This window comes from Oncorhynchus nerka, linkage group LG15 (genome assembly GCF_034236695.1).
Source record: "Oncorhynchus nerka isolate Pitt River linkage group LG15, Oner_Uvic_2.0, whole genome shotgun sequence".
NCBI lineage: Eukaryota > Metazoa > Chordata > Actinopteri > Salmoniformes > Salmonidae > Oncorhynchus > Oncorhynchus nerka.
The window spans coordinates 50,870,937-51,015,115 of NC_088410.1; the positions used below are offsets into that span (position 1 = coordinate 50,870,937).

Genomic DNA, 144,179 nt, shown 5'->3' on the forward strand with positions numbered 1-144,179 from the left:
TAAGTGCACTATAACGGTGACAAACGGTGCCCACAAACTGTTAGGGCCTACATAAAGCTGTCCCAACAGCAGAGTCCCAACAGCAGTCCCAACACCTTACCACTACTACACCTGGCTATCAGCAGAGCCTTGTCTGGCAGCGAAACAGTTCCTTCAGCCTCATTTACTGCCTTTAAAAAAAACATAGCTGATATGGCTGACTTGCTTAAACAAATGTGATTTCTACTGACAATTGAGATGTACAAACTATGGCATAAGGGGACGACAAGCGGATAAGAGGCAATCCATAATTTCGATTAAGACATTCATGAGCGAGCTAGGACGGACGTAGTCCATATAACTATTTGTTCAGCACGTTTGAAATGTACAGCGACAGAATTCAGAACATGGGACGTTCTTACAGTGTTCTCCCTGTACACCAAGTCAGAACGGTAGGATAAATAAAGAGGGCATATAAGCAGACAATGAAAGCTCTTACAATATTCAATGATTACATTGGTCAAAAAACAGGTTATAGGCTAAATGTGCACCACCAAGTCAGAACAGTAGGCAAAATTAAGAGGTAAAAATCTACCAAATTATTAGGGGGAGACACTTGAGCTACTAACAGCTTACTTCACTTAGTACTACTTTCTTAGCAACAGTATGCATATCTCCCTGGCATATTACATCATTTTTGGACTCACCTTGTGCTGTGCTCACATGAACAGGAAGGTGGCGCGGTGGTCCTTTGTGGGCAAATTTTGTCATCAAACGTTGTCATCAAAGTCTGGAATTCTCTGGATTTGTGGTGCTTTCAAGACATCTAGGAACTCGAAGAAGAAAAAAAGGTAATCATGATGACGTCAGTATTCTTCAGGTCGTAGCTCTAGAAAGAGGCCCGAGTTCCCAATTTACAATTCCGAGTTCGATGAAAGTTCAAAACGTATTTTTCAAGTCGTTTTTCCTGAGTTCCCAGTTGTCTTGAACTCACTAAGTCAGATTTTGCAGTACCGAATTAACAATTGTTTTAAGCGCGGCAAAAAACATGCTTCATTGACAGCATGGCCAATGTTGAATGTTTAGAATTTTTAACAAGAGAAAGAGACCCTTCATCTTAGACTTGGGACCACACAACCACGCCACTGATTTCTTCCAAACCACTCATTGTTGAATTTGCGATTTCCAACTTGTTGTGTAATGTTTATGTCCAATGGCCGATGAGCACCGATACGTTTTATATATAATTTCTCTTAAATATTTATCTTCATATGACAAAGATTAAAAAGGATTTGCCAGTAGATTATCGACTTGATTCATGATGATGACTGCTAGCTAAGAGTTTAAAAGTATGATGTCCAATCAAAGCTACTGTTGAAATAATGTGATTTGACGTAATTTTGTCTGTGGCCAATGACCTTGATTCTTCTTGGATCAGCACTTCTAATGTAACTCCATGGCAGCACCCAAGGGTCTTACATTTTCGAGCTCTACCCCTAGACTTCGTGGTGACATAGTGTCCCCATGAGTGACAGAACACTGAGCCAATAACGTCATAATGCTTCGTATTTTCTACTGGCTTGTCCCACCACCACAGAAAGCACTGCACACCTGCATTTTGAAAACAAAAAAGAGACAATATTTGTATGTAGCTTTATTAACTCAATGATATATATATTTTTTACATTGTTTGTAAACTGATATGTGACACGTATTAATGCCAAAATAACATGTAAAACAGGTAAGCCCCAACAACAACAAAAATATTTTTATTTATTTATTTTTTGCTAAAAATGTGGGGCTCAAAACAGGTGGGGCCCTGCATTATGATATGATTATGTGATATTATTATGATATGATAAGTTACCTACAGTACTATCTGAACTGAGAAGCTATAGGATCTTAAGGAATGTCTGGATTCCCGAAGAGAAGTTAACATCTCATGTCATCAGACTTGTAATTTACTTCATGCAAACCAAGAACAATCCCTCATTCATTAGATAGAAGAGGAATTTATTCACCCAACAGCTATGAATCATAAAGCCTTAATCAAAGCTTAGATTACTCAAGTGCCCCATTTATTTATTCAATTTATTATACAGTACAAGGTTAATATGAGAACAACTGAACATAAAGTATCTCTTTCTCCTTTTCAGTGGCTGTACGGATACTTATTATATGTTGTTAAATCAATGCTAAATGATTACTCCAATAGTCTAAATAAATTCTGTTGAGAGCCATTGATGCACATGGAGTATTCCACCAGCCTATTTATTATCTAAAAGAATCCTTTGCTTTTCTATGATCTCAAATGCCATAGGGAAATAAGGATAAGAGTGACAATGTGCTGGCGTGTGAATTCATGTCACATTGCAAGGCTCTCTAAATGGTTATGAATGACATGAATAGGTTTCAGCCCTGACAATGTAATTGATAAATGACATTATGAGTGACAGTAGGACATTGATACAATGTTAATATTAATCTACCTTGCAATGTAAATGTTCACTATTTCCTTAAACACCCATGACGATGAGAAGTCAAAAACTGAAAAGGACACTAGATTCAAAACGTTCCATTTAGATTTTTTTTACGTGATGAGGTTATTAACTAAAATAGACACAATTTATCCTAACTTTCTTAACTTACTAAAATAGCAAATCTTGACTTGAAATATGTGTGCGCAATATTGGAAGTTGTGTAGATATGCCCATGCAAGAAAATATAGCTGCGAGCAGCAATGAACTGGGTTCACAGGATGACAGAAATGGACACAAGATCAGTTGGATAACAAAGCAAGCACTATCATGTAGAAACTATCTTCCTTTATGTGCAATCAGTGAAAGCATTACCAAGTTTATCTCTCAATACCACAAGGAAGATGCAAGTGAAGTTTAGTCTAGTGTTGTAGGTTGGTCATCTTTGAATGCAGCACCGTAATCATTCTTAAAGTCATGACTTGATTAAATTGTCATTTTATTGTCACAGATCTACACATAATACCCCATAATGTCAAATGTTAAATGTGTACATATTAATTAAAAACTAAAAGCTGAAATGTCTTGAGTCAATAAGCATTCAACCTCTTTGTTATGGTAAGTCTAAATAAGTTCAACAGTAAAAATGTGCTTAACAAGTCACATAATAAGTTGGTGTTTAAGATGATTGGCGTTTAACATGATTTTTGAATGACTACCTCATCTCCGTACCTCACACATTTATCTGTAAGGTCCCTCAGTCGAGCAGTGAATTTCAAACACAGATTTAACCACAAAAACCAGGGAGGTTTTCCAATGCCTCCAAAGAAGGGCACTTATTTGTAGATGGATAAAAAAAGCAGACATTTAATATCCATTTGAGCATGCTGAAGTTATTGATTACACTTTGGAGGGTGTATCAATATAGCCAGTCACTAAAAGATACAGTTAATAAAACTCAGTTGCCGGAGAGGAAGGAAACTGCTCAGGGAATTCACCATGAGGCCAATTGTGACTTTGAAACAGTTACAGAGTTTAATGTCTGTGATAAGAGAAAATTGAGGAGGGATCAATAACATTGTGGTTATTCCACAATACTAACCTAATTAACAGAGTGAAAAGAAGTAAACCTGTAGAGAATAAAAATGTTCCAAATGATGCATCTTGTTTGCAAATAAGGCACTAAAGTAATACTGCAAAAAATTTGGCAAAGCAATTAACTTTTTGTTCTGAATACAAAGTGTTACGTTTGGGGCAAATCCAATACATTACTGAGTCCCGCTCTCATATTTTCAAACATAGTAGTGGCTGCATCATGTTATGGGTGCGTTTGTAGTCATTAAGGACTGGGGAGTTTTTCAGGATAAAAAAAAATAATGGAATGGAGGAAAACCTGGTTTAGTCTGCTTTCCACCCCACACCGAGAGATGAATTGACCTTTCTTCAGGACAATAAGCTAAAACACAAGGACAAATCTACACTGGAGTTGCTTACCAAGAAGACAATGAATGTTCCTGTGTGGCCTAGTTACGATTTGAATTTAAATCGGATTGAAAATCTACGGCAAGACCTGAAAATAAATGTTTTACATATGTTACAATTTTTCTTCCACTTTGACATTACAGAGTATTTTGTGTAGATCGTTGACAAAAAATAACAATCAAATCCACTTTAATCACACTTTGTAATACAACAAAAAGTCAACGGGTGTGAATACTTTCTGGAAGCACTGTATATATCATGGGGAAAAATCAGGGGGAAAGTTTGTGGGACTCCACTCGGAGGGCAGATCCTGGGTGGACAGCCATACCCTCTGTCCGAGACGATACTGGGGAGCCGGGGTCCGGTGGCGGTCCGCTTGTCGTTGATACCTAGAGGTGGTCTTGAGAAGGGTCAACCGGGCTCTCTTCCAGGTACGACGACAGCGGCGGACAAACTTCTGGGCTGAAGGTATGCCGTCCTCTTACTCAGGGAAGAGCGGGGGCTGATAGCCCAGGGCACACTCAAAGGGCGAGACCCGCGGCAGAGCAAGGAAGGGTGTTGCGGGTGTATTCGACACACACTAGTTGCTACCTCCAGGTGGTGGGGCTGGCGGAGACCAGGCAGCGTTTCCAAGTCTTAGTTGGCTCGCTCCAACTGCCCGTTGGACTGGGCGTGGAACTCGGAGCACAGGCTGGCCGATGACCCAATGAGTGTGCAGAACGCCTTCCAGAACCAGGACGAGAACTGAGGTCCCCTTGTTGGAGACCATGTCTACTTGGAGTCCATGGATCCAGAAGACGTGCAGCACCATGCGCTGGGCAGTTTCTTCTGCAGAGGGTAGTTTGGGGAGAGGAATGAAGTGAGCGGCTTTGGATAACCGATCCACTATCCAGTGTTGCCATCAGATGGGGGGAGACCCATGACAAAGTCCAGGGCTATGTGAGACCAGGGACAGTGAGGGACAGGCAGAGGTTGAAGGAGAACAGCCAGAGCTTGCTGAGGAGTCTTGTTCTGCTCACAGACCGTGCATGCGGCGACAAAGGAATCATGGTAGGCCACCAAAAGCATTGTCGCTTAAAGGCCAGGGTCAGACTGGAGCCCGGGTGGCAGGCAAGCCTGGAGGAGTGGGCCCACTCCAGAACAGAGGAGCAGGCCGTGTCAGGAACAAAGACCAGGGGTTCGGCTGGGAACGCTGCGCCTCACAAACTTGCTTCCCTATCCCCCAGCTGAGTCCCGTCGCCAGGCACGAGGTGGGAAGGATGATCTCGGGTTCCAGTGTTGTAGCCATGGGGATATAGCGACGCGACAGCGCATCTGGCTTGACATTCTTGGATCCTGTTCGGTATGAGAGGGAGAAGTTGAACTTGGTTAAAAGCAGGACCCATCTAGCTTGCCTGGAATTGAGCTGCCTGGCGGTGCGGCGATCTTCCAAGTTCTTGTTGTTGGTCCACACAATGAGAGTGCAGCCAGTGCCTCCACTCTCCCAACACCATCTTCGCCGTGAGAAGCTCACGATTCCCCACAATGTAGTTCCTCTCTGTAGCGATGAAGCAATGGCAGAAGGCAGCACAGGGAAGTAACTTGAGGTCCAGGGAAGAATGCTGGGATAGAACAGCCCCCCACTCCGATATCTGAAGCATTGGCCTCCACCAAGAACTGGCGGGATGAGTCAGGATGAACCAAGATGGGAGCTGTGGTGAAATGGTGTTTGAGATCCAGGAACACCCGTTCATCAGCTGGTGACCATGTGAATGGAACCTTGGGAGATGTGAGTGCAGGCAGGGGGAAGCCAGGGGGCTGTAACCCTGGATAAAGCAGCGATAAAAGTTGGCGAATCCCAGGAAACTTTGCAGCTTAACCCTGGACGTAGGCTGGCACCAATCCACCACCACTCTCACCTTCCCGGGATCCATCTGTACACTCCCTTCAGTAATGATGTAACCCAGGAAGGGGAGGGTGGAGCGATGGATTTCGCACTTCCCCGCTTTCACAAAAAGCTGGTTCTCCAAGAGGCGTTGGAGAACCTGTCGGACGTGTAGCACGTGTTCTTGGGCGGAGCGGGAGAAGATGAAGGTAGATGAAGATGAACCGGTTCAACATGGCGGAGGACATCATTAACCAGAGCCTGGAACACAGCAGGGGTGTTGGCAAGCCTAAATGGCATGACCAGATCCTCGCAGTGACCGCTGGTCATGTTGAAGGCAGTCTTCCACTTATCCCTTTCCCGTATCCGCACCAGATGGTAGGCGTTCCATACAGCCAGCTTGGAGAACATGGTGGCCCCATGGAGCAGCTCAAAGGCCAAGGAGATGAGTGGTAGCGGGTAGCGGATCTTCACCGTGATGTTGTTGAGACCCCGGTAGTCGATGCACGGGTGTAGGGTTTTGTCCTTCTCCACAAAGATGAACCCTGCGCCGGCAGAGGGAGGCAGGGGACGGCTGAACCCTGCAGCTAGGGAATACCCCAGGAAGACGTCCCGGGGCAGGCTATGCTGACTTCAGGCAATGAGCGTGGCAGAACGGGTACCATTCCATGATGGCATTGGCATGACCAGTTAATAAGGAGATTGTGTCGCTGGAGCCAAAATCATCACAATGCCACAGGAACCTGAGGAAATTTAATGAGCAGGAATTGGATCGTCTCACTGTGGTTCCCTGACACCATAGGATGATGGTGGGTGGTACTGGGGGTGACCTGGCCTATAGAGCGCCTATCCAGTGCTCTAACGTCCATGGGAATGGAGAGGGGCTGAGTGGGGATGCCTAACTCAGACGCCACGGTAGCGTCCATAAATCTGTCATCGGCCCCAGAGTCGATGAGTACCCAGAGAGGTTTCAACTGGTTTCCCCACAGCAAAATGGCATGAAAAGGGGTGCGAGTAAGGGAAGGTAAAAGTCTTCCATTTGGCCCACCAGAGTACTCACTCCTACTGGTGAGTCTGATCTTTTAGTGGACAGGTGGAGATGAAATGACCAGTAGTCCCGCAATATAGGCAACTCTTAGTGTGAATCCTGTATAGCCTTTCGGCTAGAGACAGCCTCTCTCTGCCTAGTTGCATTGGCTCGGGAAGAGGTGAATCGGTGGTCTTCGCAGACTCTCCGGGGAACTTGGGTAGTCTCGGATTCTCTCGGCAATGGAGCTGTTGGGGACATCCAGGATGCCTCAGAGGCGAGGTGGAATCCTTGGACGGGCAATCAAATCTCCTCTCCTTCCTTCGTTCCCGTAGTCGCCCATCGATCCGAATGGTCAAGGCAATGAGCCAGTCAAGATCAATCAGTAGTTCCCTGGCTGCAAGCTCATCCTTTACTTCCTCCGATACTCCATGCAGGAACATGTCAAACAGCGATTCAGCTGCCAACGTGCGGAAATCCACCGCATAGTCTGCCACACTGCGGGAGTCTTGTCGAAGCTTGTGTAACTTCCGGGCAGCCTCTCTCCCAGACAATGGAGCATCAAAAACTTTCTTTACCTCTGCTATGAACTTCTCCCAACTGAAATATACCGTGACTGCTGTTCCCACACTGCCATAGCCCAGGTGAGAGCCCTCCTGGACATAAGCGTAATGAGGTACGCTATCTTAGAGCGAGTGGCTATCTTAGAGCGAGCGGCTATCTTAGAGCGGCTATCTTAGAGCGGCTATCTTAGCGCAGTCTGAGGGGAAGGAGGAAGGCTGCAGATTGATGATGAAAGAACACTGAGCGAGAAAGCCCCAACAGGTGCCCGACTCTCCATTGAAGTGTTCCGGGGGAGGTAAGTGGGTTTCCAGGGAAACCAGGGTGGCTGGGGAGGTGGCAATGCTAACAGCCGGGTTACTGAGGGGCTGGGAGGTTACCATTGTGGTAGGCTGCCTAACAGACGAACCGTGGAATTGCTCCAGCAATGTGTTCAATGCTCGGTCATGGCGTTTGGCCAAAGTCTGGAACTCTTCCATAAGACCAGGAAGCAACTCCTTGTGCCTTCCGATGGTGGCTTCTTGGGAGGAGATGGTATTGCGGAGCTGGTCCGAGTCTGCTGGGTCAGTCATGGCCAGTTCGTACTATCACGTTTTAGGGAATACCCAGATGCAGACAGTGTCAAAGTAACAAAAGTTTATTACTAGAACAGGGGCAGTCAAAACGACAGGTCAAGGGTAGGCAGAGGTCAGTAATCCATATCAGAGTCAAAAGGTACAGAACGGCAGGCAGTCTCAGGGTCAGGGCAGGCAGAGGTCAATAATCCAGGGTGGTGTGACAAGGTACAGAACGGCAGGCAGGCTCTGCGTTAGGGCAGGCAGAAATTGTCAAAACCCGGGAAAACTAGAAATAGAAAAGACAGGAGCAAGGGGAAAATGCTGGTAGGCTTGACGTACAAAACGAACTGGCAACAGACAAACAGAGAGCACAGGTATAAATACACTGGGGATAATGGAGAAGATGGGCGACACCTGGAGGGGGGTGGAGACAAGGACAAAGACAAGTGAAACAGATCAGGGTGTGACAGTATATACCAAATCTGGAGTCAATTTGACTTCTGGTTCATGAGAAGATGATTGCTGACAATTTTGAGCATTACATGGAACCCAAACAAGGGGACCTAAAGTATTTTGTCCCCCTCGTCCTGGTTCTGGAAGGCATTAATTTGGGGATGCGAAAAGCATTCATTTTGGCTAGTTATCTTGTCATCGTTGTTATTTTTATGCCAGCCTGTGCTCCGAGTCCTCTACTCCGACAATTAATCCTTCCAGGCTTTTACATCGCTTTTACATCGTTTAACTTATATGGTGATTGGCATCTAAACTTATAGTATTACCACGACAACCGGCAACAGTTAGTCTTTCAATCACCAACGTGGGTATAACCAATGAGAAGATGGCACGTGGGTATCTGCTTCTATAAGCCCAGTCAAAACTGTTCGCTGCTCTGGCCCCCCAATGGTGGAACAAACTCCCCCACGACGCCAGGACAGCGGAGTCAATCACCACCTTCCGGAGACACCTGAAACCCCACCTCTTTCAGGAATACCTAGGATAGGATAAAGTAATCCTTCTCACCCCCCTTAAAATATTTAGATGCACTATTGTAAAGTGGCTGTTCCACTGGATGTCTTAAGGTGAACGCACCAATTTGTAAGTAGCTCTGGATAAGAGCGTCTGCTAAATGACTTAAATGTAAAAATGTATAAACCAATGAGGAGATGGGAGAGGCAGGAATTGCTGCGCGATCTGCGTCAGAAATAGGAAGGACTTCTATTTTAGCCCTTGGCAACGCTCGTTGACGCGCGCGAGCAGTGTGGGTGAAATAATTGAATAACAGAGATTCCTACCTTTATTTTGCAATGCACGCGACGCGAGCAGTGTTGTAAGGGTATTAGCATTACATATGCAAAGATGTTTTTGCATTAGCATATGTGCTAACGTGCATTTATGGTTACAGTGCAACTATATGAATATAGCAATAAATTATTCTCACAACCATTAAAGACTAGTCTAAATACAACATATTGAGCAGTGGTGTAAAGTAAAAACACTTTAAAGTACTACTTAAATTGTTTTGGGGGGGGGTATCTGTACTTTACTATTCATATTTTTGACTACTTTTATTTTTACTTCACTACATTCCAAAATAAAGTAATGTACTTTTTACTCCATACATTTTCCCTGACACACAAAAGTACTTGTTACATTTTTATTGGCTAGCAGAACAGGGAAATGGTCCAATTCATGCACTTATCAAGAGAACATCCCTGGTCATCCCTTTTGCCTCTGATCTGGCGGACTCACTAAACACTGCTTCTTTTGTAAATTATGTCTGAGTGTTGGAGTGTGCCCCTCGTTATCCGTAAATTTAAAAAAAGAAAATGGATCCACCTAGGTTGTTTAATATAGGGAATTTGAAATGATTCATACTTTTACTTTCAATACTTAATTAAGTATATTTTAGCAATTACATTTCCTTTTGATACTTATGTATATTTAAACCAAAATACTTATTGACTTTTACTCATGTAGTATTTTACTGGGTGACTTTCCCTTTTACTTGAGTAATTTTATATTCATTAAGGTATCTTTTACTCAAGTATGACAATAGGGTACTTTTTCCACCACTGATCTTGAGTCAATCTGATGTATGGTTCATGAGGAGAAGATGATTGCAGACGATTTTGAGTATTAGCATTACATATGCAAAGATTGAGTTGTTTAGATATCAATGCCAAATTCAGTGTGGTTCATCCTAGGGACATCCATGATAGCGATGACAGTTTCAAGTTGATAGGCCACTGTGGAGTGGATTTACAGTGGTTTAATAGGACACGTAAAATCACATTTTTGATTTGTCAAAAACGCAGCCATCTTGTGACCAATCCCTTAGCTTTTCTCAAACTACGACTTTACCATGGGCCTACATTTGGTCCAATGGTTTATGAGAATACGTTTTTGGAATAATTTTTTGCATATTAGTATACGTGCTAATATCCATCTACTGTTATAGTGTGACCGTCTTTGAATGCATCAACATTTTCTTCTCAAAGTCTTTAGGGACTATTGTGATGAGTCCAAAGACCACATTTGGAGTGAATCTGACTTTTAGACCAAGTTTTTTTCAAGGATTTTAGGTATTAGTGTTACATAGTCAAACATTTGAATTGTTAAAAAAAGTTTCCTTTTTTATAAATCAATGCCAAACTGTATGTGGTTCATCGTGGAAATGTCTTTGATTACCCTAGAAAGTGTATAGTTGATATGCCATTGTGGAGTGGATTTACAAAGGTTTAAAGTGGATAAGTAAAATCTGATTTTCAAATTTATCAATCACTCAGCCATCTCTTAACCAATTCCTTAGCTTTATTGGACTTAAGGTTCATGAGAATATATTTTTCAAAGGTTTTGAAGATGGAGGAAAATCGATCCGATGGGCATAATGGGTCCTTGGGCAAACTTGTTCAACATGAGGAAAGACACCTACACTACCGTTCAAAAGTTTGGGGTCACTTAGAAATGTCCTTGTTTTTGAAAGAAAAACACATTTTTGTCCATTAAAATAACATCAAATTGATTGAGCGCAAACTGGCTTTAACCAGAATAGAAAGATGATTGGGAGGTTCCCTCTGCACAACTGAGCAAGAGGACAAGTACATTAGAGTGTCTAGTTTGAGAAACAGACGCCTCACAAGTCTTCACCTGGCAGCTTCATTAAATAGTATCCGCAAAACACCAGTCTTAATGTCAACAGTGAAGAGGCCACTCCGGGATGCTGGCCTTCTAGGCAGAGTTCCTTTGTCCAGTGTCGGTGTTCTTTTGCCCATCTTATTGGCCAGTCTGAGATATGGCTTTTTCTTTGCAACTCTGCCTAGAAGGCCAGCATCCCGGAGGCGCCTCTTGCTCAGTTGTGCACCGGGGCCTCCCACTCCTCTTTCTATTCTGGTTAGGAATACCTAGGATAGGATAAAGTAATCCTTCTCACCCCCCCCCCCCCCTTAAAAGATTTAGATGCACTATTGTAAAGTGGCTGCTCCACTGGATGTCATAAGGTGAATGCACCAATTTGTAAGTCGCTCTGGATAAGAGCGTCTGCTAAATGACTTAAATGTAAATGTAAATGTTCTGTGAATGGAGTAGTAAACAGGGTTGTATGAGATCTTCAGTTTCTTGGTAATTTCTCGCATGGAATAGCCTTCATTTATCAGAACAAGAATAGACTGACGAGTTTCAGAAGAAAGTCCTTTGTTTCTGGCCATTTTGAGCCTGTAATCGAACCCACAAATGCTGATGCTCCAGATACTCAACTAGTCTAAAGAAGGCCAGTTTTATTGCTTCTTTAATCAGGACAACAGTTTATCTGTGCTGACATAATTGCAAAAGGGTTTTCTAATGATCAATTAGCCTTTTAAAATGAGAAACTTGGATTAGCTAACACAACGTGCCATTGGAACACAGGAGTGATGGTTGCTGATAATGGGCCTCTGTACGCCTATGTAGATATTCCATTAAAAACTCAGCCATTCCCAGCTACAATAGTCATTTACAAAATTAACAAAGTCTACACTGTATTTCTGATCAATTTATGTTATTTTAATGGACAAAAAAGTGCTTTTCTTTCAAACTTTTGAACAGTAGTGTACATAAAGTTTCAAGTCTCTAGGTCAAACGGGGCGACGGATATGAGGGTTTAAGGGAGACTGCTTATAACAGCAGCCCCTATAGGCCAATCAGTGCCATTATTTTTGACCAAGTTACTCATGGCCTCTAGTTTCTGTGTGTTAAGTCAGAAAAAAAGTTCCCAATCTATGCTTGAGTTATTTGACCATGTCAAGGCTGTGAACCCTTAAAAGGGTAATTGCACAGGATCTCCTTTTCAAATAAAACACTCTTCGTTCCTTGAACTGCTCTCCGTTTCTTCCCGGTCAACTTCTGTGACAGCACGTGATGAATATGTAAATCTCGGTGAGAACGTCATCTTCCCACTTAATTACCTCGCAATCAACTCGCTAATTCACCATAAGAGTCTCACCCTGAAACTATTATTGTTAGCCCCATCTTCGAAATCACTGTAGACTGATGACTAATGTCTAGTGGTGGAGGAAATGAGGCTACGAACCCTCTGATGGACGGGATTATCACACCCTGTCAATCATCACTGCATTTAGTTCAGATGAAGCTTCAGAATGTGGGTAAGAGGCATGATCTCCCATGAGTTGCATGGGCATAAGCCTGCTACTCATCGTAGGGCAAAGTCAGGCTTAACTTGATAGGTCACTGTTACGAATCCCTTCTGGCCCGACAGTCTAGGGGGTGGTAATGAGACCTGTAACATAACTCAGGCAAATTATAATAGTGACAAAGTAAAAGTGTGAACGAAGTAACCAGGACAACTGAAATCTACCGTCAAACTCAGGGTTTTTGTAAAACACACAGTAACGAGAGCGTGAACCAGCGAGACCTACAGACATGGCATTTACAGAGAGATTGAGCTCTAGAGCAAACAACAAGGTTTTTAAACCAAGGGAAAGGAACTGTGATAGGGTAGGAAACAGGAGGAGGTGTGTCTTCTGATTGATGATTGGATTGTTGACTGATTGGGGAGTGATGATTTTCACCTGTGAGGGGAGAAGGAGAGAAAAGAAACACACACACACAGGATACACACACAGGATACTTGTATCTGTAACAGTCACTGCCGAGTGCTGCTGAACGTAAATAACCACGCAATGTCCCAAAACTCTTCAACTGGCATCATTTCCTCGTCTCCTTTTAAAAAAGATGTTTAATCAAGTCAATTTATTTCAGTATTTATTTAGGGCAGGTTATTACAAAAACCAACCCATAGAGCAGGGATGGGTAACTTCAGTCCTTGGGGACCTGATTAGTGTCACACTTTGCCCCAGGCCCAGCCCCAGCTAACACACCTGACTCCAATAATCAACTAATCGTGATCTTAATTTTAGAATTCAATTAGATGAATCAGATGTGTTTGCTGGAGTTGCCCATCCCTGCCCTATAGAGTCTACACTAGTGTTTCCCAAACTCCAGGAAACCCTGTGAAGAACTAGTTTTGGTTGCAGGTAAAAACCCTTTTGGGTTCAGGTAGAACCTTTTTCACAAAGGGTTGTACATGGAACTCAAAAGGGTTCTACCTGAAACCGAAAAGGGTTATACCTGGAACCAAATGTGGTTCTCAGATGGGGACAACTGAAGATTCCTTTTGGAATCCATTTTTCTAAGAGTGTAGACCAGGGGTACTCAAATCTTATCAAACGAGGTCTGGAGTATTACTGGTTCTCTGTTCTACCTGATAATTAATTGCACCCACCTGGTGTCCCAGGTCTAAGCTAGTCCCTGATTGGGGGGGAACAATGAAAAAAGCAGTGCAACTGGCTTCAAGGTCCAAATTATAATTTGAGGGGTCTAGACCCTACTCCCCAGTCACTCTTAGATTTAAGAAATATGGTGATTGCTTTGCCTTGCCTTCTGATAGGCTAGGTGGAACTTATGCCATATTAATAATTGATCCAATCTATTCAGGTCTACAAGAGTGTCTAGTGTCTAGGTCAATTTGAGTTTCGTCTCTAGAGAATTTTCCTTCAGCCCATCAGTGTGGTGCAGTAGCAGGGTCATACTGTAATAGAAGTGTATAGGATCTATGAAACACATAGGATGCATCCCAGAGCCCTGGTCAAAAATAGTGCACTATACAGGGAATAGCTTGCCATTTGGGACACAACATAGTAGGAGGGTTTTGGTCTTATTCACAGTATAACAGAATGTTCATTTTATTCTGCTGAATGTGCTGTAAATTCATTATGATTTACCAAGCAAATCTAAATTGCACTTGCCCAAATACACGGGGAAAGATATGTGCAAATATAAATAATTGTTTCATTTGCACCCCAGCATCGAGGTCCATTTTGCCAATTGAGGGACATATATGCTCCAGAAGCCCTGAAAACTAAGTGTTCCAAAATCCATAATTCTTAGAACCTCAGTTTGATTCAGACCACTTTAATATACACCATTTAGAAGGGCTTATATAGGGGATAGTTCCTAAGTTTTGAGCTTTGAATAGGCTATGCATCAGCAGAAAAATAAAAGCACGTTAGAGGAGTGAGATATGGAATTATTGCAGACCTGAACAGAAGAAAGATGAATTGGAGGGAAGCGTTGGATACTAACCAAAAGTGTTAAGGATGAAAGAAAGAGACAAGGACCCCAAATCTAATTTCCACTGCAATATTTTCACCTTTCAACATCCTTTTACTATGCACAGAAAATGTCAAATTTACTGACTTAAAGCTGCTTTCTCTTATTATTTTAGTCAGTCTAGGAGGAACAGAAGCTTTGAACTTTGCTTAAGAGATAATTATTTATTCTTACTTAATGCAATGTTGGGTGAGTCATGTTCACCAAAGCCTCCATGACTGATTACAGTGTAGCACAGGGCCCTACTGATACTACTGTATTCCAATGCTGATACCTGTGGATCCCACTCCCTCTCTCTCTAACTTTTTCCTAACGCTCTCCTCTGTTTACACATTTTATTTTTCACTCATTCTGTCTCACTTGCCCTATTTCTTCTCTTTCTTTCTCCCACTTTCTTTAATTATTTCAGTCTACCTCTGCCTGTGTTGCTTTCCCTCTATCTCCCTGCTCTCCCTCTCTGCTCTCGTTGCTCCCCTCTCCCTTTTATTTGGCATAATCAGCTGTCTAGACAGTAACCTCTGCAGACAGATCAACAGGAATACCTGAGAGAGCCAGTTATATTGTGTTAACAGACAGATGAGGTCCAGAGACTGTGAATGCATTATTATGCACACTTCATTTTCACAAATGAATCTTCATTTATCCCGCTGAGATCTTCATAAGACAATGCAAACTTTGTAATTCATTATTTCCCCTCGACGAAGTTAGATTTTTTTCTGTCAGTGTTTTTACATTGCACTTTGGAAAGTACAGTGGGGCAAAAAAGTATTTAGTCAGCCACCAATTGTGCAAATTCTCCCACTTAAAAAGATGAGAGGCCTGTAATTTTCATCATAGGTACACTTCAACTATGACAGACAAAATGAGAATGAATTTATTGGCAAATTATGGTGGAAAATAAGTATTTGGTCAATAACAAAAGTTTATCTCAATACTTTGTTATATATCCTTTGTTGGCAATGACAGAGGTCAAATGTTTTCTGTAAGTCTTCACAAGGTTTTCACACACTGTTGCTGGTATTTTGGCCCATTCCTCCATGCAGATCTCCTCTAGAGCAGTGATGTTTTGGGGCTGTTCCTGGGCAACTCCCTCCAAAGATTTTCTATGGGGTTGAGATCTGGAGACTGGCTAGGCCACTCCAGGACCTTGAAATGCTTCTTACGAAGCCACTCCTTCGTTGCCCGGGCAGTGTGTTTGGGATCATTGTCATGCTGAAAAACCCAGCCACGTTTCATCTTCAATGCCCTTGCTAAAGGAAGGAGGTTTTCACTCAAAATATCACGATATATGGCCCCATTCATTCTTTCCTTTACAAGGATCAGTCGTCCTGGTCCCTTTGCAGAAAAACAGCCCCAAAGCATGATGTTTCCACCCCCATGCTTTACAGTAGGTATGGTGTTCTTTGGATGCAACTCAGCATTCTTTGTCCTCCAAACACGACGAGTTGAGTTTTTACCAAAAAGTTATATTTTGGTTTCATCTGACATTCTCCAAATCTTCTTCTGGATCATCCAAATGCTCTCTAGCAAACTTCAGACGGGCTTGGACTTAAGCAGGGGGACACGTCTGGCACTGCAGGATTTGAGTCCCTGGCGGCGTAGTGTGTTACTGATGGTAGGCTTTGTTACTTTGGTCCCAGCTCTCTTCAGGTCATTCACTAGGTCCCCCCCGTGTGGTTCTGGGATTTTTGCTCACCGTTCTTGTGATCATTTTGACCCCACGGGGTGAGATCGTGCATGGAGCTCCAGATCGAGGGAGATGATCCGTGGTCTTGTATGTCTTCCATTTCCTAATAATTGCTCCCACAGTTGATTTCTTCAAACCAAGCTGCTTACCTATTGCAGATTCAGTCTTCCCAGCCTGGTGCAGGTCTACAATTTTGTTTCTGGTGTCCTTTGACAGCTCTTTGGTCTTGGCCATAGTGGAGTTTGGAGTGTGACTGTTTGAGGTTGTGGACAGGTGTATTTTATACTGATAACAAGTTCAAACAGGTGCCATTAATACAGGTAACGAGTGGAGGACAGATGAGCCTCTTAAAGAAGAAGTTACAGGTCTGTGAGAGCCAGAAATCTTGCTTGCTTGTAGGTGACCAAATACTTATTTTCCACCATAATTTGCAAATAAATTCATAAAAAATCCTACAATGTGATTTTCTGGATTTCTTCTTCTCATTTTGTCTGTCATAGTTGAAGTGTACCTATGATGACAATTACAGGCCTCACTCATCTTTTTAAGTGGGAGAACTTGCACAATTGGTGGCTGACTAAATACTTGTTTGCCCCACTGTATGTCTGGACATGTTTGAGCTAAAACTGACTGAAGAAAGTGTTAGAGATGGCATCTCTAACATAGAAGAGGCTCATACCGCGTAACTTATATGCTGTCGTGGACATATGTAACACAATTGTAACTTCTGTCCCAGGACTGTGAGATTTGATGAGTAACAAGGAACAATTGTTCTGGGGTGTGCTGGTTTTATGTCACTGTGTAACGGTTTTCGGACCAATATGCAGCGTGTTCATCATTTTATTAAACTGAACGCTACAATACAAAGTAAACAAAAAGAACAACCGAAACAGTTCCGTCTGGTAACTAATACAAAGACAGAAAACAACTACCCACAACCCATAGTGGGAAAACAGGCTGCCTAAGTATGGTTCTCAATCAGCGACAACGATAAACAGCTGCCTCTGATTGGGAACCATACCAGGCCAAACACAGAAATACAAAACCATAGAACAACACATAGAATGCCCACGCCAACTCACGCCCTGACCAAACTAAAATAGAGACATAAAAAAGGAACTAAGGTCAGGACGTGACACACTGGTTAATTTCGTGGGAGTGTGCCTACACCCGGCATCTTTGAATTTGGACCTGGTTCCCGCCACTCACACTTTTTTCATATCTCATACCTTTCCCCGAGAACCTAATCGGGTAAGTGTTTGTCAGTGTTTGTGAGATTTTGGTTCCGCCAGTATTGCTTAGATGCTATAGTGATGCTGAGGATGTGTGATCCAAGGTGTGAAGTTTGCCATAGATGGTGTTGGAGCAAGTTTTATGGATGAAGACAAAACAGTAAAAAAGTGGATTGGTCCTTCGAGCCGAATGTACTAACTTTGTATTTCATATTTTAGCAGAGGAACAAAAGTAAAGATGTAGAAGAACTGACTTACAATAATCACTGTTCCAATTAATCCAAACTCTATTACATTCTGACACGACTTTTTGAGTGCACTTAAATAATGTAATGATTGTAGTAGTCTTTGAGTTGCTTGCTTACAGCTGAGGGCAATAAGATCTCGTCAACTCACTGCATTATTAGACGTTTGTCCAACATGCCTATAACGTCAGATTTGGACTTTGACAGAGATATGGAATTATAACTTGAGTGACTTATCTTGTCAAAATCCTGACTTTAGCCGTCATATAACCAAACCAACCAAAAACAAAAATTGCCGCTTTTCACATGGGGCTTGAACTAGCGATGTTCAGGTTACACCACCTTCCAAAACAAATCTAGCCAAAAACAATGATTATAGGGACAAAATAACACCACATTCCTATACACGCAAATGTGTTTGGTAAATACCCCAAAAATAATCTATTACCAGCCCAGGCGTTTATTTGCTTAAATCACTGAACACAACAGGTGCTTATTAGAGACAGCCTTCCATTTGAGCCAGGTGTCTACTTCCTTAATGCACAAAGCTTTTTGGTCACGTATACTCCCTCTCTGGCCTCTAGGTCATCAGGCTGCTGATTATCCCGCACACCTGTCACCATCGTCAAGCGCACCAGCGCCTCATGACACTCACCTGGACTCCATCACCTCCTTGATTATCTTCCCTATATCTGTCACTCCCCTTGGTTCTTTCCTCAGGTGTAATTGCCTCTGTTACATGTCGGTGCATTGTTTGTGTTTCATGTTTATTGGTTTGTTTATTTATTAAAACACTCACTCCCTGTACTTGCTTCCCGACTCTCAGCGCACTTGTTACACAATTGTTAATTTGCATAGTTAATTGTTTAATTCCAACATCCACTTCCAGCATTTTAGTCAATTTATTAATTTCCTGCACCATGTGTAATAATTTTCACACTGTCACATTTCTTTTGTCTTAGTATGCCTTTATAAAAACATTTAAAAACTTTTCCTTGACAGAATAATTATCCTCTTTTGACTGTGCCCTTTTGACCCGTTCTTACTATAGGACGATATTACAGTTTCTAGGGGTCGGTACTCCTGAACTTGTTGACTGTTTTTGTACTTGCCGGTTAGCTAGCAGTTGTTAGCTGCTAATGGCTAGCAGTTTCTTACTGGCGATGCAAACGCATGATTGCCATCATTTATTGAGTCATTACTGAATTATTTAATGTAACAAATCAAACATTAAACCTCAAACAATTCATGGTACCCTTGTAAACAATTCATTTAGACCAGGCCTTTATTTGAAACAGGCGTTTATTTTTACCTGACATTGTCCGGCTATTAAAAGGGAAAGGTGGCTATTTGAGACTACGCGTTTTTGAAGTTTTAAGGTAAAGCTGATTCTGATATTACTAAACACTTGTGATGTTCTGTCTTATTAGTAATCACTTTTTGTCCCTTCTGAGGTGTTTGCTAACGGCAGTAGATCCAGGCCCCTCTCATCACAGATACTGGTCATGAAGGAGTCTGACTTAAAGATCCAACCCAGCTCCTATCACAGAGAAAGAGAGGGAGAGAGAGAAAGACTGTCACCATACAGTCTTGGAAGTCAACAGTAAATACATGGTTGAGATTATGATTCACAGCCATTTCACAATGGACATGTGCCAGCATGGTACTGACTGGTTGACATTACTCACCCTGGTCCAGGAGTAGTCCATTGCGGCACCATGGATGGGGGGGGGGCACCTTCTTACAACATACAAGACACAAACACACACAGCACTGATTACATTATCAATGGTGGTTGTGTCCTCCATTACTCTGAAATGAAAAGAGACTTGTGTTTTGCCCCAGCCTCCTTCTCTGGTGATTTGTTGTCGGTTTCTTTTACATAGAAAATACACAATAATGTTGTTGCTTGTTGGCATATTTTTTGGGGTCAGCTGAAGTCCTCAAATGCTAGCTACCCACTGGGCACAGACACCAACGTCTATTTCACGTTGGTTCAACATAATTTAAAGGACATGGAAACAACATTGATTCAACCAGTGTGCCCAGTGGGTAGCTAGTTTGCTTGATTATTTAGCAGGGATCTTACAGTTGCTAGCCTGTTCAAGTTGAAACATTACTGAAAGCAAGCTGGCAACATGCATCAAACATGTTGTCAGGTTTGCTTGATTATGAGCTATCTAGCTACCTCTAGCTGGCAGGGATCAAACCTGTCTTCAGGTACAATGTTAGCTATGCAAATCTTCCTCTCACATGTTAGGTATAGGCTATGTATTTAGCTAGTTAGGTACATCACAGTATCATAGCCTAGTATCATAGCGGCATAGCCTATCAAATAATGACATGTAGCTAGCTAACAAAACATAGTAACACACCAGTTTCAGGTTTGACAGTTGACAGCCCATGTAGAAGTTAGTCGGATGTAACGCTAATCCATATCCTGGCCATCTGCCCTAAATCGCCAGTAAGCCGTGACGAACTCACTTACAAAACTCAGGTTTGGACCAGACTGACTTTATGACCAAAGTTATCCTATATACACTTTGTAGTCCATTTTGACATTAGAATGAATGTTTCTGACTCATATCGATGCGACATAGGCTGTTTAAAACCACAGAAGTTGGTTCTAAGGAGCAGTTAACCTTAAATGTACAAATTTACAACCAATAGAGTCTGGCTCTTAACTTTGCCTAGTCATGTCCTGAACAAACCCACTGCACTGCAGTCTGTCTCCTTAACACCCAGATCCTGTGGTGACCTTCACAACACCCAGGGGTAATTGAGTTGGAGGGTGGGGGGGGGCTCTAAGTCTGTCTGTGTCCCAAATGGCACCCTATTCCCTACATAGTTCACTACATTTGACCAGAGCCCTATGGGCCCTGGTCAAAAGTAACGCACTATATAGGGAATAGGGTCCCATTTGGGACACCACTTCTTGAGTTTCCTCGTGACGAGCCAGGCCCAGGCAGCTGATGGGATTAATGTGATTTTGGTGTTTTTTACTCCCTGTGCAGACAGACAGACAGACCTGCCTCTGTTTGGTGGATGTTTTGGGTGAGCGTCGCTCCCTTGTTTGTCGCAGACAGAGACCCCAAGCAACCCTGTGTTTCAGAGTAGAGGGAGCCGCAGGACGCATGATGCATCGGTGGTGGACGGATAGAGAGAGATAGAGGGAGGGATGGAGAGAAAGGGAGGCAGAGAGGGAAATGAAGGGGGAAGGGGAGAGGGGTGGAAATAACAGTGGGAAAGCAGAAGGAGAGGGAGATAAATTGTGGTGTTGGTGTTGCGTAAAAACAGCATTTTCGTCTCTCCCCTTGAAGCCAAGGGATAAAGGCAGAGTATTATCAGGTGAAAGCTGAGACTGGAAGATTTAATTGGAGTGAACAGCTGATAGATACATAAAGTATGGAGGCTTTTTAAAGAGAAATAAAGACTCTGTTTGTCTTTCTTCATGTGGTCAGAATCAGTTGACCCATATGAGACTGTCGGTGGTCCGGAGCATCAGACAAGAGCGTGTGATGTGGCAGAGTGTGTGACTGAGTGAGCTAATGCATTTATGCAGACAGAGACATTGTCTAGACAGTAGGGCCCCCAAAAAAGGAAAGTACAAATTTAATGAATGTTTGTCAGATTGTCTGACTCTGCGTGGATTATAAAAGGTGCCTGGTGTCTCGGTGCGTGGGTAGATGCTTGAAAAGGTTTTCTGAAGACTTTTGTCTGTCTGCCGCTTTCAGGTGGTTAAATTAACTTTTATTTAACTAGGCAAGTCAGTTGAGAACAAATTCTTATTTATAATGATGGCCTACCAGGGAACAGTAGGTTAACTGCCTTGTTCAGGGACAGAACGACAGATTTTTACCTTGTCAGCTCGGGGATTCAATCTAGGAACCTTTCGGTTACTGGCCCAATGCTCTAACCACTACCTGCCACCCCAAAAATTGTGCGCTGTCCGGGAATCGAACTCGGGTTGAAAGAATGGGAATCTTCCATGATACCATTACACCAGCGGCACAAATCAGGAGACTTTCAATGTCAAAGTAACTTTCTCTCCCTCAAACATTTGTTGAAGGTGAAGATAAGGAATGTGTCCCAGATGGCACCCTATTCCCTTTATAGTGCACTACTTTTGACCAGGGCCCATAGGGTTCTGGTCAAAAGTAGTGCACAATGCAGGGAATAGGGTGTCATTTGGGATGGACATGGTGGTTTGCTGTTGCAGGGGTATTTGTGTATCAGCAAAGTGAATACTAGATATTGACAGACGGTATAGCTGAGGTTATTATAAACCCTTTGCAAACATGTTATTACAAAGCATTACCCTGAAATTACACATAGTAGACTCAGTTCCAATATCCGCATTAGTATACTACTTAGAATTAAGCAATGTGTGCAAGCATTCTTAGTGACAGTATGACCATTGGAACATGGCCTGTAGTCAGATGATTTTTAAACATATATTTCTAGTAATTATCCACTTTCTGTGATGACATACCTGAGGTCACAGTGCACATGTACAAATATAGACAGAACATATATAAATCGGGATCATAATTCGAAGATGTCACAAAATGTTCAAATCAAAATACAATTCAACTATTCCTTTAGCTCCCTTCCCCTTACAAACCTACTTTCACATGCACGCATGCACACCCACACACCACTTGCACGCACACACGCATGCATGCATGCACACGTACAGAAACACGAACACACTCCCACGTACCAATTAATAGGCAAAAGGCAGAGGGAAAGATTACTGCTTCACCATGGCGACACAACTCCACGTGTTTTGTCATTTGTGCTCTGTTGATTAGGGAGGTTTTTACAGTATCCCCTTCTGGCTGGCATTTGGATTAAGCTAAATTGAAAGGACATTTTGCAGCCTTTTATTACAGAAATTAGATATTTAAAAATATACCAAGATGTAGATTGAAAGAGGACTGGTCCACTGATCTAGGATCCAGATACTCCTAATTTGGTGATACAGTGCCTTGCAAAAGTATTCATCCCCTTGGCTTTTTTCCTATTTTGTTGCATTACAACCTGTAATTTAAATGGGTTTGTATTTTGATTTCATGTAATGGACATACACAAAATAGTCCAAATTGGTGAAGTGAAAAAAATTACTTGTTTCAAAAATGTTTAAAAATTAAATAAACTGAAAAGTTATGCGTGCATATGTATTTACCCCCTTTGCTATGAAGCCCCTAAATAAGATCTGGTGAAACTAATTACCTTCAGAAGTCACATTATTAGTTAAATAAAGTCCACCTGTGTGCAATCTAAGTGTCACATGATCTGTCTACTAAGCAAGGGGCACCACCAAGCAAGACCAATGAGCTCTCCAAATAGGCCAGGGACAAAGTTGTGGAGAAGTACAGATCAGGGTTGGGTTATAAACTTTGAACATCCCACGGAGCACCATTAAATCCATTATTTAAAAAATGGAAAGAATATGGCACCACAACAAACATGCCAAGAGAAGGTCGCCCACCAAAACTCATGTACCAGGCAAGGACGGCATTAATCAGAGAGGCAACAAAGAGACCAAAGACCACCCCCCGAAGGAGCTGCAAAGCTCCACAGAGGAGATTGGAGTATCTGTCCATAGGACCATTTTAAGCCGTACACTCCACAGAGCTGGGCTTCACGGAAGAGTGGCCAGAGAAAAACCATTGCTTAAAGAAAAAAATAGCAAACAAATTTGGTGTTCGCCAAAAGGCATGTGAGAGACTCCCCAAACATATGAAAGAAGGTACTCTGGTCAGATGAGACTAAAATGGAGCTTTTTGGCCATCAAGGAAAATGCTATGTCTGGCACAAATCCAACACCTCTCATCACCCCGAGAACAACATCCCCACAGTGAAGCATGGTGGTGGCAGCATCATGCTGTGGGGATGTTTTTCATTGTCAGGGACTGGGAAACTGGTCAGAATTGAAGGATGGCGCTAAATACAGGGAAATTCTTGAGGGAAACCTGTTTGTCTTCCAGAGATTTAAGCTGGGACGGAGGTTCACCTTCCAGCAGGACAATGACCCTAAGTATACTGCTAAAGCAACATTTAAATGTTTTAGAATGGCCTAGTCAAAGCAGACCTCAATCCAATTGAGAATATGTGGTATGACTTAAAGATTGCTGTATACCAGCAGAACGCATCCTACTTGAAGGAGCTGGAGCAGTTTTGCCTTGAAGAATGGGAAAAAACCTAGTGGCTAGATGTGCCAAGCTTACAGAGACATACCCCAAGAGACTTGCAGCTGTAATTGTTGCATAAGGTGGCTCTACAAAGTATTGAATTTGGGGGGTGAATAGTTGTCCACGCTCCATTTTATTTTTATTTTTTCTTGTTTGTTTCACAATAAATATTTTGCATTTTCAAAGTGGTAGGCATGTTGTGTAAATCAAATGATACATTCCCCCAAAAAATATATTTTAATTCCAGGTTGTAAGCCAACAAAATAGGGAAAATGCCAAGGGGGTGAATACTTTCGCAAGGCACTCTAGATGTAATATGTTTAAATTATAGATAATCAGTGGGTTCACATTAGTGTAAATGGGGAACAACTTGACACTCTTGTCTTATTCCATATCCTTTTGACTTATGCATTTGCTGGTCTTCAAAGGCAAGGGACTCCATTTCATGTGGAATTGCAGTGGAACATAGAAGTTGTGCTGTGTTCGGGTACACTCAGGGCCACACAGCCAACAAGCAGCCAGGACTCACAGTAAATGACATAGCAGTCACCCTCTGTGTCCCAAATGGCACCCTATTACCAAGTGCACTACTTTTAGCCAGGGACAAAAAGTATCTGGTAAAAAGTAGTGCACTATGTAGGGAGTAGGGTACCACATGGGACGCACACACCCTGCTTCTCGAGTGCTGTCATTATGTCCCAGGGAGAGAGAGAAGCCAATCCAGTACTGACAGAAGCCATTAAAGAACTTGACCTCTATATATAGAGGCACATACACCTCGGTTCAGCAAAATCACATCTGACTGTTCACAACTCAGTCTGAATGTTGATGTGTATTTTTTTCTTATTTTATCCATTCCGCAATTGTCTGCTTATGCAAATCCTATGAGATTGTTGTTTTCTAAGAGCTAGAAACAGACAAGTTTCAAGACATTTGTCTGAAGGGGCATGGTGTATTATGTAATATCTAGAGTGGTGACTTTGATTATATGTGTCTAGGGGAAATGGGAGTTGTTAACCAAGCCGATACTTTACATCAATCTTACGTAACCAAAGACGACCACAGAATTTTAAAACACTTTACGAGTCTAGGAGATTCGGAGACAATCAGTGCATTACTTTTTTTGCTTTTGATTTAATTTGGCCAAGACAGACGGCTTTTCCACAGATAGATATTCCGCTAGCCCACACGTCTAGCCACAGTAAGTAGGATTTTACAATAATGAAGAACAGAAGGTGTCTGGCCACTTTCCGTCAGCAGTTACAGGAAATTGGCAGCATTGACTCAAGATGGGGTCGTTTCAGCTGTCATGTTAGCAGCCACACCTGGGAGGCTGTATTAAGCCTGTGTCCCAAATAGCACCCTATTCCCTATGTACACTCTCAAGGGTTCTACTTGCAATCAAAAAGGGTTCTTCTATTGGGACAGCCGTAGAACCCTTTAAGATTCTAGATAGCTCCTTTTTTTCTTAGAGGGTAAGCTCTAATTTCCAGTTTGGAGAATGGCATTGTTAAGGCTCTGTTCAATCTATACTGGTATCTGAAAGCCTCCGGTTGTCCCCTTGATGTGCTGCAATGTTGTACTTTTTTGTATTTAGCTAATGATTCAATAAAGCTATGTGTGCTGTTGGAATCAAAAAGAGACCGACGCGGTTATTACTGTAATTTTGTTTTACCGTTCCACAAGAGGAATGTTGTTTTCCACAAAATGCAGATTTTTCTTTAGATGGAACGTCGAGCTAAACACATACATGTCAAATAATTTGTTATGCATTACCTTTAAGGGTAGATAAGGGTCCAATTTTTCTCAAAACACATGCATGGGTTATAATAATTTGATACCCAAAAAATACATGTGATACACATGGTGTATGTTTCCTTGAAAAGCTATATGATTAAATGAATTTCCCTTTTTGTTTTAAAACAATGTCCACATGCATTATATTGTTGGTATTTGACAGCAAATTGCATTTCCTGAGGAAAAGATTGGCTGCTATGAGGAGATGAATCTTTTAATGAAAAAATCAATATCTCATATATTTATCGGTTATTTTGACATGTTTAGAAGAATTCCAGACAGAAAATGTATGGTGATTTGTCCATCTTTAGTCTTTTCGGATTCCCATGTTAATCAAATAAAGTGAGATAGTAAAACTTAATAACATTTTCAGTAGGGGTCACATCTGAAACATATACCATAAGCTCAGTATTTAGCAAGCTTCACAATAATCACACAATTTCAACCACTCAGTGGCCAGTTAATTAGGTACACCCATTTAGTACCTGGTCAGACCCCTCCCCCCTTTGCCTCCAGAATAGCCTGAATTCTTCGGGGCGTGGCGTTCAATCGTTGCTCAATTGGTATCAAGGGATCTAATGTGTGCCAGAAAAACATTCCCCACACCAGTACACCACCAGCCTGTACAGTTGACACCACGCAGGATGGTTCCATGGACTCATGCTGCATATGCCAAATCCTGACTCTGCCATCAGCATGACTCTGTTTTTCCACTCCTCAATTGTCCAGTGTTGGTGATCGCTTGGCCACTGGAGCCACTTCTTTTTTGTTGTTGATAGGAGTGGAACCTGGTGTGGTCGTCTGCTGCAATAGCCCATCTGTGACAAGGAGTTGTGTATTCTGAGATGCCATTCTGCACACCACTTTTGTACTGCGCCATTATTTGTCTGTTTGTGGCCCGCCTGTTAGCTTGCACAATTCTTGCCATTCTCTTTTGACCTCTCTCATCAATTAGCTGTTTTTGCCCACAAGACTGGCACTGACTGGATGTGTTTTGTTTGTTGCTCCATTCTCGGGTAAACCCTAGACATTGTGTGTGAAAAGCCCAGGAGGCCGGCTATTTCTGAGATACTGGATCCGGCGCACCTGGCACCGACGATCATACCACTCTTAAAGTCGCTTAGGTCACTCGTTTTGCCCATTCTAACGTTTAATCGAACAGTAACTGAAAGCCTTGATGCCTGTCTGCCTGCTTCATATAGCAAGCCACAGGCACATGACTCACTGTCTGTAAGAGCGATCAATTTTCATGAAAGGGGTGGTTTACCTAATAAACTGGTGTCTAATTACTAATTAACCATATGAAAAATACTATTAAACCATTAACAAACAATTGAATGAAGCATACCATAAAGTGCTATTTAAAATATCTATCTGCAACATTGTGAACATTGCTGTCTACTGAATATAACAACATAATAATCGGCCCATGCCTAATGTCGACACAGTGGCCATTGCTCACTCCTGTGTATACTAGACTACTGAATCTCCAGCCTAATAATGATGCACAGTCCTGCTCAGAGATCAAGGCCCCAGACACTGGCTTATGATGAAATGGCAGATCTGCCTCGGTGGGTTGAAATATGAACGTAACCAGCTGTGCGTCTCATGCTCTCAGTCAGCATGACTCATCCTGCCTCTCCTCCCCTTTGATGAGGCTGCCATAACAGGCGTCACTGCTGAGTCCCAGGAAACCAGTTACCCTATGTCTGTGTTCCAAATGGCACCCTATTCCCTATATAGTGCACTATTTTTGAGTGAACTATAGGGAATAGGGTGCCATTTGAGACATAGCCCGTTACTTTATCAGAGTCAGCCTCATCAGTGTCATTGTTCTGACTCTGTTCAAATAGTACACCAAACATACAGGTACAGCACAAGACACATAGTGTATAATATATGCCATTTAGCAGAAATTTTTATCCAAAGGGACTAACAGTACAGTGAGTGCATACATGTTAGTATATGTGGCACCAGAAGGAATTGAACCCATGACTCTGGCATCGCTAGTTTCATACTCTTATCAACTCTTCCACACAGGATACTATGATCAACACAAAAGACCTTGGTTTATATACTTTTGCTTGAGCCTGCCAGGAGTGGCAGATGGGCGGAGTTTGCACTTTTGGTTCCATTACTAGGCAAGCTCCCGAGTGGAGCAGTGGTCTAAGGCACTGCATCTCAGTGCTAGAAGCGTCATTACAGACCCTGGTTCGATTCCAGGCTGTATCACAACCGGTCGTGATTGGGAGTCCCATAGGGTGGCGCACAATTGGCACAGCATCGTCCGGGTTAGGGTTTGCGCTGGGTAGGGCCTTAATTGTAAATAAGAATATGTACTTAACTGACTTGCCTAGTGAAATAAAGATAAAAAATAAAAGCTAATTCAAGCACAGCTAAAGTATTTGATAGTACCAGAAAGGATACACTGTATTTGGCAGACCAAATAGGGTTGTCTGCTGGTACTGGGTGCTAACACCAGGTTTCAGCCAAACATTACTGAACCACCTCTGCTACATACTTTGATTTAACATGCAACTCCTCAGCATTAGTGCACTCTATTTTCAGATTACCAAACACAAAACATGAGGAAAAACTGGCTCAGTATAAAAGTGGACTCTAGTATCCTATGAAGGGTATCAAATCTACCTCTCTCTGTCTCGCTCTCTCTCCCCTCTTCATATGGGAGTCGGTGCAGCTGTACAAACTTGGCCCCCGCCCTCCTGTCTAGAACTCTTAGCAATGGGCGGCCAGCCAGGGACAGGAAACAGATGCAGACCTCCACAGGGTTTCAGCCAACCAGTGCTCTCAGTCGCTTCCGCCACGGCAGCCCACACCACCTTCCTGGTGCAACTGCCTCTCAGAAGTGTACTTTTTGAGCCACATGGCTGCCGTCATAGGTTCCACGGAGGGACTGGCTTCTCTGACTTTGTTGTCGAGGAGGATGAGAGGAGGGATGGATTGATAGAAACTGAGGATGAAAACACAATGGGCTGTTACGATCCATCTGGTTGCAATAGATAATCCCAATAGGCTACAGCTGAGGATAGAACTGTCAACGTGTAGTTCTGGTCGTATCCGCTCTCCAAGGTAATTTCCTGGTGCTGTGGATCTGGTTTTCCTCTGATTGCAACAGCATGAGGAAAAGTTCCTCAATCAATTCCTTTTTTGCTCAAATGTAGAGGTCATTCACAGGGACGTCACTACATATGAGGACACCGATGTCCGGACAACAACAAAAAACATTTGAATAAGAACAAATAATTGGGAACTCAGTATTGTTCTCAACTTACTGTTGAGAGTTAAAGCAAATTTATTCTTGATCCGACAATAAGGTCCGGAGGCTCCGTACAGAGGGTGTGACACAATTGCAAAGCCTCAGGAGGCTTGCGGAGGCCAAATCAAACTCCATACCACATTGCTGTGCGCCTCCCAAATTCTGTAAAGAAAATGGTGACATGATTGGTTGATGCTAGGAGGAGCAATACATTCCTTATAAACACAAACTCACTTCCTTGACAACTTCCTTGACAACAAACATAGAGATATTTCACGAAAGGCCATCAGAACAGGTTCACAAATAAAAACATATTTATGATAACTCGTGTAGGGAATTCAAAGACACTAAACATTTTTGAACTCCTGGAAAGAGATCGGGGAGGTAATGGGGTAGATGTGGTAAAGAGGTAAATGGAATGCAGAAAGTGTGGAACAGAAGAATGCTGGATTGGCACACATTCAACAAATCTGATCTAACAAGGTGGATATTTATCAAATCCATCATTCCTGATGTATTATAAAAGTCCTACAATGTGGTTACTAAAATCCGATTAGGATATTGTTGGCTGTTTTCACTGGAAAACATTTAGAAGTTTAGAAAAAGCGACTGCTAAATGCTAACTCCCATTTGTATACGCTGGTAGCATAGCTAGCACACATAATTCGGTGTTGGTAATCAAAGTACTTTTAAACTGCATTGCAGTTGATTGATGACAATGACATGAACATTTATTGGGGTTGACATCCATAAAAGCATTCTACTCTGATTTTTACCTCAACATAGTTGGAAATAAACATATAACCAATAGCCTAAATGTAGACTAATTATGCTCAGGGGACAATGAGGAGATTCGGGATGGAGATGCTAGTGGTAAAATGGTGCAGCCTTTTTACTTCATGCAATCTTGGCTGAGCTCTTATGCTAAGCACCGGGAATCAAACCCCAACATCTCAGAAGAGGTAAGGTCTTGTCTTTTAGTTTAGCCAGTTGCTTGTATTTAGCTGGATGGCTACAGAGATTAGCCATGAATCACTACAAGTGGTGTGGTACAGACCAATTTATTGGCTCAGTATGACAGCTCCCCAAAACGCAAGAAGTATGAATAATCTGACTTCTGCGGAGGATGCATTGCTGTAAATGCTGTATGGCCACTGCAGACGGCGGATATACCATGCAGATCCTTTTAGAATTGTAGAATACTGGTGCAATATTGAAACTTGGTAGTGTATTGTGTGTTTCCTCTTGTTATATTCTAGTTTTTAATCCCGGTGCTGAGTTAATTTGAGTTAATGTGTAGTGACTAATTGTATAGCTAATAGGCTATGTGTTTGTAGATCGACAAAAAAAACAGAGTTTTTCAATAGTATGGAAATGCAGTAAATTAACTTTAATTAAAACTCAGACCTCACTAAAACTCAGACCCTGGCTACGGCCCTGGTCATTCACTCCCTGACTATGTTTTAAATGGCATCCTTTTCGCTAAATAGTGCACTACTTTTGACCAGGACCCATAGGGCCTCTGGAGGTAGTCTGGAAAACATTGATTTGAATCTAGATCCATCTCTTTACACTCCAAATGTATTTTTTCCTGGTACTAGTACGTGTCTTCAAAGTATTGTAGTGTAAAGAGGCTCTATGTAGGTATTAGGGTGCCATTTGTGTTCTCTCTGCTACCGCACGGCAAGCGGTACTGGAGCGTCAAGTCTAGGTCCAAGAGGCTTCTAAACAGCTTCTACGATTGAACATCTAATCAAAAGGCTACCCAGACTACTTGAATTGCATTGCGCCCCCCAACCCTCTGTTGTTATCTATGCATAAGTCACTTTAATAACTCTACACACATGTATATATTACCTCAATTACCTCGACTAACTGGTGCCCCTGCACATTGACTCTGTACCGGTATCCCCTGTATATAGCCTCACTATTGTTATTTTACTGCTGCTCTTTAATTATTTGTTACTTTATTTCTTATTTTTTGGGGTATTTTTCTTAAAACTACATTGTTGGGTATGGGCTTGTAAGTAAGCCTTTCACTGTAAGGTCTACACCTGTTATATTCGGCGCATGTGACAAATACAATTTGATTTAGAACATACTCAAGTTGTACACTTGACTCTCTCTAACAGCACTCTCTTTCCAGATCACTTTGAAAGTGTTTAGCATTTTTTCTGAAACATTTGAGTTTCACACTTTCTTCTATGGGAGCACTGTGGAAGTATTTTGCATATAATGCTAAACTTTATGCCGTTGCTCATCAAAAGCAGCTGTTCCACTTATTTCACTGTATGCACTCACTGTGCAAGTCTCTCTGGGTAAGAGCATGTGTTAAATGCTGGATCTGTTAAAAACATAAGCCTTGAAAGCCCTGAGGAGAGTTATCTGTCTGAAGTGAAACCCCGCGCCCCAAATGGCAAGCTATTACCTATATAGTGCACTACCTTTGACCACAGCCCATAGTAATCTGGTCAAAAGTGGTGAACTATGTAGCGAACAGCGACATGGTCAGGGAGATTTGGGACATTGTCTATGACTGTGAAACTGCAGTGCATACTAGATTAGAGGAGATAAAAAGTGCTCTAGGGTTTTATAAGCGCAGCACGTCCTATCACCAGCCCCTCTTCAAACACACTACTGGATTGTTATTACTTTGTCCTATGACATTAAATGACCTGCGTGCCCTTTTCCCTCTCTTGTCCACTCCGCAAAGTCATGTGGCACACACACGTCATGACTGATCCAGTCCCACACACACACCCCCCAGACGTGGCGCACCCACTTCAGTGTAGTATGCCACCAGATTACAATACATTACATCCATTGCTGATGTCACCCGCATAATAGACATCTTATCAAATCAAATGTTATTAGACACATGCTCTGAATACAACAGGTGTACCTTACAGTGAAATGCTTACCTACAAGCCCCTAACCACCCCCGTGCTTCAGGGTTGGGGATCATATTTAGGCAGCCTTTTCCCACCTGTTTGTTGTGGGATTTGTTGTGCCATGGGAGCAGATGGAGGCAGCGAGGGAGGAACAACGACGACACCGGGGTTCGCGACCACGACGGAAGCCCGAGAGGCAGCCCAAAACATTTTTGGGGGGAAGGCACACGGGGTGGTTGGTGGAGCCAAGATCGGAACCAGAACCAACTCCCTGTACTCACCGTGTGGAGTTGGTCACCGTTCAGGTGCCATGTTTTCCGGTCCTACACCTTGTCTCCAGTGCGCCTCCACAGCCCGGTGCGTTCTGTGCCAGCTCCCTGCACTTGTCATACTAAAGTGGGTATCTGCCCAGGACGGGTTGTGCCTGCTCAGCGGTCCTGGTCTCCGGTACACCTCCAGGGTCCAGGATATCCTGCGCCGGCTCTACGCACTGTATCTACGGTGCGTCTTCACAGTTTGTTGTGGGATCATGTTTTTGTTTAGTTGCCTTGAGCACTGCAATACTGCACGTTTGTTATATTCTTTGTTGTTTTTTTAGTTGTAGGTTTCACTATTAAATATAATGTAGAACTCTACGCATGCAGCGCCTTGGTCCACTCATTTCAACAAGCGTGACACTTGGGGGTAGAAGCAGTTTAGAAGCCTCTTGGACCTACACTTGGCACTCCGGTACCGCTTGCCGTGTGGTAGCAGAGAGAACAGTCCGGCACTTCTGGCACCGACAGAGATGGCCGCCTCGCTTCGCGTTCCTAGGAAACTATGCAGTATTATGTTTTGTTATGTTTTATTTCTTACATTGTTACCCAAGGAAATCTTAAGTTTTATTACATACAGTCAGGAGGAACTACTGGATATAAGAGCAACGTCAACTCACCAACATTACGACCAGGAATATGACTTGTTTGGTCCTCCTCTGTTTGGTCCACCACCCAGGACAATGGATCGGATACCAGCCGGCGACCCAAAATAAAGGCGCCGCAGAAGGCGCAGACGGAGCGGTCTTCTGGTCAGGCTCTGTAGATGGGCACATCAAGCACTGCTCCCGAGCATACTACTCACCAATGTCCAGTCTCTTGACAACAAGGTAGACAAAATCCGAGCAAGGGTTGCCTTCCAGAGAGGCATCAGAGATTGTAACGTTCCTTGTTTCACGGAAACATGGCTCACTCAGGATACGTCATCAGAGTCGGTACAGCCACCTGGTTTCTTCACGCATCGCGCTGACAGAAACAAACATCTCTCTGGTAAGAAGAAGGGCCTCATGATTAACGAGAAGTGGTGTGATCATAACAACATACAGGAAGTCCTTTTGTTCACCTGACCTAGAATCAAAATGCTGACCGCATCATCTACCAAGAGAATTATCTTCGATCATAATCACAGTCGTGTATATCCCCCCCCCCCCCCCCAATCAGACACGTCGAGGGCCCTGAAAGAACTTCATTTGAACCTATGTAAACTGGAAAGCACATATCCTGAGGCTGGGGATTTTAACAAGGCTAATCTGAAAACAAGGCTCCCTAAATTTGATCAGCATATCGAATGAGTGACCCGGGCTGGCAAAACCCTGGACCCTGGAGCAATCAAACAAGCTAAGCTTCAGTATAGAGACAAAGTAGAGTCGCAATTAAATGGCTCAGACACGAGAGGTATGTGGCAGGGTCTACAGTCAATCATGGACAACAAAAGGAAAACCAGCCCCGTCGCGGACCACAATGTCTTGCACCCAGACAAACTAAACAATTTCTTTGCTCGCTTTGAGGACAATACAGTGCCACTGACACGGCACGCTACCAAAACCTGCGGGCTCTCCTTCACTGCAGCTAACGTGAGTAAAACATTTACACGTGTTAACCGTCGCAAGGCTGCTGGCCCAGACGGCATCCCTGGCCGAGTCCTCAGAGAATGCGCAGACCAGCTGGCTGGTGTGCTTACGGAGTTATTCAATTCAATCAAACCTTATCCCAGTCTGCTGTTCCCACATGCTTCAAGAGGGCCACCATTGTTCCTGTTCCCAAGAAAGCTAAGGTAACTGAGCTAAATGACTATCGCCCCGTAGCACTCACTTCTGTCATCATGAAGTGCTTTGAGAAACTAGTCAAGGACCATATATCACCTCCACCCTACCTGACACCCTAGACTCATTCCAATTTGCTTACTGCCCCAATAGGTCCACAGACGATGCAATCACAATCACACTGCACACTGCCCTAACCCATCTGGACAAGAGGAATACCTATGTAAGAATGCTGTTCATTGACTACAGCTCAGCATTTAACACCATAGTACCCTCCAAACCCTGGGTCTCGACCCCACTCTGTACAACTGGTTCCAGGACATCCTGACGGTCTGCAAGTAAACGTGCAATCCTTGGAGAATAAAATCGATGACCTACGCGCAAGATTAAACTACCAACGGGACATTTAAAACTATATTATCTTATGTTTCACAGAGTCGTGGCTGAACAATGATAATATCAACATACAGCTGGGTGGTTATACGCTGTACCAGCAGGATAGAAAGACAAGGGGTGTCGGACTATGTATTTTTGTAAATAACAGCTGGTGCACGCCCTTTGGCCCCCTTTTCTCCGCTTCCTCTTCATGCAAATTACGGGGATCTAGGCCTGTTCCCGAGAAAGCAGTATATTGTTTGCGTCGGGCTCGTCAGACTCGTTAAAGGAAAAAAACTATTCTGCCAGTCCGTGGTGAGTAATCACAGTCCTGATGTCCAGAAGTTATTTTTGTCATAAGAGACGGTAGCGGCAACATTATGTACAAAATAAGTAAAATAATAAGTTACAAAAAACGCAAATAAACGAACAAAAAAACACAATTGGTTGGGGACATGTAAAACATCTGCCTTCTTCTCTGGCTCCATTTTATGGGTGACACAATATCACCAGATTTATCATAACTTGAACGTTATTTATAATAAGGATTACATGGACAAAATGGGACCTCTCTGAAATGAAAATGGATCGCCCTCCCTCAGCAAAATATATTTGACCTAAATCCTTCCTGAACGCTTGAAAAGAAAAACAAGTGACCTTGCCCTATACTCAAAATAATTATTAAAACATAAAAAGTCGATAGCAGAGAACATCCTTACCGGTTACCCTCACTTCTTGGACAGACCAGAGCCTTTGATATGCCATTTTAGGAACAGTTCTTCGTCCTGTAAGCATTATATGGAATTTTTACAGTGTACAGGGCTGCAGGCCAGAAGATTGTGGGTTCACAGACCACCATGGACAAGAGTAAGGGTGGAAAGATCTTCATAGCAAAAGCAGAATCTTTTTTAATAGGCTACCACACAATTTACTGAAATTACAGACTAAGAATGGACAGAGAGATAGGCCTATGAGTTTATCTTATCATATTTCTCCAATGCCAAATCAGTGTGTGTCTTGTTTGCGTCGGTAAGAATCTGAGCATGACACTTTCAAAAGTTTGGCCTGCCTTTCCACCCCAGACGGTAAGCCTACCGACACAGAACCATTTAAGCTTTAACTGCTGGCTACTCTTCTTCCATGGCTTAACCCAATGACAGAAGGTGTTTCCCTAAAAGCTGTTTGGGTATAACAATTTTCTATAGTACAGAAAGTGAATAGCTTAATCAATTGATGGTGACAGAATAAGATTACTTCTCAAGCAAAGTACTTTTTTGTTTCCTTGGCTATAGAAGGTTGTAGTTCATCCTCTGAATGTCAAAGAAAGTAAACAATGATATGCCCAGAGTCCTTCACTGACACAGAGGTCGGCTATTTAAAAAGCGCATGGTGGGCGGAGGAATTGGCCAACAAATCTATGGATATATCAGCCTATAGCCTAATTTTGTCTGTCAAACAGATAGGCCTACCTCTTTTTCTTAAATAGTAAGAAATAGGCTCCAACACAAAGCCCTCTTGTTGTTAGTAAAGTCTAATTAAAATGAAAAAACAGTTTAAATGAATTATACCTAATCCAAAATTGCCTACTTTCAGCACCATAAGCTATCCATTTCCGATTGATTGTGCTGCGACTGCTGCTTCAAGTTTCAGCACCACATTGAAAGTTACTTGAATCTGGCTTATTGTGAGGTCAATAATTCTGATAAATACACCAAGGGCAAGAAAAATAATGTTTTCATTAAAATCAATTATAGTAGCAGGTAGCTATCAAAGTTGACCTCCGGTCCGCCTTCTCATCTTCACACTCTCCTTCTCAAACTGAACAGAATAGAATATATATATAATATATATAATATATATATGAACAGAATATAGGCTATAGGCTAGTCCACGCACAATATATAGATTTTTTGGGACTAGGCCTAATAAATAATACAATTCTGAACTGCCACTGCAGGACTACACGGTACAGCATTGGTTAGGCAACACTCAAAAGGTTTTTGATCAGCAAGAGTAGAGCAGGTTGGGGCTCAGGGTTGGAATATCTATTGCACTGTATAATGCAGCCTAGTTTTATTCCCACCATCGCAGCTATCTTAGAAATATAACTTTGCTCTGTGCTTCTCAGATCAGGCACGTCGTAGCCTATAGGCTATGGATCATTTGATTGAGACCACATCAAATAGCCTATAGGCACACTTGATATTGCGTGCCCAGCAGAGAATAAGCAACTAATCCGGACGACTGTGTGATCACGCTCTCTGCAGGTCAACATTCACAAGGGCCAGACGGATTACCAGGACGTGTACTGCGAGCATGCGCTAACTGGCAAGTGTCTTTACTGACATTTTCAACCTCTCCCTGTCTGTAATACCAACATGTTTCAAGCAGACCACCATAGTCCCTGTGCCCAAGAACAGTAAGGTAACCTGCCTGAATGACTACCAACCCCAACTGAATGACTACCAACACTCATGTCTGTAGCCATGAGGTGCTTTGAAAGGCTGGTCATGGCTCACATCAACACCATTATCCCAGAAACCCTAGACCCACACCAATTTGCATACCGCCCCAACAGACCCACAGATGATGCAATCTCTATTGCACTCCACACTGCCCTTTCCCACCTGGACAAAAGGAACACCTATGTGAGAATGCTATTCATTGACTACAGCTCAGCGTTCAACACCATAGTGCCCTCAAAGCTCATCACTAAACTAAGGACCCTGGGACTAAACACCTCCCTCTGCAACTGGATCCTGGACTTCCTGACGGTCCGCCCCCAGGTGTTAAGGGTAGGAAACAACACATCTGCCACGCTGATCCTCAACACGGGAGCTCCTCAGGTGTGCGTGCTCAGTCCTCTCCTGTACTCCCTGTTCACTCATGACTGCCCAGCCAGGCACGACTTCAACACCATCATTAGGTTTGCCGATGACACAACAGTGGTAGGCCTGATCACCGACATCAACGAGACAGCCTATAGGGAAGAGGTCAGAGACCTGACTGTGTGGTGCAAGGACAACAACCTCTCCCTCAACGTGATCAAGAAAAGGGAGATGATTGTGGACTACAGGAAAAGGAGGACCGAGCATTCCCCCATTCTCATCGACGAGGCTGTAGTGGAGCAGGTTGAGAGATTCAAGTTCCTTGGCGTCCACATTACCAACAAACTAACATGGTCCAAGCACACCAAGACAATCGTGAAGAGGGCACGACAAAACCTATTACCTCTCAGGAGACTGAAAAGATTTGGCATGGGTCCTCAGATCCTCAAAAGGTTCTACAGCTGCACCATCGAGAGAATCCTGACGGGTTGCATCACTGCTTGGTATGGCAACTGCTCGGCCTCCGACCGCAAGGCACTACAGAGGGTAGGGCGTACGGCCCAGTACATCACTGGGGCCAAGCTTCCTGTCATCCAGGACCTCTATACCAGGTGGTGTCAGAGGAAGGCCCTAAAAATGTTCAAAGACTCCAGCCAGCCTAGTCATAGACTGTTCTCTCTGCTACCGCACGGCAAGAGGTACCGGAGCACCAAGTCTAGGTCCAAGAGGCTTCTTTTAACAGCTTCTATCCCCAAGCCATAAGACTCCTGAACATCTAATCAAATGGCTACCCAGACTATTTGCATTGCCCCCCCCCCTCTTTTAAGCTGCTGCTGCTCTCTGTTATTATCTTTGCATAGTCACTTTAATAACTCTACCTACATGTACATATTACGTCAATTACCTAGACTAACCGGTGACCGGTACTCCCTGTTTATAGCCTCGCTATTGTTATTTTACTGCTGCTCTTTAATTATTTGTTACTCTTATTTTCGGGTGGGGGTATTTTTTCTTAAAACTGCATTGTTGGTTAAGGGCTTGTAAGTAAGCATTTCCCTGTAAGGTTGTATTCGGCGCATGTGACATAACATTTGATTTGATTTCATTCTAAAGCACTGAGAAATATAGAAATATCATAAATGACAAATGACATGACCCTCCCCTGGACTGCTTTAAAAAAAATACTAAACCTTCCCCTTGAATGAAATTGAAAAACCATGAGCCTCCCTATTTTCCTCCAGGTACCCATTCTGTACATTTTGATGAATGGCCGAGGTTGAGTATTGATGCAGTTCAAAAGAAGGAAGAGAACATCCTCTACTGGCAGTCTGAAATACTGCATCTGCTAAGAGTAGTACTATTACATTGAGTCAGTTTGGACTACTGCTCTGTGATTACTGTAAGGTAAGAGACGTTATGGAGGTAGTTATCCAGCTTTGGGACCTCTGAGGTCGGACCTCTAGGTCAGAACAAATGCCTTTTTATTTAAATATTCAATAGGTTTTGCTAAGAGTGCCAAATCACGATCATCGACGCCATTTAACAGTGGCATTTAAGCTTAAAGGAAGTCACAATTCCATTTACCTTTTTTGCTATAAAAACTGTCATTTTAAATGCATTGCAGGAAGACATGTATAAATTGATGTGAGCAATTGCTGCTCAAAAGGGGGTGCTGATTATTAACTTTAAAATGTTAGTTAAAAAGATGTACGTATATAGTCCAAGTCCATTACAACACTCATTATTGTTTACTCAAATTGTTTCTAATTTCACACAATGTGTGACACTCAAATGATTTGGAATTGTTTCCAAGGATACACAAAAGGATAGCTTCTCTGACTCCCCTATGTTGCTATGGTGATGGTAAACATATCTGTTAGTATAACATACAAGACTATATAAGACTGAAAGGTGAGAAGTCACACACTACAGAGTGACAGACACGCTTGCCAGCATAGATGGCAGCCTGCAAACCACTTGGATCTGGTGAAGAATGCAGCTTTGTGGATAAAGATGAAATCTGGTAAACTCTTTAAAGTCTGAGTTTACAACAAAACAAATGCAATTCAATGTTATATTATGTATTCCTTGAATTTTGCTGACAAATTCAACTTTCTTTTTTTAATATAGCACAAGGTTTGTCACTTTTGTTCAAGATGAGGATGTGTTATTGTTATTGTAGTAGTGGCAGTAGTGGTACTACAGTAATGGTGGATTGGTTAGCAGTAGTTAATGGTGGTGGTGGTGGTAGTAGTAGGCAAGTTTAGTAGAACAAGTAGTTGTAGGCAGGTAGTAGTAGTAGTAGTACTAGCATTAGAATATATTGATTTTACTCAGGTTCAGTAGAGGGTTAGCCTACTCTCTCTAGATTATCGTTGAAACTATCTTTGTTTTTTAAATATTTGGTTCTCTGAACTGTGTTAATTTATTTAGAAGCCATGTTTTGCAGGTCCAATGTTTGTTCAAAAGCCTTATTGATGTCTTTGATTCATTTTCAGGAAAGTTCATGTCAAAATAGAGCTTCAGTCAGCCAAAGCCTGGCCCAATAAATGGGGATTCTTGACCAAGTCCTACAAGGAGGTAAGCAAGTGAAACCTGATGCAGTATGAACACATAACAAGTTCTACTTCTTGAGAATACAACCATACAACCCTATAGCCTCTATTGATTAGCCAGGTAGGGACAGACTGAACTGGGCACCATTTAAATCAAAACAATGAAATCAAAGTTATTGGGTTGATCGATCACATATCTATGAGTTTCTTCAGATGTTCAGATATTTCATGCAATGTTTACAGATGCAGGAGGAGAGCAACAAGCTGAAGGACGTTGTCAAATTGGAGCTTCCCCAACATCTTAAAACACGACCCCCTACCCCACCTGAGAAATATATCCAAGTGAGTCCTTATAAACTCCTTTGGGTCAAGGTTAAGTAAGACCCTGGTCAAAGGGAGTGTACTATATAGTAGTGCACAACCAGGGATGGGTAGGTTACTTTCTAAATGTAATCCGTTAGTTGCTAGTTACCTGTCCAAAATGGTCATCAGTAACGTAACTTTTTGATTACCCAAACTCAAATATTGTTACTTTTAGATTACTTTCCCCTTAAGAGGCATTAGAAGAAGACAAAAATGTATGTTACCAATTGAACAACATCTATTGCAGGATAAATCAATGTTAAAGTTTACATAGCTGGCCATATATATATGTAACATTTTACTTTATGCGTTGGGTTATGTAGGCTTCTTCTAAACACATTGCGTTCTACTTCATATAACAATACAATTAAAGTATATCTCTACAATAAAAACCAAAGTCTATCAGAATTCCAGTCATTCCAATAAATGTTATACACCTTGATCTTCAAGAATAGGACTTGGAAATATGGAAGTATAGATTAGCTCAATTGTTTTACCTGAGCATGACCCCAGCCAGCCCTACTTTGTTGTTTATGATTTTGTTGTCATGGAGGACTGATTGGACTCATTGATTCGAGTTGAAAAATAAATGCAGCGCTCATGGAATGGCATGCTTTGAGCACTACTGAAGAAAAAAAGCCCCACTTGTATTACATAGGCTTGGATCTGCACTGTGCAGCTGTTGCTCGAGTGCATTTTTTACTGGCTGTCCACTAGTTTCAAAAACAATGATTGATGGGCAGCTTAAACTTACTGAATTCAACCATTATTGTTTTCAAATACAATACGTAAGGCACCAATAGCTAAATGAGAGAGCAGCAGTGACTCACATCAATGCGCTATGTAGGTATCAATAATAAGTGATATATCCTTATTGCCGTAGACCAGGTATACCCCCAGGGCTACGTGCAGTCCCGTCAAGGGTTGGCAAATCGCGCTGTTAAGACACTGATGCCCTTTGCAACCATGTACCTATGTGAGAGTGAATTATCGACCCTCATTGGCATGAAAACGAAATACAGGCACAGACTGTGTGGAAAATGATTTAAGACTGAGACTCTCTCCAATACAACCCAACATTGCAGAGTTATGTGCATTCTTTCAAGCACACCCTTACTCATTAACCTGTGGTTAGTTTTATATGTAAGATGGTTAAATAAAGAGCAAAATTATTTATTATTATTATGTGTGCTCTGGTCCTATAAGAGCTCTTTGTCACTTCCCACGAGCCGGGTTGTGACAAAAACTCACACTCATTATTATGTTTAAAAAATGTATCTTATGTGTGTGGCAGGCTTACAATGATGGCAAAAAACAACATTTGAGACTGCGCTGACCCTGGTGCTAGAGGGGGTACGCAGCTGGAGATTGAATGTTTAAAGGAGTCCTGGACTACTGCCAAAGACTAAACCAGTGCTGTTATCCTTACCTCCAAGTGTTTATTCACGTTGGATAATCATTGGATGCCAACAGCAGTCACACCATTGGTAGACATAGCTTGGACTGCAGCCTACAAAAGCCTATTCCTGCTCTTTTCTTTTCCCGCGATCCATCAAAAACATTGGGTGTGTCATCATAGTGGTCAGACTAGCTCAGGTGGAACAAACTTAAACTTCTGCCTTTTTTCAATGATGATTTGAATGTCATTGAGAAAACGGAGAAGTGTCAGATTTTTATTCGCAAACATCCTTTCTGAATTTTAAAGTAATCATCTAGTTTTTCAAAAGTATCTGTAATCTGTTCACAATATTTTTGCTGGTTTTTGTAATCCCTTACATGTAAAGGATTACATGTAATCCGTTACTCCCCAACCCTGTGCACCATTACATAACAAAAACTTATTTAGTGCACTACTTTTGACCATGACCGAGAGGGATCCAATTGTCTTACGTCAATTAGAGTGACAAGCGTCGCGTAGCAGTGACCCCACCTGTTGGAAGACAATGATAGGGCTCTGGTCGAAAGTCGTGCATTATGTTGGGAATAGGGTGTCATTTGCAGACAGTAATGCTGGGCTATGTGTGACACTGAGGTCGGTTGCAGGTGGGACCCTCTCCCCCAGTTCCGCAGACCACCCAGGCTCAGATTGGCTGGCGCTCGGCAGTGCCCGAGTTGCAGTTGGAGCGCTACGGAAAGGTCCAGTGTGGGAAGAAGAGCTTCCTGAAGGAGCTGGGCTGGGCCTTCGATGCCTGCAGCTGAAGAAAAAAAAAACTATTCTGCCATGACACCTACCTCCTAGGCCTTGGCAATGCCGTGCACAGACTCAATATTGATGACTACTCAATATATGACTTTCCCTTATCCCCTGCTCCTTTTTGTCTTTGTCCTCCTCGCTTCCTCCTTTTTGTACTCACATTCTCTTAAATCCTATGAAATTAGCACTTTCAGCATTTTTTTTATATTGATAAATTCTCACTAATCAATACAAAATACTATTAATCAATACAATACTATTAATCTGCTCTTATTTACTTCTGTCTCTCACATTTAATTTCAACACAAATATTGCATACTATATCCAACAAAATTACCACAATGGGTGCTTGGTTATTTTGATCCAATGACAATCATTTGATTATTTATAGGATATTATGTTCTCTCCTTTCATTATCCTGTAGTCAATGGTGCTGTATTCCCACAAATGTAATGTAATTGTTAAGGTCCAACATTTTCATTTTGAGGAGGGAATTTTAAACAATGTTTGTTCCCATTTGATATACTTGGTATGATTTTTTCAATGGCAGTATGATTGACCATGTATCAATATCTTATCTTGCAATTTAGCCTATATTCTGTTCGGTTTCATAAGATTTGTATAACAAATTAAAGTAGACTTTAGGGGCTCTCGAATGGCCGGGAGACCCATGAGGCGGCGCACAATTGGCCCAGCATTGTCAGGGTTAGGGGAGGGTTTGGGATTTCCTTGTCCCATCGCACTCTAGCGACTGTGTTGCGGGCTGGGTGACTGCAAGCTGACTCCGATTGCCAGCTGGACGGTGTTTCCTCCCAACACATTGGTGCAACTTTCTTCCAGGTTAAGAGAGCAGTGTGGCAGTTGGCAGGGTCGTGTTTCGGAGGACGCACGGCTCTCGATCTGACAGATCTTCCCAAGTCTTTAGGGGAGTTACAGTGATGGGACAAGACTGTAACTACCTATTGGATGTATTCACAATCTATTTGTTTATATTAAAAAGTATTTAAATAGAAAAGCTGGGTAGCACTATTTTAAAAATATAAACGCAATACGTAAAATATTGGTCCCATGTTTCATGAGCTGAAATAAAAGTTCCCAGAAATTTTTCAGGTGCACAATAAGCATATTTATCTCAAATGTCGTGCACAAATTTGTTTACATCCATGTTAGTGAGCATTTGTTCTTTGCTAAGATAATCCATCCACCTGTCAGGTGTGGTATATCAAGAAGCTGATTAAACAGTATGATCATTACACAGGTGCTGGGGATAATATAGGCCACTCTAAAATGTGCAGTTTTGTCACAACACAATGCCACAGATGTCTCAAGTTTTGAGTGAGCGTGCAATTGGCAAGCTGTCTGCCGCAATGTCCACCATAGCTGTTGCCAGAGAATTAAATGTTAATTTCTCTATCATAAGCCACCTCAAACGTTGTTTTAGAGAGTTTGGCAGTACGTCCAACTGGCCTCACAACCACAGACCACGTATTTGGCATCGTGTAGACGAGCGGTTTTCTGATGTCAACGTTGTGAACAGAGTGCCCCATGATGGCGGTGGGTTTGGGATGCTCTGGATCAACATGTACGACAGTGTGTTCCAGTTCCCGCCAATATCCAGCAACTTCGCACAACTATTGCAGAGGAGTGGGACAACATTCCACAGGACACAATCAACAGCCTGCTCAACTCTATGCGAAGGATACGTGTCGCATATTTGGGTCACAGATTTCCCAATAATGTGAAATCCATACTTGTTGAGCACATTCATTCTGGCACATGTCTTGCCCATCAGTGCAACACATATGGCACTGTCATAATGAGCTTAATGCAAGGCTACAGCTGCACTGACATAATTTTTGTTGTTGTTGCAATTTACTAATTCTACCTAAGGGCGCAACGCATTACACACATTCCAGATCTACTATTATGAAGCTGCCTGGAATACAAGCCAAACTGCTGTCTAACAGTAGAGGGGGATATGCCGATTTCATAATAATGAAAATGAAGTTGGATAAAAATGTTTTACACTTCTGAAATGCTACTAGGAAACTGTTACTATTCTGTGGATGTTCGATGAATTGAGGACAACTGAAAACATGTTTTTGTTCTGGTTGTCATTTAACCATTGGGTACATTTCAATATCCATACTAGCAGAAAATACCCATACATGCCCAATACATTGCTTTATTCAAGGTGGTATGATAGAATGGATATTGGTACAGAGCCACATGCTATGATGGATTGGCAGTTTGGCACACAGACAATGCCCTGCTCTTAACCTTAGCCGGGTGACTCTTCCTCTCACACGTTCCCCCCAGTCTGCTAGACTAAAGTGGCAGACAGACACACTAGTGGGCCTGTCCCTGCACTGACCTTTCTACACAGCCATACACCAGCTCTCCCGCGATCTCGAAGTAAAAAGCCACAGACCTCAGTCACTCACGCAACAACAAAGACAGCCTCTAAGGGGCGAAGCCACAGGACTATATAATTGTTTTCAAAGGCATAACTTACATTTTTAATTGAAAAGGGAATTGAATGTTTTACATTTTTCAAAAGGTTTTGTAATTCCAAGCAGATTATTTTGCCTATGTACCCACACCTTCACATAAGTGTTTGTGTTGTTCCACAATATTAAATCCACCCTTCACACTGAAACACATGATAAAATATGATGCACAAAATCCTTCACTTTGTAGCATCAAAGAAATACATAAAGATATGCTATGATGCCCTCTCATGTATTAAATAGCCAAATAAACTAGATGGTAACTCTACATAAAGTAAAATTGTGGGACTTTCTTAATCTGTTCAAAAATGTTCACTTAAACAAAGCAACTAAAATAGAGTCAAAGTTAAATGTACTAAAACAATTGGTCTGATTAGTTTGATGTACCACTAGATCAACTTTATTACTTTGGATTGTACGTCAGATCACACATTTCATCAGAAATAAACACTCGGACTAGTACACTTTTATACACTCTCCTAGAATACCACAGTATATGTAGTATGTAATAATAGAGCACAGAAGACAATGAGGCATAGTTGAAGTTTTAAATGAATACCAAACTATTTTTTACAATGGATTTGGACAATGTGAAGGCCTCTGGGCTGGAGCTGGATCAGTGGGAAGAGAGACCAGTGGCCGGAAAGGGGGAGCCCCAGCCCCCTGTTGGGTTCTAAGAATCACTGAGGGAGAAAGGGTCATGTATAACATTTACATTATGTCAGGATATGTTATTGTTAGAGGGATCCTCTGGGAGGAGAAGAGACACAGTCTGGTACCAGTCACCATGACAGCCGTGAGTTGGGTTGGAGTGAGCACTTTGGGGAACAGATCAGGTCAGATGAAGTGAGGAAGACAGATATCACTAAGGTTCTGTCGGGTAACAGAGATGCATTGGCTGTTCAGTTGTGTAGGAGGAGACTCAACATAGGAGAAAAGGTTAAATATCTGTGCTTGTGTGAATATGTCTGTCTGTTCAGCTGTTCGATCCTTTGGGATGAATAAACTTGGTTTAAGCTTTCATAGTGTCCGTTGAGTTCTTCCTCTGATATTTATAACCTAACACCCCTAAGCATCTCTGCCCCCAGGGAGGATACACAAGTTAGCTGAGCATAGCATACATAGGGTTCTAAAAAAATCACGTTACATCATTTTGCCTGATTCCGTTTTGTATTTTCCCAAATTCTGTTTTCTCTGTTTCATTTTTCCAGGTAAAACTTTCCCCCAATTTCTTCAGGTTTTCGTGATCAAAATCACCCTTTTTTAATAGAAAAAAAAAGATGGAAGTCCACAAGAACGCTTAAAACACATCAGGAAAATGCCGCCGGAGGGGATGGCTGCCGTTTTACGGGCTCCTAACCAATTGTGCTATTTTGGATTGTTTGCAACTTATTTTTAACATAATGTTGGTGCTACTGTCTCTTATGACAGAAAATAACTTCTGGATATCAGAACACTATCTCAATTGGGCTGAGGTCAGGTGATTGTGGAGGCCAGGTCATCTAATGCACCACTCCATCACTCTCCTTCTTCATCAAATAACTCTTACACAGCCTGGAGATGTGTTGGGTCATTGTCCTGTTGACAAACAAATTATAGTCCCACTACGCGCAAACCAAATGGGATGGCATATCACTAGAAATGCTGTGGTAGCCATGCTGGTTAAGTGTGCCTTGAATTCTAAATAACTCACTGACAGTGTCACCAGAAAAGCACCCCTCGCCATCACACCTCCTCCTCCATGCTTCACGGTGGGAACCACACATGTGGAGATCATCCGTTCACCTACTCTGCGTCTCTCAAATTTGGACTAATTTCCACCAGTCTAATGTCCATTGCGCGTGTTTCTTGGCCCAAGCAAGTCTTTTTTCTTATTGGTGTCCTTTAGAGGTGGCTTCTTTGCAGCATTTCGACCATGAAGGCCTGATTCACGCAGTCTCCTATGAAAAGTTGATATTGAGATGTGTCTGCATTGATTTGGGCTGCAATCGGAGGTGCAGTTAACGCTAATGAACTTATCCTCTGCAGCAGAGGTAACTCTGAGTCTTCCTTTCTTGTGGCGGTCCTCATGAGAGCCAGTTTCATCATAGCACTTGATAGTTTTTGCGACTGCACTTGAAGAAACTTTCAAAGTTCTTGAAATGTTCCAGATTGACTGACCTTCATGTCTTAAAGTAATGAACAGACCGTCATTTCTCTCTGCTCATTTTTCCCCTCGACCAATCTACCACCACCTCCATCAACACCATCCTGTGGGTCTTCAAACGAAGTCACAATAATAAAAAAAAAGTGGCAGAGGCATTTGTGCAGTCCTAAACAAGTATCTTCCAAGCCGATAAGCTATGATGCTGCCAAAATGCTATCAATGTACCTCAAGAAATTCCCAGATAGGCACCTGCTCAGATGCCGTCTACTCTTGCGGCCCAGCCTACCTTTTCTAGGAGTTTTGCCTGATGCAGTTACCTGTGGCAATGTCATGAGTGGAGTGCTGGAGATGAAGTGTCCCTTTAGTGCGAGGGACATGACCGTGGAGGATCATGTGTCCTCAATCAAGGATTTCCATGTGATCAAAGAGGGTGAAGGGGATAAATATCTGGCTCGCGGTCAGTGTTCCAATTAATCCCAACGGTTTTCGAATGGGTTGAGGTCGGGGCTCTGTGCTGGGCAGTCAAGATCTTCTAAACCAATCTCGACAAACCATATCTGTAAGGACCTGGCTTTGTGGATGGGTGCATTGTCATGCTGAAACAGTAAAGGGCCTTACCCAAATTGTTGCCACAGAATTAGAACATAGAATCGTCTAGAATGTCTTTGAATGCGTTAGCGTTAAGATTTCCCTTCTCTGGAACTAAGGGGCCTAGCCTGAACCATACAAAAATAGCCCTAGACCATTTCCTCCTCCACCAAATTTTACAATTGGCACTATGCATTGAGGCAGGAAGCGTGTCCACCTGTCTGTCGGACAGCCAGGTGGTGAAGCATGATTCATCACTCCAGACAACGCATTTCCACTGCTCCAGAGTCCAATGATGGCAAGCTTAACACCACTCCATTGACGCTTGGCATTGCACATGGTGATTTTAGGCTTGTGTACGATGGAACAGTTCTTGTCCTGACATTGCTTCCAGAGGCAGTTTGGAACTCTGTAGTGTTGCAACCGAGGACAGAAGATTTTTTAAGCGCTGCGTGCTTCAGCACTCATCGGCCCTGTTCTGTAATCTTGTGTGGCCTACCACTTCGCGGCTGCCTTGTTGCTCCTAGATGTTTCCACACAACAACAGCACTTACTGTATAGTTGACAGGGGCAGCTCTAGCAGGGCAGAAATGTTATGAACTGACCTGTTGGAAAGTTGGCATTCTATGATGGTGCCACATTGAAAGTCACCAAGCTCTTCAGTAAGGCCAATCTACTGCCAATGTTTGTCTATGGAGATTGCATGGCTGTGTACTCTATTTTATACACTTGTCAGCAATGGTTGTAGCTGAAATAGCCAAATCTACTCATTTGAAGGGGTGTCCACATATAGTGTATCCAGACTGTATCACATCCAGCCGTGATTGGGAGTCCCATAGGGTGGCGCACAATTGGCCCAGCGTCATCTGGGTTTGGCCGGAGTAGGCTGTCATCGTAAAAAAAAATACATTTGTTCTTAATTAACTGACTTGCCTAGTTAAATAAAGGTTAAATAAAAAAATAACAAATGTAAATCTTGGGATGGATCGCACCGTTGCATATAAAAACAATACTCATGTTAAAATTGCAATTATTAAATATGAATGAATTGCTTATGTAAGCTTATGTCCTGTTAGCATAATATGTTAAAACAGCGCTCTGACAAACAATATATGAAATTATCATAAACAAAATGTGGTCTGTCATTATTTACATCTTCACTTACGTTAGTCACAGTTACGCTAGGCTGATAGCTACTTTGTTAAAATAGCTGGCTACCTTTTGTTTGGATGTCATCTGAAGGATGTTGTTCCAGCCATGTGCTCCCCGCATCGACAGTTAGGACATATTTCGCTTGGCTTTCCATCAGTGAAGTGCTAAAATTAAAATGTTAGATAGCTAGATTAGTTATTGCATACAGCATAAACGAGGAATAGACTCAATGAATAGCTAAGGCTCTGTTGTATGCTTATACACAGAAAGGGTAATGAGTCATTGAGCTAGCTAGTTAGCAAGGTTAGCTATGATCACACCAAGCTAGCACTCGTCACTGAGCTAAGATAGCCGAACTAGTTAACTAGCTAAATACATGTATAATATAGCCCATTCATAGACGCTAACTACATTTAGAGCCTATTGGTGAGGGAATCTTATTCCCGGGGGACTTTTGTTAAGAGCCACGACGCTTGCACTAAATGTTAACACACATTGCTTATGATACGGTTTTGGAAACACAAGAAATGTACACTAAGTGTACAAAACATTAGGAATTACTGCTCTTTCCATGACATACCAGTAGCTCGCAGTCCACCTATGAGTAGCTCGCCAAACAATTCCAAAAATACATATGCAATTTTTCACGTGTTCCATCGCAAACTGTCATAAACAAATCTCACAACTATCCGACACCGCAGGCTCCCAGCTACTATCTAATCAACGCAACATTGACATTTTTCAAACCTCTGGTTAGCCACTAACAAAATATCTACCAAATATTTTTCATTTGTCTATCACTCCGTGTGTAGCCAGTTGATGTGATAACAGTCTTGTGGGTTGACAGAATGTAAGGGGTGCATAACTCGTGGCAGGGAATCAGACGCTGGAGAGCAGAACTAGGTAATAGCCGGAGCAGTTTAATTCCAAAACCAATGGCATCAAGAAAATAACAAATTGGGTACAAAACCCGATGCGCAAAATATAAAACAGAATTTGATGTACATTTAAGCCTGTTACTCCTAAAGGTCCAAGGACCTTATATGTTATTTTCAGAGGTAGAATGTCTCTGGCAGCCAAAACAGCCAAATAATCCATCTAACCGTGAATGGTTCTAGAAACATAAAGCCCTTTACTTTCCTATCACGTAAAAATAATTTCACAAATGCAAAATATACATTTGCAGCCCTCCCCCTTTTGCCCCCAGAACAGCCTCAATTTGTCAGGTCATAGACTCTACAAGGTGTCAAAAGCGTTCCACGGGGATGCTGAACCATGTTGACTCCAATACTTCCCACAGGTGTGTCAAGTTCGCTGGATGTCCTATGGGTGGTGGACCATTCTTCACACCCAGCAGCGTTGCAGTTCTTGACACAAACCTGTGCGCAAAGCACCTACTACCATACACTGTTCAAAGGCACGTAATATTTTTACACAATCCATGTCTCAATTGTCTCAAGGCTTAAAAATCATTCTTAAACCTGTCTACCCCTTTCATCTACATCATTGGTCACCAACCTTTTCTGAGTCAAGGTCACTTTGGCAGTCAAAAAGCAAGCCAAGATCTACCACTAAGATAAAAAAAAAAGACTTAAAAAATGTAACATGAAACTAATAAAAACAGTTCTGTTGGAATGATACATTATCACAGCATATTGGTTAAATGACTGGCCTGCCAATATTGTTCTTCTCAGAGCATACATTTCAAAACTCAATCATTGATAACAGATCAGTTGGTGTAGCACTTGCGAGTCACAGCAAAGGATAAATTGAAATAATTTGTTTTTTTCATTTTACTTGGCTGATGGTACCTGCATTCTGATGGTCATGGTGCTGTCAAGACAACTGGGAACTCAGTGACGTTCAGGTCAGAAAGTCGGAGCTCTAGAAAGGTGCCAGTTTCCGAATTGGATGACCATTCAAAACGATTTTCCCAGTCGGATCTGGGTTTTTTTCAGTTCCCAGTTGTCTTGAATGCACTGAAGTCGGGAGTCCAAGATTTCTGTTCCGAGTTCCGAGTTGTTTTTAACATGGCATTAAAGTCTCAGTGGAGGGAGGGAGAGAGCAGCAGAGGGTCTGCCTCTTACGGTCCCTGCTCTTTCCTTCCTTTCTTTCTTTCTTCCGGTGAGACCAGAAAGAGGGGACACATTCTTCCACCTTCCATTCAGGCACACATTTATGTTGTTCCGATAACCATAGAAAGTGAAATACTCCTCGATATTAAAGTAGACACCATGAGCTGCTAATAATAATCAAAACGCTGGTCTATTGATACACTAGGCCTACCTGACCACGTTTTTAAGGTTACGCCTAAAGATTATGCTGTGTGTATTGAGAACAAGAACAAAAATGTCTAGACAAGGAGGGGGGTATGTAGGGTGTGTGGCAAAGATGCCCTAAAGGCCAACATAATCTCACACTCAATTTGTGTGCAAATATTTACAAAAGTATTTCAGCAGATTTGGTGTGTTTTTGTGTGGCTTAACTAGTGTGAAAATACAAAACATTTTGTGCAACTTAATCCATAGGAAAAGACACATTTTTGTGTGACTTCACTCATAGGAAAATACATTTTTGGGGTGCAAACTTCGGAACAATATTTGAAAGTTATTGGAACAATGCATTTTGGGCAATAATGTTCTACACTGCCTTTTTAGTGTCCCACATTTATTAATCAACCAAGTTGTCCCCGAAATACTTGCGTTTTTAATTTTATTTTATCAATGTCAATTCTGTTTTCTATGCTTGTTTTCACTTAATACTTTGGGATACAAGTGCTATGTCGGATTTTATGAGGGTTGCCAGATTGGAGAAAAAAAGCTGTATTTGTCCGTTTTTGGTATTTGGATGGGGAATGGGGATACATTTTCCTGATGGTAAATTAGTTCCTCCATAAATGTGGAGACACAGAAGACCTGCAAAAAAATATGTTTGTTTTAAATTCCCCTGGTGCAGCTGCATGGTATTTGCAACTATAATGAGCCTGGGCTATGATCAATTAAGCCATATCAGTGAAATTAACATGCTAATGTAAAATAATGAATTATGTTGGCTTACACTTATGGCACGGTCGTGCCAATCATGTTATATACTTAGGCCATCCTTTTTTAATTAAGGATCGGACCCTTTTTTCCCATTTTCGCCTAAAATGACATACCCAAATCTAACTGCCTGTAGCTCAGGACCTGAAGCAAGGATATGCATATTCTTGATACCATTTGAAAGGAAACACTAAAGTTTGTGGAAATGTGAAATTAATGTAGGAGAATATAACACATTAGAGCTGGTAAAAGATAATACAAAGAAAAAAACATGATTTTTTTGTGTATCTTTTTGTACCATCATCTTTGAAATGCAAGAGAAAGGCCATAATGTATTATTCCAGCCCAGGCACAATTTAGATTTTGGCCACTAGATGGTAGCAGTGTATGTGCAAAGTTTTAGACTGATCCAATGAACCATTGAATATTTGTTCAAAATGTTGTATCAAGACTGCCCAAATGTGCTTAATTGGTTTATTAATACATTTTTCAAGTTCATAATTGTGTACTCTCCTCAAATAATAGCATGATATCATTTAACTGTAATAGCTACTGTAAATTGGACATTAGATCAACAATAATTTAAGCTTTCTGCCCATATCAGATGTCTATGTCTTGGGAAATGTTTTTGTTACTTACAACCTCATGCTAATCACATCAGCCTACGTTATCTCAACCGTCCTGCAGGGGGGACACTGATCCCATAGAGGTTAATCATCCCCCACACTACTCCCACAGGTGTCACCCTTCCAATAGTGTCACAGAGCCGACGCAAACATTACCTCTTTGCATGACAGATAGTTCGCCTCATCAGATCCTGGGCCTGTTTATACTGAATCAGATGTTGGAAGTTATGCATCCTTTTCAGTACTTTAAATGCCCTGTACTTTAAATGTCCATCCAACATGGGACTGATTTCCTCCTCCTCATCCTCCTCCCTGATCTCTTAGGTATAGCCACGGTAGCTGCCCCCGCTAGAGCTGTTCTCTCACAGTTATTCATACTATTCACATCCTCTCTCATTTCCACCTGAGCCATCGCCTGCTCACTCAACTCTTGAAATTGGTCCCACTTTGCCCTTCCAAACACCAACCTGCCTCTTCCCTCTGGCCTACTGTGCATACTATGGGGTAATGACGTTGACTCCTCCCATACCTCCCACTCACAGATTCCTGCCATCGCATTAGATACCAGAGTGAGGTCCAAGGCAGACTCTTTCCCTGTGGCTCCATCAATCCTGGTCCTTCGGCCATCATTTAGGCACACCAGAACTTTCATTTCTATCAGATTTTCTATCCTTGCCCTCCACTCTCTCCAGCGCAACCAGGTCCAATGTCTGACAAGGATTATAATAGTTCACTACCACTAGCACCACTCCTCTCAACCACACCACCACCACCACATATTCCTGTTCAATACCTTTGCCTAGCATCTTGTAAGGAAGTCCTTGCTCTATGAAGGTGGCACATCCCCCTCCCCCTCCATCTCTGTCACTACAAACCACTACATATCCCTGTGTGATAAACTCCAAAGTAGGTTTGAGCCATGTTTCCTGCATGCACATCACATCAGGCTTAGCTGGCATATCCACAATGAACTGCTCGAACTCATGCCCATTCGCCAACAGGCTTCGAGCATTCCATTGTAGTATTACCACCATAACTAAGATCCAGTAATACATGACTCCAGCCTCGGCTAATTGAGGTCATCTCGAACCTCTTCCCATGTCAACCCTCTCATACTCAGATGTCTCCCAGCCGCTTTCACTATTAGCTGAATCCTCTCTGTTTTAGACTCTACTTTAGCAGTGCTATTGACAGCTCCTGCTATGAATGTCAACAACTTTCTCTTATCTATGTATACCATATCGCCACCCACCTGCCCTGTAATCTCAGTTCTAGATGCTCCTACCCATCTCTCCCTTGAACCTGTATCTCCCTGTACCTGCTTCTACACCTGCATTGCTTGCTGTTTGGGGTTTTAGGCTGGGTTTCTGTACAGCACTTTGAGATATCAGCTGATGTACGAAGGGCTATATAAATACATTTGATTTGATTTGATTTGACCATCCTCACTGCCTCAGCATATGACACCCTTCTCTCCACTCTCACTTATTGCACCTCCACTGCCTGTTTCCTTGCATCGCACCCACCATATGCCACACCATGAGCCCTCACATAATAACTCATATATTAATAATAACTTTATTTGGCAGTACACTGTCCTTGATGTGTAACAGAATAGCCTGGCCATCTACCCTAATCACATCCCTTGTTGCTTGCAATCTTCGAAAATTAACTAGAACGCCTCCTCTTAAATTGTTGCTTACCTCTTTAGTGCTAACACTCACAGGCACTCCTTTTAATCCACTATTTCCCTGCTTGATCAGTCCAGCTGCTCGACACCACCTTTCACTTCACTATTTGCTTCACTCAGAGATTTTCCCTCTGCACCATGTCCCTACAGAGCACTTACAAGCTCCCATCTCTTAACACTTTATCATTGACAACTTCCCCGATCAACTCTTTTATCACAGCTGTCAACCTTATTGGACTCATCGCCCCATCTCCCCTTCCTCCCTAAACTTCAGAATCACTTTATGCTCCTCCTCACCTCCATGCTCCCCTCAAGACTTGTCTTGTCCTTCCTTGGCACTCTCTACCTCAGAACTGATGCTGGCATTGGAAACTATGTTGCTTTCCTCAAACCTCCTTTTCTTCATCACCGCCTCCATAAACCTCTCGCTCCCATTCAAACCCCTACTCCCTTTCTCTCCCACTTTCTTTTCCTCTTACCTACTCCCCCTTTGATTTGTATTGCTATGCCCTATACTTCACTTCCTTCTCCATCACTATCACCTAACATCTGTGACCCAACCATCACCACACCATGTAAAGTTTGATTGTTTGCTTATCAACGACTGATACCAGAGCAAAATTAATAGTTAGTCACAAACAATAACTTGTAGATAGCCTAACCAGCTCTGATAGGGTGAGTAAAATGGTCAGAGTGAGATGTTCTATCATTTGTCTGGCAAGCTGCAGAAGGACGAGCAGGCTACAATTCCTCATTGTTTTGTGCAATTTTGACGGCCAACTAACTGAAAAAAGTTTAAGAGGGTTTATCTAATGTTCCTTCGTTAGATTTAAGCTAATCTTTCTCTGGCTAGCATTAGTTGTTGATATTTTTGTTGTTGATGTGCATAACTGAGGGGGAGAGACTACCTTTTCATGGTTTTTTGATCAATAGGACTGTAAAGTTCCCAAATGTAAGAGGACTCTCAAGTGGTATTGACATATTTGCAGAAATCCATTCTGGTGTATTTTTTGGCTAATGTGTTCTAATGATCTAAAGTCGCTCTGTTACAACTGCCTATAAACACACAATCCAGTTCAAAGTGAATGATGGCAGGCCTGTGTGGAAAATAAAGTCCTACTGTAGCTCTGATTAGCTATGGCACACCTGTCTGCGTAGACTGGATGAGACAGATGTTTTTATTCAGTTTTATTTACTGCATTTAATTGTCAAAACGCATGTCCGCTTTCCCACTCTGAATTGCTATAGAACTTTCACAAACGCCTCAGTATAAGTAATTACCAAACATTTTAAGAATTTGTGAAAATGACCATATCTAAGTGCTCACGTGTCATAAAATGTTTTTTAAAACGTCATTCTTCCTGGGGGTGTATATGATCAGATCTGAATAAGATTGCATGTTGCTAAAATTCTGTCAGTTCTACTTTAAGTGATAATGTGCTCTGTTGAACTAATAGGAGCTGGCATATTACCCTAAAATAAGGCCTGTTTTTTTTTGCAATTACTTCAAAAAGCAAGCAGTTGGGACATATGGAAGTATTATGAAACTGGGCTTCATGGCAGATGCAATGAATAATAATAATCAGAAAAAGTGTTGTTAAAATTGTCATGTGTCCAGCCTAGTTATGAGTCAACCCGCACATCACTAGTGCATAATGACAGAACACTGCCCTGTGTTTTCTATAAGGAATTCAAGCAGCACAATAAGACCATTATACATTATTCTAATACGAAAGCTGTTAAAACAATAAATATGTGAGCATCTTTTAAGGTCTTTGTAGAATCTGTCATTTGTTATACCCCCTAGCGTATGTTATCGTTGTCTGTTTGTATCCTTCTTATATGTATACGGATTTTTCTCCAATTAAAAAAAAAAAAGACAAGAACACTCACTGCCCTCCACTTCTCTATGTGGCCGTCTGTCTTTCTATTTGTCGTTCTGAGCCGGGCGTCAGTTAAACTGCAGTACCAAAGCAAAACTGTAGGAGCAGTCGAAACCGTGCTTCTAGATCGGAATTCTCTCTAACACAGTATCTCTGGCCTGGTCAGAAAGATCAAGAAGAAATATCAACAACATCAGTTCAGCTGTGCGAGTGAAAAGATACGAGACTAGTTTCTAACATTTCTTGAATTCTGTTAATTGCTACTGTATTGCACTTGTAGTATAAGTCATTGTTGTTATTTAGCGTAAAGATGTCTTTGTTCGGGAAGTTATTTGGCACTGGAGGTAAAGGGGATAAAATGACTAGCCCTCAGGAGGCGATTCAGCGACTTCGAGACACAGAGGAAATGTTGACGAAGAAACAGGAATTTTTGGAGAAAAAGATTGACCAGGAACTCCTCACTGCAAAAAAGAATGGCACAAAAAATAAAAGAGGTGAGACCTATCAGAGATGCGCTCTTAGTGTATTAGCAGTCTGGCTCGCTTGTTAGCCAACAAATTGACAGGAAGAAGGTATTTAGTTAGCGAGTTAGTTCGAGCTAACGCTAGCTGCTAACTTAAAGCCTGTGTGTGAGCCTGTAGCTAGCTATTTAGCCGAGTATGGTAGGTTGCCAATTATTGAGCAATATGCCAGGTGGTTAAATATCTTACTGATTTGATAACGTAAAAATATTGCTGTTTTATTTATAGGTTAGTAGCTAGCTAGCCTAGGTTATATAGCTATGTAGCCTACTGTACTAGTTAGCTATACCCTTATCAGTGAAACTTGCAGGCTAACGTTACTTATCTAAATAGGCTGGACACAATGCCTTTTTCTGATTAAAACAAAACTACTTAATTGCATCCGCCGTAGTTTTGAAGTAATCACGAAAAAACAGGCCTTATTTGAGGGTAATTTTTCACCATGCCAGCTCCTATTAGTTCTATTGAGTACAGTGGCACTAACTCGCCTTCCTTAGGTTCTATTCCCAGCCTATTGTGTCACGTCACACTGCTTGTTTTATTATTGTTGGCAATGAGACCTGCCCACGTTGCTGGTCGTTCAAATGTAAACAACAACAAAAAATGACTCATGGAACCCTGAATTCGTCACATTGTTTCCTATAGGGAAAATAGGTATGTCTCTCTATTTTGCCAAATATCTTGCAAGGTGTATATTTAGATTTTTTTTTCTTCAAACTGAACACTATTTTAATCATGAGAATCTAATTTTTCTAATTATGTAAGGCTGGGCAGCATATGTATCAAATGCTAGCCCCAAAATACCTTTTGCCATTGGAACGCTGAGCTCCCCCCATTGTTTTCCTATGGAGAGGCATGCTGGTATATTTTGCCAAATATCTCACAATGTGTATATTTAGATTTTTTTTCAAGTCGGACACCATTTTTATTCCGATAATCTCCTCTTCCTAATTACATAAGATTGGGCAGCGCACTCTCCTGTCATCGATCGCTAGACCAGAACTAGTCAAAATTGTCAATTTTCCCCCTACTTTCTCGTTATGCAGACATAAGCACACTTGGCACCATAGAGGTGCGGATGTTTACCTTCAACACAAGTGCTTTTTTTCAGTTTTGTCCTAGGAACAGATTGTAGTGGTTAAATAAAAAGGCATAAAAAAAGTTGGTGCCATTTAGACAAAACAGGCTCTGCGAACATTAGATTCCATTCATTTGCTATGGGCTATGTGTTCCAGTTTAGCCAACATTTTTTAAAATCCTTGGGTGAATTTTGACTCGTTCTATTGTCCAGCCTACTCTGAAGCCATTTCATGGCCCCTGATGTTGTACATCATGTCATGGACGACATGGTCCTAAGACTTTATGCCTCTTCCTAAGTGACTTGTTACCTTAACTATTCTGAATATGTAACACACTGTTGTACAAACAAGCCTACAACCTGTCATGAAAGTGGCTGTTCCTGCAAGCCTTTCAGAGAGGAATGTTTGCTTTAGTTAAAACCTAAATGTATCATGTACTCTAACAACCCGATCAAAATTCAAAATAATTGACAACATAGTGTCGAGGTAGACACGAGGAATATTTGGTCATGGAAAGTATTCCCTGAACCAACTCTGAAGCACTTTTCAAACAGACACTGGAACGCCGCTGAGTACCCCCACTTGTCTCTCGTCGTCTTTGTGGTTTATTGACAAGATGGCGCAGATAGAGATGGTCACCTTGCTTCGAGTCCTTAGGAAACTTTGCAGCATTTAGTTACAAGCATTTCCCTACACTCGCATTAACATCTGCTAACCTTGTGTATGTGCCCAATAAATTTGATTTGGCAGACTAAACTTACAAGGTGTGTTGCTGCCGCCTACTGTTTAAATAATGCAAAAACACAGTGTTGGAGAAGAAAGTAAAAGTGCAATATGTGCCATGTTTAAAAGCTAACGTTTTAAGTTCCTTGCTTAGAACATGAGAACCTATGAAAGCTGGTGGTTCCTTTTAACATGAGTCTTCAATATTCCCAGTTAAGAAGTTTTAGGTTGTTATTATAGGACTATTTCTCTCTATACCATTTGTATTTCATATACCTTTGACTATTGGACTTGCTTATAGGCGCTATAGTATTGCCAGCCTAATCGCAGGAGTTGATAGGCTTAAACAGCGCTGAAGTCATAAAAAGCGCTGTGCTTCAAGCATTGGAAAGTGCTGTTTGAATGAATGCTTACGAGCCTGCTGCTGCCTACCACCGCTCAGTCCGACTGCTATATCAAATCATAGACTTAATTATAATATAACAAACACAGAAATGCGAGCCTGAGGTCATTATGAAAACTTGGAATCGCCCTAATTAATCGGTGGACCTCTACTACACAGGCTCGGGAACCTGGTAGGTCCCTGGATAGGAGACCAGATGCTGCTGAAGTGGTGTTTTTCTTTTCTTTTTACAATTTTCTACACTGTAGAATAATAGTGAAGATATCAAAACTATGAAATAACACATGGAATCATGTACTAACCAAAAAAGTGTTAAACAAATCTAAATATATTTGAGATTCTTCAAATAGCCACCCTTTGCCTTGATGACGGCTTTGCTCACTCTTGGCATTCTCTCAACCAGCTTCACCTGGAATGCTTTTCCAACAGTCTTGAAGGAGTTCCCAAATATGCTGAGCACTTGTTGGCTGCTTTTCCCTCTGTGGTTACTACATGATTTTATATGTTATTTCATTGTTTCGATGTCTTCACTATTATTCTACAATGTAGAAAATTGTAAAAAATAAAAACCCTTGAATGAGTAGGTGTTCTTAAACTTTTGACCGGTAGTGTGTGTATATATAGTGTGGCAGACCAGGGGGTTTGGTCAAAGCGTTTACACAGATCAGACATGAACAGAGTAGGATTAGCTAGGTTTCAAGAGTGTTTATTTGAATAATAAACAACAAAAAAAAGAATAGATCTCCCCCATGAAACCCTCTCCGGGATACCGTCTTCTGGGCTCTGGGTCTTGCTGTATCCTGTGGGGAACACAAAACTGAACTCCCTCCTTTTACCTCTGGAACAGTCCCCAACTATACGGGAGTAACCTTTCTTCCCCCAGTCCCTTCTCCCGTGTGCTGCCCTTCTGGTAGCTTTATGGGACCCGTCCAGCTGGTGAGCAATCAGCCCTTGATTACTCACAAACTACAATCAGCCCCAATTAGTCCTGGCCGGAGAGCCCGTCTAGACCTGGCACGTCCAGCAGAGGGAGCCATCGCCTCGTGATGTATACTCCGTCTGTAACCAGGCCTCGACGAGTCTCCCTCTGGTGGCTGACCTGCTGTATGTCACAATAGAGATTGTTTTTTTAATATTCAACAAATACCCTACCAGTTGAATATTGTATGTATATTACTGTAAATATTGATCATGTTCCTTGTTTATGATCATGTTTTGATGCATTGAATGTTAATATTATGAACCTCCTTTTTACCTCCTGGTTCAGGAAGTGATGCACTGTGTACTGCCCCTACATATAGGACCTTCCACCCCCACCTGGGATATGGATGCCTGAGGAAGACCTAAGGGTCGAGACATTGTTATAAATAAATATCACCTGGGAGCATTGTGCAGTGTTTTCCACCCCTAAAATGAACACTTACCATTACTTTCCCCAATGCTACACATTCCTTTGTCTCATGCCCTTCTGCACACTTCTCACATCTAGGAACCTCTCTCGTACACACTGCTGCCACATGTACATAAGCTTGACACCTGTAACAATGCAATGTATTTGGAGCAAAAGCTCATACAGGATAACTTATAGAACATTAAAACTCAAAAGAACAGACAACGACTCTTCTGTTTCACCACTCATGCCACCCCGTCTGCATCGCACCAAACCACGAGCATCACAAACACCGGGAAACTTTCCCCTTCAGTTGGTCAACTTTCACATTTACCGCTACCTCCAGTAATCTATTTTCAATGGCGCCCTTTTCTTGAGAGCAAAACAATTCACATCTCTTATCTGCATTCGTTTCACGTGATGTGCCTGCTCCCTTTGACCAGCAGAAACGCAAACAATTATCACCAGACCACTATTGGTTACCTTCACTGATTCCACAACAACAACTCTGTTTTGCCCACCCTGAAACCGCAATGGATCAGCTAAGTTGCTCTGGATAAGAGCGTCTGCTAAATGACTTAAATGTAAATGTAAGGGTACATTTATAAAAATAAAAAGTCACACTGACCGTCACAGGCTCGTCTTTATCCAGACCCTCGGTGCAAGACTCGTGTTTCGAGAACTTCACCCACCAAACCTTCCGTCTTCGATCCGGCGTACAGCCCACTCTACTTACACTTTCTACTATTCTTCTTTTAACAAACCATCTCCCTTTTTCTCACCATTTTAACTGATTTGAAGTACAGCCTCTTCCTCCCTCTCTTCAACCTCCTCTGCCTCTCTTTTCCCCCCTCCACTCCTCCTCCATATTCCAAGAGTATGTTACAGCCTTATTCCAAAAGTGATTCAATACATTTTTTTCCCCAATCTACATGCAACACCCCATAATAACGAAGCAAGAACAGGTTTTTAAAAATCTTTGCAAATGTTTGAAATTTTAAAAAATAAAAAAATAATTTACATATGTTTTCAGACCCTGCATCCTGTTTCCATTGATCATCCTTGAGGTGATTCTACAACTTGATTGGAGTCCACCTGTGGTAAATTCAATTGATTGGACATGATTTGGAAAGAAACATACCTGTCTACATAAAGGTCCCACAGTGGACAGTGCATGTCAGAGCAAAAACCAAGCCATGAGGTTGAAGGAATTGTCCGTAGAGCTCCGAGAAGGGTACAACAAAATGTCTGCAGCATTGATGGTCTCAAAGAACTTAGTGGCCTCCATTTTTAAATGGAAAAAATTGGAACCACCAAGACTCTTCCTAGAGCCGGCCACCTGGACAAACTGAGCAATCGAGGGAGAAGGGCCTTTGATCAGGGAGTTGACCAAGAACCTGATGGTCACTCTGACAGAGCTCCAGAGTTTCTCTGTGGAGATGAGAGAACCTTTCAGAAGGACAACCATCTCTGCAGCACTCCACCAGTCAGGCCTTTATGGTAGGGGGCCAGACGGAAGCCACTCCTTAGTAAAAGGCACATCACTTGGAGTTTGCTACAAAGGCACCTAAAGACTCTCAAACCATGGGAAACAAGATTCTCTGGTCTAATGAAACCGAGATTGAACTCTTTGGCCTGAATGCCAAGCGGCACGTCTGGAGGAAACCTGGTACCATCCCTACTTTGAAGCCGGTTGGTAGCACGATCATGCTGTGGGGATGTTTTTCAGTGGCAGGGACTGGTTGACCAGTCATGACCGAAGGAAAGATGAACGGCGAGAGATCAGAGAGATCCTTGATGAGAACTGGGGCAAAGTTTTTTTTTTTTTTCTTCCAACAGGACAACGACCCTAAGCACACAGCCAAAACAACACGAGTGGCTTGGAGACAAGTCTCTGAATGTCCTTGTGGCATTCAGATGTGCCAAGCTTGTAGAACCCAAGAAGACTCTGTAATCGCTGCCAATGCTGCTTCAACAAAGTACTGAGTAAAGGGTAAATGTGATATTTCAGGTTTTTTAAATACATTTTGCAAAGATAAAAATAAATAAAAAACTGTTTGCTTTGTCATTATGGGGTATTGTGTGTTTGATATAAAAAATATATATTTGTATTTCCATTTTAGAAAAAGGCTGTAATGTAACAAATTTGGTAAAGTCAAGGGGTCTGAATACACACTCTCCTTATGATAATACTGCACTTCTCCTGACATCCTGTTCTTGACTTCTCAAGGGATGCTATTTTCCTTCCTCCACTTGCCCTACTCCCTTCACAGAACAGTGCAAACTGGCTCTAACCAGAATCGAAAGAGGAGTGGGAGGCCCCGGTGCACAACTGAGCAAGAGGACAAGGATATTAGCGTGTCTAGTTTGAGAAACATACAAGTCCTCAACTGTCAGCTTCATTAAACACCAGCCTCAACGTCAACAGTGAAGAGGCGACTCCGGGATGCTGGCCTTCTAGGCAGAGTTGCGAAGAAAAAGCCATATCTCAGACTGGCCAATAAAAAGAAAAGATGAAGATGGGCAAAAGAACACAGGCACTGGACAGAGGAACTCTGCTTAGAAGGCCAGCATCCCGGAGTCGCCTCTTCACTGTTGACATTGAGACTGGTCAACTAGTCTAAAGAAGGCCAGTTTGATTGCTTCTTTAATCAGAACAACATTTTTCAGCTGTGCTAACATAATTGCAAAAGGGTTTTCTAATGATCAATTAGCCTTTTAAAATGATAAACTTGGATTAGCTAACACAACGTGCCTTTGGAACATAGGAGTGATGGTTGCTGATAATGGGCCTCTGTACACCTATGTAGATAATCCATTAAAACATCACCCATTTCCAGCTATTATAGTAATTTACAACATTAACAATGCCTACACTGTATTTCTGATAAATTTTAATGGACAAAAAAATTGCTTTTCTTTCAAAAACAAGGACATTTCTAAGTGACCCCAAACTTTTGAAATGTAGTGTATATTACACTAGATGACAAACAGAAGGCACTGTTTTGAAGCCACAATGCCTCCACCTTGACACTCCCCCACCGTCATGGAAGCTATAGAAATGCATTCATTAATGTCTACATTTGTTATTGCCACATTTATTCTATTACATACTCTTTGTTATTGCCACATTTATTTTATTACATACTAATGCATTATTCTATTACATACATAATGCATACTTTAAAATTATATTATGTGAGTTTAACATATAAAAATAAAACATTTTCCTTAAATTATCATGTTTAGCAAGTACTAATGTTACTGTCCCCACATTATATTTTTTTAAATATGTAATTTTGTCCTTAACATTTAATTATTCTAGAACTCTGATAGAGTACTGCTCTTTCCCAGGAGTGCCAATATTGATGACCGGTGGTTTTAAAGCCTATCATTGGCCATAAATAGCAATCGAAATCCAGGGTTTATATGTACATCATTGTTTAACGCACGAGCGACTACCACCAGTGACCACGACGACAAAATTAACATTATCGACATGCAAAAAGTGAATCGCTATAACACCATAAGCATGCATAAAAACCAATTTACATGCAAGATAAATTATGAATCTAAAATTAGATTTTTATTTATTTGACCTTTATTTAACTAGGCAAGTCAGTTAAGAACAAATTCTTATTTTCAATGACGGCCTAGGAACAGTGGGTTAACTGCCTGTTCAGGGGCAGAACGACAGATTTGTACCTTGTCAGCTCGGGGTTTGAACTTAACCTTCCGGTTACTAGTCCAACGCTCATTACAAAACAATGATTTTTATTGTTAAACGTGACTCTGTAAACTGATAGTTAGCCAACTAGCTAGCGTGGGCAAGTTGGATGTACGTGCTGAGGTATCACCACACAGGCTACATTTTCTACTGTGATTTGGTCAAAGACGGCGCCACTTCAATAATAGAGAATAAACCAGATAGGTGCTTACAGATGGGCCGCGGTAAACGGCGAAGGTCTCATAAACTTCAATGGGAGGAGGGCGGCTAAACGCAAGCAGTTTTGCAAGCGGTGCGGTTCGTGGTGCTATCTCCGGTAAGCTGCGCCTCTGGCACAGGGCCTAAAGATTTAATTGGCGGAGTCTTAAGCGGCTGCAGCGCATGGTTGACCAATGAGCGGAGTTCATCTTGACATCCAATCAAACAATGTTTTAATGACCAACATTCGAGCTGACAACAAACGGGATCGCTGGTCTCTACACAATGTAGGCGTATTTTGTCGGGCTCAAAACCCGTACTATTTTCTCCGCCCTCAGCTGAGTGGCTTCCACAGACACGATTCATTGAAAATCGATGGGCCAACCCGCCCACCGTTCTGCGTGCAACTTAAGGGGCACAATTGCAACTTTGGACCCTTTCCCCTCAGGCCAAACATTGTTGAGGTGTAATAGTAGAGCAGCTATGATTGGAGTGGTGATTAGACTTGACACATAACACGATTAGGTTGTGTGCAGTAAAAGAGAGGCCTACGCTCTGTCAGATAGTAAAACAACATTAAAGCAATAGAAATAGACACACCTCAGTTTTGTTCTAGAAATGCGATTAAGCTGTAACCGATCTTGGACGGTCGATTTCCATCTTTCTGCTTCTCTCTCTCTAAGGGAACTTTTGATGGAGGTGTTATACAGTCTAGCTCATGCAGTCCTTCAATCTATGTGACTGTTCAGATAATCAATAGAGTTGATTCTTTCAGTGCTTAATGATTGGTAGTCTCGCGTTACCATTCTCTTAAGTCTCGTCCGAATTAACATGCATGCAGGAAGCATGGAACTGAGGCTAAATGATAGGTAACATGCTCGAGTGGACTATATAGGGGTGGTAGTGAAGCTGGTGGTAGTGCCTTCAGGTTGCCTTAGTTTTAGTAGCAGTATTTGCACATCAGGTGATGTCCCTGACATGTCAATAGGTCAGTATGCTAGCTAGCCTATGTTTATGGAGTAGCTTAGCTCAACCCAAAAAAACAGAAGCAAGCTGAAGCCACAGGACAGTAAGACATAATACACATTTTGTATAATTTTTGGTCACATGTTGCAGGAAAATGGTGTCTTCAAAAAGTACTTCCAACATTTTTTAAATGTAAATTGTCTGGAGTGACAGATGTGCTCAATCAAATAAGATGTGATGCAGAAATCTACAAGCTACAAAGTAACACCATCTTATCACATCGAAGATACTTCAGCCTGTCTCACCTCAATTAAGTACATATTGTAAACTTGTGTAAGCCTTCTTATTGTAAGCTTATACATGGTCACCCAGTGAATACTGACTTAGCCAAAACCAACCAAAGAAACGAGTCAGTTGAACAACAATGTTAGATTTTCTATTTCCTCTTGCAGTGCTTTAGGGCTTTTCTGCTCCATTAGTATTCCCATCACACAACCTCTCACAGTCGCTTCTCCTTCCTCTCCTCTTGCATCCAGCTGCTCTGCAGGCCTTGAAACGAAAAAAGCGGTACGAGCAACAGTTGGGCCAGATCGACGGCACGCTGTCCACCATTGAGTTCCAGAGGGAGGCGCTAGAGAACGCCAACACCAACACCGAAGTGCTGAAGAACATGGGCTTTGCCGCCAAGGCCATGAAGGCAGCCCATGAAAACATGTAAGGGCCACCGTCGCTTTTATTATTATTATTATTATTATTATAATAATAAACTGAAAAAACTTTCGTAAACTGAAGGAAAATCATTTACAAACCCGTTTTGAAAAACTAAAACTATACTGAAACTTAACTTTGACTCAAACTAAATTAAATTTAAACCATCATGGGTTATGTTCAGCTGTAGATTTTTTTTTTCTATAAACTTTTGGCAAAAATCAAATGTGGTTTTCAAGCTTTTTTTTCCTAATAGGGTTTGCAAGCTTCTGAATCTGGCGGGTAAATGCTGCCAGGAAATAGGCTTAGCTTCTGCATCACTATCACCAGCTATCACTAGCTAACAGGGAAGAAATCTGCTAATTTCTTTCCCTAACTCTAAAACTAAAAACAAAATGGTACAAGAATACAAAAGAAATGTAATAAAAACTCAAACTAAATACAAACTATTAAATCAGGCTTGAAAACGTACTGAAACTTAACAGAATTTTGAATAGAAATAATAAAAATAAAATAAAACATAACTATAATAACCTTTGCGCGCACACACACACACCTCTGAGGTGCCTCTGACCTAGGCCAACAGTTCTACTTCACGTTTGTCTTGGAGTTTTTGTGTGTGTGACTAAACCTTGAATATGTAATGAAACCCATTTAACTTTAACCGTTAAAGTAATTTTTAAATGTGCTACGTCCTCATGCACAGCCTTTTATCTGCAACAAGTCAATTTGATGGAAACACATCACTAGTGGGAAAATGTTCATATATTTTTTTGCAGAAACATAGCTAATGAGTGAGACAAGGAGTCCAAAGAAGTGGTAAAAAGCCATCGACGGACCCCCCCCCAAACCAATCCCACCCTAACAACGAGTATATAGTATCAGTTCTCTGTTTGACAAGTAGTATGGAGCTGCGGCTCGGAGTATTTTCTTCATCCTATGTCATGAATTTTCAGTGAATTTTGTGCCGATACATTTTTTTTCTTCCTATTCAGAGAAATTAGTCATTGACGTTTTGGGGTTTATGTCCCATCCTACATCCTGTTATTACCACTAGATGGTGCTGTTCCTGCTATTAGGTGATTCTGTTTTAAAGCCCCCCACTGCCAATTTTTAAAGGGATACTTCACCCAAATTACAAAATTACATATGGACTTAATTACCCTGTGAGCAGTCTATATGGACCAGGTATGAAAGTAACCAATGCTTTGATTTTGTTTACCTGGCCATTGTTTCAAATGCAAACTTTTTATAATTTGTGTCACAATTCCAATGCAAGTCAATGGTACATATTGAGTGTACAAAACATTAGGAGCAACTGCTCTTTCCATGACATAGACTGACCAGGTGAATGCAATGATCCCTTATTGATGGCACCTGTTAAATCCACTTCAATCAGTGTAGATGAAGGGGAGGAGACGGGTTAAACCCCTAGAGTCGATTTCCGCAGCGGAAATCTAATTAGCATAATCAAAATAAAATAATTCTGTCAGTTTAAGCTAACGATATTTGTTTTTTTGCATTGGCTGCGTCTCAATCCACCCCACATCCGCCGATGTCGCACTTCCGCATCTGCGGTGAAACGTGCCAGAGCTAGAGCGGTGTTTGTCAGACCATGAGACATCCCGAAAATTGGTCTTCTCACAAAATCATATGTGGTGTTCAAACAGTTTGACCTATAAACTATTATGACCCCTCTATGGAAAGATGAGACTCTCACAAACACCATGGTTTTCATTTTGCTCTTACATCCCTCACAAGCATCTTGGGACTCTTCTGAAGTCGATACAGCTGATCTGCCAACTTCTGTCTGTTGCATCCGAACAGTTTGGGTTATACACTAATATGAAAGGTGCGACTCTCACAAACATGCCGGTTGTTTTGCTGTAGGACGCCTCACAAGACTCGTCTGAAGTTCCCCCGGTACCAGTAAAAAAAAAAAGAATGGATTCATATGGAAACAGTTTAGTGCAAAGAATACATGTAAAAAATATATGTTTCTCAGCTATAGTACAGACACTTGAGAACAAACTTCCTTGTTATTATTTTTGGGGACTGTTCTATGTAGTGAATCTGTTACTCATTGTGTTTGTAGGGGCTAATAGTAAGGCCTAATGTAATTTATCAAATAATTGTTTTATATATATTTTTTAATTCTAAATCAAATAGCTAAATGATCCTTGGTATGACCTTCTTAAAACAATTCCATATCGCTTAGTAGAACCCCCCCCCCCGCCCGCCCGGCATAGATGGGGCTTAGTCAGGAGAGACATAAAGAATAATTTTTAAGCCTTGAGACATGGCTTAAATGTGTGCCATTCGGGGTGTGAATGGGCAAAACAAAGGATTTAAGTGCCTTTTGAGTGTGTCAAGAACCCTAACGTGGCTGGGTTTCTCCGCACTCAACAGTTTCCCGTGTGTATCAAGAATAGTCCACCACCGAATGGACTTCCAGCCAAGCATTGGAGTCAACATGGGCCAGCATCCCTGTGGAACTCTTTTGACACATTGTAGAGTCCATGCCCCGAAAAATTGAGGCTGTTCTGAGGGCAAAAAGGAGTGCCACTCAATATTAGGAAGGTGTTCATAATGTTTTGTACACTCTGTTACGCATTTTCACACTTTATTATACACGCTTCATTATTCAGAATGCAAAGTAACTTCCATAAATATCTGCAGTGAGGTTGATTTTCCATATCTCTATCCTACATCTTCTCAATGTAAATGTTTGGAAATCATAATTTCAGCTTATGGTGTAGTAATATCATAAAATGGCTTCTGCCAGAAAAACTTTCAAAATGTCACTATTATTCTTTCCTGAATTTGCTATGAATTATTAAATGGTCTTTTGTCTTTTTGCCCATAGGGACATAGACAAAGTGGATGACTTAATGCAGGACATCACAGAGCAGCAGGAGCTGGCTCAAGAAATCTCGGACGCTATTTCTAAACCTGTAGGGTTCGGAGAGGAATTTGATGAGGTAAGCTGAGCTAGGATGTTTCCTTTACCGCAGTGCTTCCCAAACTTTTTCAACCTCCCCATTTGAGAAGGTCTGGTCACACCACACATTTCCTAGGTGGCAATGGTCTGGATGGATATTGTCATTTATTGGCTTAGCCCCAAACCTTCACCTCGTGACCCATGCGACCTCAGCAACCTGTGCCACATTTATTTCTATGGGTACAAGCCCTGTCCATGACAGAAACTGCACACTGCTCTTGTTGCTTGAAAGAAAATGTTGCAACTTTAAAGCTCCTGAAATTCTACACATTTTACCATGGCTTATGTGTGTTCATGTGATATCTGTGTGATATCATGTGATACCCAAACATAATGGGTTAAAAATGTTAGTTGAACAACTGAACATTTCTGACACCCCATTTTTGGGAACCACTGCCTGGGAACCACTGCCATACCGAATCAGACTAAAGGCGTTTGTTGTTGTTGGTTTGAAATGTATCCTTATCTTATTTGGACATTATAGACCTGTCTAACCCTTAATTATTTTTTATTTCTTTGTGTAGGATGATCTCTTAGCAGAATTGGAAGAACTGGAACAAGAGGAACTAGACAAAAACCTCCTGGAAATCACTGGCACAGATAATGTACCGCTGCCAAATGTGCCCTCCACATCCTTACCTGTAAGACCAGCAGGTAATGGATATATTGGCTTAGCCACTAAAGCTTAGCCAGCTTTAATGCTAGCTCATGTCTCTGAAGTACACTGACGGGAATTGATTTGAAATGATAACATGCTGTCTACACACACACACACATTTTTTATTCTGAAAACTTCTACCTGTAAACGGTAGTCTTCCCAGTAGTAGAAGGTTTTTACCGTTTCCAACCAGTATTTCACCAGTCAGTGTAACGCTACCTGACTTCTATTCAAACCTGAACGTTTTTTTGTCAATCTTTATAGGCCGATTGTTTGTTTTTTTTAAATCGTACTGATTTTATCAAATGAATGTGGTTCATTCTTACAGCAAAGGAGGAAGATGATGACGACATGAAGGATCTGGAGGCATGGGCCGCCAACTAGTCACTGCTTTTACTCCATACCTTCTATAGGTGGAAAAGAGGACCTCTATGGATAGTGTTTCAGGAAGGAATAGGAAAAGTCTGAATAAACGGAGACTTAAAAAAACTTGACAACCTTTCGCTTACTGTCAAGCTCAGCCTCCTAAAGAGGGACAATGGCATGTTGTACCTTCGACCACTGAAAACTCCAAATCTCTGGAGCGACCAAACTGTGTTTTTCTTTAAGTCCCTCAACTCGTTCTCTACTGTAAAGCATTGCTTCACTCCTTCCACCCCCCTTCTCTTAGTGCACAGAATATATTTTGAAAAGAAAGTGTAAAAATGACTCCTCAACACTGACAATAAGCTTCAATGTAGAATTTCTAATACCTCATACCCGTTTTATGTGTAGTGCGACAATACGTTGGAAGATATTACAATACCCTGTATACATTTTTGTTGTTGATGCACAATATCCCCTTGGCGTCATGTGTTCACATGGCAATCCGCTGTTATTTAATCCATTTATCAAAATATGCACTTAAAATATACCTATTGTACATGATATTTATTAATAGCTATGTCCAGCGGGGAGAATTTGATTCCAATCTTTAGGGCTATTGGTGTTGGTCTTAAATTTTATTTGGGCAGGATTTATTGAACTATATCATGAATATTCTTCCAGATACTCTGGCTTTCAAACGTGCACATATCTATGAGGGCAACTCCACAAGGTATCCTTGAAATGCTTCTCTGGGGGAATGGTTCACACGGTTATCTTTCTTTGATGTGACAACCTAACCAACTAGTTACATTTTGAAAACACAATGACATTTCTCGTCATATGTCTATACTGTATCTGTTCAAACTGAAGTGACTTGAGTGAGATTATGTCTGCCTCTGTGAGTGTTTGTTCATTTTCATCTTTAAGAAACATTAACACTATAGGAGGTAAAAATATATATTAGGGTGTTTGGGCTTCTCAGAGTAATGGAATTTGATGTGTGTGTGAAGCGAGAATAAATTGATTGTATTCAGACTCCAAATTACAGGCAGTGAGGTTTATTTAATTTATGGCTTTCCTGAGTTTGTCAACTTACCCCACTATTTTGTAATTTGACATGCTGCTTCAGTTTTCATATTTTCTATGTTTTAAATGTCAATTTAGTTTACATTCCACCTTCAGAAGGGGAAATTAACTAATGTATGACAGCATTATGTTATGTTTGACATTGCTCTGATATACCATAGGTTGTGTGTGTTTGTACACAGGGCTGTCCCTTGCGATCTGGTTCCTGTTTTTCTTTGGTCCGTCTTCCTACCCTGCCTATCACAACTTTCCCTTGTTTTAATGGAACACCTAAATTAAACATTTTGCCAAGTTGTGCACTGTTTGTTTCCTTTTTTAAGAAAATCTGTGAATTCCTTTTATCAAGAACTGTTGGTCAGAGTTATGGCAAGCACTTGTGATGAGATCAATGCTATTGAGAGGGCCAAGATTCGTGTAATAGTAAGTGTTGGGTCAAGGATTATGGTTGGGCAAGGGCTATTCTTAAGCCACAGTCATCTGCTGAAAAAGTCTGATCATGTACCATGTTTTAACCAAAATACTAAAAGTATTATTGTTTGGAATGGAAGGGAACTACAGTGGTACTGTTTTTATTGCCTTATTTTTGTCAAATATTAATAATTCTGTTGACAAGGTCCAAGTTAAAAAGTTCTCATTTGAATAAATTATATTATTGTATGTTGAACATAAATGCAACATGCACCAATTTCAATGATGTTACTGAGTTACAGTACAGGAAATCAGTCAATTGACATGACTTCATTAGGCCCTAATCTATGGATTTCACATCACTGGGCAGGGGCGCAGCCATGGGTGGGCCTGGGAGGACATAAAACCCACCCACTAAGGAGCCAATAACACTTTAGTTTTTTCCCCCACAAAAGGGCTTTATTACAGACAAAAACACTGTTTCATCAGCTGTCCAGGTGGTTGGTCTCAGACGGTCCCACAGGTGAAGAAACCGGATGTGGAGGTCCGGGGCTGGCGTGGTTACACGTGTTCTGTGGTTGTGAGGCCGGTTGGAAATACTGCCATATTCTCTAAAATGACTTTGGAGGAGGCTTTATGGTAGAGAATGTAATGTTCATTTACAGTTGAAGTCATTAAAACTCGTTATTCAACCACTCCACAAATTTCTTGTTAAAACTATTGTTAAGTCGGTTAGGACATCTACTTTGTGCATGACACAAGTCATTTTTCCAACAATTGTTTACAGACAGATTATTTCACTTATAATTCACTGTATCACAATTCCAGTGGGTCAGAAGTTTACATAAACTAAATTGACTGTGCCTTTAAACAGCTTGGACAATTCCAGAAAATGTTGTCATGCTCTTTAGAAACCTCTGATAGGCTAATTGACATAACTTGAGTCATTTGGAGGTGCACCTGTGGATGTATTGCAAGGCCTACCTTCAAACCTATTTTGCCTATTTGCTTGACATCATGGGAAAATCAAAAGAAATCAGCCCAGACCTCAGAAAAAAAATGTAGACCTCCACAAGTCTGGTTCATCCTTGGGAGCAATTTTCAAACACCTGAAGGTACCACCTTCATCTGTACAAACAATAGTACACATGTACAGTGCCTTGCGAAAGTATTCGGCCCCCTTGAACTTTGCGACCTTTTGCCACATTTCAGGCTTCAAACAAAGATATAAAACTATTTTTTTGTGAAGAATCAACAACAAGTGGGACACAATCATGAAGTGGAACGACATTTATTGGATATTTCAAACTTTTTTAACAAATCAAAAACTGAAAAATTGGGCGTGCAAAATTATTCAGCCCCCTTAAGTTAATACTTTGTAGCGCCACCTTTTACTGCGATTACAGCTGTAAGTCGCTTGGGGTATGTCTCTATCAGTTTTGCACATCGAGAGACTGAAATTTTTCCCATTCGTCCTTGCAAAACAGCTCGAGCTCAGTGAGGTTGGATGGAGAGCATTTGTGAACAGCAGTTTTCAGTTCTTTCCACATATTCTCGATTGGATTCAGGTCTGGACTTTGACTTGGCCATTCTAACACCTGGATATGTTTATTTTTGAACCATTCCATTGTAGATTTTGCTTTATGTTTTGGATCATTGTCTTGTTGGAAGACAAATCTCCGTTCCAGTCTCAGGTCTTTTGCAGACTCCATCAGGTTTTCTTCCAGAATGGTCCTGCATTTGGCTCCATCCATCTTCCCTGTCCCTGCTGAAGAAAAGCAGGCCCAAACCATGATGCTGCCACCACCATGTTTGACAGTGGGGATGGTGTGTTCAGGGTGATGAGCTGTGTTGCTTTTACGCCAAACATAACGTTTTGCATTGTTGCCAAAAAGTTAAATTTTGGTTTCATCTGACCAGAGCACCTTCTTCCACATGTTTGGTGTGTCTCCCAGGTGGCTTGTGGCAAACTTTAAACGACACTTTTTATGGATATCTTTAAGAAATGGCTTTCTTCTTGCCACTCTTCCATAAAGGCCAGATTTGTGCAATATACGACTGATTGTTGTCCTATGGACAGAGTCTCCCACCTCAGCTGTCGATCTCTGCAGTTCATCCAGAGTGATCATGGGCCTCTTGGCTGCATCTCTGATCAGTCTTCTCCTTGTATGAGCTGAAAGTTTAGAGGGATGGCCAGGTCTTGGTAGATTTGCAGTGGTCTGATACTCCTTCCATTTCAATATTATCACTTGCACAGTGCTCCTTGGGATGTTTAAAGCTTGGGAAATCTTTTTGTATCCAAATCCGGCTTTAAACTTCTTCACAACAGTATCTCGGACCTGCCTGGTGTGTTCCTTGTTCTTCATGATGCTCTCTGCGCTTTTAACGGACCTCTGAGACTATCACAGTGCAGGTGCATTTATACGGAGACTTGATTACACACAGGTGGATTGTATTTATCATCATTAGTCATTTAGGTCAACATTGGATCATTCAGAGATCCTCACTGAACTTTTGGAGAGAGTTTGCTGCACTGAAAGTAAAGGGGCTGAATAATTCTGCACGCCCAATTTTTCAGTTTTTGATTTGTTAAAAAAGTTTGAAATATCCAATAAATGTCGTTCCACTTCATGATTGTGTCCCTCTTGTTGTTGATTCTTCACAAAAAAATACAGTTTTATATATTTATGTTTGAAGCCTGAAATGTGGCAAAAGGTCGCAAAGTTCAAGGGGGCCAAATACTTTCGCAAGGCACTGTATAAACACCATCGGACCACACAGCCATCATACCACTCAGGAAGGAGACGCGGTCTGTCTCCCAGAGATGAACGTACTTTGGTGCGAAAAGTGTAAATCAATCCCAGAACAACAGCAAAGGACCTTGTGAAGATGCTGGAGGAAACATGTACAAAACCATCTATATCCACAGTAAAATGAGTCCTATATCAACATCACCTAAAAGGCAGCTCAGCAAGGAAGAAGCCACTGCTCAAAAACCGCCACAAAAAAAGCCAGACTACGGTTTGCAACTGCACATGGGGACAAAGATCGTACTTTTTGGAGAAATGTCCTCTGGTCTGATGAAACAACAATAGAACTGTTTGGCCATAATGACCATCGTTATGTTTGGAGGGAAAAGGGGGAGTCTTGCAAGCCGAAGAACACCATCCCAACCATGAGGCACGGGGGTGGCAGCATTATGTTGTGGGTGTGCTTTGCTGCCTGAGGTACTGGTGCACTTCACAAAATCGATGACATCATGAGGAAGGAGAAGTATGTGGATATATTTGAAGCAACATCTCAAGAAATCAAAGTTAAAGTTAAAGCTTGGCCGCAAATGGTTCTTCCAAATGGACAATGACCCCAAGCATACTTCCAAAGTTGTGGCAAAATGGCTTAAGGACAACAAAGTCAAGGTATTGGAGTGGCCATCACAAAGCCCTGTCCTCAATCCCATAGAAAAGTTGTGGTCAGAACTGAAAAAGCGTGTGTGAGCAAGGAGGCCTACAAACCTGACTCAGTTACACCAACTGTCAGAAGGAATGGGCCAAAATTCACCTAACTTATTGTGGGAAGCTTGTGGGCTACCTGAAACGTCTGACCCAAGTTAAACAATTTAAAGGCAATGCTACCAAATACTAATTGAGTGTATCTATTTTGCTAAGGTGTATGTAAACTTCCGACTTCAACTGTATCTGGCAACAGCTCTGATGGACGTTCCTGCAGTCAGCATGACAATTGCACACTCCCTGAAAACTTGAGACATCTGTGGCATTGTGTTGTGTGACAAAACTCCACATTTTAGAGTGGCCTTTTATTGTCCCCAGCACAAGGTGCACCTGTGTAATGAATATGCTGTTTAATCAGCTTCTTTACATGTCACAGCTGTCAGGTGTTTGGATTATCTTGGCATTGGCTAAATGCTCACTAACACGGATATAAACACATTTCTGCTCAACTTTTGAGAGAAATAATCTTTTTGAGTATATGGATAATTTCTGGTATCTTTTATTTCACCTCATGAAATATGGGACCAACACTTTACATATTGCGTTTTATATTTTTGTTCATCGTAATTTGATCCTTTTGAATTGTGTAGACAACAGAGAGGCTACAGAGCCAGATTATAGAGAAGGGCTAGAGATGGGACACAAGTTTTAGGTCAGTCTTCCAATGTGTGTATGCACAGCACTGTCAATGCATTTGTTTGTTTGCATAAAACCTTAATGCTTATATAAAAAGCTGTGTATTTAGGCTGTGTCAGCAATCTCCATTTAAATCTAATATACTCCAAGGTATCATTTTGGGTAACACTTCCTTTGAAGGTTACATAATACAACAACTCACTCATGTGTTACCTCATTTGAATCATTCATCGTATGGACAGACCTTTTGTAACTTGGTTGAAAATATGCAGTGGTTATGCAACAGGCTTATTCAAAATCACGTCCATACTTGATTGAAGGAGTTTGGTTGACTCTTCCACCTGTAATATGCTGCTGCATCTGAGTTTAATCATGCAATGTGCAGTTGAGAAGTAATTGGGGGGGTGGGGGGGGGGGTGTAAGCTAGGTAAGCATTGCTGTTCAACCTCCACATTGCAAACAGTGTTTTACTTTTTCATCCATCATCTTTGCCAAACTTCTTTCTTGATGTAAAATGCCTTAAGTGCATATAAAACATGTCTGTACATAAATATGTACACATCCACATAGAGGCTATGTTGATTTTTAATCCCTCCCCGTAGGTTGTTTTTAAAGGGAATAATAGAACACTTGTCATAGACCTACTACATTAAATTATGTATAAGGGGATTGTGGAACTGAAGGTAGGCATGTCGTGATTTGTTTTTGGTTATTACTATGTAATAGTAGTGCTATAAAACACATGTTTATTGTCACATACACCAGATAGGTGTAGTGAAATGTGTTGTTTTACTGGGTCAGCCGTACTAGTAAGGCACCCCTGGAACGAATTAGGGTTATGTGCCATGCTCAAGGGCACAGACAGATTTTTCATTTTGTTAGCTTAGGTATTTTAACCAGCAACCTTTCAGTTACTGGCACAACACTCTTGCAACTAGGCTAACTGCCACCCAATTATTAACTATTCAATAAAAGAGGTTGTGGTATGAAACTGTTTTTGGCTGCCACTCTCTGTGGCTAAGAGCCTGTTTGTTTTGCATGGCCCTTTACCCCGGGTCGAGATTTTACTTAACGACCAATGAGAATTGTCTTTATTTGCAAACTATCTCCCGTGGCACCGGTCCATGCAAAACGAACTCGCTTTCTTTCGTACGGGGCAGGAACATTCTCAGCCAATTGGAAGCGTAATGTTGAAGTTGGCACGGAGACCCCATGAATATTACAAGCAAGCAAATTGACTGATACTTAAATTCAAGTTCACAAATATTATACCCTCTCTGTCCAAAGCCAGGTAGCAACAACCACACATATCAAGACGGTGACATACAAAATAAACCATAATGACTGAGAAACTTCACTTCAAAGTCGGTCAGTATGAATGTACATTATTTATATTCTTTATCATACAGGCGAGCTTCAAGCCCTTCATTGATTGTTGATTAACGGGTGGCTAACCAGCTAGGCTAATGTCGAGTAACAGATTTTAGACTGCACATTTGGCTAGCTTGGCGCTATTTTAGCTGATTTATATCAAGTGATGGCTAGCTAATTAGTTATCATTGGACAGTCGGCTAACCAGACATCTGCAAATGTGCACTGGCATTTATAAATTTGTATAATCCAGTTTGGATGGAACACGGTCCATTTACCTGCAGGCTTTTGTTATTTTGACAAAGCCTTACCCATGCATAACCAGTAACAGCAGTTTTGGCATGCAAATCACATATATGTGGTAGAAGGTAAAGAATTTTGTTACATCGCAGAATAAATCGAGTCGACATGCACACAACACTTGTCCTCAGTCAAGCATGGTTTATTTCAGAAGATTGAACTATGTTCTCGGTGGTTGTAATCCATTTAGTCGAGCATGGTGCTTTCGTTTGTTTTCTGAGCTCGGTACTAAGTTACCTACGTTGTTTTATTTTTCATTTCACCTTATTTAACCAGGTAGGCCAGTTGAGAATAAGTTCTCATTTACAACTGCGACCTGGCCAAGATAAAGCGATGCAGTGCGACAAAAACAACAGTCACACATGGGATAAACAAACGTACAGTCAATAGCACAATAGAAAAATCTATTTACATGTAGTAGATTAGGGAGGTAAGGCAATAAATAGGCCATAGTGGCGAAATATTTACAATTTGGCATTAACACTGGAGTGATAGATGTGCAGATGATGATGTGTGCAAGTCTTTGCAGTGTGCGACGCCGCCAGTTTTCCTTGATTGACAGGCAGTATGTCACCCTGGAGTCTGGCACAGGCAATGAAGGGAAATATTAGTGTGATATCTTCCAAAGACAGTACAGTATGAAGATGCTTCTCCAATGGATAACGCTTGTAGGCGACGTAGGCTAGCTAAACTCATGCGCATAAACACGTCAGCGAGTATAACGCTCGTGTAGCGCCGAACTGCGCATGTGCAGGCTGTCAAATCTAAGGTAGGCTGGGCACACCGAGGTAAAGACAGTTTCAAGTTGGATTTTCAACGGATATTCGCGCTTTCAAACCTCAATAGCTTTCAAACCACTTAAGCCACAGTCTCCAAATAAGTGTCATTATGTTGGACATTAATTCGCTTTCCAAAGCTAATAAACATGTGGAAATGTGAGCAGCATTTTGTATTCCTAGTTGAATTAGTTAGGGAGCGTAAACAAAGTACAAACTTTTTTTACATTCGAATTTCAATAGCTCATTGGTCATGTGACTCAAACAAGGTCAAGAATGTCCACTGACTACCCTTCGATATTGCACACCCTTTAGTTTGTCCATTTTCCTCTCACAAGATTTTACATTAATTTTTCAAAATGTAAAATTTCAATAGCTCCTTGGTCATGTGACTTTCTGACTTCAAACAAGGTTCAGAATGTCCACTCAGTGGGCCTACACATTGCACACCTTTTAGTTTGTCCACTTTCATCTCACACATTTTTACATTCATTTTTCAAAATGTTAAATTTCAATAGCTCCTTGGTCATGTGACCTTCTGACGTCAAACATGGTGCAGAATGTAGCCTTCTATATTGCACTCTTGTTTGTGTCACACCCTGACCTTAGTTATCTTTGTTTTCTTTATTATTTTGGTTAGGTCAGGGTGTGACGAGGGTGATATATGTGTTTTTGTCCAGTCTAGAGTTTTTGTATGTTTATGGGGTTTTTCCAGTCTAGGTGTTTTTATGTCTATGGTTGCCTAGATTGGTTCTCAATCAGAGGCAGCTGTTTATCGTTGTCTCTGATTTGGGACCAAGTTTAGGTAGCCAATTGCCTTGGATAGTTTGTGGGTTATTGTCTATGTGTAGTTGCCTGTGTCTGCACTCGTTGGTCATAGTGTCACATTAATTTTGTTGTTTTGGTCAGTTTGTTTTAAGTGTTCTTCCTTCATTAAAAAATAATGTATTCTAATCACGCTGCGCTTTGGTCTCCTCTTTACGACGAACGTCACAGAACAACCCACCAAACCAGGACCAAGCAGCGTGAAAAGGAGGAACAGCGATTAATGGGGAAATGGACCTGGGAGGAGGTATTAGATGGAGCAGGACCCTGGACACAGCTGGGAGAGTATCGCAGTCCTAAGGAGGAGTTAGAGGCAGCGAAAGCGGTAAGGCGATACTACGAGGAGAAATACAGGAGAATAGAGGAACAGTGACGATATGAAGGTACACAGCTTGCACGGAAGCACGAGAGGCAGCCCCAAGATTGTTGGGGGGGGGCACACAAGGAGATTGGCTGAGTCCGGTAGGAGACCTGAGCCAACTCCTCATGCTTACCGTGGGGAGCGTGTAACTGTTCAGGCACTGTGTTATGCAGAGATGCGCATGGTGTCTCTAGTGCGCTATTCTTGCCCGGTGCGCTCTATTCCAGCTCCTCGCATTAGCCGGGCTAGAATGGGCATCCAGCCAGGACGTATTGAGCCAGCTCTATGTTCTGGATCTCCAATGCGTCTCCACGGTCCAGTGTATCCTGTTCCTCCTCCCCGCACTTGCCCTGAGGTACGTGTCATCAGCCCAGTACCACCAGTGCCAACACCATGCACCAGGCTTCCTGTGCGCCTCCAGAGCCCAGTACGCCCTGTTCCTTCTCCCCGCACTCGCCCAGAGGTGCGTTTCACCAGCTCGGTACCACCAGTTCCGGCACCATGCACCAGGTCTATAGTGCGCCTCGGCAGTCCAGTACGCCCTGTTCCTGCTCTTCCCACTCGCCCTGAGATGTGTGTCCCCGTGCCAGCACCAGGCCTACAGTGCGCCTCGGCAGTCCAGAGCGTCCGGTGACCGTACCCAGTCCAGAGCGTCCGGCGACAGTACCCAGACCGGAACCTCCAACGACGGGCCACAGTGCGGAACCTCCAACGCTCCCCAGCCCGGGGAGTCCAGCGACGGTCTGGGGTCTCCAGCAACGGTCCCCAGTCCAGAACATCCGGCGACGATCCACGCAGCGAGGGTCCCCAGCCCGGGGCCTATGGCGAGGATCTGCTGTCCAGAGCCTCCGACGATGATCCACGGGTCGGTGCTACAAGAGCGGCTTCAGAGTAAAGAAGGGGGGCGGCTTCCAGAACCAGAGCCGCCACCGAGGTTAGATGCCCACCCAGACCCTCTCATATAGGTTTAGGTTTGCGGCCGGGAGTCCGCACCTTTGGGGGTTTTTGTCTAGGGTTTTTGTATGTTTGTGTTTTTATGTCTATGGTTGCCTAGATTGGTTCTCAATCAGAGGCAGCTGTTTATCGTTGTCTCTGATTGGGGACCATATTTCGGTAGCCATATGCCTTGGATAGTTTGTGGGTTATTGTCTGTGTAGTTGCCTGTGTCTGCACTCATTGTTCATAGCTTCACGTTAGTTTGTTTAAGTGTTCTTCCTTCATTAAAAGAAGAATGTATTCTAATCATTGGTCTCCTCTTTACGACAAGCATGACAGTTTGTGTACTGTAAAATCACGCAGTGTAACGTACATTTTTCATAGTTTTAAATTTCAATAGCTCCTTGGTCATGTCAATTACACACCTAAGAAGCGTGCAGTGGATATACACCCATATTGCATAACCTCTTATGCCTCTTCTATATTGTTGTACATTAATATTAGTTTGACAATATTTAGCTATAATAATTGGTAGATCTAAGTAGTTATTTTCCCTGTTTTTTACATTTTTCCACAGTATTTAATAGCGGTACACAATAGGAGAGAGACATATCTCCTTTCGTCGTTAATATCAACCATAAAGGAAAAGGGCAAAGTACGAGAGTTGTGCTATTAATTGTCCAAAGCAGGGATGGAGAGTGAACTAGTGAGGTAGGCTGCAGTGGGTTTGCTGGTCAATACATATACTGTATTGACCATGTTTATATACATATACTGTATTGACCATTATACATGTAACCACAGTAATGGTGGCCAGTAAATCAATTAATAAAAATGTAATATTGACAAATTAAACAGAAATTGTAGACCTTTAATCTTTTCCAACATGTCAACAGACACTTAACTTCAAATAAGTATGAAACATTTCAGTGTTAACTTTGTCTTTATCCCTGGTTGATGTACATTTCAGAGCCTCTTCAGTGTGGATGGGGTATAGCATACATTTTCAACAACAAAGACTGCACTTCCAGTTTGTTCTTTACTCTGTTGAACTATTTTGTCTTCATTCCTAGTTATAGCACATGGAACCACCTTTGGCAAACAAAACAAAGCGTAACACGTTATAAATAATATCAATGATGAATTAGCCATCCATTGTGTTATATCATAAATTGTCTTACATGCCGTCACTGTTGTCAGAAGATTAGAAACATGTTAAATTAAGTTACTAACCCAGTCAGTCTTTGGGCCACATTCAGATTCTTTATCAGTGGCACACATGAAGCAGTTGTTGGCCTTGTTGAACTCTGAAATCAAAGGCATGAACTGAACATATGGCTGTCCGACACAAATACATAAAAAATGAAGAATTTACTTTGAATTAAATGTCATTACATACCAGACATTCTTAGTATATCCTCAGCCATTTCTTTTTGCAGTTGCTCCATGTGTCTTTGAAGGTTCCATATCAATTTGGGAGGGGATATTGGGGAAGTTCTGTGCAACGTCCTTGGCCATCTAATTGACCTAATTGTCACATAACAGCTAACCATTCATCATTGAAAATATAACTAACAAACCTGCATTACAAAGACTGAAGGTGTCCTGCTGCATGGTGTGAGTTATTTCCCCTCCTTTACACTTTATGTCCACCCAGTCATCTTTTCCATGGCAGGATCTTCTCATTTTGAAGTATTCTCTTTTTTATGTAAACATAATGGAATTCTGATTAGTTATAGGTAAATGAATACACAAGCCACATTTGTATGCTGTTTTTGTATACTGTTTTCTACTATAATCTAGTAGTAGAGGTAATTTACTTTATACCCCATTCTACACACAGCCTAAATTATTGGCACTGACCCATTTACAGGACAATAATAAAAGTAGCATATAGGATCCAGCCCTATCAGAGTGAATAAATGTCAAGCGTTTGTAGACTTTACAAAAAAATATTAATTGACAGTTTCATCAGTACATGCTTAAAGAAAGTCATATCACAGATGACAGTGCCCACCAAATATATGACAAAGAGAATGAATTGTAAGCACCAAAGTGTGTTTGTCAAAATCAAATCTGAAAATGTCAGTTGAACATAATACTTCCATTTTCAATAGCAATTCATGACATATGCAGTTGAGGAATATTCCATGTACCAACACTACATGTAAAACAGACAAGACATTCCCACACAGTATTTTTTTATTTCACCTTTATTCAACCAGGTGAACAAGTTCTCATTTACAACTGCGACCTGGCCAAGATAAAGCAAAGCAGTGTGACACAAACAACAACAGAGTTACATATGGAATAAACAAACAAACAGTCAATAACACAATAGAAGTCTATATAAAGTGTGTGCAAATGAAGTAAGATTAGGGAGGTAAGGCAATAAATAGGCCGTAGTGGCAAAATAATTACAATTTCGCAAATAAACACTGGAGTGATAGATGTGCAGAAGATGAATGTGCAAGTAGAGATACTGGGGCGCAATTAAAAAATATATATTAAAAAATAACAATATGGGAATGAGGTAGTTGGCTGGGCTATGTACAGGTGCAATGATCTGTAAGCTGCTCTGATACCTGATGCTTAAAGATAGTGAGGGAGAAATGAGTCTCCAGCTTAAGTGATTTTTGCAATTCGTTCCAGTCATTGGCAGCCGAGAACTGGAAGGAAAGGTGGCCAAATGAGGAGTTTGCTTTGGGAGTGACCAGTGAAATATATCTGCTGGAGCGCGTGCTACTGGTGGGTGCTGCTATGGTGACCAGTGAGCTGAGAAGGCGGGGCTTTACCTAGTAAGGACTTATAGATGACCTGGAGCCAGTGGGCTTGGCGACGATTATAAAGTGAGGGCCCGCCAACGAGAGCATACAGGTCGCAGTGGTGGGTAGTATATGGGGCTTTCGTGACAAAACAGATGGCACTGTTATAGACTGCATCCAATTTGCTGAGTAGAGTGGTGGAGGCTATTTTGTAAATTACATTGCCGAAGTCAAGGATCGGTAGGATGGTCAGTTTTACGAGGGCATGTTTGGCAGCATGAGTGAAGGATGCTTTGTTGCGAAATAGGAAGCCGATTTCTAGATTTAATTTTGGATTGGAGATGAATATTTAATGTGACTCTGGAAGGAGAGTTTACAGTCTAACCAGACACCTAGGTATTTGTAGTTGTCCACATATTGTAAGTCAGAACCGTCCAGAGAAGTGATGCTGGGCAGGCGGGCATGTGCGGGCAGCGATCGGTTGAAGAGCATGCATTTAGTTTTACTTGCATTTAAGAGCAGTGGAGGCTACGGAAGGAGAGTTGTATGGTTAGTTAACACAGTGTCCAAAGAAGGGCCAGGAGTATATAGAATGGAGTCGTCTGCGTAGAGGTGGATCAGAGAATCACCAGTCACAAGAGCGACATTATTGATGTATACAGAGAAGAGTCGACCCTAGAATTGAACCCTGTGGCACCCCCATAGAGACTGCCAGAGGTCCGGACAACAGGCCCTCCGATTTGACACATTGAACTCTATCTGAGAAATAGTTGGTGAACCAGGAGAGGCAGTCATTTGAGAAACCAAGGCTATTGAGTCTGCCGATAAGTTCCTAACTTCCCCGAAAAGTTGCATATCGCGGGGGCTATTAGATGCTAATGGTTCTGCATTTTTTGAATGGGGAATGCCTATTTAAGATGGTTAGGAATGCACTTTCAAAGAATAACCAGGCATCCTCTACTGACGGAATCAGGTCAGTATCTTTACAGGATACCCGGGTCAGGTTGATTAGAAAGGCCTACTCGCTCAAGTGTTTTAGGGAGCGTTTGACTGTGATGAGGGGTAGTCGTTTGCCCGCGGACCCATTACGGACGCAGGCAATGAGGCAGTGATCGCTGTGAACCTGGTGGAAGACAATAGAGGTGTATTTAGAGGACCCGTTGGTCAGGATGATATCTATGAGGGTGCAGTACAAACTCTGAACTACTTATGGCTTAGATCCCGCTACCGGGATCGATATGACAACAACCAGTGAAAGTGCAGGGCGCCAAATTTAAACAACAGAAATCTCATAATTAAAATTCCTCAAACACTTTACACCTTTTTAAATATAAACTTGTTGTTAATCCCACCACAGTGTCCGATTTCAAAAAGGCTTTACGACGAAAGCACACCAAACGATTATGTTAGGTCAGTACCTAGTTACAGAAAAACACAGCCATTTTTCCAGCCAAAGAGAGGAGTCACAAAAAGCAGAATTAGAGATAAAAAAAAAGCTTTACCAAAAAAGCACACCATGCAATAATCTGAGTACGGCGCTTAGACACTAAAACAAGCCATACAGATATCCGCCATGTTGTGGAGTCAGTAAAAGTCAGAAATAGCGTTGTAAATATTCACTTACCTTTGATCTTCATCAGAATGCACTCCCAGGAATCCCAGTTCCACAATAAATGTTTGTTTTGTTCGATAAAGTCCATTTATGTCCAAATACCTCCTTTTTGTTCGCGCCTTGAGTTCACAAATTCAAATTCACAATGCGCAGGTCAGACGAAAAGTCAAAAAATTCCATTACAGTTCGTAGAAACATGTCAAACGATGTAAAGAATCAATCTTTAGGATGTTTTTAACATAAATCTCCAATAATGTTTCAACCGGAGAATTACTTTGTCTTTAGAAATGCAATGGCACGCAGGTCGCTCTCACGGGAGCACGCGTGATCAGCTCATGCCAGACACCTGATTGAAAGAGCTCTCATTCTCCCCTCCTTCATAGTAGAAGCATGAAACAAGGTTCTAAAGACTGTTGACATCTAGTGGAAGCCTTAGGAAGTGCAATATGACCCCATAGACACTGTATATTCGATAGGCAATGAGTTGAAAAACTACAAACCTCAGATTTCCCACTTCCTGGTTGGATTTTGTCTCAGGTTTTTGCCTGCAATATGAGTTATGTTATACTCACAGACATCATTCAAACAGTTTTAGAAACTTCCGAGTGTTTTGTATCCAAATCTACTAATAATATGCATATCTTAGCTTCTGGGCCTGAGTTGCAGGCAGTTTACTCTGGGCACCTTATTCATTCAAGCTACTCAATACTGCCCCCCAGCCATAACATTTACATTACATTTAAGTCATTTAGCAGACGCTCTTATCCAGAGCGACTTACAAATTGGTGCATTCACCTTATGACATCCAGTGGAACAGCCACTTTACAATAGTGCATCTAAATCTTTTAAGGGAGGGGGTGAGAAGGATTACTTTATCCTATCCTAGGTATTCCTTAAAGAGGTGGGGTTTCAGGTGTCTCCGGAAGGTGGTGATTGACTCCGCTGTCCTGGCGTCGTGAGGGAGTTTGTTCCACCATTGGGGGGCCAGAGCAGCGAACAGTTTTGACTGGGCTGAGCGGGAACTGTACTTCCTCAGTGGTAGGGAGGCGAGCAGGCCAGAGGTGGATGAACGCAGTGCCCTTGTTTGGGTGTAGGGCCTGATCAGAGCCTGGAGGTACTGAGGTGCCGTTCCCCTCACAGCTCCGTAGGCAAGCACCATGGTCTTGTAGCGGATGCGAGCTTCAACTGGAAGCCAGTGGAGAGAGCGGAGGAGCGGGGTGACGTGAGAGAACTTGGGAAGGTTGAACACCAGACGGGCTGCGGCTTTCTGGATGAGTTGTAGGGGCTTAATGGCACAGGCAGGGAGCCCAGCCAACAGCGAGTTGCAGTAATCCAGACGGGAGATGACAAGTGCCTGGATTAGGACCTGCGCCGCTTCCTGTGTGAGGCAGGGTCGTACTCTGCGGATGTTGTAGAGCATGAACCTACAGGAACGGGCCACCGCCTTGATGTTAGTTGAGAACGACAGGGTGTTGTCCAGGATCACGCCAAGGTTCTTAGCGCTCTGGGAGGAGGACACAATGGAGTTGTCAACCGTGATGGCGAGATCATGGAACGGGCAGTCCTTCCCTGGGAGGAAGAGCAGCTCCGTCTTGCCGAGGTTCAGCTTGAGGTGGTGATCCGTCATCCATAAGACGTTAATGTATAGTATATGAAAGTGATGCTACGAAAATGATTCTTTCACCTTATCAGGCTCACTCTGACTGACAAATCCCTGCCTATTACTGTGATTAAAAAGAGCATATGAAACATTGTTTTTCATTAGACCTACCTGTGCGCCTTCCTTTAAGCACCTCTGTTCGAACACCTCTCCTGTCCTTGATCCATCCCACATACAGCCATTTGCGGATCTTTTCAGTGTCCATGTGAAAGATAGTTAAATGTGAGGTTGGAAAATGTTTAACACCCATATGAAATAAAGGCCTGCAAAGATTACGGACACAGGCAATGAGGCAGTGATCGCTGAGATCCTGGTTGAAGACAGCAGAGGTGTATTTAGAGGGCAGATTGGTCAGGCTGATATCTATGAGGGTGTCGTGTTTACGGATTTGGGATTGTACCTGGGAGGTTCCTTGATAATTTGTGTGAGAAAATGAGTTCATCTAGTTTAGATTGTAGGAATGCTGGGGTGTTAAGCATATCCCAGTTTAGGTCACCTAACAGTACAAACTCTGAAACTAAATGGGGGGCAATTAATTCACATATGGTGTCCAGGGCACAGCTGGGGGCTGAAGGGGGTCTATAACAAGTGACAACAGTGAGAGACTTATTTCTGGAATGGTGGATTTTTAATAGTAGAAGCTCGAACTGTTTGGGCACAGACCTGTATAGCATGACAGAACTCTGTAGGCTATCTCTGCAGTAGATTGCAACTCCACCCCCTTTGGCAGTTCTATCTCGGCGGAAAAGTTGTAGTTGGGGATGGAAATTTCAGATTTTGTTTTTTCTTCCTTAGCCAGGATTCAGACACGGCTAGGACATTAGGGTTAGTGGAGTGTGCTAAAGCAGTGAATTAAACAAATTTAGGGAGGAGGCTTCTGATGTTAACATGCATTGCATTTCAGGTAAAACAACAACCCAATGTTTATATCCCAGGACAAATTAGCTAGCAACAGCAGGCTAGCGAGCTAAATTGCCATAAATGTTTAATGCTTTTCGACCTGTCCCCAAATGTAATATAATTGGTTGTTTGTTTTGATATTTCATCCTGCGTGTCCTGATCGTGTCTGGTGTGGGGGTACAAAATCAACATGCGCGCATCTGGTTTGGTCAGCATGTAAGCCTGTTGTTCACTCTATGGACTTGTATTGTGATTTGTTAATTATAGAACTCCCCCTCAATAAACCAGAACATGTTTACCCAAACGGGGAGTGTTGCATAGTCCAATTCCTTTTAATTTGTGAGTAGGCCTATATTCCTTGCCAAACATTCATCACTCCAGAGCACAATGTTACCCCTGCTGTAGTGTTTCAATCAGTGAAATACTAGAGGATATTTGCTGAGTAACTATTTGGCCCTGAACTTGCCGAACTGATTTTTCCACATGTAGTGATGGAGTACTTGGGGGGTGGTGTCCTGGGGGAGAAGTTACAAAGCCAGAGGAGTAGCAGCGTCTTCATCACAGTGGGGTGCTTATTTGGTTTGGTTTATAGCAGAGTTTCAGCCACTCACTGTTCTACGGCTTGAATGTCATATGTTGATTTGATTCCTGAGTAGCACTGCTCCAGTTTTCATCTGCACAGTGTGACTGCTAAGGAATTGCCTGAAAAGTGGCCATTATGTGTGAAACAAGTGTTGGAAAGCTCTTCACACTTCAGTTGTCAACGACAATAGTTTGATTTTCAAGGAATTTGATCATATGCCAAGAATGTATAACTTGCTTCACTAAAGTTAACTTTACCTTGTTTCAACTCAAGACATGACTATCCGTCTATGTTGGTATTTAAGCTAAGGTAACTGAGCTATAGGTGATATCTCTGCGCTTATCCCCGTCAGTATTATGGAATACGGGAAACACGTTACATATTCGGAAGGATGCATCCTTAACACTCGCAAACCTAAGTTCTATCGCTATCGGAAACCAAGCCCTGGTGTGCACTCAAACGTCTGTATTATTGTCCTATTGCCTGGGTTGCATTCATTTGGGACAATTTGTATAGTGTTTTAAAAATGGAATATGAAAATGAACTTTCCCAATTGGTAGCGCCTGCTTTGTTAAAACATTTTTTTTATCCTCACTGAATGCATCCATTGGGTCTGATGCCATTGCAAAGCGCTCATCAACCCTGATTCTCACGCTCCTCTCTCATTGCAGTCTATGCCTGGAAGGGGATGACCGACGAGGAGTACGTGTGGTGCATTGAGCAGACCATCTACTGGAAGGACGGCCAGCCCCTCAACATGATCCTGGATGACAGCGGCGACCTCAAGAAGTACCCCATACTGCTGTCAGGTATGGGACCTAGCTATCTCTGACTTACAACTCTCTGGGCCTCAGGCCTTTCATACTGCTAAAATGTAAACCTGAGGTTTGATATTTAGCCAATGCCCCTGCATTTGACTTGTCACAGTTATTTGTCATAATCATTTACCTTATCCGGTCAAGCCTTTGTTGGTTTGCCTTTTTGTTCAGCTGTGTGGCAAGTTAAGTTTGATTTTAGGGTGTGTTGCATCCTGTAAGAGCTTTTAAAGGAATGACTGTTCTATCCAGAGCAAAGTGTGATCCAAGAAGGCGTAGCAGTCGGACGTGTGTTTTGTCTTGTCCCGTCCTGTATAGTGTAAATATAGTTTTTCCTCTTTTTTTTTTTCTGTATATATTTCGTACATATTTTAATCTCACTTCCCAACCACAGGCTGAATATACTCTCCTGCAACCCGCATCACCCAATGTGGTACGGATCTGCTTTTTCTATACTTTAGAATCGGAACCCTCATCAGAAGCTAGCCGCTAACTAGCTACTAGCTAGCCACTGCTAGCGGTCTTCAACGCTAACTAGGACACCAGCGACATCTACCCAAAGCATATCAGACTGCTTTTTCTCTACCACATCTCCGGATTCCTACCGCAAGCTCTGAAGCTTTATACCGGATCATCGTAAATAGCTAGCTGCAATCCGAGTGGCTACTCCTGGCTAACGTCTCTGTCCCAGAGCAAGCACCAGTTAGCCTGGAGCTAGCCTCGAGCTAAGCCCATCTCCCGACTACCCGAAGAGGTCCAAAATACCTAATTTGCCAATTGGCCTGGACCCTCTACTGACCCTCTACTGCCGACACGGAGCCCCGCCGATCCATCACGACTGGTCCGCCGACATAATCGTCCGAGGGGGTTTCAACAGGCTTTTCCGCTGCGACATCGCCAAAGATCCATCTGCTGGCCAAGGCCCGCGAGCTTTCTGAATCGCTGTATCTCCAGCTCACCGCATGAAGAGGAATAAATAAACAGACTCACCCCATCGCGACGTCCCCCAAAGGTTAACTCTCTAGCCCTCGCTATCTCCCTGCTTGCTAATTCGGCCTGCTAACGGCTAGCTTGTCAAGCTCCGGTCCGCTAACTGCTACCTTGTCTAGCTCGGGCCTACGAACTGTTAGCTTGTTAGCACAGGCCTGCTAACCGTCTGTACCACCGCGTCCCAATCACTCTCTGACCCCATTTACTTTCTATCTCTTTTTGATTTTTAATTTGTTTATACCTTCCGGAAACCTGCCTCACCCAATGTGATACGGAATCGCTATTACTTTTACTCTTATTTTTATTTTTATGACACACTCAAGAACCTCCAGACGCTAACCAGCTAACTAGCTACAAGCTAGTTAGTCATTGTTAGTTTAAAAAAAAAAAAAACCTGGATAACACTCGCCAGCCCCCTGCCCATCCACCGCTGCCCCTGACACTGATCTCTTGGCTACATAGCTGACGCACGCTGGACTGTCCATTAATCACGGTACTCCTTTCTGCTTGTTTGTCTTACCTGTCGGCCCCGTTGCCTAGTCAACGCCATTTTACCTGCTGTTTGTTGTGCTAGCGGATTAGCCTCGCCTACTGTTTTTAGCTAGCTTTCCAAATTCAACACCTGTGATTACTGTATGCCTCGCTGTATGTCTCTCTCAGATGTCAATATGCCTTGTATACTGTTGTTCAGGTTAGTTATAATTGTTTTAGTTCACAATGGAGCCCCTAGACCCACTCTGCATACCCCTGTTACCTCCTTTGTCCCACCTCCCACACATGCGGTGACCTCACCCATTACAACCAGCATGTCCAGAGATACAACCTGTCTCATCATCACCCAGTGCCTGGGCTTACCTCCGCTGTACCCGCACCCCACCATACCCTTGTCTGTGCATTATGCCCTGAATATATTCTACCATGCCCAGAAACCTGCTCCTCTTATCCTCTGCCCCCAACGCTCTAGGCGACCAGTTTTGATAGCCTTTAGCCGCACCCTCATACTACTCCTTCTCTGTTCCGCGGGTGATGTGGAGGTAAACCCAGGCCCTGCATGTCCCCAGGTACCCTCATTTGTTGACTTCTGTGATCGAAAAGCCTTGGTTTTATGCATGTCAACATCAGAAGCCTCCTCCCTAAGTTTGTTTTACTCACTGCTTTAGCACACTCTGCTAACCCTGATGTCCTTGCCGTGTCTGAATCCTGGCTCAGGAAGGCCACCAAAAATTCAGAGATTTCCATACCCAACTATAACATCTTCCGTCAAGATAGAACTACCAAAGGGGGCGGAGTTGCAGTCTACTGCAGAGATAGCCTGCAAAGTAATGTCATACTTTCCAGGTCCATACCTAAACAGTTCGAACTACTAATTTTGAAAATTACCCTCTCCAGAAATAAGTCTCTCACTGTTGCCGCCTGCTACCGGCCACCCTCAGCTCCCAGCTGTGCCCTGGACACCATTTGTGAATTGATCGCCCCCATCTAGCTTCAGAGTTTGTTCTGTTAGGTGACCTAAACTGGGATATGCTTAACACCCGGCAGTCCTACAATGTAAGCTAGATGCCCTCAATCTCACTCAAATCATCAAGGAACCCACCAGGTACAACCCTAACTCTGTAAACAAGGGCACCCTCATAGACGTCATCCTGACCAACTGGCCCTCCAAATACACCTCCGCTGTCTTCAACCAGGATCTCAGCGATCACTGCCTCATTGCCTGTATCCGCCACGGAGCCGCAGTCAAACGACCACCCCTCATCACTGTCAAACGCTCCCTAAAACACTTCTGTGAGCAGGCCTTTCTAATCGACCTGGCCCGGGTATCCTGGAAGGACATTGACCTCATCCCGTCAGTTGAGGATGCCTGGTCATTTAAAAGTAACTTCCTCACCATTTTAGATAAGCATGCTCCGTTCAAAAAATGCAGAACCAAGAACAGATACAGCCCTTGGTTCACTCCAGACCTGACTGCCCTCGACCAGCACAAAAACATCCTGTGGCGGACTGCAATAGCATCGAATAGCCCCGTGATATGCAACTGTTCAGGAAGTCAGGAACCAATACACGCAGTCAGTCAGGAAAGCTAAGGCCAGCTTCTTCAGGCAGAAGTTTGCATCCTGTAGCTCCAACTCCAAAAAGTTCTGGGACACTGTGAAGTCCATGGAGAACAAGAGTACCTCCTCCCAGCTGCCCACTGCACTGAGGCTAGGTAACACGGTCTCCACCGATAAATCCACGATTATCGAAAGCTTCAATAAGCACTTCTCAATGGCTGGCCATGCCTTTCGCCTGGCTACTCCAACCTCGGCCAACAGCTCCGCCCCCCCGCAGCTCCTCGCCCAAGCCTCTCCAGGTTCTCCTTTACCCAAATCCAGATAGCAGATGTTCTGAAAGAGCTGCAAAACCTAGACCCGTACAAATCAGCTGGGCTTGACAATCTGGACCTCTATTTCTGAAACTATCTGCCGCCATTGTCGCAACCCCTATTACCAGCCTGTTCAACCTCTCTTTCATATCGTCTGAGATCCCCAAGGATTGGAAAGCTGCCGCAGTCATCCCCCTCTTCAGGGGGAGACACCCTGGACCCAAACTGCTATAGACCTATATCCATCCTGCCCTGCCTATCTAAGGTCTTCGAAAGCCAAGTCAACAAACAGGTCACTGACCATCTCGAATCCCACCGACCTTCTCCGCTGTGCAATCTGGTTTCCGAGCCGGTCACGGGTGCACCTCAGCCACGCTCAAGGTACTAAACGATATCATAACCGCCATCGATAAAAGACAGTACTGTGCAGCCGTCTTCATCGACCTCGCCAAGGCTTTCGACTCTGTCAATCACCATATTCTTATCGGCAGACTCAATAGCCTCGGTTTCTCGGATGACTGCCTTGCCTGGTTCACCAATTACTTTGCAGACAGAGTTCAGTGTGTCAAATCGGAGGGCATGCTGTCCGGTCCTCTGGCAGTCTCTATGGGGGTGCCACAGGGTTCAATTCTCGGGCCGACTCTTTTCTCTGTATATATCAATGATGTTGCTCTTGCTGCGGGCGATTCCCTGATCCACCTCTACGCAGACGACACCATTCTATATACTTTCGGCCCGTCATTGGACACTGTGCTATCTAACCTCCAAACGAGCTTCAATGCCATACAGCACTCCTTCCGTGGCCTCCAACTGCTCTTAAACGCGAGTAAAACCAAATGCATGCTTTTCAACCGATCGCTGCCTGCACCCGCATGCCCGACTAGCATCACCACCCTGGATGGTTCCGACCTTGAATATGTGGACATCTATAAGTACCTAGGTGTCTGGCTAGACTGCAAACTCTCCTTCCAGACTCACATCAAACATCTCCAATCGAAAATCAAATCAAGAGTCGGCTTTCTATTCCGCAACAAAGCCTCCTTCACTCACGCCGCCAAGCTTACCCTAGTAAAACTGACTATCCTACCGATCCTCGATTTCGGCGATGTCATCTACAAAATGGCTTCCAACACTCTACTCAGCAAACTGGATGCAGTCTATCATAGTGCCATCCGTTTTGTCACCAAAGCACCTTATACCACCCACCACTGCGACTTGTATGCTCTAGTCGGCTGGCCCTCGCTACATATTCGTCGCCAGACCCACTGGCTCCAGGTCATCTACAAGTCCATGCTAGGTAAAGCTCCGCCTTATCTCAGTTCACTGGTCACGATGGCAACACCCATCCGTAGCACACGCTCCAGCAGGTGTATCTCACTGATCATCCCTAAAGCCAACACCTCATTTGGCCGCCTTTCGTTCCAGTACTCTGCTGCCTGTGACTGAACGAACTGCAAAAAATCGCTGAAGTTGGAGACTTTTATCTCCCTCACCAACTTCAAACATCAGCTATCCGAGCAGCTAACCGATCGCTGCAGCTGTACATAGTCTATTGGTAAATAGCCCACCCATTTTCACCTACCTCATCCCCATACTGTTTTTATACTGTTTTTTTTATTTATTTATTTACTTTTCTGCTCTTTTGCACACCAATATCTCTACCTGTACATGACCATCTGATCATTTATCACCCCAGTGTTAATCTGCAAAATTGTATTATTCGCCTACCTCCTCATGCCTTTTGCACACATTGTATATAGACTGCCCATTTTTTTTTCTACTGTGTTATTGACTTGTTAATTGCTTACTCCATGTGTAACTCTGTGTTGTCTGTTCACACTGCTATGCTTTATCTTGGCCAGGTCGCAGTTGCAAATGAGAACTTGTTCTCAACTAGCCTACCTGGTTAAATAAAGGTGAAATAAAAAAATAAAAAAAATAAAAAGCATTAAAGGGGAAGTTCAGTATTTAACTTGATGTTTTGTATTGGCTGGGAGACTATTCCATGGTTTCTATTTTCTTTAAACAGCAAAGACACACTTTAGCCAGCAATCTAAATAAATGAGTGATGGGGTAACCGTGCAATGTAAAAGTGGTTTACTTTATGCCCCAATGCGAAACACTAGAGGTATTTTAATAGGCACAGCCTTTCCACACTAGTCCTGTACACTAGTATTCTCAGATCTAATTTAGTGTGGTTCAGCTATGGAAATATGCCTCCCCCAAATTGCAAGGGCGATACTGCTATGATTGTCAGCAGGGCTGTATTTCTCAGTCTTGTACACTAGGTGGCGGCATTACTCCAGAGTCAATACTGAGAACTGCGGATTAATTTAAGGTGCTTGTTACATGCAGTTTAACTTTAAACACAGTCCCTTGGGAATGATGTTCCTAAGGAGGGAAGTCTTGACTCCTGTTTGAAATGTTAACCTGACATTCATATTAGTTCTCTGAGAAGAGAACAGGCTAAGGCCCTGATAATTTTGTGACCTTTATGATGGATGCCATTTAAAAAAAGTGCTAATTAAAGATTGTCAAATTGTCTCCTTTGGGAATCAAGGTGTCTGAGGGGACCACCACAGTGGTGCACAACCTGTACAAGATGATGAAGAACGGCGAGCTCAAGGTCCCAGGTCAATGACTCAGTCACCAAGGTAGACCCCATTATCCTCCCTTAGTAGGGCCATGCTTGACTCATCAGTTCTTAAAGTGCCATAAAATAATGGTACTGTACGTGATCACCCTCCTGAGTAAGAAGCGGTATTGACTCCCTCTCTATAGATCATTTCTCTCTCTCTCCCTCCAGAGCAAGTTCGACAAACTGTATGGCTGCAGAGAGTCTCTGATTGACGGGATCAAGCGGGCCACCGACGTGATGATTGATGGAAAGGTGGCGGTTGTTGCCGGCTACGGTGACGTTGTCAAGGGCTGCATCCAGGCCCTCCGTGGGTTCGGTGCCCGCGTCATCGTCACAGAGGTGGACCCCATCAATGCCCTGCAGGCTGCCGTGGAGGGTCTGGATCCTTTTTAGTTTGATTTATATTGTTATTATATTGTTATGTTGATTGTTATTGTTCAGATTTAATTTACATTCTCAAAATATTATTGGAGATTTGTTATAGGTGTGCGTTCAGTTATCTTGGGTGCCTAGCAAATATGATCTGAATAATTTGTTTTAAGTTGAAGGCCATTTATAATTGCTGTACATAATATGCAAACATTTTCTGTTTGACCCCATGTCATTTGTTCACTGCAGCAGAGGTAGTATCAAGCTCAAGTGTAAAAGCAATGTTATACATTGCTTTTGTGTAGTATTTAATTGGCTCTTGTGATTGTTGTAGGATATGAAGTCACCACCATGGAGGAGGCTTGCAAGGAGGGGAACATCTTTGTGACCACCACTGGCTGTGAGGACATCCTTTTGGGCAAGTAGGTATCATTTTGGAGTCCAGTAGAACACCATGCAACCCATGTTAAACACTGTCTGATCAGAAGTACACGCAGTCAAGTTGGGCTAACCCCATTTAATCGCTTGTTTGGGCAACAGGCTGTTGCACGAGCAGTCGCAAATAGATTGTTTTTGTTCATGGCACACAAGACACCTGTCTGATTTGCTCCTGTCTCTTTGGACTAAGCCATTGTGGAGGCCACGGGGATGACACTGTCCAATAAGAAGAGTGTGGCTAAGTTGCACAAGGTATGTCTCTCTCAGAATTCGTTCTCCCGCCATTTTGTCCACATTCATTGTTTCATAACTTAATTGTGTGAATTGTTTGCCCTTTTATTGTTAGTCTATCAATTCCCCATTACATAGATCACCAGTAGTACATTGTTTCATTCCATTTATGAGTTCTCAATTTATTCATGATATTTACTTTTGGAGCGCTCCTGTCAATGTTGAGTAAGGACATGGACCTGATTACGCATATAGAAGTAGGTCTATGCCACCTGGCCTGCACGCAAGTGTAGACCTATATGTTTGCACAATTGGGGCATCTGTCTTAACTCAAGACCACTAATGACCAGTGGCGCTTCTTAAAGTAATTTTTTCTTCACTTCAAACCACAAGTAAACAAAGTCTGTTTATAGAATCAATTGATAATGACAGTAGTTCAATGTACTTGAGCAATATTTCCATCTCTCTCCCTTTTGATAACCACTGCATGAAAGGGGGAAAATGTCATGCTCTGATCCAGGTGAAACGCCATAAAATACCTGATTTACTTCTTATCCCTTGCACAAATAGCCTACAGCTGTGTCTGCCCTGAGCTCACTGGATACGAGGGCCTAGAATATTTTATACAATGCTGCACGTTTCCTAGCGAAAGGTTCGGGCCGGACCAAGTCAATACGTTTTTTTGCAGACAGGCCATGTGTTGCAAATATGTTTTTTTTATTTTTTTATATAGGATTTATTTTTATTTTTCATAGGCTTTTTTTATTAGGCTGTTTTATATCTGCAGGCTGCAATGTTTTTATTTGTTTACTTTATGTAGGCTATTTCTACATGGATGGCAATAGAAGTAACTTTTAGATTTGTCACTCATTTAGATATACTTTTTAAAATTTTTATTCTCCATGAAAACATGCATGAAATGAATAGGAAATGTAGTCAAGACATTGACAAGGTTATAAATAATTATTTTTCTATTGAAATAATAATTGTGTCCTTCAAACTTTGCTTTCGTCAAAGAATCCTCCATTTGCAACAATTACAGCCTTGCAGACATTTGGCATTCAAATTGTCAATTTGTTGTGGTAATCTGAAGAGATTTCACCCCATGCTTCCTGACGCACCTCCCACAAGTTGGATTGGCTTGATGGGCACTTCTTACGTACCATACGGTCAAGCTGCTCCCACAACAGCTCAATAGGGTTGGGATCTGGTGACTGTGCCATTATAGACAGAATAACAGCTGACTGCTTCTTCCCTAAATAGTTCTTACATAGTTTAGAGCTGTGCTTTGGGTTATTGTCCTGTTGTAGGAGGAAATAGGCTCCAATTAAGCGCCGTCCACAGGGTGTGGCATGGCGTTGCAAAATGGAGTGATAGCTTTCCTTCTTCAAGATCCCTTTTACGCTGTACAAATCTCCCACTTTACCACCACCAAAGCACACCATCACATTGCCTCCACCATGCTTGACACTCCAGCATCTTAATTTTTTCTGCGTCTCACGAATGTTTGTCTTTGTGATCCAAACACCTCAAACTTAGATTCGTCTGTCCATAATACTTTTTTCCAATCTTCTATTGACCAGTCTGAGATATAGCTTTTTCTTTGCAACTCTGCCTAGAAGGCCAGAATCCCAGAGTCGTCTCATATCAAAGCTGCAGGCCAAAGTTAAATCTAGACCTGGTTTTCTCTATTGTAATCGCTCCTCTTTCACCCCAGCTGCCAAACTGTAAACTGGTCATCTCTGTATATCTGTCGCAAGACTCACTGGTTGATGCTTATTTATAAAACCCTCTTAGGCCTCACTCCCCCCTGTCTGAGACATCTACTGCAGCTCTCATCCTTCACATACAACACCCGTTCTGCCAGTCACATTCTGTTAAAGGTCCCCAAAGCACACACATCTCTGGGTCGCTCCTCTTTTCAGTTCACTGCAGCTAGCGACTGGAACAAGCTGCAACAAACACTCAAACTGGACAGTTTTATCTCAATCTCTTCATTCAAAGACTCAATAATGGACACTCTTACTGATAGTTGTGGCTGCTTTGTGTGATGTATTGTTGTCTCTGCCTTGCCCTTTGTGCTGTTCTCTGTGCCCAATAATGTGTGTACCATGTTGTGTTGCTACCATGCTGTCTTGTCATGTGTTGCTGCCTTGCTATGCTGCCTTGCTATGTCTTAGGTCTCCATTTATGTAGTGTTGTGTTCTCTCTTGTTGTGATGTGTGTTTTTGTCCTATATTTATATTGTATTCATTTTTTATCCCAGGCCCCCTTCCCCGCAGGAGGCCTTTTTGCCTTTTGGTAGGCCGTCATTGTAAATAAGAATTTGTTCTTAACTGACTTGCCTAGTTAAATTTAAGGTAAAAAAATATATATTTATATTTAATGAAGCTGCCAGTTGAGGACTTGTGATGTGTCTTTCTCAAACTAGACACACTATTGTACTTGTCCTCTTTCGCAGTTGAATTAATGAATGCACTGGTGTTCTCCCCAAACACTTTGAGCAAATGAAAGACGACTCCATCGTTTGCAACATCGGCCACTTCGACTGAGATTGACCTGAACTGGCTCAACGCCAACTCCGCCGAGAAGATCAACATCAAGCCGCAGGTTGGACTAACCCCCCCCCCTTACACTTACACTATGACCGACAAAATGAAAAAAAAAATCTAGAAAATCACATTGTAGGATTTTTAATGAATTTATTTGCAAATTATGGTGGAAAATAAGTATTTGGTCAATAACAAAAGTTTATCTCAATACTTTGTTATATACCCTTTGTTGGCAATGACAGAGGTCAAATGTTTTCTGTAAGTCTTCACAAGGTTTTCACACACTGTTGCTGGTATTTTTGCCCATTCCTCCATGCAGATCTCCTCTAGAGCAGTGATGTTTTGGGGCTGTTGCTGGGCAACACAGACTTTCAACTCCCTCCAAAGATTTTCTATGTGGTTGAGATCTGGAGACTGGCTACGCCACTCCAGGACCTTGAAATGCTTCTTACGAAGCCACTACTTCGTTGCCCGGGCGGTGTGTTTGGGATCATTGTCATGCTGAAAGACCCAGCCACGTTTCATCTTCAATGCTCTTGCTGATGGAAGGAGGTTTTCACTCAAAATCTCACGATACATGGCCCCATTCATTCTTTCCTTTACACGGATCAGTCGTCCTGGTCCCTTTGCAGAAAAACAGCCCCAAAGCATGATGTTTCCACCCCCATGCTTCACAGTAGGTATGGTGTTCTTTGGATGCAACTCAGCATTCTTTGTCCTCCAGTTGAGTTTTTACCAAAAAGTTATATTTTGGTTTCATCTGACCATATGACATTCTCCCAATCTTCTTCTGGATCATCCAAATGCTCTCTAGCAAACTTCAGACGGGCCTGGACATGTACTGGCTTAAGCAGGGGGACACGTCTGGCACTGCAGGATTTGAGTCCCTGGCGGCGTAGTGTGTTACTGATGGTAGGCTTTGTTACTTTGGTCCCAGCTCCCTGCAGGTCATTCACTAGTTCCCCCGTGTGGTTTTGGGATTTTTGCTCACCGTTCTTGTGATCATTTTGACCCCACTGGGTGAGATCTTGCGTGGAGCCCCAGATCGAGGGAGATTATCAGTGGTCTTGTATGTCTTCCATTTCTTAATAATTGCTCCCAGTTGATTTCTTTCACCATAATTTGCAAATAAATTCATTAAAAATCCTACAATGTGATTTTCTGGATTTTATTTTCTCATTTTGTCTGTCATAGTTGAAGTGTACCTATGATGACAATTACAGGCCTCTCTCATCTTTTTAAGTGGGAGAACTTGCACAATTGGTGGCTGACTAAATACTTTTTTGCCCCACTGTATATTATATGATGTCTTGTGACTATTCAAAGATATTGAAACTAGGCTGAATGGGAATAATGGCTTTGATTAACCCTGTAATAGGTAGCCCGAAATGAGGCTCTTTGTACTTGGAGCTGAAATTGAGCACTGCGCAGTCATTTTAAATTGAGTGACACATGGGTTGTGGTGAACATCTTAAGGCCTTTAACTGAAGCCATACACTCAGAGCTGAGCGCAAGAGATATACTTGTGGGAAGTTGGGAACAAAGCCAGGGATGGTTCGAGGTCAGTCTATTGCCTTAAGAATGTAGTTTTATTTATTTATTTATTTTGTTTAAGAGTACATGGTCTGTCAAACATAAGAACCACCACTGATATCCCTCATTCTTTTCCTGCTCGACCTGTTCAGCCTTTTTTGACAGCTCCTTTTTGAATTATGTCTGTTCTTGAGACTGGCATTTTTCCTGCGATTTTGACCTAACTGCTTGGGCGCAACCAAGCATGTTTTTGTTTTCAGGGGAAAATGTGATTTGCGTGACGATTGAACCCATTACAATACGTTTTCTCCCCGTGTAAGAAAACTTTATTCTGAATTTGACTTGTAATGTCCTTTTTCTCTTCTTTCTGCAGCTGGATGAGGAGGTGGCTGCCGCCCATCTCGACAAGCTCTGCGTCAAGCTGACTAAGCTGTCAGATAAGCAGCCAAATGCCTGGACTTAACTGCGAAGGACCCTTCAAGCCCGACCACTACCGCTATTGAAAAGTTTGTCAGATAGGTGGCCAAGCAGCGGCCCAGAGTCATGGTGCAGTCTGGAGGTGGTGTGGTGGTGCATGGACACGTGGGTCTGGGTAGGGGAAGATTCCCAGGAGTCTTCTGGTGGCTAGGACATTTTTGCTAATGCCCTGCTTCAACTTGCATTCAAATGTTCTTGCCCACTGTATGCACTTGCCTTTAGATTCTAACCAGAGCTCCATTGCCTTTCAAGTAACAAGTGCTAAATGGCTTCTAAATGGCTTATAGATTGCATTCCCTCTTTAAAAGCCTGATTTATTTTTAGTTGAAAGCCCCAATCCCTGTACTATTCAGGTTTACATATACAATGTAGTGGCTAATATGGCAATAAGTGCTGGTTTCATATTGTCTTAAGGAAAATCCACCAAAGTACCACCAAAGCAGTTCTTGCCTGGCTTCAAGTATACTTACTCAGTTCTAGAACATCTGTAGTGACTTCCCTATTCTGTTTTTATTTAGCTTTATCTTGCCAGTGTTGTGAGCTGTGAGAGAATGGGGTGTGGTCAGGTCAACTATACTGCCATGTTTTGCGGTTACATCATGTATATCTCAAGTGTTGCATTTCATACAGGAGTTGTACTATTGTGAAATGTGATGCAATAACGTGATGCAATTCTCTTTTATTTACTTTTGTTGGATTGCTGCATGGCAAATGAAATGCAAGAGTTGAAATAATGCAATTCTGGCAGTAATGCAGAGGGCAACTCCACGCAACCTGCCGGACCCCTCAATTGAAAATGACAGATTCTGCCAGGACACTTCATTACTGCAATTTGTCTGCCTTTTGCTTAAGTCTATTCCAAACAGGTGAAAATTGCCATGTTTGAACCAAACTGGAATTATGCAAAGCTATTCGTTGGGGGATTGCGTGGATAAACGCTATTAATTCAAATTTACACTGCAATCTCCCATCAACTTAGAGATTTTGCTTTTGATTCAATGCTACTTGGCTCCGGAGGATCCATCAGCTAATTGAATAATAGCGTTTTTTTTCTCCGTTATTGGCACCAACTCAGTGGCCTGGTTAGTGTCCGCCCTGAGATTGGAAGGTTGTGAGTTTAATCCCTCGCCGAGTCATACCAAAGACTGTATAAATGGGACCGGATGCTTCTCTGCTTGGAACTCACCATTAAGAATATAGATTGGAAGGCCCTGCAATAGACTTAACGTCCTGTCGAGGAGGTGTATTTCTCCATCAAGCTGCCTCATGCTACAGAAATATGAACCGTTCCGGATCGCACAGGGTTTGCTTACCTTTGTTATTCCTTGTACTTGTCTCCATGCCAACTCAACATACTATGAAGAACTCTACAGTATGCGTTACAAGCATTTGGGTTTGAATGTTAGTCAAGAAAGGGAATGAAGAAATTATTTTAAGGCATGAATCGTAAACTACAGTCTGCTTAACGCTCATACTACCGACACAATTTTGGATCATAGCCTAAAGGTGGTTTATTAAATGTTTCATTACTTTGTCAATCAACTTGTTCGCAATATAAATTATCAATATGGACCTTTTTAAAAAAGTAAATTACTTTGAGGTCATTTTGACTCCAGCTAAAATAACTTATTTTTTGTGCATATAAAAATCAGCCCCTGGTATAAATACTGCAACACAGAACTCTGATACTCAATCTACACCCACAGCTGTATTGGTGCGTATTCTCTAAAAGGTAGTCGTTCTTGTAAAAACCCAGGTTTCTCTAGAGACATTAAGTTATCCATGCCACCAGAGGGTGAAGGGGGACCTTTATACAGTTCACCTGCAGATATGGCACCCCTTATGTACACACCTATGGTAATAACTAGGTAAGACTGTGTACAAGATCAATATTACCTTACATACAGTGTACAAAACATTAAGAACACCAGCTTTTTCCATGAGACTCACCAGGTCAGCTACAGGTTAATATTGGTTCATTATTTGGCAGGCACTGAACAGACAAATGTGACAACTAGCTAGATGGTTACAGTAGTTGCCTTAGTAACCAAACAAATAGACTTGCTAGTTTAGCTAAGCAAACCATCATCCAACTTTACTATTATGAAAATCTAATTCAACAATGAAGTTAAGGTTTCCAATTTGACTTTTGCTTTCAAAAGAAGTTAAAATAGAACATGAAAGAATGAACTTAGCCATTAAATTACATCATGCAATAGGGAAATAATGCACACTCTAGAATGCCCTTCAAGACAGTCAGAAATTAGTATTCAACAATGCCATGGTATAATCAAAGATTATCTATCTGTGGTAAAATGGTTTTAAATATGCATTGATACATTTTTAAATACACATTTACCTCAACCTTTATAATGGGTACCTTCAATATAAAGTGTTACAGGTTGTTTATTTGACCATTTTAAACATCTATCAAAAGACCACGTACATACGAAAAAAGATTGCAGTCAGAGTGCAGTATAACTGCAGTATTCTGCAATTACTGCGTCCAAAATACTGCAGTCGACTGCAGTTACTGCACTTTCAAAACGGCAATCTTTTTTTGTAAGGTTGGGAATGCAAGGGGTAACTTTAGGGATAACCAAAGTACCCTGTGGGCCATTAGACATACTGAAACGTTGAAATTGCTGCCAAAGTGTTTTCCTGGGGCACGAAACTGCTCAATCAACCTTTTTCTAAGATTCTTTTCTTTTGCCTGTGAATGGGAAACAGCTGCTGCCTGTGGTACCCAAAGTGTCACTCCCTCCCGTTGATGTGTTTTGGCTCCTCACTTTTATGACTTGTACTGGCTGGGCCTGGTCAATGTTTACAGCCCAGCTCATTACACTGCTCTGAGCAGCTCAGTCCTCTATCATGAGAGCCACTGGTCTGACTTTGATCTACGCAATGCTGTTTACCGCAAGGTTTTGTCATTGAAAGTGTCTGAGTCTGCACAGCAATGTTCTAGAATATTGGACAATTGGCTTTCATACTTTCTTAGTTCTCTGGGAGGCAAACTCAGCAAAAAGAAGTCCTCTCACTGTCAACTGCGTTTGTTTTCAGCAAATATTTGTATGAACATAAGATTCAACAACTGAGACATAAACTGAACAAGTTCCACAGACGTGACAAACAGAAATGGAATAATGTGTCCCTGAACAAAAGGGGGGGGGGGGGGCAAAATCAAAAGTAACAGTCGGTATCTGGTGTGGCCACCAGCTGCATTAAGTACTGCAGTGCATCTCCTCCTCATGGACTGCACCAAATTTGCCAGTTCTTGCTGTGAGATGTTACCCCACTCTTCCACCAAGGCACATGCAAGTTCCCGGACATTTCTGGGGGGAATGGCCCTCACACTCCGATCCAACAGGTCCCAGACGTGCTCAATAGAATTGAGATCCGGGCTCTTCGCTGGCCATGGCAGAACACTGACATTCCTGTCTTGCAGGAAATCACGCACAGAACGAGCAGTATGGTTGGTGGCATTGTCATGCTGGAGGGTTATGTCAGGATGAGCCTGCAGGAAGGGTACCACATGAGGGAGGAGGATATCTTCCCTGTAATACACAGCGTTGAGATTGCCTTCAATGACAACAAGCTTAGTCCGATGATGCTGTGACACATCGCCCCAGGCCATGACTCCACCTCCATATCGATCCCGCTCCAGAGTACAGGCCTCGGTGTAACGCTCATTCCTTCGACGATAAACGCGAATCCGACCATCACCTCTGGTGAGACAAAACCGCAACTCGTCAGTGAAGAGCACTTTTTGCCAGTCCTGTGTGGTCCAGCGACGGTGGGTTTGTGCCCATAGGTGACGTTGTTGCCGGTGATGTCTGATGAGGACCTGCCTTACAACAGGCCTATAAGCCCTCAGTCCAGCCTCTCTCAGCCTATTGCGACAGTCCGAGCACTGATGGAGGAATTGTGCAATCCTGGTGTAACTCGGGCAGTTGTTGTTGCCATCTTGTACCTGTCCCACAGGTGTGATGTTCAGATGTACCGATCCTGTACAGGTGTTGTTACAGGTGGTCTGCCACTGCGAGGACGATCAGCTGTCTGTCCTGTCTCCCTGTAGCACTGTCTTAGGCGTCTCAAAGTACGGACATTACAATTTATTGCCCTGGCCACATCTGCAGTCCTCATGCCTCCTTGCAACTCGCCTAAGGCACGTTCATGCAGATGAGCAGGGATTTTGTGTTTCTTTCTTTTGGTGTTTTTCAGAGTCAGTGGAAAGGCCTCTTTAGTGTCCTAAGGTTTCATAACTGTGACCTTAATTGCCTACCGTCTGTAAGCTGTTAGTGTCTTAAAGACCGTTCCACAGCTGCATGTTCATTAATTGTTTATGGTTCATTGAACAAGCATGGGAAACAGTATTTAAACCCTTTACAATGAAGATCTGTGAACTTGTTTGGATTTTTACGAATTATCTTTGAAAGACAAGGTCCTGAAAAAGGAGCGTTTCATTTTTGCTGAGACTACCTATACACAAAAAGTGTATCATTGTCACCCCCTGATCTGTTTCACCTGTCTATATGCTTGTCTCCACCCCCCTCCAAGTGTCGCCTATCTTCCCCATTATTTTTACGAATTATCTTTGAAAGACAGGGTCCTGAAAAGGGACATTTTATTTTTTTGCCGAGTTTAGTTACAATATGTCATAATGGGCTGCTGGTCTATCACAGCTCTGCGGCTGTGGATTCTGAATTGTGCCTAAAGAGTTTTGATACCAGTAACTATTTCACTGGGAGGACAATGGCACCGGAGGGGATGGCTGCTGTTTTACGGGCTCCTCACCAACAGTGCTGTTTTGTGTGTTTTTTTGCGTTGTTTGTAACTAATTTTGTACATAATGTTGCTGCTAACGTCTATTATGACCAAAAAAGAGCTTCTGGATATCAGAACAGCGATTACTCACCTCGAACTGGATGAAGATTTTTTTCTTTAATGAGTCCGACGCGAATGATATACTGCTTCTCCGAGACCAGGCCCAAATCCCGTTATTCGTGTGAAGAAAAGACGGGGGTGGAGATCGGGTGCCTTGTGAGAATTAGTCAGCAAGTGGGTTTACACGCCTCTACCATCTGTTCTATTGGCCAACGTGCAATCACTGGAGAATAAACTGGATGATCTCCGTTCAAGATAATCCTACCAAGGGGACATTAAAAACTGTAACATCTTAACATCGTTCAGCCATTCACCAAGGAATGGCTGAACGATGACACAGATAATATACAGTTGGCTGGGTTTTCCGTGCATCGACAGGACAGAACAGCTACGTCTGGTAAGATGAGGGGTGGTGTTGGTGTGTCTATTTGTCAATAACAGCTGGTGAAGGATGTCTAATATTAAGGAAGTCTCAAGGTATTGCTTGTCTGAGGTAGAGTACCTCATGATAAGCTGAAGACCACACTATCTACCAAGAGTGTTTTCATCTATATTTTTCTTAGCCATCTATTTATTTAAGGCCATAAGCAAGCAAGAAAATGCTCATCCAGAAGTGGCCCTCCTAGTGGCCGGGGACTTTAATGCAGGCAAACTTAAACCAGTTTTTACCTTATTTCTACGTGCATGTCACATGTGCAAGCAAAGGAAAAAGACCTCTAGACCACCTTTACTCCACACACAGAGATGCATACAAAGCTCTCCCGTCTCCATTTGACAAATCTGACCATAATTCTATCCTCCTGATTCCTGCTTACAAGCAAAAACCAAAGCAGGAAGTGCCAGTGACTCGCTCAATACGGAAGTGGTCAGATGACGTGGATGCTACGCTACAGGACTGTTTTGCTAGCACAGACTGTAATATGTTCCCGGGATTGATCCAATGGCATTGAGGACTATACCACCACAGTCACCGGCTTCATCAACATCTGCACTGAGCTAAAGGCTAGAGCTCAATGCCCTTTCCCATGTCGACAAAAGGAACACCTATGTGAGAATGCTATTCATTGACTACAGCTCAGCGTTCAACACCATAGAGCCCTCAATGCTCAGTGGTGTGTGCTTAGTCCTCTCCTGTACTCCCTATTCACCCACGACTGCGTTGCCAAGCACGATTCCAACACCATCATTAATTTTGCTGACGACACAACAGTGGTAGGCCTGATCACCAACAAAAATGAGACAGCCTATAGGGAGGAGGTCAGAGACCTGGCAGTGTGGTGCTAGGACAATAACCTCTCAACATGACCAAGACAAAGGAGCTGATCGTGGACTACAGGAAAAGGAGGGCCGAACACGCCCCCATTCACATCAACGTGTCTGTAGTGGAGCGGGTCGAGAATTTCAAGTTCCTTGGTGTCCACCACGCCAACAAACTATCATGGTCCAAACACACCAAGACATTTGTGAAGAGGGCACAACAGTACCTTTTCCCCCTCAGGAAACATTTGGCATGGGTCCCCAGATCCTCAAAAAGTTCTACAACTGCTCCATCGAGAGAATCCTGACTGGTTGCATCACTGCCTGGTATGGCAACTGCTCGGCATCTGACCATAAGACGCTACAGAGGGTAATGTGTATAGCTTGGGATCAAGCTTCCTGCAATCCAGGACCTATATACTAGGCGTGTCAGAGTAAAGCCCCAAAAATGGTCAAAGCCTCCAGTCACCCAAGTCTGTTCTCACAATGCAACTGGTACAGATACCGGGGCGCCAAGTCTAGGTCCAAAAGGCTCCTTAACAGCTTTTACCCCTAAGCCATAAGACTGCTGAACAATTAATCAAATGGCCACCCGGGCTATTTACTTTGCTTTGTTTTTACACTGCTGCTACTCGCAGTTTGTTATCTATGCATAGTCACTTTACCCTTACCTACATGTACAAATTACCTCAACTAACCTGTACCCCGCACATTGACTCGGTACTGGTACCCCCTGTATTTAGCCTCGTTATTTTTAATTTATTGTGTTACTTTTTATTTTATTTTTTACTTTATTTATTTTTACTTTATTTATTTAGTAAATATTTTATTAACTCTATTTCTTGAACTGTGTTGTTAGGTAAGGGCTTGTAAGTAAGCATTTCACAGTAAAATTTGATTTGATACCACAAAGTTCAAGCAAACTAAAAGGTGACATAATCAGCTGAATCCTCATACTATCCTCATACTGAATCCTCATACCGGGGTTCAAGCTTTAGACCCATAGCACCACCATCAAGACAAATGGGCGTGGATGAGCTGCTTCTGTACTACTTATCACGCTTGCCAAAAATCTGCCCTTAACTTCGAACAGATCATGCAATTTGCTTTTGATGCATTTTTAACCATTTTCAGTGATGTTGACTACTTTAAATGTATTTTCTCCAGAACCGCGGGACCGTTGGCACCAAATGTTCTATATAGAATCTATGTACCCATGTCTTTTCCAGGACACTAGCTCAAACTATATGGCTGCTATGAGCTTGTGAACCTGCATGAATAGTTTTGCCTGTCTGACAGTGCCACCATGAAGCCAAACTGAAACGGACTTTACAGGTTAGCTAGACTCATATCCCTGAGTGTGTGTGCCAAATTCCATGTGGTCGATCTGAACGTGCTTGCAAATGTTGAGTCTTGACAATGTTTGGAACATGTGTACCAAGTTGTTACAACACTAATATCCTCATATACATTTATATGCCAGGTCATGCCCACTTGAATGTTTATTGGTCAGTATTGTTGTTTGACATACTAGAAAATGTTGTGTTAAGAGACTTTGGTTAATAGATGCTATATATCAAGTTTCATTCAGATCGGTCATTCTTTGCCAGAGGAGTAGCGTTTTAAGTGTTTTTCACAAAATTCTTAATGGCGGAAAATTCTAAATGGCAGACCTTGTGGGTCCTTGAGGCAAATGTGTTCCTTGTGAGGAGAGGGAACTATGTACCAAATTTCCAGATTCTAGGTTTCATGGGGTGAGCGGTGGGACTTTTCAGAGTTTGCATCTTCAATCACTTGTGGCCAATTTACATAGCATTGCTTGAGAGGGTGTGGCCCTTGGCCGTTAACCTTTTTTGCTCAACCTTGTAAGTCTTACCATCTCATGGGAATTTGCATGTGAATTTCCTCTTACAGAAGAACAATAAAAAGAATGCCAAAAAATACAATAAGGTTTAACCCAGCTTCGCTGCTTGAAACCCTAATAACCAATGCCAACAAATATAATAAGGTTTCTCGCAGCTTCGCTGCTTGAACCCCTAAGGATAAACTGATGAGATGGGTAATATTTTTGTAGCATGTGGGCTTTTTTAAGTGTAGTCATAATATTCCAAAATGTGTATGCTTATGCACAGCAAATTCTCAGAGCAGCTCAAGCAATTTCTCCAACTGTACACATTCAAATGAAGAGGACACATACCGGAGCCGCGTTGGTTGCGTATTGTGGGGAGGTGTGCATTTGGCCTTTGCTCCTGTGGATGTTGGTCTCAGAGCTGTGTAGTTAAGTCGCAATGAGACGCAGGACTATCCCATTTCAGCGTATGTGGACTATGATTTACGCTTTCGTGGGTGCAACACAAGTGCAATAGAAACCAGGCGTCCAGTACTGCTGCAGTATGATGATTCACAGCCATGATCTAAACAAGCGCAGCAGTTCAAATGCGTTTAAATGTGAAGATGACTTCAATGCACATAAATAAAGTTACCAAAAATGTAAATAGAAGTTTATTTCAAAATATGTGTTGATTAGATTTTTCGTTACATCAATAAAATAAGTGTTAATACAAGCCATATGCCATAGAAAAATTCAGTACTAATGGCCCTCAGTAAATGCCTCGTAGTAAATATTGTACAGTTAGTTATTTTTTTACTCAAGAACAGACATTTTGGCTCCTTGAGTGCTTTTGCCAGTTTGTCTTTCTGTAAATAACATGTCATATTAATATAGAACTATAAAACATTTGTATTTCTCCAGTGCTAGTTTAATTTATGCTGTCGGCCAAGTGATCACATGCATGCAATACAACACTGCTGATCATTATGAGGTTATGAACACTAGCAGCATCAATCTTTGAAAACCAGGTAGGGGAACACAATTTGTGCTTCTTTTAAGGTGCTTGCCATGTTTTATCAAAGAGACAGACAATTTGGCCCCTGGACTACTCAAGACAGTAAATCCTACACACTGTCTCTTTTACAGCACTGGCATGATGTGTAAGCTATTGTTTCATGTACATGTTTCACAACAAAGTCTTTATTAATAGAATATAATTGAAAAATATATATCCACTAATATAGGCTATGATTTAATAGGCCTTGGACTAGGACAACTTCTCCATTTATGGAAAGGTAGCCTACTTAAAGGACACCAAAATGTTTAATTGAACAGATTTGAATGAAAGGGTCAACTAGTCTCTAGTACACCATTATGGAACTTGTCTGGTGCCGCTTTTTATTTTTTATTTATTTTACCTCATATGAGAAATATTATTCCAATTATTTGGAACGTCTCAAATTTGGAATGATAGTTGAAGGATTTGTGTGGTTTTAGGCCTACACATGTAGGCTCTGTCCTCTATTAATCTTGGCCATTATCCTCAGAAGTGAGACATCAAACAAGATGGTATGATAAGCCTACTCTCCTTGTGAATATGCCAATATTCTGTTATGTTTCTTTCATGTCTTCAACACCGCGGATTTCCCATTCGACAATAGCACACAGTCTTGAAAAGGCGGCAGTGGCAGAAAGCGCAGTACTCACAGCACACATTATTAGGGGTTTTGCAGCTTCCCCACAATGGCACGCAGTTGGCGGGAGGAGGTGGACGTTTGTTTTTGACGCTGAATTTGTTCTGTGAAAGGAGGTTAATGATTTAGCCTTGCCTGCACTTACACTAAGGGTACATCAATGAACATGAATGAATGCCATTATTAATGATGAATAGCCTACAACAAAGTATTAATAGTGTTCCCTTTACAATAGGGCCCTCTTTAGTAAATTCAGAAAAGTTTCTACTTTACGTAGGGCCCTGCAAAGTGACTAAACTAATATTTAGATAACATGAACTTAATTAGCATACAAGCTATTTGAAGCAATTTTCACCTCTTTGCTAATATGGTCATGAATGTCTTTAGCAATAGTCTAGTCAATTTGTAAATGCATTAATATATTATGTTTTCGTGTTAACTCCTGCATTTACTCATGTTTAATAATGTACCCTTATTGTAAAGTGTTACCACTTGACTCATACTTTTCGTCAAGTAGAAACATGCCTTCATTCACACTGAAATGTTTTTACATTCACAATAAGCCTCTTTTTTTTACACTATTGGCTATGTGTATTTTAGACTTATTTCCACCAACTTATCAATATGACACAAACATTAATAATTTTGACTTATTTTCAGAACATAGTTACCTTTCTTGGTTTCTTGATTTTTTTCTTTGCCGTTTTGGGCAACTCTGAAAAATAAATGTATTTGACATATTTTCATATTTTAATTTCACAAGATTGGTGTTAGTCATCTTGACGGCTTTGCTTTTGAAGTCAACCTTGGAATACTTAAAATACCCAAGCAAAATATATCTGCATTTTACAATAATATTTCCTGCATATAACAGCAAAAGGGCACAAGATATCAGCACATATCAAAGAATGGAGTGATTTTTAGCAGCCCATTTATTTTTATTCCACACACTGATTATATGCCAGACCTAATGATTAACTGACCTACAATGACGATGGGTGGAGCATCTGACAGGCTCCCATTCTGTATACTCGAGAAAGAAGACTTATTGGTGGATAGCTTGTCCTCCAGTACCATGTGCGAGTATACCAAGAGAAACCAGGTGGAGCTTAGACAGCTCAGGAGAAACAGGGAATTCATCTCTGTGTTTTCCTGTCGGCAAGGTCGGCCTAAAGACTGTAGTGAGGACAGAGTGTTAGAAAGTAGGAATATGGAAGACTATTAGAGCCCATTTTGATTGTATTGTGGTTGTAAACATATTCATATCAGATAAAGAATTTGAATGTCACAATTTACCCAGCAGCTCAAGCTTGTTATTGTATGGAAAATCAACTATAATTGGCACAAAACTGACCACATGGCACAGCAAAAAAAATACAAACATCTAATAATCAGCACATATCAATTTCTTAAATAAAGCTTTACATAGATTTTTAAAGATAGATATCTAGATCAATTCTGTAATTGTATACAACATGCAAGTGCTACAATGGGAACATTTTGAATACAATCTCAGGCCTTTGATTGTTTTGACTGTCCTCAGCATAACTTCTCTATATGGTTTCTTTCAGCTTGGATGAAGCTTTCTGTGGGAGCCTATACCTAGTCAAGCTGAGCTGCTTCTTGCTTATAAAATTAGTTCAACTTTATGAAAAGGAAGTAGTCTCATTAATAGTCTTCAAATAGACATCTAGGGGCGGTTTGTAGGACACAAATTAATCCGAGTGCTGGACAAAAAAATCCAACTGAATGGAGAATACACGATGGCGCCGTACTGTATCGCTGCCGTCTTGCATGCTCCGACCCAACTTTGCAACTGCACTGTTGGGTAGGACTTGCAAGTTAAGCATTTCACTGTACTTGTGCATGTGACAAATACAACTTGAATCTCCATGAAATAAATCCTTTAAATCCTAGATAAGTCTTAATATGTGTCTGGGATACCGCCCCCTTAAGTGCCTTCAATACTTGTAAAGCTAGAATAAATGTCATGATTGATTAGCAATAGCATTTCCTCTAAATGTCCCTAGTTCCGTTAATTTTAAATTCTATTTTATTTGAAATCATAATACCTAGTTGTTATGAAATTTACAAAAGACAGGTTAACAGTTACAGGAAATTAACATAAAGACATTTCAATCTGGATGATCATGGTGGATTATAACCCTGTGTGAGTATAATTTTCAGTGAACATACATGTTCACTGACAATTTTACCCCACATAGGGTTATAATCATATACAGAGTGTTATCTGAAGTAAAATATTCACAAACAAATCAAATCAAATCAATTGAATCGTGTGGTACTTATTAAATACCTTGTACAGTTTGAATTGTATTGCCATGAATTTATATGAAGAAAATATACCATTAAAAAATAAGATAATTTAATGTATGTCAAAGTTAAATTAATGTGCTCAATTTAAGATGTGAAATGTTCAATTAAATTAATTGGTTTATATTATCTTTACTCTGCAGGTAATTTGCATTATTTGCCCCATATGCTGTTTGAGACCCCCCAAAAATTAAGGAATGCATGCAAAGCCTTTTGCTTTTTATATAATCTTAATTATCCAATGCGTAAATAGTGTCCACCATACAAAAAGCATTTTAAACCGTTCATAATATGTATGATGAAATACCTTTTTGACCAGAGTTTAATAGTACATTTTTTGTGACCAAAAATGTATTTATTTAGCCTTTTTTTTCATTGGGGTGGTAGATAGAGGTACATAAACACAAAGTATTGATCATTATGATCATATTATGTAGTGAAATGTTGTATTAAAGGAAAAGAAACAAACAGAAGTGAGCCTTCACCCCCAATCTCATTCCCCCAACCCCACCCATCCAACATGTCTTCCCCTCTGCATACCACCCCTTCCCCATGGTCCTGAAAGCAAAAAATGTGTGTATATATATTTTGTTTGTATATATATATATATATATATATTTTGTTTGTATGTGTTGGGCTTTGTAGGTTGTTTATTTGTATGTGTTGGGCTTTAGCGGAGATTATTCATTACAGAGTCAAGTGTATTTGTCCAGGCCTCAATTGTTCCTTGACTAGCGCCATTCATTCTCGCTGTTGATTTTTCTAACGTTGTAACTTCTAATAGTATCTGTATTCACTGGCGAATTGGGAGAGAGTAATTTAAATGCCCTCTAATAGCCAACATCTTTTTTTGCGGCAGTGCAGCCAGCAGTAATCGTCCCTGATTAATTTAGATACAAGGAGCTATCATCATTAAGTAACATATTAGATGCAACGCACTGAATATTTACATTCATGCACTTCTAACTGCAGGGCACTCCCACATCATATGAATGAATGTGCCTACCTGATTTAGGGGACACAGTGAACATTTGAGGCCAATTTCACCGTAAAACATTTCCTTGGTTTTAAATCAATTCTGTGAACAAACTTCAAATGTATAAATTGATGGTTCGGATTATTGGATGCCAAGGTCATATTTTTCCATATACTGTTCCAATTAAAGGGTTGTTCAGATTAACTTAGATCTGTGGACCATACTTTTTGTCCTCACAACAGACTCCAATGCTTCCCACATCCTTTGAGTGGTGGAGCATTTTTGATACATACGGGAAACTGTTGAGTGTGAAAAACCCAGCAGAGTTGCAGTTCTTTACACAAACCGGTGCACCCTGGCACCTACTACCATACCCCGTTCAAAGGAACTTAAATATTTTGTCTTACCCATTCACCCTCTGAATGGCACACATACACAATCCATGTCTCAATTGTCTCAAGGCTTAAAAATCCTTCTTTAACCCGTCTCCCCTTCATCTACTCTGATTTAACAAGTGACATTAATAAGGGATCATAACTTTTACCTGATCAGTCCGTCATGGAAAGAACAGGTGTCCTTAATGTTTTGTACCCTCAATGTATATTATAGAGATTAGTATTTTCGGGAGCCCAAATATAAATATAGAAAAAATGAGTTGTCTGGTAATGTGTATGTGCCTTTCAAATCATGGAATGTTCTTAAACCATGCCATATTTGCCATATTTGGACCATTGGTGGATGCAAAAGGCTGCCCTACAGATCGCAATATTGGTGTATGGGCATGCCATTTCCATGTCATTTTCAATTTTGCGACAAATAGAGATTGTGTGAGCAATAATCGGATCAAAGCTAGTTTACATTGTTTAAGGGATGAAGACTTTTAAAGAGATTTAGAGAGATGTATTAACATTATTTAAGGAGTAGTATTAATTTGACAAAAGTGCTGCGTTGATTTTGTGTCACATGTCAATGCTAAATTTGCTATTTTTAAATTTTGCTGTCAGTATTAATGGTTTTACTTTTGTACGTCCTCATAAATATTTTAATTGGAAATGTCAATTATCAGTTAATCTTACTTCTCTCATCATTGATTTTATTGACCTATTTTAGCTATTTTAATGTTACTCCTTAATCACTATTGATAAATAAAATTGTTTTTCTTGAGTGTACTTTCAAAGAGCTGAGATAGACTTTGAAGTGCAAAGTGTAGCAATACAGGTGAAATCAGTCATTGACACCGACATGGTGGCGTAGCAAGAAGATAGGATTGCCGTAAATCAAAAGGTTGTAAAGTTCAAATCTCAGGTGAGAACACGTTGAATATGAATTACTGTATAAATGAACATGCTCAATGTAATCATGTATGTCAACATGTGTCAAATATGTAAGTTGAAAACATTGTATGTGTGTAGTGAATTCCACCGCCTTTTTTTTGTTGATAAGATGCCCCAATAACAATTTCTAATTGAGACCATTTGAAAAACGCATTTTAAGTTGACTGAATTTTTGCATACATTTTCTCAAATTGTCGCTAACAAAAAAAGTCCTGTGTAACCAGTTACTTAATAATAATTAGTTGAAACAACTCAATCTTTTTTACAGTGTTAAAGTAAATGCTCTTCTTGAGTGATATAAAAAAGCTGAGCAAATGTGCAGTTTCATGACTAATGCTTTTGTTGGTTGATTTGTCTTCCATATCCTTCAAAGACAGAAAAGCCATTCAAGCTTCCAGAGTTACTTACCTCTGTAGTTTTTGATTGACAGGATCAACGTTTATCTTCCACTTTTTCCTGCAGGCTAAAAAGCTGCTCCTCACTCGTTGTCTGCTAATCGACAGAGAAATACCAGCCAGATCATGTGCTCGGGCAATGTTTAAGATATGGAATCAGGCAGGGGCGGATCCACATCTTTAGAAAAAAGTCTAAAAGAAGTCTACCAAGCAGGCCAGCCTTTTTGGGAAGATGCATGGCTACGCGCTGAGAACCAGTTAACATTCATTGTCCTCTTTCAAAGGAGCCTTTGGGATTACTGGGCCAGGGCATGCATCTCCACGACAGGGTTTTACATATGCGTCAGAGGAGTTGCAGGATCTAATGTTTACAACTGTAGGTTATGACCTTATGGGGAACGCCTGGGCTTCATTATGTAAAACATTGTGAGTAGTCACATAATGAACGTAATGCTAATGCTATATTTTTAAGTGAACAGGTGCCCAATAATTTTACTAATATGACCAAACTGCATTTCCCGGGATACAAATGGTAAAGTTGCTGATGATCGGCCTCAAAATCACACTTTGTAAAAACACTTTTACCGTAGGCCAGGCCCTGTTGTTACGTCATATCCCAGCAATAATGCCTTGCATTACACCTGGGAAGAAAACACTTAATTTGCTCAACTTGCCATTGACTCAAATTACCCCATGGCCATTGCTCAATTTAGCCCCAAGACAAACAGTTGGCCTACATTAGCCCACACAGCTACAAGGATGTACTTTCATGCTAGGGTTATGACCTCATATTGAAGCTTATAGAGACCCCAACTGATGTATAGAACTATCTACTTTGGTTTATTTTCTTTATTTTTTCAGATTTATTTAACTAGGCAAGTCAGTTAAGAAACAAATTCTTATTTTCAATAACTGCCTTGTTCAGGGACAGATTTTTACCTTGTCAGCTTGGGGATTTGATCTTGCAAACCTTTCAGTTACTAGTCCAACACTCTAACCACTAGGCTACATGCCGCCATATAGATACAAGCATCATGAAACCTAACACAATACATTAATTTGAGTTGGTGAAAATACATTTTTTTGACCTAACTTGCCTACCACTTTTTCCAGACTTGTGAAATGATGACCTCTTCCTAAATATTTGGTCAAATTATTAATTATAGTGTGGCTCAACTTACCTCACTCTCCCCTACAGCCAAATCAATGGAGATAAGTGGACCCCCTGCTTATCATCCACACTTCATGGATAATTGTTATGACAGAAAAAGGCGGCTTTCATGCTCAAACAACTGGAGTAGAGGTGCCATGTTAGAAAACCAAAAGATTCATTAGAAGTTGAGGTGCGACACACTCTCCATTTGAATAAAACAAAAACAAAATTAAAACATTTGAAATGATTAATGATAATGTATTTAACTTTTTCCGAGAGACGATTGTAAGTAGAAATGCGAAACTCTGTAAATGTGCTCACTGAGGTGTAAACAATTGGGTATCGCTTTGAAGTTGAATGTCACACACTCCAAGGGCAGAGAGCCATGATAAATTGTTTCATGCTGTTATAAAGCCATGAGGGAAAACGCCAATGAGGCATTGATTATAATAAACTCTGGATTTCCTGTCTCCTATTTTGTACTGGTTTATCCTCCTTGTCCAGGGTGTGTGTCTGTGTGGAGGGGGGGTCACCACGACACCTCTTCTTTAACTACATTTAAATGTCAAAAAACATTATTCTATTTATGTTCCCTTCAATGGGCTTGGCTAGTATATGGTCTTGAATAACACATTTCTTATACACAATTAACTTAAAAGGAGTCAAGGCAATCTGAAATCCAAGTCCAGAAATCTCTTACTTGACTACACAATTTAAAGGGATACTTCAGTATTTTGGCAATAAGGCGCTTTATCCACTTCCCCAGAGTCAGATAAACTTGTGGATACCATTTGTATTTCTCTGCTTTGAAGGAAGTTGCTAACTAGCGTTAGTACAATGACGGGAAGTCTATAGGTATCTGCTAGCATGAAGACGATACCCATAGACGTCCAGTCATTCTGCTAACACTAGTTAGCATTGGCTCGCAAAACTACATCAAACTTCCTTCATACTGGACACAGAGACATAAAAATGGTATTCACAACTTCATCTGACTCTGTGGAAGTAGATAACGAAAGTGGTGTAAAAAGTTACCAATTGTCATACTTGAGTAAAAGTAAAGGTACCATAATTAATAGAAAATTACTCAAGTAAAAGTGGAAGTGATAAAAGTGATACCCTGAAAAAGTAGTACTTTAAAGTATGTTTACTTAAGTACTTTACAACACTGGATAAAGGGCCTTGTTGCCAACATCCCAAAGTATCCCTTTAATTGGAGTATTAATTCATAAAATAATTCAGTGACAGTCCAAATATAACTTTTCAATATGGATCAAGCAATAGTCTTCAAAATAAACCAATCAGTGTGGCATCATGCTCAAGCAATAGACTTTAAAAAATACAACAACTCATTGTCATTCACCATAAAGTAAAAAACATGAACATTCAATAACCTGGTGCAACCTTATTCAAAGGTGGGCATATAGTGGTACAGAGAAAGGTCAGATCTACAGTCTCAATTCAATTAAACGCACCAAATACCTGTTTGGCTGTCACTGCCAGAAATAACATTTGGGCATATTGTTTTCCTATCTATGGTATCCAGCTTCTCCTACGATATGACAGATGTCAATCTGCTTTGTGCCATTATTGAGCGCAGCCACATCTTTAACCTCCTTGATAACCAAATTAAATCAGAATGCAGGCAACAACATTTGTTATAGCACTTGGGCTACTGTCAGCAAAGATGAGGAGTTGAACCGATAGTTTCAATCTGTTTGCGATGTAAATTGCTGTGCAATATGCTTTACCAGACTGCCTTAACTCAAATTCCAAACTGTCACCTGATGACCTGTTCATCCTCTCTCTCTGCCTCAACATGGGCAGTTCTCTCTCTCTCTCTCTCTCTCTCTCTCTCTCTCTCTCTCTCTCTCTCTCTCTCTCTCTCGGCTATCTTTGAGCTCTGCAATAATCATGACCAAATACCACTGTCATATGACAAAAATGGCTGGCCTTAACAATGATGGGGTTAGCTATTATTTGTATTTTTTTTATTGGCAAAATTATTTATTTACTAGCTAGCTGACTACATAATGCCAGTCTATTATGAATTGTACAGTGTGGTTAGCTAGCTAGCCATTCATTAATTTACTTAAAGTCCTCTGCTCTCCCCCCAAAATGTTTATGTCCTGCACTTTCATCCTCTTTGGCATTGGCACCTCCACTAAGGGGGCACTATCTCCCTTTTCACTAGGGTAAACACTGACTCACTGAGTGCTGCTCATCTGAAACTGCAGTTGAAAAGGAAAAGATCCAGATATCTAACATTTACCTACCTAAAATAGTCAACTTATCATTGCATCACTGAGTATTTTAACAAAATGATCTCATCACCAATAGCTTGCTAGTTACACAACATAGGAATACATTAATTAACTGTTCATGGACTTTTACTCATTTTAAACTTTCAAAACATTTATACATTGGAGAGCTCGTGAATATATATTAGATATTTCATATTCAATACATTTGCTAACATTTCAAAAAACATAATTCCACTTTGACATTATGGGGTATTGTGTGTAGTAGGCCAGTGACAAAAAAATCCTAATTTAATACATTTTTAATTCAGGCTGTAACAAAACGTGGGGAAAAAATCAAAGGGTGTGAAAACTTTCTGAAGGCACTTGGAAAGTATTCAGACCCCTTGACTTTTTCCACATTTTGTTACGTTACAGCATTATTATAAAATGGATTAAATAGCTTTTTCCCTCATCAATCTACACACAATTCCCCATAATGACAAAGCAACAACTGGTTTTTAGAAATGTTTGCAAATTCAAGTCAGAGACTTGTCCTGAAGCCACTCTGTGTTGACTTGAAAAGGGGGTTGTTGTCCTGCTGGAAGGTGTACCTTTGCCCCCAGTCTGAGGTCCTGAGCACTCTGGAGCAGGTTTTCATCAAGGATCTCTCTGTACTTTGCTTCGTTGATCTTTCCCGTGCTCCTGATTAGTCTCCCAGTCCCTGCCGCTGAAAAATATCCCCACAGCATGATGCTGCCAGCGCCATGCTTCACCGTAGGGATGGGGCCAGGTTTCCTCCAGACGTGACACTTGGGTTTCAGGCCAAAGATAATATTTTTTTCTCATAGTCTGAGAGTCCTTTAGGTGCCTTTTGGCAAACCCCAAGCAAGCTGTCATGTGCCTTTTATTGAGGAGTCTGGCAACTCTACCATAAAGTATGTTAGTCAAGTAGTGTGTTTTTCACGTACTCCTTTTGCTATTCTCTTTTTTATAGTCTTCCATGTTTTGACACCTGCCTGACTCTGGACTACTTTCCCGCATGCCTGATCATTCTGTGTGCCCTGACCTTGATTCTGCCTGCCCTTCGATACCTTTTGGACTCTGAACTGGTTTTGACCCTTTTGCCTGTCCATGACCATTCTCTTGCCTACCCCTATTGGATTAATACAAATTGTAAGACTCCAACCATCTGCCTCCTATGTCTGCATCTGGGTCTTGCCTTGTGTCGTGATAAACTGACTGTTAGAACTGTTAAGGCTCCATGAATCAGGAATTGAAAAACTATGGTTGAAAGAGATGGGGCAAAAGGAGTGGCTAATATGTCTGGCTACACATTTGACTGGGTGACATGCTGCAAATTGAGATATCATGTGACTAAACTAAACAAAAAGAAAACTGTATTATGAAGCCAAGGTCAATGATATTAAATTAAGTTAAAATAAATTCAACTATATTTTTAATCGAAAACCATTTGATTTTTCCAAATACTTGTATAATTATTTCATTGGCAAAGTGGGCAAACTTTGGCAGAAAATGCCCACAACGAACAGCGAGCCAGCATACTTATGCATAGGTGGGAAAATGATTGTTATTGATCAATAATGACAAACCTGGCATTGACAACTTAGATGGAAAGCTTCTGAGGATGGTACCTGTCTCTATAGCCACTCATATTTGTCATTTAATGTGAACCTAGAGGAATGGCTTTGTCCTCCCTGGAGGGAAGCCAAAGACAGTATGCTAAGATATCAAAACAATGCCAAATTAAAAACAGATCTTCAACATGTTTATAGAGAAGGGCACCCAACACCCACTGACACAAATGACTGATGATTAGTGGAAAGAAATTGATAAGAACAGCTGCACTGTTATATTTCAGTGCAGCCTTTGATATTATTGACCATTAACCTGTTGAGAAAACATACACAACCGTTCAAAAGTTTGGGGTCACTTAGAAATGTCCTTGTTTTTGAAAGAAAAGCAAATATTTTGTCCATTAAATTAACATCAAATTGATCAGAATAACAGTGTTATCACGATCGTCATCGTGGAAATGACCGGACCAAGGTGCAGCATTGTGAGCATACATTTTCCTTTATTATTGATGTCGCCAACAAAACAAGAAACAACAAAAACGAACGTGAAGCTTACCAGGGCTATACAGGCCACTAACAAAGACAACTACCCACAAAATACAAAAGGAAAAAAGGCTGCCTAAGTATGATTCCCAATCAGATACAACGATAGACAGCTGTCCCTGATTGAGAACCATACCCGGCCAAAACAGAAACACAGAGCATAGAGTTTCCCACCCGAGTCACAGCCTGACCAACCAAACAAGGAGAATAAAAAGATCTCTACGGTCAGGGCGTGACAAGTGTAGACATTCTTAATGTTGTAAATGACTACTGTAGATGGAAACAGGTGATTTTTTTATGGAATATCTACAGTACATAGGCGTACAGAGGCCCATTGTCAGCAATCATCACTCCTGTGGTCCAATGGAACATTGTGTTAGCTAATCCAAGTTTATCATTTTAAAAGGATAAACAGCTGAAAACTGTTGCTCTGATTAAAGAACCAATAAAACTGTATTCTTTAGACTAGCTGAGTATCTGGAGCGTCAGCATTTGTGGGTTCGATTACAGGCTCAAAATGGCCAGAAACAAATAACTTTCTTCTGAAACTCATCAGTCTATTCTTGTTCTGAGAAATGAAGACTATTCCATGCGAGAAATTGCCAAGAAACTGAAGATCTCGTACAACGCTGTGTACTAAAGAGGAGTGGGAGGCACCGGTGCACAACTGAGCAAGAGGACAAGTACATTAGAGTGTCTAGTTTGAGAAACAGGCGCCTCACAAGTCCTCAACTGGCAGCTTCATTAAATAGTACCCGCAAAACACCCGTCTCAACGTCAACAGACAACTACAAATACCTAGGTGTCTGGTTAGACTGTAAACTCTCCTTCCAGACTCACATCAAACATCTCCAATCCAAAGTTAAATCTAGAATTGGCTTCCTATTTCGTAACAAAGCATCCTTCACTCATGCTGCCAAACATACCCTCATAAAACTGACCATCCTACCGTTCCTCGACTTCGGCGATGTAATCTACAAAATAGCCTCCAATACCCTACTCAATAAATTGGATGCAGTCTATCACAGTGCCATCCGTTTTGTCACCAAAGCCCCATATACTACCCACCACTGCGACCTGTACACTCTTGTTGGCTGGCCCTCGCTTCATACTCGTCGCCAAACCCACTGGCTCCAGGTCATCTACAAGACCCTGCTAGGTAAAATCCCCCCTTATCTCAGCTCGCTGGTCACCATAGCAGCACCCACCTGTAGCACGCGCTCCAGCAGGTATATCTCTCTGGGCACCCCCAAAACCAATTCCTCCTTTGGCCGCCTCTCCTTCCAGTTCTCTGCTGCCAATGACTGGAACGAAATTACAAAAATCTCTGAAACTGGAAACACTTATCTCCCTCACTAGCTTTAAGCACCAGCTGTCAGAGCAGCTCACAGATTACTGCACCTGTACATAGCCCATCTATAATTTAGCCCAAACAACTACCTCTTCCCCTACTGTATTTATTCATTTATTTTGCTCCTTTGCACCCCATTATTTCTACTTTGCACATTCTTCCACTGCAAATCCACCATTCCAGTGTTTTACTTTCTATATTGTATTTACTTCGCCACCATGGCCTTTTTTTGCCTTTACCTAACTTATCTCACCTCATTTTCTCACATTGTATATAGACTTATTTTTCTATTGTATTATTGACTGTATGTTTGTTTTACTCCATGTGTAACTCTGTGTTGTTGTGTCGAACTGCTTTGCTTTATCTTGGCCAGGTCGCAATTGTAAATGAGAACTTGTTCTCAACTTGCCTACCTGGTTAAATAAAGGTGAAATATATATATATATATATATATATATATTGTTTTAAACAGTGAAGAGGCGACTCCGGGATGCTGGCCTAGGCAGAGTTCCTCTGTTCCGAGTCTGTGTTCTTTTGCCCATCTTAATCTTTTATTTTTATTTGCCATTCTGAGATATGGCTTTTTCTTTGCAACTCTGCCTAGAGCGCCAGCATCCTGAAGTCGCCTCTTCACTATTGACACTGAGATTGGTGTTTTGCGGAGGAAGTGAAGGCCTACTTGCCAGAGGAATTTAAAAGCTACCCAGACACGCAGGTTATTGTTGACGGTACCAAGCTTAGGTGTCAGACACGGTCCGCTCTTCCGCTGCAGAGTTGAGATGGGAATAGCTCCTTATCGACCAATCACCTTTGTGTTCTCACTTTATGCAGTGTCCATCAGCGACAGATACAGTCAGACATCCAACACCTTCTCTCCGATGTTAGCAGTTGATGTTATTCTTCAATAACACAGATCCTAAAGCAAATCAGGGGGAGAACATATATTTATTCAAAGAGAACAAATCATAGTTGTTATGTTGGAAAGTAGGTGGTCATTCTCCCCTGTCCTCAGTGTTTTCTCCACTGAACAAAGAGACAGGGTGTAGTTTATAACCCAACCCTAGCCTGTGGTTGACCAATTATAATTCCTTGCAGTAAAATTGGGCCAATGGCCATATAACAAGTATCCCGTTTCAGGCTCAATGTATAGACACCAACATTCCCCTAGCTATTGCAGGCAGCATCAACCAGCTCTTCACTGTGGCATGCCTGCTCTCCAACTATCAGTGTAGAACTCTTGTCAAGAAATGGGTCAAGGAGGTGTGAGATGCAGACTCATTCGGTTGGTGTGATGACACCAGTGTGCAATCAGTTGTTTGCTTCAGCATGGAGGGAAAAGGAGCAAAATCCAACTACTCATCATTTATAATGATGCTGATGAATGTATATGTGATATTGATATTGACATGAGATTGTGATGCTTTATTTGTGATACCATCATTGACATGCTGTATTAAACCTTGATTATCAGTTGATTACAAAGCACCAGTTGTGAATAAATATGCTGGCTTTTCTACTTTAAAAGTTTGCTTCCAATTTAATCCTCCTAGAGCAAAACTTTCTTGATTAAGAGTATCCTAGCCCAGTTGCACATATACACTGAACAAACATATAAACACAACATGCAACAATTTAAAAGATTTTACTGAGTTACGGTTCATATCAGGTAATCAGTCAATTGAAATAAATTCATTAGGCCCTAATCTGAATATTCAACTGGTGGTAAAAGATACCTTTAAAAAAGGTATGGAAATGGATCAGAAAACCAGTCAGTATCTGGTGTGACCATTTCCCTCATGCAGCGCGACACATCTCCTTCGCATAGAGTTGATCAGGCTGTTGATTGTGGCATTTGGAATGGCCTCTTCTACTCCTATTCAATGGCTTTGTGAAGTTGCTTGATATGGGCGGGAATTGGAACACGCTGTCGTTCACATCAATCCAGAGCAACCCAAAAATGCTCAATTGGTGACATGTGTAGTGATTATGCAGGCCATGGATGAACTGGAACATTTTCAGCTTCCAATAATTGTGTACAGATCCTTGTCACACGGGGCTGTGCATTATCATGCTGAAACATGAGGTGATGGCGGCTGAAGAATGGCACGACAATGGGCCTTTATTTATATTGATTTATATATTTATATATCACCATCTGGCAGTCCGACAGACATATCTGGGTTTTGAGAAAACTACCCGCCCAATGCATAGTGCCAACTTTAAAGATGGTCTGGGGCTGTTTCATGGGTCGGGATAGGCCCTTTAGTTCCAGTGAAGGGAAATCTTAACGCTACAGCATACAATGACATTCTAGACTATTCTGTGCTTCCAACTTTGTGGCAACAGTTTGGGGAAGGCCCTTTCCTGTTTCATCAAGACAATGCCCCAGTGCACAAAGCAAAGTCCATACAGAAATGGTTTGTCGAGATCGGTGAGGAAGAACTTGACCAGCCAGCACAGAGCCCTGACCTCAACCCCATCGAACACCTTTGGGATGAATTGGAAGGCCGACTGCGAGCCAGGCCTTATCGCCCAACATCAGTGCCTAACCTCACTAATGCTCGTGGCTGAATGGAAGAAATTCCCCACAGCAATGTTCCAACATCTAGTGGAAAACCTTCCCAGAAGAGTGGAGGCTGTTATAGCAGAAATATGGGGGACCAACTCCATATTAATGCCCATGATTTTGGAATGAGATGTTCGACGAGAATCTGTCGACATACTTTTGGTCATGTAGTGTAGTTCATTTCGGGATTTCATGCAGGCAACGATTGTAAAAAAACAGCCATCCTTCCTTGAAAGCCGTTGGCTAATGTTCGCTAGCTAGCAGTATATACAGCCACTTGAATTCTAAAATGCTAAATTTGAAGAAACTAACTAACAAACTAGAAACACACAACAGTTATACTATACTGCTTATACTACTATTATATACAAAAAGCACTTCAATATATACAGTTCCTTAGAAAGTATTCATACCCCTTGACTCTCCATATTTTTTTGTGTTACATCCTAAATTTAAAATGGATTTAATTGAGATTTTTTTGTGAAAGAGGCTGTATCTATGTATCTATGTTGGTTCGTGTTACGGATTCATACATGTCTTTTCTCCACAGAACAAAGAAACAGGATGCCACTTACAACTCCCCACAGCCTGGGGTTGACCAATCAGAAGTCCCCAAAAATATATACTTTTTATTTTACTAGGCCTAGGAACAGTGGGTTAACTGCCTGTTCAGGGGCAGAACGACAGATTTGAACCTTGTCAGCTCGGGGATTTGAACTTACAACCTTCCGGTTACTAGTCCAACGCTCTAACCACTAGGCTAACATGACATTCCACAGATTCTAAACATATCTTGAACTGAAAACCAACTATTTCCATTGACAATTCCCTATTGATCGTTAATCCTAGTCCTCTCATCCTCTGCATTGTGTATTTATTTTCAAAATATTCTTATATCAGCTAACCAGGTAGTTGATACATACCCTACATTATTCATCTCATATGTATACGTATATACTGTACTCTATATCATCTACTGCATCCTTATGTAATACATGTATCACTAGCCACTTTAACTATGCCACTTTGTTTACATACTCATCTCATATGTATATACTGCACTCAATACCATCTACTGTATCTTGCCTATGCCGCTCTGTACCATCACTCATTCATATATCTTTATGTACATATTCTTTATCCCCTTACACTTGTGTCTATAAGGTAGTAGTTTTGGAATTGTTAGCTAGATTACTTGTTGGTTATTACTGCATTGTCGGAACTAGAAGCACAAGCATTTCGCTACACTCGCACTAACATCTGCTAACCATGTGTATGTGACAAATAAAATTGGATTTGATTTGATTTGTTTTGTCTTGTTTCTACTGATATAATTCATATGGAAATGGCCCAAGTTGCTTGTTATAGCTAGCTAGCTAACTGGTTAGTCTGTCAGGCAAGGAAAGTTGTGTGTAGGGGTAAATTAGGGCTGCGCTCACAAACGATCAAACCACTAGCTAGCCATACAGACAACCAGCTTACTAGCCACCAAAATGCTAGTCATTTGTTTTTAGCTGTTGGGCTTAGGTAATGGTTTGTCATGTTTGCTAGGTGCAGATATTCATAGGCTATACATTGCCTCGTTTTCCTATTATTTGACAGAGATGAGTTGGATATTTGTTTACATAGCCAGCTAACAAGTTGCTTGCTTTGTCCTGTTTGTGCCGATTTAATTCATTTGGAAACTGTCCCAGCTTCCTAACTAATCAGCTAACAATGAGAGAGAGAGAGAGAGAGAGAGAGAGATATTATGTTCCTGACCACAATTGTATCATATTTTTTGCTCCTGTCCTTTCCCTCTGTTACGCTGTTTTTTTTAGGTCAGTGAAAGTGAGGGAAGGGATGTGGACAGTCAAGGCTCAGCAGCAGAAGGTAGGGAGGAAGAGGAGTTAGAGATGATTGGAGGGATAGAGATGTGGGGAAAAAAGGGAGGAGTGGAGCAGAGAGGAGAGTGGAGGGAGAGAGTCATGGCGCTTGGCATTCAGGCCAAAGAGTTTTGTTTCTCATGGTCTGAGAGTCCTTCAGGTGCCTTTTAGCAAACTCAGAGTGGGCTGTCATGTGCCTTTTACTGAGGAGTGTCTTCCGTCTGGCCACTTTATTTGAAAGGCCTGATTGGTGGTGTGCTGCAGAGATGGTTGTCCTTCTGGAAGGTTCTCCCATCTCCACAGAAGACTATTAACAAGAAAGCGTCTATTCCACGTTGGTTCAACATCATTGAAATGATGTGGGAACAATGTTGATTCAACTATCTGCCCAGTGGGTGGTATGTCCAAGAAACTTCTACCTCAAATATTATTTTCAGACTAAGCAAAATCCTAAAATTGTTACTTTGTTCTCAGGTCTCCACATGCTGCCGAAACGGGAGCAGTCCCTGACCAAGTTCATGCTGCCGAAACGCGACGAGTTTTAAAATCTTTGTTCCATTGAACATGCCGTAACAATAAAGGCATTGTAATTATAGGAAAAGTGGTCCACTTTTTTTTGGTGTGTCTGTAATTGGAAAAGCAAGCTTTTGACTTGCGTGCATTGATTGTGTAATAGATAAAAGGAAAACAATTTGGACATGAAAGACCTAACTAATAGGTTTACTTCAGGGGCATATTTACTTAGCGTTCAAATGTCAACCTGCATTGCTTTTTTAAAATTAAGGATGGCTTATCAAGTATTTTAGCTCAAAGACATGGCTCTATTCTTCAAATCAAATTGTATTGGTCACATACACATGGTTAGCAGATGTTAATGCAGTGTAGCAAAATGCTTGTGCTTCTTGTTCCGACAATGCAGTAATATCTAAAGGGGATAATGAGAATATGTACATATAAGTATATGGATGAGCGATGGCCGAGCGGTATATGCAAGGTGCAATAGATGGTATAAAATACAGTATATACATGTGATATGAGTAATGAAGATATGTAAACATTATTATTAAAGTGCGTTGTTTAAAGTGACTAGTGATCCATTTATTAAAGTGGCCAGTGATTGGGTCTCACTAACTCTCTGAGTTAGTGATTGCTGTTTAGCAGGCCTTAAGATTGATTAACAGCTTCTGTCTCTTGGTCCCAGCTTTGATGCACCTGTACTGACCTCGCCTTTTGAATGGTAGCGGTGTGAACAGGCAGTGGCTCGGGTAGTTGTTGTCCTTGATGATGTTTTTAGCCTTCCTGTGACATCGGGTGCTGTAGGTGTCATGGAGGGCAGGTAGTTGACCCACGGTGATGCGTTGTACAGACCACACCGCCCTCTGGAGGGCCTTGCGGTTGAGGGCGGTGCAGTTGCCATACCAGGCGGTGATACCAGGCGGTGCATCTGTAAAAGTTTGTCAGGGTTTTGGGTGACAAGCCAAATTTCTTCAGCCTCCTGAGGTTGAAGAGGCGCTGTTGCGCCTTCTTCACCACACTGTCTGTGTAGGTGGACCATTTCAGTCTGTGATGTGTACACCGAGGAACTTAAAATGTTCCAGCTTCTCCACTGCTGTCCCTTCGATGTGGATAGGGGGGTGCCCTCACCTCCTGCTTGTAGGCTGTCTCGTCATTGTTGGTAATCAAGCCCACTAATGTTGTGTCATCTGCAAACTTAATGATTGAATTGGAGGCGTGCATGGCCACGCAGTCATGGGTGAACAGGGAGTACAGGAGGGGGCTGAGCACGTACCCTTGTGTGGCACCAGTGTTGAGTGTCAGCGAAGTGGAGATGTTGTTTCCTACCTTCACCACCTGGGGGCGGCCCATCAGGAAGTCCAGGACCCAATTGCACAGGGCAGGGATGAGACCCAGGGCCTCCAGCTTGATAAAGAGCTATGATGTTGAATGCTGAGCTGTAGTCAATGAACAGTATTCTTACATAGGTATTCCTTTTGTGTGCAGTGTGATGGTGATTGCGTTGTCTGTCAACCTGTTGGGGCGGTATGCAAACTGAAGTGGGTTTAGGGTGGCCGGTAAGGTATGGCGATATGAGTAGTCTCTTCATGAAAGTACTTCATGATGACAGAAGTGAGTGCTACGGGGCGGTAGTCATTTAGTTCAGATATCTTTGCCTTCTTGGTTACAGGAACAATGGTAGCCATCTTGAAGCATGTGGGGACAACAGACTGGGATAGGGAGTAATTGAATATGTCCGTAAACACACCAGCCAGCTGGTCTGCGCATGCTCTAAGGACGTGGCTCGGGATGCAGTCTGGGCCAGCAGCCTTGCGAAGGTTAAATGTTTTACTCATGTCGGAGAAGGAGAGGGGGAGCAGTCCTTCTTAGCGGGCTGCGATGGTGGCACTGTATTATCCTAAAAGCGGGCAAAGAAGGTGTTTAGTTTGTCTGGAAGTGTGACGTCGGTGTCTGTGACGTGGCTGGTTTTCTTTTTGTAGTCTGTGATTGCCTATAGACCCTGCCACATACGTCGTCGTGTCTTAGCCGTTGAATTGGGACTCCACCCTCTCCCTGTACCGGCATTTCGCTTGTTTGATTGCCTTATTGAGGGAATAGCTACACTGTTTATATTCAGCCATATTCCCAGACCTCTTTCCATGGTTAAATGCGGTGGTTCACGCTTTCAATTTTTGAACGAATTCCGCCATCCATCCACGGTTTCTGGTTAGGGTAGGTTTTAATAGTCACAGGGGTACAACATTTCTAATGCACTTCTTTATAAACTCACTCACTGAGTCAGTTTATACGTTGATGATGTTCTCTGAGACTGACCGGGAACATATTCCAGTCCGCATGATCAAAACAATTTTGAAGCGTGGCTTCCGATTGGTCAGACCAGCGTTGAATGGTTCACATCACTGGTACATCTTGTTTGAGTTTCTGCATATAAGACGGTAGGAGCAAGATGGCGTTGTGGTCGGATTTGCCTAAGGGAGGGCGGGGGAGGGATTTGTATGCGTCGCGGAAGTTAGAGTAGCAGTGATTGACCCCTGCGCATAGTGCAATCAATATGCTGATAGAATTTAGGTAGCCTTGTTTAGGTAGCTACTGCAAGGTAACTACTGCAAGGCCTTGTCCTCGTCCGCCCCATGCAGCCCTGAATCTGAACAGTTCCTCTCTCTTCTTGCTGACCTGAACCGATGGACTGATGATGACATCCCTGACAAAGTAAGAACAGTCAGGTGCAACAAGATTGTTACTCTGCCAGCTGGCAGTGAGTTTTTAGGTTAGGGTACACTTCCAAAGAATGATGAAGTCTCTCCAGGCAGCACGGTTATTACTGAGCCTACTTGTTCTCGCTCAGCTCAGAGTAGTGACACCATTGTGGGGGGATAGATGGGTTCCTCTAAAATTGCTAAATATCTCTGATAGTCCTGTTACCCTGCGGAAGAATGCCAAGCTTGCTGATGACTACACCTGTTTAGCTCTGGAAGAAATTAAGAACTCAAAGTCACATCAACGTGAGGTTCAGCTCACCAGCTGTCACTAACAACCATGTGGGGATATCGACTGGGACTGGATATGTCCGTGATGTGCAGGAGAGACTGAAGAGTGTTGGCTCTCTGTGATCTTCGGGTCATGTAATGTCTCAGTAGATTGGCAGAACAAGCTGGCTGACCTGGTGGTGCAGTATGAGGATGTCTTCTCTCGCCATCACCTTGACTGTGGCAAAGCTAAGGAGTTTGTACACAGGGTCCATCTCACAGATGAGAAACATTTCCGTCTTCCCTATCGTCGTGTGCCACCTGCAGAGTATCAAAAGCTGTGTCAAGTCCTCAATGAGATGGGAAAAAACAATCAGAAAGTCCTCCAGTGAGTATGCTTCCCCTCTGGTCCTTGTATGGAAGAACAATGGTGACCTGCAAGTATGCACTGATTTCAGCTGGCTGAATAAACAGACACTGAAGGATGCTCATCCTTTGCCACACCAAGCCGCTCTAGGCGGAAATGCCTTTTTCAGTTCAATGGATCTGATTTCTGGCTTTTATAATATGCCGCTTCATGAGGATTATCGGAAGTACTCAGCCTTCAAGACAGCAATGTGTTTATACGAGTACAATCACCTTCCACAGGGCCTGTGCAACAGCCCTGGCATCTTCATGAGAATGATGAGCAGCATATTTGGTGACCAGAACTTTCTCAGTCTATTGTGCTACCTCGATGACCTCTTAGTCTTCGCCCCTACAGAGACTTCGCCCCTATAGAGCCTACGCCTGCACAACCTGAAGTTAGCCCCAAAGAAGTTTTGGTTGCTCAAGAGGTCAGTGAAGTTTTTAGGTCATGTTATAGATGAATCACGGGTGTCTACAGATCCGAGCAAAGTTGATGCTATCAGTCAGATGAACACTGAAGATTTACTGTAGCTGGATGGCATCACTGGATGCAGTCACAAATCAGATCCTTTCTAGGGATGGTGAACCACTATCAGCACTTTGTTCTCAACTATTCCGCTAAAGCAAAGCCACTATTTGAGCTTCGGGCTAGTCAAAAGCAAAAGCGCAAAGGAAAATCACGCTTGAAACGTACTTCACAGCACCGAAAGTTAGCTCCTGCTGATTGGATGATCATCAGCAGTCTTTTGAGACGTTGAAGATGTCACTGGTGAACTGTGTAGTGTTGGCCCATCCAGACTTCACACGTCTCTTTGTGCTGTCCACAGGCGCCTCCTTGAATGGCTTAGGTGCTGTCCTTTCACAAGTTCAGGAGGGTGATTGCATAGCTTGAGTCTGGCCACATATTGACAGAGATGTCAAGGACTACGTGGGTCAGTGTCCCTGATGTGTCATCAGTAAAACAGCTGATCCTGAAGGAAGATCCCCACTACGCATTTAGAGATAATGTACATTGACTTCTGGTCTACAGAATGTACTAGTTGTCATAGATAATTTTGCCAGGTTAGCCCAATTATTTCCTTGCCATAATCAGTCTGCAAAACAAGTGGCGAAGCATCTTTGGGACAAGTACTTCTGCATTTATGGGTTCCAAGAGAGGGTTTATTCTGACTAAGGTGCTTCCTTTGAGGGTCAGTTGTTAAGTGAGCTCTTAAAGGTGGCTGGTGTCAAGAAGTTGTCACCCACTTCCCTTGAAAAATAGTTTGCCCTACAGCCAATTCTCTCGAATCAAAAGAATTTGCAAAAAACAATCCGATTTCGACAGAAATATGGCTGAGACGCAAAGAAAATTCAAGGAGAGGGGCTACAAGAATGATCAGATTAATATTGCCATTGAGAAAATTCAAAACAAAACGAGACATGACCTTTTTCAGGGTCAGTCTCGCAAAAAGACGCATTCTTGCGTTCTAACTACCCGCTATTCAAAGTGCTCTGAACAAATTAAGGGAATTGTTCACAAACATTGGCACATCCTAAAATCCGATGATAGTCTCGGTAATGTGTTTTCGGACCTTCCCTTGGTCATATTCTCGCGGGGCAGAAATCTCGGAGACCAATTGGTAAACTCTGATTTACCACCCCAAGATATTCCTGAACGTCTATTTGCACCCCTACTGGATGGAAATTACAAATGTAATGGCTGTGCTCAATGCAATGGCACTTATAAATGTAGATCCTTCAAACACCCACAAACAGGGAAATCGATCCCAATAAAAGGTGTTATTACGTGCTCCACTAAGGCAGTTATTTATCTTATAACTTGTCCTAGTGGTAAAAATTATGTAGGTAAAACAAAGTGCGAATTAAAAGTACGTATCTCAGAGCATCGTAGCACCATTAGGTGTAAAAACTTTACTTATCCAATTATCCGGCCCACTTCTTGGAGGCAGGCCACTCGATTTCGTCTCCGCGTTATATTGGCATCGAACATGTTACCCTCGCTAGGAGAGGGGGTGACCTTGATAAGTTATTGTTAAAACGAGAGGCTGCCTGGATCTTTAATTTAAAGACCCTTGCGCCCTTCGGTCTCAATGTAGACTTTGATCTGAAGCGATGTGATTATTGTGACTTTGCCATTGTAATTGTCTGTAAACTTGTGTAGTCAAATTAATCTATGATCTTATGCTATCAATTTGTTGTTTGTATGCTGTTCTTTGTATGACATTTTAATATTTGATTATTAACCAATGATATTAGGCCACTCTTGGCCATGATTACAGACACCTGTGTCTTTTGACACTATATAAACGAGTCATCCCGCAGTGTTTGTGATTATACCCTGATGAAGACAGCTTGGCTGTCGAAACGTTGGTAATTAAATTTTTGCATCTGAGCTCCTAGAGTGTGCGGCTCTCTTTTATTTTCATGGTGTCAAGAAGTCCCACACAACTCCTTACCACCCCATGGGTAACAGCAGCATCAAGCGTTTTAACAGAACGCTGTGAAACATGATCAGTGCTCTCTTGTCTAATCGGGTGCTCTCTTGTCTGATGCAAAGCACAACTGGCCGCAACACCTTCAGAACTTGACGTTCATGTATAACTGTACAGTACACAAGACCACTGGTTATCCCCCATTATTTTATTTATGGTAGTGTCCCATGTCTCCCTGTTGACATATTGTTCAAGAACATCCTGAATAACCCAGAGATTAGTACTTGTGATAGCTACATAGTTTCTCTAACCAAAGTCCCTCAGGAGGCCATGGTTGTTACTCAGGACCACATCAACAAAGAGCAGAGTCATCAAGCAAATGTATATAACCGCAGAGTCAAAGGGAAGTCCATCACCGTGGGTGACCGAGTCTTGGTCTCTAACAAAAGAGAGAGGAAAACGTAAGATAGCAGACAGATGGAAGTCCACAGTGTACACAGTGATGAATGACTCTACTCACACAAATCATAAACCCTCTATCTGGACAGGAGAGAGTTGTAGACCGGAATCTGCTGATGCTCATTAACTTCTTACAATTGGATGTGGATAGTACTTCAAACCAGACCTTTGTGTCCTTTCAAGCAGATGAGGATGGACTTCTTTCCAAAGTGGAGCAGGATGATGTTGGAAACAGAACCCAGGAAAGGATCAGTAGTCTGACTCATGAAGAGGATAGTGTGAGATGCAGCACTGGAGATGGTTTACTGGATGAAGACCAATGTATGGACAGTTACTCTGAACATAAAGGCAGTTCACAAGCTCAAGCTCAGACAGGGAACACTGTGCAAAGCTGCATATGTCCCCCTTCAGAGGTGGAGTCTCAGTGTGCACACATCCTCTATACGTTCTGATCACTCTGGCACCATAAACCAAGTCAGAACACATGTTGGTCATGTAGTCAAACAAGTCAATCGCTTGCTATACACTATGTCCAAGCAAGATGTTATTCGTGATGCCAATCAGTTTATTGACAAGGTCCCTGAGTCAATGCTTCAAGTATCCCAGTGAGTTGTTTATTGTGGAATATTTTTTTATTGTTCCCATATTGGAATGTTTTGCTTTTATATGTCATATGTCACCACATTCAAGTCTGAGAATAGGTATATGTTTCTGGACTGCATGTGGCGTCCAGAAGCTAGTGGAGAATTTAGCATCACTTCATCCCTTTTGGGGATTATTTTTAGGTTGATCTGTTTAAATGCCAGTATCCATGCCATTATTCTACATTTTATTTTATGGTACCTTGGTTATTGCATTGCTCTGATGTATCTTAATATTTGACGAAATTCAGTTGGGGAGGATGTAACAGAGTTAAAAATGTAGTCTTGGTCATATGTGAGTTTCCCCAAAATGTAGTAAGTCTACCTGTCACGCCCTGACCGTAGAGATCCTTTTATTCTCTATGTTTGTTTGGTCAGGGTGTGACCTGGGTGGGAAAGTCTATGCTTTCTGGTTCTTTGTTTTTGGCCGGGTATGATTCTCAATCAGGGACAGCTGTCTATCGTTGTCTCTGATTGGGAATCATACTTAGGCAGCCTTTTTTCCTTTTCTCATTTGTGGGTTGTTGTCTTTGTTAGTGGCATGTATAGCCTTACAGAGCGGTTGTTTTGTTGGTGACATTTAAAATAAAAGAATGTACGCTTACCATGCTGCACCTTGGTCCGGTCATTTCCTTGACGACGATCATGACACTACCAGTGGAGGTACTGTATGTATCCTGAAACATGCTGTCTGCAATATTTCATACGTTTTACAAAAATGGATGTGTTCTAAGTTGAAAACGCTAAATGCAGTATAATTATTATCCATGTTTGCATGTGATGTTGATGTACAGTTTAGCTTGCTAACAATAATGGACTTTTTGCTCTGCGCCACGTTGTAAGCTAGCGAGTGTTTGATCTCATCACATTTCTGATGCTAGCTGCACATGTATGATGATAGTGTATTAAGTGATTTATGAAAAGTAAATGTTTGCAATAACCCTTGTGCATGTGTGAAGACATTCATACATGCTTGTTGGTTCTCCTGCAGAGCCCACGATGTAAGGCAATGTGATTGTTCTGATTTGGAAATCTGGTTGAATGTAATTTAATTGTTTATAATGAGAAAGTAGAAAATGCTTTGGATTTTTATTGTACTAAAACTATACAATCACTTGTTTAAAATTGGATTGTGGATTATATATTGATGATAATAAGTAAGGAGAATTGTATTATGAGAATTTTGCTTATTGTATATTGAAAAGAAAGCGGGGGGGAAAGCAGACAAAGTTATTCCCATGCTGGAGAGCCTGTCATGTTTGCGATGACCCTTGTGTGAAGACATTCATAAATTGTCTGTCTTCCAGGAATAAATAAGACCCAAAAGCAAGTCCTTTGTCAGTCATCCATCTGACCAGCCAAACAGCGTTAGACCTGTTGAGGCTAATTATATTGCTTTTAGTATTCTAGTAACAGACCAATCTGCTATGGCACATAGTAAGAATACATCTTAATTCAGATGAACTATGTGTAATAGTTTGCTGCTCTCATCATGTATGCGGCAAGCTTCTAATCCTGTGTTTTATGAACAGTTTTTAGCACAACATTGTATATCATTTGAATTAGATCACATCCATAACTATTTACATATCCATTTTAGATGTTTGAAGATGAAATATTGATCATAACATCTTCAGAAATCAGCGATTTGGACATACCACAATTGGGCACATACAGTGGGGCAAAAAAGTATTTAGTCAGCCACCAATTGTGCAAGTTCTCCCACTTAAAAAGATAAGGCCTGTAATTTTCATCATAGGTGCACTTCAATGATGACAGACAAAATGAGAGAAAAAATCCAGAGAATCACATTGTAGGATTTTTAATGAATTTATTTGCAAATTATGGTGGAAAATAGGTATACCAAATAACAAAAGTTTATCTCAATACTTTGTTCTATACCCTTTGTTGGCAATGACAGAGGTGAAGACATACAGAAAACATTTGACAAGGTTTTCACACACTGTTGCTGGTATTTTGGCCCATTCCTCCATGCAGATCTCCTCTAGAGCAGTGATGTTTTGGGGTTGTTGCTGGGCAACACAGACTTTCAACTCCCTCCAAAGATTTTCTATGGGGTTGAGATGTGGAGACTGGCTTGGCCACTCCAGGACCTTGAAATGCTTCTTACGAAGCCACTCCTTCCTTGCCCGTGCGGTGTGTTTGGGATCATTGTCATGCTGAAAGACCCAGCCACGTTTCATCTTCAATGCCCTTGCTGATGGAAGGAGGTTTTCACATGATACATGGCCCCATTCTTTCCTTTACACAGATCAGTCGTCCTGGTCCCTTTGCAGAAAAACAGCCCCAAAGCATGATGTTTCCACCCCCATGCTTCACAGTAGGTATGGTGTTCTTTGGATGCAACTCAGCCTTCTTTGTCCTCCAAACACGACGAGTTGAGTTTTTACCAAAAAGTTATATTTTGGTTTCATCTGACCATATGCCAATCTCCCAATCTTCTTCTGGATCATCCAAATGCTATCTAGCAAACTTCAGACGGGCCTGGACATGTACTGGCTTAAGCAGGGGGACACGTCTGGCACTGCAGGATTTGAGTCCCTGGCGGCGTAGTGTGTTACTGATGGTAGGCTTTGTTACTTTGGTCCCAGCTCTCTGCAGGTCATTCACTAGGTACCCCCCCGTGTGGATCTGGGATTTTTGCTCACCGTTCTTGTGATCATTTTGACCCCACGGGGTGAGAGCTTGCGTGGAGCCCCAGATCGAGGGAGATTATCAGTGGTCTTGTATGTCTTCCATTACCTAATAATTGCTCCCACAGTTGATTTCTTCAAACCAAGCTGCTTACCTATTGCAGATTCAGTCTTCCCAGCCTGGTGCAGGTCTACAATTTTGTTTCTGGTGTCCTTTGACAGCTCTTTGGTCTTGGCCATAGTGGAGTTTGGAGTGTGACTGTTTGAGGTTGTGGACAGGTGTATTTTATACTGATAACAAGTTCAAACAGGTTCCATTAATACAGGTAACGAGTGGAGAACGGAGGAGCCTCTTAAAGAAGTTACAGGTCTGTGAGAGCCAGAAATCTTGCTTGTTTGTAGGTGACCAAATACTTATTTTCCACCATAATTTGCAAATAAATTCATAAAATCCTACAATCTGATTTTCTGGATTTTTTTCTTTCTCATTTTGTCTGTCATAGTTGAAGTGTACCTATGATGACAATTACAGGCCTCTCATCTTTTTAAGTGGGAGAACTTGCACAATTGGTGGCTGACTAAATACTTTTTTGCCCCACTGTATCTACCACAAGTTCAGTGCAGTCAAAAAGGTGATTTCCTCTATTTTTTTTTATATATTTCCACAATATGAGGTTGGAATGATATTGTGGAAATGCTAATGCCCTTTTACTGTAACAGTTTTTTTTTTAAGACAATTGGAAATTTCAGCCTGTTTTTTGGTGGGATGGAGTTTTGGCCTGGCTGGTGACATCACCAGGTGCTTAATTAGTTAATAGACTAAAAAGAAAGAGTTCCAAATCTCTCTTCCAATTATGGCTAGTTTTCAGTTTTCCCCTCCACTCAGACCGCTCCCAGACAGTCCTAGTAAAATGCCTAATAAAAGTACTGTTAAGCTCTAAGCATTGTTGGTATCATTAATGATATGGTGGTGCTTGACCCTATTCCCTCTCTTCTCCAGACCATTTCCGGAGACCTTCTCCCTCACCTCGCTCATCAACTCATCCCTGACCGCTGGCTACGTCCCTTCTGTCTTCAAGAGAGCGAGAGTTGCACCCCTTCTGAAAAAACCTACACTCGATCCCTCCGATGTCAACAACTACAGACCAGTATCCCTTCTTTTCTCTCCAAAACTCTTGAACGTGCCGTCCTTGGCCAGCTCTCCCGCTATCTCTCTCAGAATGACCTTCTTGATCCAAATCAGTCAGGTTTCAAGACTAGTCATTCAACTGAGACTGCTCTTCTCTGTATCACGGAGGCCCTCCGCACTGCTAAAGCTAACTCTCTCTCCTCTGCTCTCATCCTTCTAGACCTATCGGCTGCCTTCGATACTGTGAACCATCAGATCCTCCTCTCCACCCTCTCCGAGTTGGGCATCTCCGGCGCGGCCCACGCTTGGATTGCGTCCTACCTGACAGGTCGCTCCTACCAGGTGGCGTGGCGAGAATCTGTCTCCTCACCACGCGCTCTCACCACTGGCGTCCCCCAGGGCTCTGTTCTAGGCCCTCTCCTATTCTCGCTATACACCAAGTCACTTGGCTCTGTCATAACCTCACATGGTCTCTCCTATCATTGCTATGCAGACGACACACAATTAATCTTCTCCTTTCTCCCTTCTGATGACCAGGTGGCGAATTGCATGTCTGGCAGACATATCAGTGTGGATGACGGATCACCACCTCAAGCTGAACCTCGGCAAGACGGAGCTGCTCTTCCTCCCGGGGAAGGACTGCCCGTTCCATGATCTCGCCATCACGGTTGACAACTCCATTGTGTCCTCCTCCCAGAGCGCTAAGAACCTTGGCGTGATCCTGGACAACACCCTGTCGTTCTCAACTAACATCAAGGCGGTGGCCCGTTCTTGTAGGTTCATGCTCTACAACATCCGCAGAGTACGACCCTGCCTCACACAGGAAGCAGCGCAGGTCCTAATCCAGGCACTTGTCATCTCCCGTCTGGATTACTGCAACTCGCTGTTGGCTGGGCTCCCTGCCTGTGCCATTAAACCCCTACAACTCATCCAGAACGCCGCAGCCCGTCTGGTGTTCAACCTTCCCAAGTTCTCACGTCACCCCGCTCCTCCGCTCTCTCCACTGGCTTCCAGTTGAAGCTCGCATCCGCTACAAGACCATGGTGCTTGCCTACGGAGCTGTGAGGGGAACGGCACCTCAGTACCTCCAGGCTCTGATCAGGCCCTACACCCAAACAAGGGCACTGCGTTCATCCACCTCTGGCCTGCTCGCCTCCCTACCACTGAGGAAGTACAGTTCCCGCGCAGCCCAGTCAAAACTGTTCGCTGCTCTGGCCCCCCAATGGTGGAACAAACTCCCTCACGACCCTCACGACGCCAGGACAGCGGAGTCAATCACCACCTTCCGGAGACACCTGAAACCCCACCTCTTTCAGGAATACCTAGGATAGGATAAAGTAATCCTTCTCACCCCCCTTAAAAGATTTAGATGCACTATTGTAAAGTGGCTGTTCCACTGGATGTCTTAAGGTGAACGCACCAATTTGTAAGTCGCTCTGGATAAGAGCGTCTGCTAAATGACTTAAATGTTAAATGACACATTATCATTCACCACAGTATATAGCAGTCTGCAGTTACAAATCAGTTGTCTAGCAAACTAAAGGCCTTCCCACTGCCAAAAGATTTCCTCATGACATTTCCACCTGTTCTTTGATCATCAGATAAGTTATACATATTGGTTCCAGTTTTCTATGTAACGATCCACAGCTTAAAGAAATCCTAGCACATGGAATTTTATCTGTCTTTTTTGTAAGACACATTTTGCCAGATCGTTTACTTGTTTGAATGCAACAGCTGAGGTTGAAATATTAATACGGGATTGCTGTATCTGCTGCCTTTAAAAAAAATACTTAATACTCCCATACAATATATTGCATATGTTTTAAGGAAATAAGGTGAGGGCCATTATGTAATTCTGTAGATTAAAGGAGGTGAAATGTTTTCAAACCTACTACTAGAGATACTGTATGCAAGAGATTATATTTATCACAATGGATCGTTCCTCTCAATGTTACACCTTTGTGCTTGTGTAACGGATGTGAAACGGCTAGCTAGTTAGCGGTGGTGCGGGCTAAATAGCGTTTCTTTCGGTGACGTCACTTGCTCTGAGACCTTGAAGTAGTGGTTCCCCTTGCTCTGCAAGGGCCGCGGCTTTTGTGGAGTGATTGGTAACGATGCTTCAAGGGGTGACTGTTGTTGATGTGTGCAGAAGGTCCCTGGTTCGCGCCCGGGTATGGGCGAGGGGATGGTCTAAAGTTATATTGTTACACTTGCTGCTTTTACTTAATTATTTTGCTCATTAATTCCTTAACTTCAAAGACACAGTACAGTAACAATGCAAGCTTGTTTACTAATGTATGCATGCATCAATCATTGGAACAAATTAGTTGGTCATCTTGGTTCAGGGACATTCCCATGGCCATTAATTTACTATTTTGAGAAGGCACAAACAAGTCCATCTATTCATTGTGTACTGTAATTAGATACAGATGAACATCTTGACAGCTCACTGTGGTCTACAGAAATTGACTGAAGTATTGTCACTTGAATTGTGTCATATAGCATGACTGGTAGATATGGCTACATTTGAAATGGAATGTGAATGACAGACAATGGGTTTAGCATCCTACTCAGGTTAGGTTTTCACTGAATATACAATAGAAAATATATCTAGCTAATATATTACATGACAATCAGATTAAATATTTAAATGCATTATATCTAAATTTGTATCATTCATAGCCATATTGTGTATGGTGAAAAACTTTTTTTTTTTACTGGTTTCTCCTATAAAATATTGGGTGTTTATGGATGCTTATAAAAATTTAAAAAAGTCCTCTCACTGTCAACTGTGTTAATTTTCAACAAACTTAACATGTGTAAAAATATGTATGAACATAAGCTTCAACAACTGAGACATAAACTGAATAAGCTCCACAGACACGTGACTAACATGGAATAATGTGTCCCTGAACAAAGGGGGGGGGTCAAAATCAAAAGTTGCATTAAGTACTGCAGTGCATCTCCTCATGGACTGCACCAGATTTGCCAGTTCTTGCTGAGAGCTTTTACCCCACTCCTCCACCAAGGCACCTGCAAGTTCCTGGACATTTCTGGGGGGAATGGCCCTAGCCCTCACCCTCCGATCCAACAGGTCCTAGATGTGCTCAAAGGGATTGAGATCTGGGCTCTTCGCTGGCCATGGCAGAACACTGACATTCCTGTCTTGCAGGAAATCACGCACAGAACGAGCAGTATGGCTGGTGGCATTGTCATGCTGGAGGGTCATGTCAAGATGAACCTGCAGGAAGGGTACCACATGAGGAAGGATGTCTTCCCTTTAAAACACAGCGTTGAGATTGCCTGCAATGGCAAGCTCAGTCCGATGATGCTGTGACACACCACCCTTAACCATGATGGACCCTCCACCTCCAAATCGATCCCGCTCTAGAGTACACACCTCGATGTAACTCTCATTCCTTCGACGATAAATGCAAATCTGACTACCCCTTGGTGAGACAAAACTGCGCTCGTCAGTGAAGAGTACTTTTTGCCGATCCTGTCTGGTCCAGCAGCGGTGGGTTTGTGCCCATAGGTGACATTGTTGCCGGTGATGTCTGGTGAGGACCTGCCTTACAACAGGACTACAAGCCCTCAGTCCAGCCTCTCTCAGCCCATTGCGGACAGTCTGAGCACTGATGGAGGAATGTTGCAATTCTGGTGTAACTCAGGCAGTTGTTGTTGCCATCCTGTACCTGTCCTGCAGGTGTGATGTACCGATCCTGTGCAGGTGTTACAAGTGGTCTGCCACAGCGAGGACGATCATCTGTCTGTCCTGTTTCCCTGTAGTGCTGTTTTAGGCGTCTCACAGTATGGACGTTGCAATTTATTGCCCTGGCCACATCTGTAGTCCTCCTGCCTCCTTGCAGTATGCCTAAGGCACACTCACACAGATGAGCAGGAACCCTGGGCATCTTTCTTTTGGTGTTTTTCAGAGTCAGTAGTTTGAGGCTGAAGAAATTTGGCTTGTCACCAAAAGCACTCAACTTTTACAGCTGCACAATCGAGAGCATCCTGTCGGGCTGTATCACCTCCTGGTATGTCAACTGCTCTGCCCACAACCGTAAGGCTCTCCAGAGGGTAGTGAGGTCTGCACAACGCATCACCGGGGGCAAACTACCTACCCTCCAGGACACCTACACCACCCGATATCACAGGAAGGCCATAAAGATCATCAAGAACAACAACCACCCGAGCCACTGCCTGTTCACCCCGCTATCATCCAGAAGGCGAGGTCAGTACAGGTGCATCAAAGCAGGGACCGAGGGACTGAAAGAAGCTGTTTATCTCAAGGCCAACCACTTTAATAATGGAAATTGATGTAAAAAATGTATCACTAGCCACTTTAAAGAATGCCACTTATGATGTTTAATGTGGGGTATGTAAACATATTATGTATATACTGTACTCGATACCATCTACTGCATCTTGCCTATGCTGTTCTGTACCGTCACTCATTCATATATCTTTATGTACATATTCTTTATCCCTTTACACGTGTGTGTATAAGGTAGTAGTTGTGGAATTGTTAGATTACTTGTTGGTTATTACTGCATTGTTCGAACTAGAAGCACAAGCATTTCGCTACACTCGCATTAACATCTGCTAACCATGTGTATGTGACAAATAAAATTTGATTTGAAACCTTAAAGGGATAATCCACCCCAAACCACTAATTCCTTTGATCAACTGCAAGAAACAGTTAAATAACACTATGTGAAAACAATAGTTTTTTTGTGAATTTTATATCTTGTCATTATAACAAGGTTATAACAAGGTTGGTAGCAAAATCTGTGATATAATGACGCTGGAAGTCAGGAAGCAGGTGCAGTCGGTGAGTTTAATAATAAACAGAATGATACAAAACGAGCAGCGTCTGGACATTAACGGAGAACCAATACTGCCTGAAGAGTGATGCTAGGCCCCAAGTTCAAGAACATTGGGAAAGGAGGCACTCTCAACATTCTTTTTTTAAAGGAGAAGATGTCACCTCATTTCACCTTTATATTTTCAGATGGCAGGCTAACGCGTTTAGGCAGTTACGCCTTCATCAGAGCATCAAGAGATGTGCCAAAGCCCATGTTTTTTACATGCAGGTGCCTATGTGATAATTACAATTGCCACACCCGTGTGAGGGTGGCACATAGTGGCAATAAAAACATGAATGAAACAATTGTTACAATACACTGTACATACAAACATATACACAGATAAGCAGAATAAACTTGAAAAATAACCTTAAGGTATGTAAGACATTTTGGTGCATTTAGTTACTTCCTATTGCACAGTAAAGCCTACAAAAAATGATACTTTGAGGTAGAAAATCACCCAAATCCAGATAGCTGATGTTCTGAAAGAGCTGCAAAATCTGGACCCCTACAAATCAGCAAGGCTAGACATTCTGGACACACTCTTTCTACAATGATCGAAATTGTTGCAACCCCTATTACTAGCCTGTTCAATCGTCTGAGATCCCTAAAGATTGGAAAGCTGCAGCAGCCATCCCCCTCTTCAAAGGGGGAGACACTTTAGACCTAAACTGTTACAGACCTATATCTATCCTACCCTGCCTTTCTAAAGTCTTCGAAAGACAAGTTAACAAACAGATTACCGACCATGTCGAATCGCACCATACCTTCTCCGCTATGCAATCTGGTTTCCGAGCTGGTCATGTGTGCACCTCAGCCACGCTCAAGGTCCTAAACGATATCAAAACCACCATTGATAAAAGACAATACTGTGCAGCCGTCATCATCGACCTGGCCAAGGCTTTACGACTCTGTCAATCACCGCATTCTTATCGGCAGACTCAACAGCCTTGGTTTCTCAAATGACTGCCTCGCCTGGTTCAACTACTTCTCAGAGTTCAGTGTGTCAAATCGGAGGGCCTGTTGTCCAGACCTTTGGGAGTCTATATGGGGGTGCCACAGGGTTCAATTCTCGGGCCGACTCTTTTCTCTGTATACATCAATGTTGTCTCTCTTGCTGCTGATGATGATTTGATCCACCTCTACGCAGACGACATCATTCTGTATACTTCTGGCCTTTCTTTGGACACTGTGTTAACAAACCTCCAGACGAGCTTCAATGCCATACAACACGCCTTCCGTGGCCTCCAATTGCTCTTAAATGTAAGTAAAACTAAATGCATGATCTTCAACCAATCGCTGCCCTCACCCACCCACCCGCCTAGCATCACTACTCTGGACGGTTCTGACTTAGAAAATGTGGACAACTACAAATACCTAGGTATCTGGTTAGACTGTAAACTTTCCTTTCAGACTCACATTAAGCATCTCCAATACAAAGTTAAATCTAGAATTGGCTTCCTATTTCGCAACAAAGCATCCTTCACTCATGCTGCCAAACATACCCTTGTAAAACTGACTATCCTACCGATCCTCGACTTTGGCGTTGTCATTTACAAAATAGCCTCCAACACTCTACTCAACAAATTGGATGGAGTCTTATCACAGTGCCATCCGTTTTGTCACCAAAGCCCCATATACTACCCTCCACTGCGACCTGTACTCTCTCGTTGGCTGTTCGTCGCCAAACCCACTGCTTCCAGGTCATCTCTCTGCTAGGTAAAGCCCCACCTTATCTCAGCTCACTGGTCACCATAGCAGCACCCACCTGTAGCACGCGCTGCAGCAGGTATACAGTGCCTTGCGAAAGTATTCGGCCCCCTTGAACTTTGCGACCTTTTGCCACATTTCAGGCTTCAAACATAAAGATATAAAACTGTATTTTTTTGTGAAGAATCAACAACAAGTGGGACACAATTATGAAGTGGAACGACATTTATTGGATATTTCAAACTTTTTTTAACAGATCAAAAACTGAAAAATTGGGCGTGCAAAATTATTCAGCCCCCTTAAGTTAATACTTTAGCGCCACCTTTTGCTGCGATTACAGCTGTAAGTCGCTTGGGGTATGTCTATCAGTTTTGCACATCGAGAGACTGACATATTTTCCCATTCCTCCTTGCAAAACAGCTCGAGCTCAGTGAGGTTGGATGGAGAGCATTTGTGAACAGCAGTTTTCAGTTCTTTCCACAGATTCTCGATTGGATTCAGGTCTGGACTTTGACTTGGCCATTCTAACACCTGGATA

The 144,179-nt window shown here is 42.0% G+C and overlaps 3 protein-coding genes and 3 long non-coding RNA genes across 6 annotated transcripts; 4 read left to right on the forward strand and 2 right to left on the reverse strand.

The window, feature by feature from the left end:
- Positions 1 to 17,121: 17,121 nt before the first annotated feature.
- LOC135559915 (uncharacterized) lies at positions 17,122 to 20,957 on the reverse strand. Its single transcript, XR_010458602.1, has 2 exons — positions 19,463 to 20,957; positions 17,122 to 19,314 (listed from the first exon to the last, which is right to left on the reverse strand). It is a non-coding gene; the product is annotated as an uncharacterized LOC135559915 (long non-coding RNA).
- An 18,163-nt stretch (positions 20,958 to 39,120) lies between these two features.
- On the forward strand, positions 39,121 to 45,859 carry LOC115143639 (ciliary microtubule inner protein 1-like). The gene is made up of 4 exons (XM_029684122.2): positions 39,121 to 39,239; positions 39,715 to 39,796; positions 40,015 to 40,113; positions 42,178 to 45,859. Exons 1-4 carry the CDS (start codon positions 39,175 to 39,177, stop codon positions 42,331 to 42,333), a joined length of 402 nt encoding a protein of 133 aa, XP_029539982.1. The 5' UTR covers positions 39,121 to 39,174; the 3' UTR covers positions 42,334 to 45,859.
- A 90-nt stretch (positions 45,860 to 45,949) lies between these two features.
- On the reverse strand, positions 45,950 to 49,594 carry LOC135560203 (uncharacterized). Its single transcript, XR_010458779.1, has 3 exons — positions 49,305 to 49,594; positions 48,791 to 48,888; positions 45,950 to 48,458 (listed from the first exon to the last, which is right to left on the reverse strand). It is a non-coding gene; the product is annotated as an uncharacterized LOC135560203 (long non-coding RNA).
- A 6,488-nt stretch (positions 49,595 to 56,082) lies between these two features.
- On the forward strand, positions 56,083 to 71,084 carry LOC115142865 (charged multivesicular body protein 4b-like). The gene is made up of 5 exons (XM_029682666.2): positions 56,083 to 56,458; positions 65,508 to 65,685; positions 68,546 to 68,660; positions 69,205 to 69,334; positions 69,667 to 71,084. Exons 1-5 carry the CDS (start codon positions 56,275 to 56,277, stop codon positions 69,720 to 69,722), a joined length of 663 nt encoding a protein of 220 aa, XP_029538526.1. The 5' UTR covers positions 56,083 to 56,274; the 3' UTR covers positions 69,723 to 71,084.
- Positions 71,085 to 87,340: 16,256 nt separating this feature from the next.
- ahcy (adenosylhomocysteinase) lies at positions 87,341 to 95,342 on the forward strand. The gene is given in 8 exon segments (XM_065000713.1): positions 87,341 to 87,428; positions 88,104 to 88,241; positions 88,422 to 88,432; positions 94,160 to 94,230; positions 94,232 to 94,253; positions 94,406 to 94,613; positions 94,941 to 95,028; positions 95,235 to 95,342. Coding segments are annotated over 8 exon segments (663 nt in total). The 3' UTR covers positions 95,272 to 95,342.
- A 2,338-nt stretch (positions 95,343 to 97,680) lies between these two features.
- On the forward strand, positions 97,681 to 109,472 carry LOC135559583 (uncharacterized). The gene is made up of 2 exons (XR_010458780.1): positions 97,681 to 97,885; positions 99,734 to 109,472. It is a non-coding gene; the product is annotated as an uncharacterized LOC135559583 (long non-coding RNA).
- The last annotated feature ends 34,707 nt before the right edge of the window (positions 109,473 to 144,179 follow it).

What these genes read in the sequence shown, in the direction of transcription:
- LOC115143639 (XM_029684122.2), top strand. Translation starts at nt 39,175, where the DNA reads ATGGCAGCCTGCAAACCACTTGGATCTGGTGAAGAATGCAGCTTTGTG. An exon ending in TGACCAAGTCCTACAAGGAG is followed by an intron (nt 39,797 to 40,014) that starts GTAAGCAAGTGA and finishes CAATGTTTACAG; the next exon opens with ATGCAGGAGGAGAGCAACAA. An exon ending in CACCTGAGAAATATATCCAA is followed by an intron (nt 40,114 to 42,177) that starts GTGAGTCCTTAT and finishes GGTCGGTTGCAG; the next exon opens with GTGGGACCCTCTCCCCCAGT.
- LOC115142865 (XM_029682666.2), top strand. Translation starts at nt 56,275, where the DNA reads ATGTCTTTGTTCGGGAAGTTATTTGGCACTGGAGGTAAAGGGGATAAA. An exon ending in TGGCACAAAAAATAAAAGAG is followed by an intron (nt 56,459 to 65,507) that starts GTGAGACCTATC and finishes TCTTGCATCCAG; the next exon opens with CTGCTCTGCAGGCCTTGAAA. An exon ending in AAGGCAGCCCATGAAAACAT is followed by an intron (nt 65,686 to 68,545) that starts GTAAGGGCCACC and finishes TTTTGCCCATAG; the next exon opens with GGACATAGACAAAGTGGATG.